General features: G+C 39.9%; 5 protein-coding genes and 4 long non-coding RNA genes across 11 annotated transcripts; 2 read left to right on the top strand and 7 right to left on the bottom strand.

Annotated features, from left to right (window-relative positions):
* Positions 1–253: 253 nt before the first annotated feature.
* On the top strand, positions 254–1,608 carry LOC124189858 (ATP-dependent DNA helicase Q-like 4B). The gene is made up of 3 exons (XM_046582337.1): positions 254–667; positions 734–881; positions 946–1,608. The coding sequence occupies exons 1-3, from the start codon at positions 293–295 to the stop codon at positions 1,131–1,133; spliced, it is 711 nt and encodes a 236-aa protein (XP_046438293.1). The 5' UTR covers positions 254–292; the 3' UTR covers positions 1,134–1,608.
* A 10,985-nt stretch (positions 1,609–12,593) lies between these two features.
* Positions 12,594–37,327, bottom strand: LOC124191469. 3 transcript variants are annotated; one of them, XR_006873447.1, is made up of 11 exons: positions 37,148–37,326; positions 28,825–29,098; positions 21,319–21,592; positions 20,501–20,774; positions 19,646–19,919; positions 17,974–18,963; positions 17,156–17,429; positions 16,301–16,574; positions 15,486–15,755; positions 13,134–13,556; positions 12,594–13,047 (listed from the first exon to the last, which is right to left on the bottom strand). It is a non-coding gene; the product is annotated as an uncharacterized LOC124191469 (long non-coding RNA). The 3 variants fall into 3 exon arrangements; XR_006873446.1 differs by lacking the exon at positions 15,486–15,755 and having other exon boundaries at positions 16,301–17,429; positions 37,148–37,327; XR_006873445.1 differs by lacking the exons at positions 12,594–13,047; positions 13,134–13,556; positions 15,486–15,755; ... (4 more) ...; positions 20,501–20,774; positions 21,319–21,592 and adding exons at positions 26,794–27,246; positions 27,333–27,755 and having other exon boundaries at positions 37,148–37,304.
* Positions 34,998–35,617, bottom strand: LOC124191471. The gene is made up of 2 exons (XR_006873449.1): positions 35,537–35,617; positions 34,998–35,450 (listed from the first exon to the last, which is right to left on the bottom strand). It is a non-coding gene; the product is annotated as an uncharacterized LOC124191471 (long non-coding RNA).
* Positions 37,328–41,618: 4,291 nt separating the features above from the next.
* LOC124191472 lies at positions 41,619–42,595 on the top strand. Its single transcript, XR_006873450.1, has 2 exons — positions 41,619–42,456; positions 42,516–42,595. It is a non-coding gene; the product is annotated as an uncharacterized LOC124191472 (long non-coding RNA).
* Positions 42,596–46,545: 3,950 nt separating this feature from the next.
* LOC124190295 lies at positions 46,546–49,058 on the bottom strand. The gene is made up of 6 exons (XM_046582921.1): positions 48,977–49,058; positions 47,315–47,473; positions 47,157–47,255; positions 47,013–47,087; positions 46,705–46,950; positions 46,546–46,643 (listed from the first exon to the last, which is right to left on the bottom strand). Exons 1-6 carry the CDS (start codon positions 49,056–49,058, stop codon positions 46,546–46,548), a joined length of 759 nt encoding a protein of 252 aa, XP_046438877.1.
* A 3,169-nt stretch (positions 49,059–52,227) lies between these two features.
* Positions 52,228–54,393, bottom strand: LOC124191470. Its single transcript, XR_006873448.1, has 3 exons — positions 54,379–54,393; positions 52,767–53,189; positions 52,228–52,680 (listed from the first exon to the last, which is right to left on the bottom strand). It is a non-coding gene; the product is annotated as an uncharacterized LOC124191470 (long non-coding RNA).
* A 9,919-nt stretch (positions 54,394–64,312) lies between these two features.
* Positions 64,313–66,353, bottom strand: LOC124191473. Its single transcript, XM_046584712.1, has 6 exons — positions 66,085–66,353; positions 65,916–66,028; positions 65,687–65,857; positions 65,391–65,632; positions 65,164–65,327; positions 64,313–65,101 (listed from the first exon to the last, which is right to left on the bottom strand). The coding sequence occupies exons 1-5, from the start codon at positions 66,252–66,254 to the stop codon at positions 65,211–65,213; spliced, it is 813 nt and encodes a 270-aa protein (XP_046440668.1). The 5' UTR covers positions 66,255–66,353; the 3' UTR covers positions 64,313–65,101; positions 65,164–65,210.
* A 2,154-nt stretch (positions 66,354–68,507) lies between these two features.
* Positions 68,508–86,501, bottom strand: LOC124191242 (proto-oncogene tyrosine-protein kinase ROS-like). The gene is made up of 35 exons (XM_046584338.1): positions 85,858–86,501; positions 82,666–82,725; positions 82,527–82,586; positions 81,922–82,012; positions 81,247–81,500; positions 80,712–80,963; positions 79,506–79,653; positions 79,277–79,402; positions 78,889–79,189; positions 78,157–78,402; positions 77,149–78,052; positions 76,885–77,074; positions 76,613–76,756; positions 76,337–76,492; positions 76,090–76,262; positions 75,815–76,021; positions 75,562–75,744; positions 75,323–75,479; positions 75,032–75,162; positions 74,708–74,907; positions 74,335–74,633; positions 74,200–74,248; positions 73,954–74,126; positions 73,632–73,846; positions 73,400–73,553; positions 73,049–73,302; positions 72,779–72,930; positions 72,522–72,695; positions 72,147–72,421; positions 71,863–72,066; positions 71,431–71,744; positions 70,698–71,152; positions 70,392–70,583; positions 70,173–70,330; positions 68,508–69,660 (listed from the first exon to the last, which is right to left on the bottom strand). The coding sequence occupies exons 1-35, from the start codon at positions 85,987–85,989 to the stop codon at positions 69,059–69,061; spliced, it is 7,785 nt and encodes a 2,594-aa protein (XP_046440294.1). The 5' UTR covers positions 85,990–86,501; the 3' UTR covers positions 68,508–69,058.
* Positions 86,502–87,729: 1,228 nt separating this feature from the next.
* On the bottom strand, positions 87,730–92,210 carry LOC124191243 (nuclear RNA export factor 1-like). The gene is made up of 14 exons (XM_046584339.1): positions 92,063–92,210; positions 91,863–91,989; positions 91,606–91,777; positions 91,416–91,506; positions 91,267–91,350; positions 91,099–91,203; positions 90,889–91,030; positions 90,524–90,827; positions 88,990–89,026; positions 88,683–88,930; positions 88,445–88,613; positions 88,202–88,385; positions 87,978–88,134; positions 87,730–87,912 (listed from the first exon to the last, which is right to left on the bottom strand). Exons 2-14 carry the CDS (start codon positions 91,957–91,959, stop codon positions 87,813–87,815), a joined length of 1,890 nt encoding a protein of 629 aa, XP_046440295.1. The 5' UTR covers positions 91,960–91,989; positions 92,063–92,210; the 3' UTR covers positions 87,730–87,812.
* Between the last annotated feature and the right edge of the window lie 49,329 nt (positions 92,211–141,539).

Raw genomic sequence — 141,539 nt, forward strand, 5'->3', positions numbered from 1 at the left:
GAATACATATTTGGAAAGCCTGAATTATTTCCGATTTTTCCATGTTCTTTGTTTTTCCATGCCGTTAGTAGAAACGGTCAGAAAACCAGCAAAACCGCTATTTACGCATGCAAATTTAATTCAAAACCGGAAACTTTGATTCCAATTTCACAGCTTCCTATTTGAATTAAAAATCTGAAATTTCACAGAGTGCATGATCAATGCATAAGAAACACACTATAAAAAATCATCAATTTCTTTTTTTTTCCGCGACGAAAAAATTCGAGTTGGGATGGAATGACCCAACTTGACGATGCCGAAATGTATGGAAAGTTATTACCAAGAGTGCGGTCGAGCCGGACGAGACGGCAACATATCTCATTGTATTTTGTACTATAGATACAACGATAGTTATTATATCCGCCAAATGATTGAAAGTATTAATTTATATTTGGTTTTCTTAATGGTATATTTTGTTTGTAAGTCTGAGGTTGTTGTTTGTTGTATAGGGGGCGCAGACACAGACGGCGATGGATATTTCCCTGAAACGGAAAGACTGAAGGATGTGATAAAGTATTGTGAGAACACGTCGTCCTGTCGTATGTATTTAATTTTGCAATATTTTGGAGAAAGTTGCAACAGGAAAGTGTGCAACCGAAAAGCCGAGTGCGACAATTGTCGCCAATGTGTAAGTTGGTTGCCTTGCTTTTAATTTGTTAAACGTAAAATTGTTTTATTTTTTATTTTGCTGTAGAAACACGTCGTAAGTGAAGATGTAACAAAACAGTGCGCAGCTGTAATTGATTTGATTAGGAAACCCATATTGCAAGGGAAAAGTGTCATCATTTCTGTGCTTGTAGAAGTGCTCAAAGGCAGCAATACGCAAAAGACCACCGATAGCGGTATTTGTAGTGACCGAAAATTTGGTTGAAATAGTTTGAGATTAAGTTATTGGATTTGTTTTAGGACTATTTTCGTGCCATGATTATGGTTTATTGGAGAAATGGCAGAAAAGTGATGTATACCGCTTTGTGAAATACTTGGTATTGCGCAACTATCTTTGTGAATATCTTATGCATGGCTCAAAGGGAAATGTTTATGGTGTTTTAAAACCTGGATTGAAATCACTTGACGCCAAGGTTGTTTTTTTTTAAATCAAGTGATTTTCTCTTTTAACAAAGTTTGTTTTTGTGTTAGGTATTTTTTTTTTGGCCTTCTGAAATTTCTGCTGGTACGTCTATGTCGTCTTCACTTTCAACACCTGATCCTGAACCTATGGACGTTAGTGGTGAGCGCTCTATGACGATGATTTTGAAAGCACCAGTTTCATTGTCAGCCGCGCAAAGAAACGAAAGAGTACAGATTAGTCATGATAATTAATTTATAGTTTCTATTACTTTTATTTGGATTTCTTTTGAAACTTTTGATCTTTAGTTTGTATTTCTTTTTGGCTTAAATCCAAAACATTTTATGATGTACAGAAAATTATATCGCAAATTCAAAGATGAATATATTGCCCATTTGTTTCCCAATACATCGAGTGCATAATTGACGTGGCTGTGGCTGGTTGAAGTTTTGTCACCAAGAGAGAAGGGAAAAGAGCTAAAGAGAAGGGAAAAAGAGATAAAAGAAGGGGAAAAGAGATAAAAAGAAGGGAAAGGGAGCTAAAGGAAGGGGAAAAGGGCTAAAAAGAAGGGAAAAAGAGCTAAAAGAAGGGAAAAAGAGCTAAAGAGAAGGGAAAAAGAGCTAAAGAGAAGGGAAAAAGAAATAAAGAGAAGGGAAAAAGAGCTAAAAAGAAGGAGAAAAGTTATTGTTCTAAAAAACTAAAGAGAAGGCAAAAAGTATAGGAGAAGGAAATGAATACAGCGCGATCAAAGTTAAATCGACACCCACTTCCTAAAAAGAAGGGAAAAAGGGTGTAGGAGAAGGAGAAAAGAGCAAAAGGGAAGGGTAAAAAAATCTAAAGAGAAGCCAAAGAGAAGGGGAAAAGGTATATAGGAGAAGGCAAAAAGTATAGGAGAAGGGAAAAAAAGTATTGGAGAAGACAAACAATATAAGAGAAGGAAAAAGAGCTAATAAGAAAGGAAAAGAGCTAATAAGAAGGGAAAAGAGCTAAAAGAAGGGAAAAAAGGTATAGGAGAAGGCAAAAGAGCTAAAGAGAAGGAAAAAAAGTATAGGAGAAGAAAAAAAGTAGACGGAAATATATTGAAGGAAAAAGAAAGAAAAAATGCATAGGAGAAAGAAAATATTGTAGAAGGGAAAAAGTATGGGTGAAGGCAAAAAATTATTGGTGAAGGAAAAAAGGTATATAGGAGGGTAGAAGGTAGCCTATAGGGGTAGAGAGAAGACAAAAGAGCTCTGCAGGATAACCTAATCAAACTAAATTGATCCGGATTTATCATTTGTTAATGATTTATCAACCAGTGGCCACGTTATTCATTGGGAATTACTACGCTGTGTTGAAACACTACACCAACCACGGATACAGAGTCATAGCGTTGGCTGCCAAGACGTTGAATCCTCATCTCACGTGGACTCGCATTCAGCAAATGAGTCGTGACGAGGTGGAAGCCAATACGGAATTAGTTGGTTTATTGGTCATGCGCAATCAGTTGAAAAAGGAGACGATACCCACTATCCGCATTTTGCATGAGGCCCGCATCCGGACGATTATGGTGACGGGCGACAACCTGGAGACTGCCGTTAGAGTGTCAAAAGATTGCCAAATGATTGGTCGATCGCAACGAGTCATTCAAGTATACAAGCTAAACTCATAATCGACCCAATTCGCGGTTGCCAGCATCTCCGTGTCTTTTACAACGATCCTTCATCCCAGCCGATCACCGGAATGGTTTGCTGTTGTTTAATCTAAGTCCCATGAATTCATAATTAACCGTTAATGGATGTTATTACTATACCGACCTCCTGTACGCAGGTCAGAAAATCGCAGGATATCTATAATGGGAACTACTGTTTCACTATGGACGGTTCCACTTTCGAGTTACTTCGTATTCATGATCCGGCTCTGCTTGATCGATGCATTCATCGATCTAAAGTCTTCGCTCGCATGGCTCCAGAGCACAAGCAACACCTCATTGAAGCCCTACAGAAAATTGGGTACGCAAATTTTCGCTATACTAGCTAGTAAAACAAAACGATAATAATAAGTGGTCGACCAAACAAACTCAATATTAGACATCAAGTCGCCATGGTGGGTGATGGATGTAACGACTGCGGCGCTCTAAGGACGGCCGATGGCGGTATTTCCCTTTCAATGGCTGACGCTTCTGTAGCCGCTCCCTTCACGTCACAGACGGTATTCATTTAGTAAAAGATGACGAAATTTGAATGCCAAAACTCAAAATAGTGTCACCAACATATAGGCGACAACGGTTTAATGATGAATTACTTGTACAGATAAATAATCAAGTTTTAAAAAGGGAGTCAGCGCTGAGGGTTTCTGCTTGAGTGTTGGCGACAAGAGTGGTTACGTCATTTATAACTATTGCAAGGACGATCCTGAACATCGCTGGTATTAGCTAACCGAGGGGTTGTCTACTCTTTTCCCGTGGTTCACTTGGTCAAGAAAATTAGGGAAAATCATGGAAAATAGGGAAATTTGAGAAAAATGGGAAAAAATTACAGGGAAATAAAGAAATTTGAGAAAAATGGGAAAAAATTACAGGGAAAAACTACATCTCATTTTTCTCAATTATCCCATATTGTGGTGGTTCACTTGGAAAAAGAGTGGATAGCCCCTCGATCCCAAATTGACACGAAGGTAGGAAAGCGTTTTATTTTGCTTTTTAAGATTAGACGAGAGGGATGTGGATTTCCCATATTTCAGACAGGAAATCCGAATTTGCTGATAAAGTTATTTATCAAGTTAAGCTCGAGCAAAACATTTCTTATCAATTTTAAATATTAATTTTAGAAAATTGAACTTACTAACAATTTTGTCGAGTTTTGTTGTTGTGGTTATTGCATAAACGTTTAGAGGGCAGTGCGAAAATGGATTGCAGGGAACACCGTGTTGCGGTAGACGAAAGTGCAACGCCCTGAGCTGTATAACTGTCAGGGCGGCTGTTGGTAATCATATCACGCCGTCCAATAATTTCAAAAGCAATTCAGTCAAAAATAAATTTCGTCAATGACAAGAGTGTCCGCTCGAATCTGCAGACTCCCACGGGAGGTAGGCGACAACGGTTTAATGATGAATTACTTGTACAGATAAATAATCAAGTTTTAAAAAGGGAGTCAGCGCTTTGGGTTTCTGCTTGAGTGTTGGCGACAAGAGTGGTTACGTCATTTATAACTATTGCAAGGACGATCCTGAACATCACTGGTATTAGCTAACCGAGGGGTTGTCTACTCTTTTCCCGTGGTTCACTTGGTCAAGAAAATTAGAGAAAATCAGGGAAAATAGGGAAATTTGAGAAAAAAGGGAAAAAATTACAGGGAAATAGGGAAATTTGAGAAAAATGGGAAAAAATTACAGGGAAAAATTACTTTTCTCATTTTTCTCAATTTTCCCATTTTTCTGGTGGTTCACTTGGAAAAAGAGTGGACAACCCCTCGTAGCTAACAGATATCCCAGATAGGAATTCTTGTCCCAAGGCGGGACCAAAGCCGTGAGGATGGTGCGGTGGGCACAGGGGAATCTCTAAGATGTCCCATTGCGAGCCCTTATTTGAACACGTTACTCATTTTCATCTTGTCGGATACGTCATTTTTTACTCCCTCTCGTAGAAGTCTCTGATGCGTCCCTTTTTTATTTTTTGGCTCCTTCTCGACACTTAGAAAATTTCGGAGAAACTGTCTTTGTCTTTTCGCGGCAAAGTTTGATTCTAAAATTTTATTATTAGCTTTATCTTCAAAATCTAGATGGCCCATCTGTATAGTACTGGCTTCTCACCACGACGATCCGGGTTCGATCCCCGGGTCAGGTTTCATCTATCTTCAATTATGCTGATTGTATGCAGTCAAATTATGATGTGTGCCTGGTAACCCTTTGCATACTCTGACAAATAATCTTTGCCCGGATATCCGGATCACCGTTCGTGAAAAAATGTCGGCACAGCAAACACTCATAAGAAAAAGAAGAATACAAAAAAAAGGAACGAAATTCAGAGTCCAGAAAAAGATTTATTATTAATGACTTTTTGAGATCCTTTTTCCGTCCCAAGTACGTCTAAAGTTCATCCAATGGGACGGGATAAGGACCGCTATGAGATTTCGGTGAAGCGGACATTGGCCATACGTAAAAGACGTCCTAGGAATGTAAACTTGGGAATCTGCTATGTGCCAAGTACATCTCAGACGTCTCAAAGTGACGTGTTTTGGGCGTCTATGGGACTGCAGTGTGCTATCTGGGATCATTCAAAAGATAATTTGTCCTGATTTAACCATGATAACCAGCAACTTGTTATACTTTTTAAAAGTTAAGGTTACCCTTATTGAATAGATAATTTAAATACACGCTACAAATTGAAACTTCCTCAAACGACAAACACATTAAACAACCTAATACAAGTTAATAATAAAAGAAGTAGTACTTAACCATGATTTGCAATGCGAAGGTGAATGAAGACTTTCTGACTGATTGGCGAACTCCATTATTGGGAATGTTGTGCCAAATCACAGACGTGGCAAAATGAATTTCGATTAATTCGCATTCCATTCCTGAAACACTTCGGTCATAATACGTACGTTACATTTAATTTCACATGGTCACAGCTGTAATCACTGAAATCAATTGACGAAAGAAACGAAAAGAAACGACTTCTCGAACACGTCCGTCTTGAGTAGAAACCCGTGGAGGATAAATCTGTGCAAGAATGCGTTTAAAACCCAATTGAAATGCGCCTTTTTGGGCCGAATCGCTTTTCAGCTCTGTTTTGAAATGCATTTAAAGTAAGTTCAAGGACGCTGTTTATGACCCAAATATCTGTTTTTTCGCAAGATTTCGCGCCAGTTTATAAATCCGTTAAAAAAGTGTTAAAAAACTCATATTTTTTACAAATTAAATGTTTTAGTGACAGATGATTTTAAGATTTTTTAAAATATTCTTTACAAATTTCTTCAGGCTTTTATTATTAATTTTGTCGTATATTTTTTGTTTTTCAATAAAATAACGAAAAGAAGAAAGTCATGCAAACAAAAAATTGTTTATTTCATTAATAGAGGGAAGCATTAGAGTCAAGTCAACATGTCCAATCAGTCAACGAAGTTAATTCAAACAGCCCCAAAAAGAGTAAATACATAATTGTACCTTCAAAGGAAGTAAAATAGTAAAAGTAACTAGACTAATTTGTCCATAGAGATGACTAGAAAAAAAAAATACATGCGTTTCCACCCTCACAATAAACGACAAAGAAAAGAGTTAAATGGAACCGGAGTAATCTTCAAGACATCTCAGAATGACATTTACTCTGGCTTCTATTTCACATTTTGTTTGGGCATAAACCCTTTGGCTAGCACCTTCTCCACCGACCTCATCGTCGTCTGCATTTTCGTTTTCATTCAGATACTTCATAATTTGGTAAGCGTGATATCTCCGAGCTGCTTGCACTGACGAAATTATTTTGTTGGTATTGGTCTGTTTTTTGTGTTGCTCGAAAATGGCAATGGTCACAACTGAAAATTTTATATGACGAAGTTGTGAGATCCAAAGATAAAAAAACATAGCAAACGAGCATTGGGTAAAACTTACCTCCAAAAATGGCTATAAAATTGATGAGATGACTGATTCCTGGACGAAGATCCTTTCCTCTGCATTTTATGACATATTTGTCCAGATACTAGACTTGCAAGTAAGGCTTTGGAAATAACAGTTTCGCTAGTGAGTAATTTAAATTTATCTTTTTGAACTGCGCACTTAAAAGAAGAAGATTTAGAACATTGAATTGGTAAAGAATTTAAAAAATGTCTTACTAGGCTAACGCTTAATTCGACGTCCAACAGGGCAGTATTCAACATCGAAACGTCGTCGATTTGAGTCAGTGACAATCGAAGTTGATCTTCTACTATTTTGTTAAAATGTTCTAGATACGTTTGCAAAACTTTTGTGATAAGTCGCTTTGGAGGTATAAGGTCTTTTAGAAGAGCATTGGTGGCAACTGATTGTTTTAACATTTCCTGTCGCCAGGCATACTTGTCGGCAGCAATGTCAGTTTGTACTTTGTGTGGTTTGGTTGCCTTGCTTGTGGTAGCTTCCTTTGTTATTGATTGCGACCTGACATCGCCCATGCGAGGACTGCTTGCTCTAATTGTACCAACTGAAACTGATGTGGATGGCGAATAGCTTGCGTTACGTGAAATACTGTCGACTGTTTTCGATTTCGACATATCATCGCCGATCCGTGGAAGGCTGCTCTTACCTAATCTGGCTACCACTTGTGGAGACGGTGAGCTACTTGTTTGTCTGGAATGAGTTTTCGTGGGTGTTGTTTGAGATCTGGGTGCAACAGTCCCAGAAATACTTGTCTGCTTTATTCCGCCTACCATTAGTGTCGACGGCAAGCTGCTTGTCGTGGTTGAACGAGTTTCTATGGGTGTTGCTGGCAAGTGTGGCGACCTGGCTTCACCGATTCGATGGGTACCCTTACTTGAACCCTTACTTGAACGAGCTACTGAATAGTCAGGGCTAGGTTCTGTTCGAATTTGTCTCTTCGCAATCGAAGGCTTTATTCCGCCTACCATTAGTGTCGACGGCAAGCTGCTTGCCGTGCTTGAACGAGTCTCCGTTGGTGTTGCTGGCGAGTGTGGTGACCTGGCTTCACCGATTCTATGGGTGCTTATCTTACTTGAACGAGCTACTGAATAGTCAGGGCTAGGCTCTGTTTGAATTTGTCTCTTTGCAACCGAAGGTTTAGATGGAAATGGACGGCTACCAGATGTCTTCACAGCTGTGAAAGAAGTAAATTAAAGTCAAAGGAAGTAAAGGTCACTCGTATTACAAAATAAATACCTGGTGAGCTTTTTCAAGAAAAGCAAAAAGTCGTCTTTTCTTCATTCTTGAAAAGAATCTTAAATTTCAAGAAGCTTTTTCAACTCTGGGTCAAAATGAAAATATTACAGAAGAAACGATAAAGATTATCGAAGAATACGTTTGCGCCATGTATGGAAAAAAATTCACCGTCAACGAATGCAGAATGGATATGTTCTTGAAAATTTATCAACCAATGAGAGGTAAAAATCCTATGGCCAACGTCAAAGGAATTGACGGAAGTTCCCTCCCTCCATGCCACTCTGTATTATTGGAGCAAATCAAAAGAACAAATGCTATTTGTTCTGTTTGGCGAAACGGAACTGTTTTTAATCCTCAAGTCATTTTACTTAGCGGAAACGGGTGGCAGCTAGTTGAGGAAAAATACTCCCCTGTCTGGTTTCAGAGTGACATGGTCCCGACGACAATTGAAGATATGATTTTGGATTCCTCTAACGAAGAAGAAAAGGACGAGGATGCAACTGATGTGTCCAGCGATGAAGCCGATGATGAGTCAGATTGCTCTTTGTCCGACGTCCATTAAATTGTTATTTTCCAATAACTTTTTTAACTTTAAAATTTTTAACTATGTAACCCACGTCTTCAAATGAGGAGTTTCATAACCAAAGCCAGAATACATTCTTGAAGCTTATTAAATTGTCAGCTCTACCTGTTTTCTAATTTTCCCCCCGAAAGAATTTGAATTTGCGCCACGAATGCTGCGTTGCCATTTACGGCAAAGTAAAAAAAAAATCAACCGTCGGGCTACAAATCGCAGTCTGATCACATGAAAGCCCCAGATTTTCATGTCAGATTTTATGTAACTTAATTCTATTTTATATTCTCTAAATTTTTAGCTTATTTATAGATTTTATTCTTATGGGGTAAATTTCCACAAAAATCGATCATTTTTCCGATTTTTGATCCCTTCCCCCACCCAAACGCCCCAGCGCCCATCGTCAAGACAAAGTTTTTTTGACTTGACTTTGTGGTGCCTTTCATTTTAAGAACCTAAAAAAAGTTATTCTTATGGGGTAAATCTGTGTCATTGTGGCTAGCGGACTATTCGTGGTTTTTGGGGGCATATATTAGAATTTGGGAGTAGGCTAGTATTTGTTGTTTGTTATTGATTGTTGATTTGTTGTTTTGCTGTTGTTAGCGCACGGTGAGCAGCGGGTTTCAGACCGCGGGAAAGATCTGGGGTCGCGTGAAAACGCACGTTGAGCGGAAAAAGCGTGAGCCTTTTGTCCGCAAGAAACGGGGTCGTTTGGGTTTTTAGCGCACGGTGAGCAGCGGTTTTCAGCCCGCGGGCAAGATCCGGGGTCGCTTGAAAACGCACGTTGAGCGGAAAAAGCGTGAGCCTTTTGTCCGCAAGAAACGGGGTCGTTTGGGTTATAAGCGCACGGTGAGCAGCGAGCTTTTTGGCCGCGTGCAAGACCTGGGGTCGCTTGGAAAAAAACGCACGTTGAGGGAAAAAGCGTGAGCCTTTTGTCCGCGAAACGGGGTTGTTGTAGGAAGCGCACAGTGAGCAGCGAGCTTTTTTGGCCGGGGGCAAGACCTGGGGTCGCTTGGAAAAAACGCACGTTGAGGGAAAAAGCGTGAGCCTTTTGTCCGCGAAACGGGGTCGTCGTAGGAAGCGCACAGTGAGCAGCGAGTTTTTTTTGGCCGCGTGCAAGACCTGGGGTCGCGATAACGCACGTTGAGCGGAAAAAGCGTGAGCCTTTTGTCCGCAAGAAACGGGGTCGTTTGGTTTGGAGAGAAATTGGAAGAGAGCTACGGGAGGAGAGAAGCTGGGAGACCGGCGGAAGGTCGAGAGCAAACCCGACAGCAAGGCGATGACGAGCGACGGCGAGGAGAGCGAGCGATCGAGAGCAAGCCCGACAGCAAGGCGATGACGAGCGACGGCGAGGAGAGCGAGCGACGGAGGAGAGAACGACGGTGAAGAGAGCGAGCAACAGAGGAGAGAGCGACGAGCGGCGGCGAGAGCGGCGGCGAGAGGAGAGAGCGACGGAAGAGACAACGGAGAGAGAGAGCGACGGAGACGACAGAGCGGGATAGAAACGATGGAGCTAGAGAAAGAAGACGGAACGAGAGTGACAGAGGAGACAGTGACGGCGGAGAGAGCGACGAGCGACGGAGGAGAGAACGACGGAGAGAAAAGTGACGATTAGAACAGTTGAGTGTTAAACGAAGGGCGGAAGGCGCCGAAAAAATTGTTTTTCCTGTTGTCACGTTATTTTTTAAAAATTACATATTAGTATTGCTATCGATCGGAGAGACTAACGGGTGACGATCTGGAAGTCGAACTGAGTACATAGTTTGTGACATTTTGTACGTGATTGATTTTTCAAATGGTTGCAGTATTTTGTGCATTTTTTTAAGTCGTAGTACTGTTCCGGTTTGGTTTTCTTTGCCATAGAGATGCATTTATTAGTTATTATTGTATGGATTTTGTGGGATAGGAAATTAAGCGTGAATGAATTATTGCTTTGTGATGTCGATGCGTGAATTTTGTTCGTATAGATTTATTTTGTTGTGGATATTTTTGACGGTTGCTTTGTTTTGTCCTGACTACTCGGCACGTGCACGTGTGAGATATTTCCTGACGAGTAATTTTTTGCTGATGCGAGTTATTTGATATGTTTTGTATGTTTTTGAATGAATTTTGTCGTTGTGTTGCCGCAGTCGGGGACGAATGCGAGTTAAAGAGGGGGATGTCGCGTGGTCAATGACCACGCTATGTGATACGTCTGGTATGTAGTCCAACCGGACGTACTGTATGACTGTGCCGGCCTAGCCGGGTATATAAGCGTAGAGCATCGGGCTGTCCGGGGCTGTCTAACAGTGACTGTACTAGAATGTAGTATTAGCAATACACTCCTTATCCTTGTATGTTACAATAGGAAGCCAGACCGGCTCCCATCAGCGCCTTAAGCAGCAAGCGTCCATCTGTACAAGTAATTCATCATTAAACCGTTGTCGCCTACCTCCTATGGGAATCTGCAGATTCGAGCGGACACTCTTGTCATCGACAAAATTTATATTTGACTGAATTGCTTTCGTCAATTATTGCACATGATTTGATTTGATTACCAACAGCCGTCCTGACAGTTACAGCACCGGGCGTTGCACTTTCCTTTACCGCAACACGGTGTTCCCTGCTATCCATTTTCGCACTATGCCCTCTAAACGTTCATGCAACCACAACAACAACAAGAAATTTGTTTAAAGTGGGTTATAAAAATCTATGAAATTATGAACCTATATTACTTCCGCCAATAATCAAACCCAATATTTTGGTTGGGGATTCCGGCAAACAACATGTAGCGTCAACTTCTTGGCTGAGAAAGGTCAAAGCTATTACGCAACTCATTAGCAACAGCGACTGAGGGAAAGACTGAATCGCAGTTTTTTTAAAATAATATACTGTCAAAATTCCAGCACAAAAATTAAACATCAAATAATAAAAGAAGGACGTTGATAATTTACCTTTCGACAGCTGGCTCCGACGAAATATACCGATATTTTAACCAGCAATTTGCAATGCACATAGTAATCTATTAAATTGGCATTAAATAAAGATTTGCTGATGCTGTTGTCTCTGCCTTTTCTATTACAAATCCAAACACTATTATATATCGGTCCTCTATAGACTAGATGGAAAAAGTTTTCTATATTATTATCACGAAATGCAAATGAGAGACCAATAAGGGTTGACCCACTGTGAGATTTATAGATAATCCGTTTTGAGGCATTTCGGGAAAAAATCCAGTTGCTGCTGAGCGCAGATTCCCCGCAGAAGTTTATTATTGAATTTTCTCTTCTAATAGCTAACTTTCAAAATTGGACGATATTTTTGGATGAAGTGCCATCAGATTTTATTATTAAATTTGTGTTCAAATATGTCAGGGTATCCGTGCTGCTGCTCTCTCTCTCTCCTTGATTGATGTTGCGTATTGTGGCCAATATTAACTTTATTACCATTAACTATAGTGAATAAATCCGGTTTATGGAAATGTGAAAATATGGACCTCAATTTAGTTTCTAATACAAATATTATGGACACAACCTGGTCATGCGAATTTTGCGAAAAAGCTGGAATAACCTGGAAAAAACCTAGAAATGGACGCGATACAATCTCCTTATATTCATCCTCTTTTATCTGGATATACAGACGCATAAATTGTATCAATGCACGAGCACATATCACTGATTCAATAAAAAAAACGTAGGCTATTGCACCTGATATCTATATGACCTTCTGAATTTAATTAATCGCTCGTTATCGTGTTGAATTTGGATTACATATTCAACTGGCGTTTGCTGCGCCAATCAACCCAAATTCATTTTGGAATTTTAATTTTTGAAGACAGGAAAGTTATAACTAGCGCTTTACAACTTAACAACACTTGAAAAAATTTGCCATGTGTTGAGCTATATGTTTTTTGTACACGGCAAATGCTCTTTGCTATGATAAATAGGTAGTTTCTTTTTTGGGGAGGCATCATGGCCGATATTGCGGACTTTTTTGGAATTTGCATATAATGTTTGGGTACTCCAAACGGTTTTAAAGTGTCCACAAAAATTTAGAGATATATGTAAAAAAAGATTACAAAGTCAGAGCTGCTGAGCATTTGTATGATGTGTATTATCAGAGTTGGAAGGTTGAATATATATTCAAGCGGATTATTTGAATATATCCACAATTATACAAATATTGCTCGGGTTAATTGAAACCAGAAGATTTAGATAGGACAGACTTGGATTTTCTAATTTTTTTTTCCATTATTCAAATTCTGTAGTTGTTTCGGATAATCTTGGTCGGATAACAAATTCGGTCCAGTTCGGTTGCATGAAAAACAAGTGATGAACTACTATTTCGGTTAGGGTTATCCTCTACCACACCCGTCTGGTGCACCGCAGTTTGCAGCAAAGAAAGATGTGCAACGACAGTTCACAGCGCCATCGCAACGCCAACGACAACAGTTGCCTAGGGATGAATGGCACTGTCCATTCACGAGCCCACCGAACTCGTTGACAATTGCCAGCAGCACCAAAGACACCATCAAAATCATAAGAATCTAAAAAGGTGCATATGCAGCAATATAAAACAAATAAACAAACATTGCGATAGAATAACTTTGGATTTGAGATAAATTGTTATTACCGATTTGACCATTTTTTGCTATAAGGAAGGCTAGACGAGTTCAACTGTTCAAAAAGTTGTGATAATATTGACTGATTTTCGAGCCCTTTTTATACTAGATCCAAAACCACCTCCCCACTGGCTCTACAGCAGCATGGCTCCTCCTCCTCCTAATCAGCTAGTATAACACACGTGCCGTAACTGTGCCAGTTAAGCAGCGCTGCAAACGGGTGCGCAAAAACTTGGGTTTTCAGCAGTGTCTTTTGCTGGGTTCTTCCTGTTGCCGAATCCGGGATTTCCCCGCAAAAACTAGTACTCCTGCTGGTATGCCTTGCGGCGAAGAAAGGTCTTTGATCTTCTAATATATAGATGTGTTTCTCCTTAAGAGATTCATGGCAAAAACTGGTTGAAACTGGTAATGAACAAGATTCCTTCGGGAATGTCCTTCGGGAATTTTTTTAAACGTTAAAGAGACAGAAAATCAAGGTTAAATAGTAGATTAATACATACTATTATGTTTGGAAAATTCTCTTTATTCTCTTAAATTAATTGATTCTTATTAACTAATTGACTAATAATCTGTCAATATTATGAGTGGTGCGACTTAGGTGTGACGGAGGCTTCGCCCCGCCACCCCACGTCGCACTCCATGTTTAGATTAAGTTAAAGTAACACTTATTACTATAGTAACAATACAATTATATCATGTGGTCACATGTTGCATTACATGAGTCTTGGCTAATAGAGAGCGAGCTACCTTGTCCGACATTCGAACCTCGGTCCTTCGACATTACAGCCCAGAAGGCTGACCATTAGACCACCGGTGATATGGGAGACAAGGGGGAAACGTGGGCTGGTATCGTATGGCCCAGGTATACCCCCCTTCACTGACTCCTCTCCCATGGGTACGCGCCAACCCCCGCTCGACCCTCCTTTCTGGCCGGCTTGGGCTGCGCGTCAGCTCCGTAAAACTCAAAACTTTGAACGCGTTTTACGGGCACTTCCGCTCATTTGCACACCCTAAACCATGTGTTAAAAATGATCAGCGTAACGAGATCTACAACCCTATACCTTTCTTTTTTCGATATAAGAAAACCTGTCTCGCTAGGGGAAGAGCCCACTCTTTTCCCGTGGTTCACTTGGTCAAGAAAATTAGGAAAAATCTCGTAAAATAGGGAAATTTGCGAAAAATTGGAAAAAATTACAGGGAAATAGGGAAATTTGAGAAAAATGGGAAAAAATTACAGGGAAAAACTACATTTCTCATTTTTCTCAATTTTCCCATTTTTGTGGTGGTTCACTTGGAAAAAGAGTGGATAGCCCCTCGATCCCAAATTAACACGAAGGTAGGAAAGCGTTTTGGTTTGCTTTTTAAGATTAGACGAAAGGGATGTGGATTTCCCATATTTCAGACAGAAAATCCGAATTTGCTGATAAAGTTATTTATCAAGTCAAGCTCGAGCAAAAAATGTCTTTTCAATTTTAAATATTAATTTTAGAAAATTGAACTTACTAACAATTTTGTCGAGTTTTGTTGTTGTGGTTATTGCATGAACGTTTAGAGGGCAGTGCGAAAATGGATTGCAGGGAACACCGTGTTGCGGTAGACGAAAGTGCAACGCCCTGAGCTGTATAACTGTCAGGGCGGCTGTTGGTAATCATATCACGCCGTCCAATAATTTACGAAAACAATTCAGTCAAAAATAAATTTCGTCAATGACAAGAGTGTCCGCTCGAATCTGCAGACTCCCCCGGGAGGTGGGCGACAACGGTTTAATGATGAATTACTTGTACAGATAAATAATCAAGTTTAAAAAAGGGAGTCAGCGCTGAGGTTTTCTGCTTGAGTGTTGGCGACAAGATTGGTTACGTCATTAATAACTATTGCAAGGACGATCCTGAACATCGCTGGTATTAGCTAACCGAGGGGTTGTCTACTCTTTTCCCGTGGTTCACTTGGTCAAGAAAATTAGGGAAAATCAGGGAAAGTAGGGAAATTTGAGAAAAAAGGAAAAAATTACAGGGAAATAGGGAAATTTGAGAAAAATGGGAAAAATTACAGGGAAATAGGGAAATTTGAGAAAAATGGGAAAAAATTACAGGGAAAAACTACATTCCTCATTTTTCTCAATTTTCCCTTTTTTGTTGTGGTTCACTTGGAAAAATAGTGGATAGCCCCTCGATCCCAAATTAACACGAAGGTAGGAAAGCGTTTTGGTTTGCTTTTTAAGATTAGACGAAAGGGATGAGGATTTCCCATATTTCAGACAGGAAATCCGAATTTGCTGATTAAGGTTTTTTATCAAGTCAAGCTCGAGCAAAAAATGTCTTTTCAATTTTAAATATTAATTTTAGAAAATTGAACTTACTAACAATTTTATCGAGTTTTGTTGTTGTGGTTATTGCATGAACGTTTAGAGGGCAGTGCGAAAATGGATTGCAGGGAACACCGTGTTGCGGTAGACGAAAGTGCAACGCCCTGAGCTGTATAACTGTCAGGGCGGCTGTTGGTAATCATATCACGCCGTCCAATAATTTACGAAAGCAATTCAGTCAAAAATAAATTTCGTCCATGACAAGAGTGTCCGCTCGAATCTGCAGACTCCCACGGGAGGTAGGCGACAACGGTTTAATGATGAATTACTGGTACAGATAAATAATCAAGTTTTAAAAAGGGAGTCAGCGCTGAGGGTTTCTGCTTGAGTGTTGGCGACAAGAGTGGTTACGTCATTTATAACTATTGCAAGGACGATCCTTAACATCGCTGGTATTAGCTAACCAAGGGGTTGTCCACTCTTTTCCCGTGGTTCACTTGGTCTAGAAAATTAGGGAAAATCTGGGAAAATAGGGAAATTTGAGAAAAATTGGAAAAAATTACAGGGAAATAGGGAAATTTGAGAAAAAATGGGAAAAAATTACAGGGAAAAACTACATTTCTCATTTTTTCTCAATTTTCCCATTTTTGTGGTGGTTCACTTGGAAAAAGAGTGGATAGCCCCTCGATCCCAAATTAACACGAAGGTAGGAAAGCGTTTTGGTTTGCTTTTTAAGATTAGACGAAAGGGATGTGGATTTCCCATATTTCAGACAGGAAATCCGAATTTGCTGATAAAGTTATTTATCAAGTCAAGCTCGAGCAAAAAATGTCTTTTCAATTTTAAATATTAATTTTAAAAAATTGAACTTACTAACAATTTTGTCGAGTTTTGTTGTTGTGGTTATTGCATGAACGTTTAGAGGGCAGTGCGAAAATAGATTGCAGGGAACACCGTGTTGCGGTAGACGAAAGTGCAACGCCCTGAGCTGTATAACTGTCAGGGCGGCTGTTGGTAATCATATCACGCCGTCCAATAATTTACGAAAACAATTCAGTCAAAAATAAATTTCGTCAATGACAAGAGTGTCCGCTCGAATCTGCAGACTCCCCCGGGAGGTGGGCGACAACGGTTTAATGATGAATTACTTGTACAGATAAATAATCAAGTTTAAAAAAGGGAGTCAGCGCTGAGGGTTTCTGCTTGAGTGTTGGCGACAAGATTGGTTACGTCATTTATAACTATTGCAAGGACGATCCTGAACATCGCTGGTATTAGCTAACCGAGGGGTTGTCTACTCTTTCCCCGTGGTTCACTTGGTCAAGAAAATTAGGGAAAATCAGGGAAAGTAGGGAAATTTGAGAAAAAAGGAAAAAATTACAGGGAAATAGGGAAATTTGAGAAAAATGGGAAAAATTACAGGGAAATAGGGAAATTTGAGAAAAATGTGAAAAAATTACAGGGAAAAACTACATTTCTCATTTTTCTCAATTTTCCCTTTTTTGTTGTGGTTCACTTGGAAAAAGAGTGGATAGCCCCTCGATCCCAAATTAACACGAAGGTAGGAAAGCGTTTTGGTTTGCTTTTTAAGATTAGACGAAAGGGATGTGGATTTCCCATATTTCAGACAGGAAATCCGAATTTGCTGATAAAGTTATTTATCAAGTCAAGCTCGAGCAAAAAATGTCTTTTCAATTTTAAATATTAATTTTAGAAAATTGAACTTACTAACAATTTTATCGAGTTTTGTTGTTGTGGTTATTGCATGAACGTTTAGAGGGCAGTGCGAAAATGGATTGCAGGGAACACCGTGTTGCGGTAGACGAAAGTGCAACGCCCTGAGCTGTATAACTGTCAGGGCGGCTGTTGGTAATCATATCACGCCGTCCAATAATTTACGAAAGCAATTCAGTCAAAAATAAATTTCGTCCATGACAAGAGTGTCCGCTCGAATCTGCAGACTCCCACGGGAGGTAGGCGACAACGGTTTAATGATGAATTACTGGTACAGATAAATAATCAAGTTTTAAAAAGGGAGTCAGCGCTGAGGGTTTCTGCTTGAGTGTTGGCGACAAGAGTGGTTACGTCATTTATAACTATTGCAAGGACGATCCTTAACATCGCTGGTATTAGCTAACCAAGGGGTTGTCCACTCTTTTCCCGTGGTTCACTTGGTCTAGAAAATTAGGGAAAATCTGGGAAAATAGGGAAATTTGAGAAAAATTGGAAAAAATTACAGGGAAATAGGGAAATTTGAGAAAAAATGGGAAAAAATTACAGGGAAAAACTACATTTCTCATTTTTCTCAATTTTCCCATTTTTGTGGTGGTTCACTTGGAAAAAGAGTGGATAGCCCCTCGATCCCAAATTAACACGAAGGTAGGAAAGCGTTTTGGTTTGCTTTTTAAGATTAGACGAAAGGGATGTGGATTTCCCATATTTCAAACAGGAAATCCGAATTTGCTGATAAAGTTATTTATCAAGTCAAGCTCGAGCAAAAAATGTCTTTTCAATTTTAAATATTAATTTTAGAAAATTGAACTTACTAACAATTTTGTCGAGTTTTGTTGTTGTGGTTATTGCATGAACGTTTAGAGGGCAGTGCGAAAATGGATTGCAGGGAACACCGTGTTGCGGTAGACGAAAGTGCAACGCCCTGAGCTGTATAACTGTCAGGGCGGCTGTTGGTAATCATATCACGCCGTCCAATAATTTACGAAAACAATTCAGTCAAAAATAAATTTCGTCAATGACAAGAGTGTCCGCTCGAATCTGCAGACTCCCCCGGGAGGTGGGCGACAACGGTTTAATGATGAATTACTTGTACAGATAAATAATCAAGTTTAAAAAAGGGAGTCAGCGCTGAGGTTTTCTGCTTGAGTGTTGGCGACAAGATTGGTTACGTCATTTATAACTATTGCAAGGACGATCCTGAACATCGCTGGTATTAGCTAACCGAGGGGTTGTCTACTCTTTCCCCGTGGTTCACTTGGTCAAGAAAATTAGGGAAAATCAGGGAAAGTAGGGAAATTTGAGAAAAAAGGAAAAAATTACAGGGAAATAGGGAAATTTGAGAAAAATGGGAAAAATTACAGGGAAATAGGGAAATTTGAGAAAAATGGGAAAAAATTACAGGGAAAAACTACATTTCTCATTTTTCTCAATTTTCCCTTTTTTGTTGTGGTTCACTTGGAAAAAGAGTGGATAGCCCCTCGATCCCAAATTAACACGAAGGTAGGAAAGCGTTTTGGTTTGCTTTTTAAGATTAGACGAAAGGGATGTGGATTTCCCATATTTCAGACAGGAAATCCGAATTTGCTGATAAAGTTATTTATCAAGTCAAGCTCGAGCAAAACATTTCTTTTCAATTTTAAATATTAATTTTAGAAAATTGAACTTACTAACAATTTTATCGAGTTTTGTTGTTGTGGTTATTGCATGAACGTTTAGAGGGCAGTGCGAAAATGGATTGCAGGGAACACCGTGTTGCGGTAGACGAAAGTGCAACGCCCTGAGCTGTATAACTGTCAGGGCGGCTGTTGGTAATCATATCACGCCGTCCAATAATTTACGAAAGCAATTCAGTCAAAAATAAATTTCGTCCATGACAAGAGTGTCCGCTCGAATCTGCAGACTCCCACGGGAGGTAGGCGACAACGGTTTAATGATGAATTAGTGGTACAGATAAATAATCAAGTTTTAAAAAGGGAGTCAGCGCTGAGGGTTTCTGCTTGAGTGTTGGCGACAAGAGTGGTTACGTCATTTATAACTATTGCAAGGACGATCCTTAACATCGCTGGTATTAGCTAACCAAGGGGTTGTCCACTCTTTTCCCGTGGTTCACTTGGTCTAGAAAATTAGGGAAAATCTGGGAAAATAGGGAAATTTGAGAAAAATTGGAAAAATTACAGGGAAATAGGGAAATTTGAGAAAAAATGGGAAAAAATTACAGGGAAAAACTACATTTCTCATTTTTCTCAGTTTTCCCATTTTTGTGGTGGTTCACTTGGAAAAAGAGTGGATAGCCCCTCGATCCCAAATTAACACGAAGGTAGGAAAGCGTTTTGGTTTGCTTTTTAAGATTAGACGAAAGGGATGTGGATTTCCCATATTTCAGACAGGAAATCCGAATTTGCTGATAAAGTTATTTATCAAGTCAAGCTCGAGCAAAAAATGTCTTTTAAATTTTAAATATTAATTTTAGAAAATTGAACTTACTAACAATTTTGTCGAGTTTTGTTGTTGTGGTTATTGCATGAACGTTTAGAGGGCAGTGCGAAAATGGATTGCAGGGAACACCGTGTTGCGGTAGACGAAAGTGCAACGCCCTGAGCTGTATAACTGTCAGGGCGGCTGTTGGTAATCATATCACGCCGTCCAATAATTTACGAAAACAATTCAGTCAAAAATAAATTTCGTCAATGACAAGAGTGTCCGCTCGAATCTGCAGACTCCCCCGGGAGGTGGGCGACAACGGTTTAATGATGAATTACTTGTACAGATAAATAATCAAGTTTAAAAAAGGGAGTCAGCGCTGAGGTTTTCTGCTTGAGTGTTGGCGACAAGATTGGTTACGTCATTTATAACTATTGCAAGGACGATCCTGAACATCGCTGGTATTAGCTAACCAAGGGGTTGTCCACTCTTTCCCCGTGGTTCACTTGGTCAAGAAAATTAGGGAAAATCAGGGAAAGTAGGGAAATTTGAGAAAAAAGGAAAAAATTACAGGGAAATAGGGAAATTTGAGAAAAATGGGAAAAATTACAGGGAAATAGGGAAATTTGAGAAAAATGGAAAAAAATTACAGGGAAAAATTACTTTTCTCATTTTTCTCAATTTTCCTATTTTTGTGGTGGTTCACTTGGAAAAAGAGTGGATAGCCCCTCGATCCCAAATTAACACGAAGGTAGGAAAGCGATTTGTTTTGCTTTTTAAGATTAGACGAAAGGGATGTGGATTTCCCATATTTCAAACAGGAAATCCGAATTTGCTGATAAAGTTATTTATCAACTCAAGCTCGAGCAAAACATTTCTTTTCGATTTTAAATATTAATTTTAGAAAATTGAACTTACTAACAATTTTATCGAGTTTTGTTGTTGTGGTTATTGCATGAACGTTTAGAGGGCAGTGCGAAAATGGATTGCAGGGAACACCGTGTTGCGGTAGACGAAAGTGCAACGCCCTGAGCTGTATAACTGTCAGGGCGGCTGTTGGTAATCATATCACGCCGTCCAATAATTTACGAAAGCAATTCAGTCAAAAATAAATTTCGTCCATGACAAGAGTGTCCGCTCGAATCTGCAGACTCCCACGGGAGGTAGGCGACAACGGTTTAATGATGAATTACTGGTACAGATAAATAATCAAGTTTTAAAAAGGGAGTCAGCGCTGAGGGTTTCTGCTTGAGTGTTGGCGACAAGAGTGGTTACGTCATTTATAACTATTGCAAGGACGATCCTTAACATCGCTGGTATTAGCTAACCAAGGGGTTGTCCACTCTTTTCCCGTGGTTCACTTGGTCTAGAAAATTAGGGAAAATCTGGGAAAATAGGGAAATTTGAGAAAAATTGGAAAAAATTACAGGGAAATAGGGAAATTTGAGAAAAAATGGGAAAAAATTACAGGGAAAAACTACATTTCTCATTTTTCTCAATTTTCCCATTTTTGTGGTGGTTCACTTGGAAAAAGAGTGGATAGCCCCTCGATCCCAAATTAACACGAAGGTAGGAAAGCGTTTTGGTTTGCTTTTTAAGATTAGACGAAAGGGATGTGGATTTCCCATATTTCAGACAGGAAATCCGAATTTGCTGATAAAGTTATTTATCAAGTCAAGCTCGAGCAAAAAATGTCTTTTCAATTTTAAATATTAATTTTAGAAAATTGAACTTACTAACAATTTTGTCGAGTTTTGTTGTTGTGGTTATTGCATGAACGTTTAGAGGGCAGTGCGAAAATGGATTGCAGGGAACACCGTGTTGCGGTAGACGAAAGTGCAACGCCCTGAGCTGTATAACTGTCAGGGCGGCTGTTGGTAATCATATCACGCCGTCCAATAATTTACGAAAGCAATTCAGTCAAAAATAAATTTCGTCCATGACAAGAGTGTCCGCTCGAATCTGCAGACTCCCACGGGAGGTAGGCGACAACGGTTTAATGATGAATTACTGGTACAGATAAATAATCAAGTTTTAAAAAGGGAGTCAGCGCTGAGGGTTTCTGCTTGAGTGTTGGCGACAAGAGTGGTTACGTCATTTATAACTATTGCAAGGACGATCCTGAACATCGCTGGTATTAGCTAACCGAGGGGTTGTCTACTCTTTCCCCGTGGTTCACTTGGTAAAGAAAATTAGGGAAAATCAGGGAAAGTAGGGAAATTTGAGAAAAAAGGAAAAAATTACAGGGAAATAGGGAAATTTGAGAAAAATGGGAAAAATTACAGGGAAATAGGGAAATTTGAGAAAAATGGAAAAAAATTACAGGGAAATCCGTTAAAAAAGTGTTAAAAAACTCATATTTTTTACAAATTAAATGTTTTCGTGACAGATGATTTTTAAATTTTTTAAAAAAATTTTACAAATTTCTTCAGGCTTTTATTATTAATTTTGTCGTATATTTTTTGTTTTTCAATAGAATAACGAAAAGAAGAAAGTTATGCAAACAAAAAGTTGTTTATTTCATTAATAGAGGGAAGCATTAGAGTCAAGTCAACATGTCCAATCAGTCAACGAAGTTAATTCAAACAGCCCCAAAAAGAGTAAATACATAATTGTACCTTCAAAGGAAGTAAAAGAGTCAAAGTAACAAGACCAATTTGTCTATAGAGATGACTAGAAAACAAAATACATGCGTTTCCACCCTCACAATAAACGACAAAGAAAAGAGTTAAATGGAACCGGAGTAATCTTCAAGACATCTCAGAATGACATTTACTCTGGCTTCTATTTCACATTTTGTTTGGGCATAAACCCTTTGGCTAGCACCTTCTCCACCGACCTCATCGTCGTCTGCATTTTCGTTTTCATTCAGATACTTCATAATTTGGTAAGCGTGATATCTCCGAGCTGCTTGCACTGACGAAATTATTTTGTTGTTATTGGTCTGTTTTTTGTGTTGCTCGAAAATGGCAATGGTCACAACTGAAAATTGTATATGACGAAGTTGTGAGATCCAAAGATAAAAAAACATAGCAAACGAGCATTGGGTAAAACTTACCTCCAAAAATGGCTATAAAATTAATGAGATGACTGATTCCTGGACGAAGATCCTTTCCTCTGCATTTTATGACATATTTGTCCAGATACTAGACTTGCAAGTAAGGCTTTGGAAATAACAGTTTCGCTAGTGAGTAATCTAAATTTATCTATTTGAACTGCGCACTTAAAAGAAGAAGATTTAGAACATTGAATTGGTAAAGAATTTAAAAAATGTCTTACTAGGCTAACGCTTAATTCGACGTCCAACAGGGCAGTATTCAACGTCGAAACGTCGTCGATTTGAGTCAGTGGCAATCGAAGTTGATCTTCTACTATTTTGTTAAAATGTTCTAGATACGTTTGCATTACTTTTGTGATAAGTCGCTTTGGAGGTATAAGGTCTTTTAGAAGAGCATTAGTGGCAACTGATTGTTTTAACATTTCCTGTCGCCAGGCATACTTGTCGGCAGCAATGTCAGTTTGTACTTCGTGTGGTTTGGTTGCCTTGCTTGTGGTAGCTTCCTTTGTTATTGATTGCGACCTGACATCGCCCATGCGAGGACTGCTTGCTCTAATTGTACCAACTGAAACTGATGTGGATGGCGAATAGCTTGCGTTACGTGAAATACTTTCGACTGTTTTCGATTTCGACATAGCATCGCCGATCCGTGGAAGGCTGCTCTTACCTAATCTGGCTACCACTTGTGGAGACGGTGAGCTACTTGTTTGTCTGGAATGAGTTTTCGTGGGTGTTGTTTGAGATCTGGGTGCAACAGTCCCAGAAATACTTGTCTGCTTTATTCCGCCTACCATCAGTGTCGACGGCAAGCTGCTTGTCGTGGTTGAACGAGTTTCTATGGGTGTTGCTGGCGAGTGCGGCGACCTGGCTTCACCGATTCGATGGGCACCCTTACTTGAACCCTTACTTGAACGAGCTACTGAATAGTCAGGGCTAGGTTCTGTTCGAATTTGTCTCTTCGCAATCGAAGGCTTTATTCCGCCTACCATTAGTGTCGACGGCAAGCTGCTTGCCGTGCTTGAACGAGTCTCCGTTGGTGTTGCTGGCGAGTGTGGTGACCTGGCTTCACCGATTCTATGGGTGCTTATCTTAATTGAACGAGCTACTGAATAGTCAGGGCTAGGCTCTGTTTGAATTTGTCTCTTTGCAACCGAAGGTTTAGATGGAAATGGACGGCTACCAGATGTCTTCACAGCTGTGAAAGAAGTAAATTATAGTCAAAGGAAGTAAAGGTCACTCGTATTACAAAATAAATACCTGGTGAGCTTTTTCAAGAAAAGCAAAAAGTCGTCCTTTCTCCATTCTTGAAAAGAATCTTAAATTTCAAGAAGCTTTTTCAACTCTGAGTCAAAATGAAAATATTACAGAAGACACGATAAAGATTATCGAAGAATACGTTTGCGCCATGCATGGAAAAAAATTCACCGTCAACGAATGCAGAATGGATATGTTCTTGAAAATTTATCAACCAAAGAGAGGTAAAAATCCTATGGCCAACGTCAAAGGAATTGACGGAAGTTCCCTCCCTCCATGCCACTCTGTATTATTGAAGCAAATCAAAAGAACAAATGCTATTCTGTTTGGCGAAACGGAACTGTTTTTAATCCTCAAGTCATTTTACTTAGCGGAAACGGGTGGCAGCTAGTTGAGGAAAAATACTCCCCTGTCTGGTTTCAGAGTGACATGGCCCCGACGACAATTGAAGATATGATTTTGGATTCCTCTAACGAAGAAGAAAAGAACGAGGATGCAACTGATGTGTCCAGCGATGAAGCCGATAATGAGTCAGATTGCTCTTTGTCCGACGTCGATTAAATTGTTATTTTCCAATAACTTTTTTAACTTTAAAATTTTTAACTATGTAACCCACGTCTTTAAATGAGGAGTTTCATAACCAAAGCCAGAATACATTCTTGAAGCTTATTAAATTGTCAGCTGTACCTGTTTTCTAATTTTCCCCCTGAAAGAATTTGAATTTGCGCCACGAATGCTGCGTTGCCATTTACGGCAAAGTAAAAAAAAAATCAGCCGTCGGGCTACAAATCGCAGTCTGATCACATGAAAGCCCCAGATTTTCATGTCAGATTTTATGTAACTTAATTCTATTTTATATTCTCTAAATTTTAAGCTTATTTCTAGATTTTATTCTTACGGGGTAAATTTCCACAAAAATCGATCATTTTTCCGATTTTTGATACCTCCCCCCACCCAAACGCCCCAGCGCCCATCGTCAAGACAAAGTTTTTTTGACTTGACTTTGTGGTGCCTTTCATTTTAAGAACCTAAAAAAAGTTATTCTTATGGGGTAAATCTGTGTCATTGTGGCTAGCGGACTATTCGTGGCTTTTCCTTCAACTAATCAATTTGATGTATTTTATCATCTTGAAACCCTTTATAAGAGGCCTTTGTTCTTCTTTGATTTTATAGGAAGCCAGACCGGCTCCCATCAGCGCCTTAAGCAGCAAGCGTCCATCTGTACAAGTAATTCATCATTAAACCGTTGTCGCCTACCTCCCATGGGAATCTGCAGATTCGAGCGGACACTCTTGTCATCGACAAAATTTATATTTGACTGAATTGCTTTCGTCAATTATTGCACATGATTTGATTTGAATACCAACAGCCGTCCTGACAGTTACAGCACCGGGCGTTGCACTTTCCTTTACCGCAACACGGTGTTCCCTGCTATCCATTTTCGCACTATGCCCTCTAAACGTTCATGCAACCACAACAACAACAAGAAATTTGTTTAAAGTGGGTTATAAAAATCTATGAAATTATGAACCTATATTACTTCCGCCAATAATCAAACCCAATATTTTGGTTGGGGATTCCGGCAAACAACATGTAGCGTCAACTTCTTGGCTGAGAAAGGTCAAAGCTATTACGCAACTCATTAGCAACAGCGACTGAGGGAAAGACTGAATCGCAGTTTTTTTTAAATAATATACTGTCAAAATTCCAGCACAAAAATTAAACATCAAATAATAAAAGAAGGACGTTGATAATTTACCTTTCGACAGCTGGCTCCGACGAAATATACCGATATTTTAACCAGCAATGTGCAATGCTCATTGTAATCTATTAAATTGGCATTAAATAAAGATTTGCTGATGCTGTTGTCTCTGCCTTTTCTATTACAAATCCAAACACTATTATATATCGGTCCTCTATAGACTAGATGGAAAAAGCTTTCCATATTATTATCACGAAATGCAAATGAGAGACCAATAAGGGTTGACCCACTGTGAGATTTATAGATAATCCGTTTTGAGGCATTTCGGGAAAAAATCCAGTTGCTGCTGAGCGCAGATTCCCCGCAGAAGTTTATTATTGAATTTTCTCTTCTAATAGCTAACTTTCAAAATTGGACGATATTTTTGGATGAAGTGCCATCAGATTTTATTATAAAATTTGTGTTCAAATATGTCAGGGTATTCGTGCTGCTGCTCTCTCTCTCTTCTTGATTGATGTTGCGTATTGTGGCCAATATTAACTTTATTTCCATTAACTATAGTGAATTAATCCGGTTTATGGAAATGTGAAAATATGGACCTCAATTTAGTTTCTAATACAAATATTATGGACACAACCTGGTCATGCGAATTTTGCGAAAAAGCTGGAATAACCTGGAAAAAACCTAGAAATGGACGCGATACAATCTCCTTATATTCCTCCTCTTTTATCTGGATATACAGACGCATAAATTGTATCAATGCACGAGCACATATCACTGATTCAATAAAAAAAACGTAGACTATTGCACCTGATATCTATATGACCTTCTGAATTTAATTAATCGCTCGTTATCGTGTTGAATTTGGATTACGTATTCAACTGGCGTTTGCTGCGCCAATCAACCCTAATTCATTTTGGAATTTTAATTTTTGAAGACAGGAAAGTTATAACTAGTGCTTTACAACTTAACAACACTTGAAAAAATTTGCCATGTGTTGAGCTATGTTTTTTGTACACGGCAAATGCTATTTGCTATGATAAATAGGTAGGGTTATTCTTTTTTGGGGAGGCATCATGGCCGATATTGCGGACTTTTTCGGAATTTGCACATAATGTTTGGGTACTCCAAACGGTTTTAAAGTATCCACACAAATTTAGAGATATATGTAAAAAAAGATTACAAAGTCAGAGCTGCTGAGCATTTGTATGATGTGTATTATCAGAGTTGGAAGGTTGAATATATATTCAAGCGGATTATTTGAATATATCCACAATTATACAAATATTGCTCGGGTTAATTGAAACCAGAAGATTTAGATAGGACAGACTTGGATTTTCTAATTTTTTTCCCATTATTCAAATTCTGTAGTTGTTTCGGATAATCTTGGTCGGATAACAAATTCGGTCCAGTTCGGTTGCATGAAAAACAAGTGATGAACTACTATTTCGGTTAGGGTTATCCTCTACCACACCCGTCTGGTGCACCGCAGTTTGCAGCAAAGAAAGATGTGCAACGACAGTTCACAGCGCCATCGCAACGCCAACGACAACAGTTGCCTAGGGATGAATGGCACTGTCCATTCACGAGCCCACCGAACTCGTTGACAATTGCCAGCAGCACCAAAGACACCATCAAAATCATAAGAATCTAAAAAGGTGCATATGCAGCAATATAAAACAAATAAACAAACATTGCGATAGAATAACTTTGGATTTGAGATAAATTGTTATTACCGATTTGACCATTTTTTGCTATAAGGAAGGCTAGACGAGTTCAACTGTTCAAAAAGTTGTGATAATATTGACTGATTTTCGAGCCCTTTTTATACTAGATCCAAAACCACCTCCCCACTGGCTCTACAGCAGCATGGCTCCTCCTCCTCCTAATCAGCTAGTATAACACACGTGCCGTAACTGTGCCAGTTAAGCAGCGCTGCAAACGGGTGCGCAAAAACTTGGGTTTTCAGCAGTGTCTTTTGCTGGGTTCTTCCTGTTGCCGAATCCGGGATTTCCCCGCAAAAACTAGTACTCCTGCTGGTATGCCTTGCGGCGAAGAAAGGTCTTTGATCTTCTAATATATAGATGTGTTTCTCCTTAAGAGATTCATGGCAAAAACTGGTTGAAACTGGTAATGAACAAGATTCCTTCAGTAATGTCCTTCGGGAATTTTTTTAAACGTTAAAGAGACAGAAAATCAAGGTTAAATAGTAGATTAATACATACTATTATGTTTGGAAAATTCTCTTTATTCTCTTAAATTAATTGATTCTTATTAACTAATTGACTAATAATCTGTCAATATTATGAGTGGTGCGACTTAGGTGTGACGGAGGCTTCGCCCCGCCACCCCACGTCGCACTTCATGTTTAGATTAAGTTAAAGTAACACTTATTACTATAGTAACAATACAATTATATCATGTGGTCACATGTTGCATTACATGAGTCTTGGCTAATAGATAGCGAGCTACCTTGTCCGACATCCGAACCTCGGTCCTTCGCCATTACAGCCCAGAAGGCTGACCATTAGACCACCGGTGATATGGGAGACAAGGGGGAAACGTGGGCTGGTATCGTATGACCCAGGTATACCCCCCTTCACTGACCCCTCTCCCATGGGTACGCGCCAACCCCCGCTCGACCCTCCTTTCTGGCCGGCTTGGGCTGCGCGTCAGCTCCGTAAAACTCAAAACTTTGAACGCGTTTTACGGGCACTTCCGCTCATTTGCACACCCTAAACCCTGTGTTAAAAATGATCAGCGTAACGAGATCTACAACCCTATACCTTTCTTTTTTCGATATAAGAAAACCTGTCTCGCTAGGGGAAGAGCCCACTCTTTTCCCGTGGTTCACTTGGTCAAGAAAATTAGGGAAAATCTGGGAAAATAGGGACATTTGCGAAAAATTGGAAAAAATTACAGGGAAATAGGGAAATTTGAGAAAAATGGGAAAAAATTACAGGGAAAAACTACATTTCTCATTTTTCTCAATTTTCCCATTTTTGTGGTGGTTCACTTGGAAAAAGAGTGGATAGGCCCTCGATCCAAAATTAACACGAAGGTAGGAAAGCGTTTTGGTTTGCTTTTTAAGATTAGACGAAAGGGATGTGGATTTCCCATATTTCAGACAGGAAATCCGAATTTGCTGAGAAAGTTATTTATCAAGTCAAGCTCGAGCAAAAAATGTCTTTTCAATTTTAAATATTAATTTTAGAAAATTGAACTTACTAACAATTTTGTCGAGTTTTGTTGTTGTGGTTATTGCATGAACGTTTAGAGGGCAGTGCGAAAATGGATTGCAGGGAACACCGTGTTGCGGTAGACGAAAGTGCAACGCCCTGAGCTGTATAACTGTCAGGGCGGCTGTTGGTAATCATATCACGCCGTCCAATAATTTACGAAAGCAATTCAGTCAAAAATAAATTTCGTCAATGACAAGAGTGTCCGCTCGAATCTGCAGACTCCCACGGGAGGTAGGCGACAACGGTTTAATGATGAATTACTTGTACAGATAAATAATCAAGTTTAAAAAAGGGAGTCAGCGCTGAGGTTTTCTGCTTGAGTGTTGGCGACAAGATTGGTTACGTCATTTATAACTATTGCAAGGACGATCCTGAACATCGCTGGTATTAGCTAACCGAGGGGTTGTCTACTCTTTTCCCGTGGTTCACTTGGTCAAGAAAATTAGGGAAAATCAGGGAAAGTAGGGAAATTTGAGAAAAAAAGGAAAAAATTACAGGGAAATAGGGAAATTTGAGAAAAATGGGAAAAATCACAGGGAAATAGGGAAATTCGAGAAAAATGGGAAAAAATTACAGGGAAAAACTACATTTCTCATTTTTCTCAATTTTCCCAATTTTCTGGTGGTTCACTTGGAAAAAGAGTGGACAACCCCTCGTAGCTAACAGATATCATTCAAAAGATAATTTGTCCTGATTTAACCATGATAACCAGCAATTTGTTATACTTTTTAAAAGTTAAAGTTACCCTTATTGAATAGATAATTTAAATACTTGCTACAAATTGAAACTTCCTCAAACGACAAACACATTAAACAACCTAATACAAGTTAATAATAAAGGAAGTAGTACTTAACCATGATTTGCAATGCGAAGGTGAATGAAGACTTTCTGACTGATTGGCGAACTCCATTATTGGGAATGTTGTGCCAAATCACAGACGTGGCAAAATGAATTTCGATTAATTCACATTCCATTCCTGAAACACTTCGGTCATAATACGTACGTTACATTTAATTTCACATGGTCACAGCTGTAATCACTGAAATCAAATGACGAAAGAAACGGAAAGAAACGACTTCTCGAACACGGCCGTCTTGAGTAGAAACCCGTGGAGGATAAATCTGTGCAAGAATTCGTTTAAAACCCATTTGAAATGCGCCTTTTTGGGCTGAATCGCGTTTCAGCTCTGTTTTGAAATGCATTTAAAGTAAGTTCAAGGACGCTGTTTATGACCCAAATATCTGTTTTTTCGCAAGATGCCAGTTTATAAATCCGTTAAAAAAGTGTTAAAAAAACTCATATTTTTTACAAATTAAATGTTTTAGTGACAGATGATTTTAAGATTTTTTAAAATATTCTTTACAAATTTCTTCAGGCTTTTATTATTAATTTTGTCGTATATTTTTTGTTTTTCAATAAAATAACGAAAAGAAGAAAGTCATGCAAACAAAAAATTGTTTATTTCATTAATAGAGGGAAGCATTAGAGTCAAGTCAACATGTCCAATCAGTCAACGAAGTTAATTCAAACAGCCCCAAAAAGAGTAAATACATAATTGTACCTTCAAAGGAAGTAAAATAGTAAAAGTAACTAGACTAATTTGTCCATAGAGATGACTAGAAAAAAAAATACATGCGTTTCCACCCTCACAATAAACGACAAAGAAAAGAGTTAAATGGAACCGGAGTAATCTTCAAGACATCTCAGAATGACATTTACTCTGGCTTCTATTTCACATTTTGTTTGGGCATAAACCCTTTGGCTAGCACCTTCTCCACCGACCTCATCGTCGTCTGCATTTTCGTTTTCATTCAGATACTTCATAATTTGGTAAGCGTGATATCTCCGAGCTGCTTGCACTGACGAAATTATTTTGTTGGTATTGGTCTGTTTTTTGTGTTGCTCGAAAATGGCAATGGTCACAACTGAAAATTTTATATGACGAAGTTGTGAGATCCAAAGATAAAAAAACATAGCAAACGAGCATTGGGTAAAACTTACCTCCAAAAATGGCTATAAAATTAATGAGATGACTGATTCCTGGACGAAGATCCTTTCCTCTGCATTTTATGACATATTTGTCCAGATACTAGACTTGCAAGTAAGGCTTTGGAAATAACAGTTTCGCTAGTGAGTAATTTAAATTTATCTTTTTGAACTGCGCACTCAAAAGAAGAAGATTTAGAACATTGAATTGGTAAAGAATTTAAAAAATGTCTTACTAGGCTAACGCTTAATTCGACGTCCAACAGGGCAGTATTCAACATCGAAACGTCGTCGATTTGAGTCAGTGACAATCGAAGTTGATCTTCTACTATTTTGTTAAAATGTTCTAGATACGTTTGCAAAACTTTTGTGATAAGTCGCTTTGGAGGTATAAGGTCTTTTAGAAGATCATTGGTGGCAACTGATTGTTTTAACATTTCCTGTCGCCAGGCATACTTGTCGGCAGCAATGTCAGTTTGTACTTTGTGTGGTTTGGTTGCCTTGCTTGTGGTAGCTTCCTTTGTTATTGATTGCGACCTGACATCGCCCATGCGAGGACTGCTTGCTCTAATTGTACCAACTGAAACTGATGTGGATGGCGAATAGCTTGCGTTACGTGAAATACTGTCGACTGTTTTCGATTTCGACATATCATCGCCGATCCGTGGAAGGCTGCTCTTACCTAATCTGGCTACCACTTGTGGAGACGGTGAGCTACTTGTTTGTCTGGAATGAGTTTTCGTGGGTGTTGTTTGAGATCTGGGTGCAACAGTCCCAGAAATACTTGTCTGCTTTATTCCGCCTACCATTAGTGTCGACGGCAAGCTGCTTGTCGTGGTTGAACGAGTTTCTATGGGTGTTGCTGGCAAGTGTGGCGACCTGGCTTCACCGATTCGATGGGCACCCTTACTTGAACCCTTACTTGAACGAGCTACTGAATAGTCAGGGCTAGGTTCTGTTCGAATTTGTCTCTTCGCAATCGAAGGCTTTATTCCGCCTACCATTAGTGTCGACGGCAAGCTGCTTGCCGTGCTTGAACGAGTCTCCGTTGGTGTTGCTGGCGAGTGTGGTGACCTGGCTTCACCGATTCTATGGGTGCTTATCTTACTTGAACGAGCTACTGAATAGTCAGGGCTAGGCTCTGTTTGAATTTGTCTCTTTGCAACCGAAGGTTTAGATGGAAATGGACGGCTACCAGATGTCTTCACAGCTGTGAAAGAAGTAAATTAAAGTCAAAGGAAGTAAAGGTCACTCGTATTACAAAATAAATACCTGGTGAGCTTTTTCAAGAAAAGCAAAAAGTCGTCTTTTCTTCATTCTTGAAAAGAATCTTAAATTTCAAGAAGCTTTTTCAACTCTGGGTCAAAATGAAAATATTACAGAAGAAACGATAAAGATTATCGAAGAATACGTTTGCGCCATGTATGGAAAAAAATTCACCGTCAACGAATGCAGAATGGATATGTTCTTGAAAATTTATCAACCAATGAGAGGTAAAAATCCTATGGCCAACGTCAAAGGAATTGACGGAAGTTCCCTCCCTCCATGCCACTCTGTATTATTGGAGCAAATCAAAAGAACAAATGCTATTTGTTCTGTTTGGCGAAACGGAACTGTTTTTAATCCTCAAGTCATTTTACTTAGCGGAAACGGGTGGCAGCTAGTTGAGGAAAAATACTCCCCTGTCTGGTTTCAGAGTGACATGGTCCCGACGACAATTGAAGATATGATTTTGGATTCCTCTAACGAAGAAGAAAAGGACGAGGATGCAACTGATGTGTCCAGCGATGAAGCCGATGATGAGTCAGATTGCTCTTTGTCCGACGTCCATTAAATTGTTATTTTCCAATAACTTTTTTAACTTTAAAATTTTTAACTATGTAACCCACGTCTTCAAATGAGGAGTTTCATAACCAAAGCCAGAATACATTCTTGAAGCTTATTAAATTGTCAGCTGTACCTGTTTTCTAATTTTCCCCCTGAAAGAATTTGAATTTGCGCCACGAATGCTGCGTTGCCATTTACGGCAAAGTAAAAAAAAATCAGCCGTCGGGCTACAAATCGCAGTCTGATCACATGAAAGCCCCAGATTTTCATGTCAGATTTTATATAACTTAATTCTATTTTATATTCTCTAAATTTTAAGCTTATTTCTAGATTTTATTCTTATGGGGTAAATTTCCACAAAAATCGATCATTGTTCCGATTTTTGATCCCTTCCCCCACCCAAACGCCCCAGCGCCCATCGTCAAGACAAAGTTTTTTTGACTTGCCTTTGTGGTGCCTTTCATTTTAAGAACCTAAAAAAAGTTATTCTTATGGGGTAAATCTGTGTCATTGTGGCTAGCGGACTATTCGTGGCTTTTCCTTCAACTAATCAATTTGATGTATTTTATCATCTTGAAACCCTTTATAAGAGGCCTTTGTTCTTCTTTGATTTTATAGGAAGCCAGACCGGCTCCCATCAGCGCCTTAAGCAGCAAGCGTCCATCTGTACAAGTAATTCATCATTAAACCGTTGTCGCCTACCTCCCATGGGAATCTGCAGATTCGAGCGGACACTCTTGTCATCGACAAAATTTATATTTGACTGAATTGCTTTCGTCAATTATTGCACATGATTTGATTTGATTACCAACAGCCGTCCTGACAGTTACAGCACCGGGCGTTGCACTTTCCTTTACCGCAACACGGTGTTCCCTGCTATCCATTTTCGCACTATGCCCTCTAAACGTTCATGCAACCACAACAACAACAAGAAATTTGTTTAAAGTGGGTTATAAAAATCTATGAAATTATGAACCTATATTACTTCCGCCAATAATCAAACCCAATATTTTGGTTGGGGATTCCGGCAAACAACATGGAGCGTCAACTTCTTGGCTGAGAAAGGTCAAAGCTATTACGCAACTCATTAGCAACAGCGACTGAGGGAAAGACTGAATCGCAGTTTTTTTTTAAATAATAAACTGTCAAAATTCCAGCACAAAAATTAAACATCAAATAATAAAAGAAGGACGTTGATAATTTACCTTTCGACAGCTGGCTCCGACGAAATATACCGATATTTTAACCAGCAATGTGCAATGCACATAGTAATCTATTAAATTGGCATTAAATAAAGATTTGCTGATGCTGTTGTCTCTGCCTTTTCTATTACAAATCCAAACACTATTATATATCGGTCCTCTATAGACTAGATGGAAAAAGCTTTCTATATTATTATCACGAAATGCAAATGAGAGACCAATAAGGGTTGACCCACTGTGAGATTTATAGATAATCCGTTTTGAGGCATTTCGGGAAAAAATCCAGTTGCTGCTGAGCGCAGATTCCCCGCAGAAGTTTATTATTGAATTTTCTCTTCTAATAGCTAACTTTCAAAATTGGACGATATTTTTGGATGAAGTGCCATCAGATTTTATTATTAAATTTGTGTTCAAATATGTCAGGGTATCCGTGCTGCTGCTCTCTCTCTCTCCTTGATTGATGTTGCGTATTGTGGCCAATATTAACTTTATTACCATTAACTATAGTGAATTAATCCGGTTTATGGAAATGTGAAAATATGGACCTCAATTTAGTTTCTAATACAAATATTATGGACACAACCTGGTCATGCGAATTTTGCGAAAAAGCTGGAATAACCTGGAAAAAACCTAGAAATGGACGCGATACAATCTCCTTATATTCCTCCTCTTTTATCTGGATATACAGACGCATAAATTGTATCAATGCACGAGCACATATCGCTGATTCAATAAAAAAACGTAGGCTATTGCACCTCATATCTATATGACCTTCTGAATTTAATTAATCGCTCGTTATCGTTTTGCATTTGGATTACATATTCAACTGGCGTTTGCTGCGCCAATCAACCCGAATTCATTTTGGAATTTTAATTTTTGAAGACAGGAAAGTTATAACTAGCGCTTTACAACTTAACAACACTTGAAAAAATTTGCCATGTGTTGAGCTATATGTTTTTTGTACACGGCAAATGCTCTTTGCTATGATAAATAGGTAGGGTTATTCTTTTTTGGGGAGGCATCATGGCCGATATTGCGGACTTTTTCGGAATTTGCACATAATGTTTGGGTACTCCAAACGGTTTTAAAGTATCCACACAAATTTAGAGATATATGTAAAAAAAGATTACAAAGTCAGAGCTGCTGAGCATTTGTATGATGTGTATTATCAGAGTTGGAAGGTTGAATATATATTCAAGCGGATTATTTGAATATATCCACAATTATACAAATATTGCTCGGGTTAATTGAAACCAGAAGATTTAGATAGGACAGACTTGGATTTTCTAATTTTTTTCCCATTATTCAAATTCTGTAGTTGTTTCGGATAATCTTGGTCGGATAACAAATTCGGTCCAGTTCGGTTGCATGAAAAACAAGTGATGAATTACTATTTCGGTTAGGGTTATCCTCTACCACACCCGTCTGGTGCACCGCAGTTTGCAGCAAAGAAAGATGTGCAACGACAGTTCACAGCGCCATCGCAACGCCAACGACAACAGTTGCCTAGGGATGAATGGCACTGTCCATTCACGAGCCCACCGAACTCGTTGACAATTGCCAGCAGCACCAAAGACACCATCAAAATCATAAGAATCTAAAAAGGTGCATATGCAGCAATATAAAACAAATAAACAAACATTGCGATAGAATAACTTTGGATTTGAGATAAATTGTTATTACCGATTTGACCATTTTTTGCTATAAGGAAGGCTAGACGAGTTCAACTGTTCAAAAAGTTGTGATATTATTGACTGATTTTCGAGCCCTTTTTATACTAGATCCAAAACCACCTCCCCACTGGCTCTACAGCAGCATGGCTCCTCCTCCTCCTAATCAGCTAGTATAACACACGTGCCGTAACTGTGCCAGTTAAGCAGCGCTGCAAACGGGTGCGCAAAAACTTGGGTTTTCAGCAGTGTCTTTTGCTGGGTTCTTCCTGTTGCCGAATCCGGGATTTCCCCGCAAAAACTAGTACTCCTGCTGGTATGCCTTGCGGCGAAGAAAGGTCTTTGATCTTCTAATATATAGATGTGTTTCTCCTTAAGAGATTCATGGCAAAAACTGGTTGAAACTGGTAATGAACAAGATTCCTTCGGGAATGTCCTTCGGGAATTTTTTTAAACGTTAAAGAGACAGAAAATCAAGGTTAAATAGTAGATTAATACATACTATTATGTTTGGAAAATTCTCTTTATTCTCTTAAATTAATTGATTCTTATTAACTAATTGACTAATAATCTGTCAATATTATGAGTGGTGCGACTTAGGTGTGACGGAGGCTTCGCCCCGCCACCCCACGTCGCACTCCATGTTTAGATTAAGTTAAAGTAACACTTATTACTATAGTAACAATACAATTATATCATGTGGTCACATGTTGCATTACATGAGTCTTGGCTAATAGAGAGCGAGCTACCTTGTCCGACATTCGAACCTCGGTCCTCCGACATTACAGCCCAGAAGGCTGACCATTAAACCACCGGTGATATGGGAGACAAGGGGGAAACGTGGGCTGGTATCGTATGGCCCAGGTATACCCCCTTTCACTGACCCCTCTCCCATGGGTACGCGCCAACCCCCGCTCGACCCTCCTTTCTGGCCGGCTTGGGCTGCGCGTCAGCTCCGTAAAACTCAAAACTTTGAACGCGTTTTACGGGCACTTCCGCTCATTTGCACACCCTAAACCCTGTGTTAAAAATGATCAGCGTAACGAGATCTACAACCCTATACCTTTCTTTTTTCGATATAAGAAAACCTGTCTCGCTAGGGAAGAGCCCACTCTTTTCCCGTGGTTCACTTGGTCAAGAAAATTAGGGAAAATCTGGGAAAATCGGGAAATTTGCGAAAAATTGGAAAAAATTATAGGGAAAGTAGGGAAATTTGAGAAAAAAGGGAAAAAATTACAGGGAAATAGGGAAATTTGAGAAAAATGGGAAAAATTACAGGGAAATAGGGAAATTTGAGAAAAATGGGAAAAAATTACAGGGAAATAGGGAAATTTGAGAAAAATGGGAAAAAATTACAGGGAAAAACTACATTTCTCATTTTTCTCAATTTTCCCATTTTTGTGGTGGTTCACTTGGAAAAAGAGTGGATAGCCCCTCGATCCCAAATTAACACGAAGGTAGGAAAGCGTTTTGGTTTGCTTTTTAAGATTAGACGAAAGGGATGTGGATTTCCCATATTTCAGACAGGAAATCCGAATTTGCTGATAAAGTTATTTATCAAGTCAAGCTCGAGCAAAAAATGTATTTTCCAGTTTAAATATTAATTTTAGAAAATTGAACTTACTAACAATTTTGTCGAGTTTTGTTGTTGTGGTTATTGCATGAACGTTTAGAGGGCAGTGCGAAAATGGATTGCAGGGAACACCGTGTTGCGGTAGACGAAAGTGCAACGCCCTGAGCTGTATAACTGTCAGGGCGGCTGTTGGTAATCATATCACGCCGTCCAATAAATTACGAAAGCAATTCAGTCAAAAATAAATTTCGTCAATGACAAGAGTGTCCGCTCGAATCTGCAGACTCCCACGGGAGGTAGGCGACAACGGTTTAATGATGAATTACTTGTACAGATAAATAATCAAGTTTAAAAAAGGGAGTCAGCGCTGAGGTTTTCTGCTTGAGTGTTGGCGACAAGATTGGTTACGTCATTTATAACTATTGCAAGGACGATCCTGAACATCGCTGGTATTAGCTAACCGAGGGGTTGTCTACTCTTTTCCCGTGGTTCACTTGGTCAAGAAAATTAGGGAAAATCAGGGAAAGTAGGGAAATTTGAGAAAAAAAGGAAAAAATTACAGGGAAATAGGGAAATTTGAGAAAAATGGGAAAAATCACAGGGAAATAGGGAAATTCGAGAAAAATGGGAAAAAATTACAGGGAAAAACTACATTTCTCATTTTTCTCAATTTTCCCAATTTTCTGGTGGTTCACTTGGAAAAAGAGTGGACAACCCCTCGTAGCTAACAGATATCATTCAAAAGATAATTTGTCCTGATTTAACCATGATAACCAGCAATTTGTTATACTTTTTAAAAGTTAAAGTTACCCTTATTGAATAGATAATTTAAATACTTGCTACAAATTGAAACTTCCTCAAACGACAAACACATTAAACAACCTAATACAAGTTAATAATAAAGGAAGTAGTACTTAACCATGATTTGCAATGCGAAGGTGAATGAAGACTTTCTGACTGATTGGCGAACTCCATTATTGGGAATGTTGTGCCAAATCACAGACGTGGCAAAATGAATTTCGATTAATTCACATTCCATTCCTGAAACACTTCGGTCATAATACGTACGTTACATTTAATTTCACATGGTCACAGCTGTAATCACTGAAATCAAATGACGAAAGAAACGGAAAGAAACGACTTCTCGAACACGGCCGTCTTGAGTAGAAACCCGTGGAGGATAAATCTGTGCAAGAATTCGTTTAAAACCCATTTGAAATGCGCCTTTTTGGGCTGAATCGCGTTTCAGCTCTGTTTTGAAATGCATTTAAAGTAAGTTCAAGGACGCTGTTTATGACCCAAATATCTGTTTTTTCGCAAGATGCCAGTTTATAAATCCGTTAAAAAAGTGTTAAAAAAACTCATATTTTTTACAAATTAAATGTTTTAGTGACAGATGATTTTAAGATTTTTTAAAATATTCTTTACAAATTTCTTCAGGCTTTTATTATTAATTTTGTCGTATATTTTTTGTTTTTCAATAAAATAACGAAAAGAAGAAAGTCATGCAAACAAAAAATTGTTTATTTCATTAATAGAGGGAAGCATTAGAGTCAAGTCAACATGTCCAATCAGTCAACGAAGTTAATTCAAACAGCCCCAAAAAGAGTAAATACATAATTGTACCTTCAAAGGAAGTAAAATAGTAAAAGTAACTAGACTAATTTGTCCATAGAGATGACTAGAAAAAAAAAATACATGCGTTTCCACCCTCACAATAAACGACAAAGAAAAGAGTTAAATGGAACCGGAGTAATCTTCAAGACATCTCAGAATGACATTTACTCTGGCTTCTATTTCACATTTTGTTTGGGCATAAACCCTTTGGCTAGCACCTTCTCCACCGACCTCATCGTCGTCTGCATTTTCGTTTTCATTCAGATACTTCATAATTTGGTAAGCGTGATATCTCCGAGCTGCTTGCACTGACGAAATTATTTTGTTGGTATTGGTCTGTTTTTTGTGTTGCTCGAAAATGGCAATGGTCACAACTGAAAATTTTATATGACGAAGTTGTGAGATCCAAAGATAAAAAAACATAGCAAACGAGCATTGGGTAAAACTTACCTCCAAAAATGGCTATAAAATTAATGAGATGACTGATTCCTGGACGAAGATCCTTTCCTCTGCATTTTATGACATATTTGTCCAGATACTAGACTTGCAAGTAAGGCTTTGGAAATAACAGTTTCGCTAGTGAGTAATTTAAATTTATCTTTTTGAACTGCGCACTTAAAAGAAGAAGATTTAGAACATTGAATTGGTAAAGAATTTAAAAAATGTCTTACTAGGCTAACGCTTAATTCGACGTCCAACAGGGCAGTATTCAACATCGAAACGTCGTCGATTTGAGTCAGTGACATTCGAAGTTGATCTTCTACTATTTTGTTAAAATGTTCTAGATACGTTTGCAAAACTTTTGTGATAAGTCGCTTTGGAGGTATAAGGTCTTTTAGAAGAGCATTGGTGGCAACTGATTGTTTTAACATTTCCTGTCGCCAGGCATACTTGTCGGCAGCAATGTCAGTTTGTACTTTGTGTGGTTTGGTTGCCTTGCTTGTGGTAGCTTCCTTTGTTATTGATTGCGACCTGACATCGCCCATGCGAGGACTGCTTGCTCTAATTGTACGATGGTGATGGGAGCCGGTCTGGCTTCCTATAAAATCAAAGAAGAACAAAGGCCTCTTATAAAGGGTTTCAAGATGATAAAATACATCAAATTGATTAGTTGAAGGAAAAGCCACGAATAGTCCGCTAGCCACAATGACACAGATTTACCCCATAAGAATAACTTTTTTTAGGTTCTTAAAATGAAAGGCACCACAAAGGCAAGTCAAAAAAACTTTGTCTTGACGATGGGCGCTGGGGCGTTTGGGTGGGAGAAGGGATCAAAAATCGGAAAAATGATCGATTTTTGTGGAAATTTACCCCATAAGAATAAAATCTAGAAATAAGCTTAAAATTTAGAGAATATAAAATAGAATTAAGTTATATAAAATCTGACATGAAAATCTGGGGCTTTCATGTGATCAGACTGCGATTTGTAGCCCGACGGCTGATTTTTTTTTACTTTGCCGTAAATGGCAACGCAGCATTCGTGGCGCAAATTCAAATTCTTTCAGGGGGAAAATTAGAAAACAGGTACAGCTGACAATTTAATAAGCTTCAAGAATGTATTCTGGCTTTGGTTATGAAACTCCTCATTTGAAGACGTGGGTTACATAGTTAAAAATTTTAAAGTTAAAAAAGTTATTGGAAAATAACAATTTAATCGACGTCGGACAAAGAGCAATCTGACTCATCATCGGCTTCATCGCTGGACACATCAGTTGCATCCTCGTCCTTTTCTTCTTCGTTAGAGGAATCCAAAATCATATCTTCAATTGTCGTCGGGACCATGTCACTCTGAAACCAGACAGGGGAGTATTTTTCCTCAACTAGCTGCCACCCGTTTCCGCTAAGTAAAATGACTTGAGGATTAAAAACAGTTCCGTTTCGCCAAACAGAACAAATAGCATTTGTTCTTTTGATTTGCTCCAATAATACAGAGTGGCATGGAGGGAGGGAACTTCCGTCAATTCCTTTGACGTTGGCCATAGGATTTTTACCTCTCATTGGTTGATAAATTTTCAAGAACATATCCATTCTGCATTCGTTGACGGTGAATTTTTTTCCATACATGGCGCAAACGTATTCTTCGATAATCTTTATCGTTTCTTCTGTAATATTTTCATTTTGACCCAGAGTTGAAAAAGCTTCTTGAAATTTAAGATTCTTTTCAAGAATGAAGAAAAGACGACTTTTTGCTTTTCTTGAAAAAGCTCACCAGGTATTTATTTTGTAATACGAGTGACCTTTACTTCCTTTGACTTTAATTTACTTCTTTCACAGCTGTGAAGACATCTGGTAGCCGTCCATTTCCATCTAAACCTTCGGTTGCAAAGAGACAAATTCAAACAGAGCCTAGCCCTGACTATTCAGTAGCTCGTTCAAGTAAGATAAGCACCCATAGAATCGGTGAAGCCAGGTCACCACACTCGCCAGCAACACCAACGGAGACTCGTTCAAGCACGGCAAGCAGCTTGCCGTCGACACTAATGGTAGGCGGAATAAAGCCTTCGATTGCGAAGAGACAAATTCGAACAGAACCTAGCCCTGACTATTCAGTAGCTCGTTCAAGTAAGGGTTCAAGTAAGGGTACCCATCGAATCGGTGAAGCCAGGTCGCCACACTCGCCAGCAACACCCATAGAAACTCGTTCAACCACGACAAGCAGCTTGCCGTCGACACTAATGGTAGGCGGAATAAAGCAGACAAGTATTTCTGGGACTGTTGCACCAGGCTGGTCGCGCACTATCTCGTCGATGCTTAGGAACGAATCGCGCAGTCACTTTTTCTACTGAGGAAAGTCGACTCTTATTGACTGTCTATAAGAGTCGACTTCTCCATTAGAGTGTGACTTTTTGAATGCTAGCTTGAATTTTTGTAATGATGATTGTATTCAATCGTTTGAATCTAGGGTTTGAATGTGCATAATAAATTATTTTTAATTCTCGTGTATATTGTTGATGAACGCTTGATTTTAAAGGTAAATTTTAAAAAAGGCGATACTCTCATTTGGTGCTGGTTGCTGTCCTATAGTGATGCTTAGGATTAGGATACATTTACAAAATTGGTACAGGAATAGACATAACTGAAGCTTTATTTAATTAAAACGTAAACAGCATTTGTTAATAAATATTTAGATCTAATTTAATCTAGATTGTGCGAAAAATTGCTCGCTAACCAATGGAGAATGTGGTAATCGACTCTTATTGACTAGTCAATGCCTATGAAGTAGTCAATGCTTATGGACTAGTCGATGCTTATGGACTAGTTTGTATTCGGTTAATTGTTAATAATTATTATTACAAACTTTTAAACTAAATAAATACGGAATATTCTTTATAATATTTTGTAATATTATAAATTGATGTTAATTCTATAATTCTATAATAACCCCTTTCCGTTGCTCTTGGCAAAAACCATTGACGGACTTTAAACTTTGGCAACTCTGCATTGATCATCAAGAATTACAACAACAACAAGCACCGAATGATTCGAATCATGTTTCTTGAAATTAAATAAAAGCTGGAACATAATAGAGTTTACACAAAACGAAATAATCTACTTAAAAAAAACTAGGTTAACCAGCTTGCCAGTGACGCCGGTGTTGAATTACTCATTTTTGGGTATTTCCCAAATATTACTGTGGGAAGTTGTGCAACATGGGCATTTGGTGAAGAGACTAAAAATAGTGTAACGAAACCAACAGCCCAATCTTTTCTTAAACATTGGAAAAGTATTTTCATTAAAAGAAGGTATATGGTGACAAATTTGTTATTCAATTATAGAGAGATAATAGAATTTTTTCTCCTAGATATACGTCAAAATCCAGCCAAGGCCAATGTTGATGTTGAAAATGAAGAACCACAAACTGAAAATGTTGAGTTAAACAAAGAAAAAGAAGTTGTCGGTGTTCATGTAGGTCAGGTCTATTGCACCGTCGGGCTGACGGTGCTCGAATGAGGTTTTGCGCTATTGCACCGTCAGGCTGACGGAGCTCGAATGAGGTTTTGCACTATTGCACCGTCAGGCCGATAGGGGCGCTTTCTGACGGCTGGAGCGAAGCTACCCCCTTCCTGACGGCTGGAGCAACCCTCCCCATTTCTGACGGCTGGGTGTACCTCCTTTCCAGGCCGCTAGGGGCGCTGTGACGACTGACGGTTGGGCCTCTCTACACAGTCTACAGTTGACGGTTACCCTCCCCCTTTCTGACGGCTGGGTGTACCAACCGTCAGGCCGCAAGGGGCGCTGTGACGGCTGACTGTAACCACCATGCACCATTCATAATGTGTTATTTTAAATATTTTCATGTTCCTTGTATTGCATGCTGTATATAAATATTATTTGGACTGCTTTAATGTTCAAATACAAAGTGTTTTGTAATATTACTTCATTCAATTAATAATAAAAATACTGAGTCAGTTATACCGTTACGCCACTAGGGGCGCTTCATATTAAAAGTTCCCGCTAAATTATGAACACGAGCACGAGAATGAGATGAGATGAAATGAATGAGCACGAGAATTATGAACACGAGATGAATTCATCCCGCGGCTATCTCGTGAATTACTCAATGAAAATAGGCTTACTGTTTAGACTTAAGTAATTTCTCGCGCCAGATTGACATGACACTGCACTGCTGGCTGACCACCAAATTTCACCTCCAAGTTTGAATTTGAATTTTCTTTGAATTTTACTTTTCATCGTTTGACTTTTCCTTTACTTTAAGTTTGTATTACCAGTTTAAGTTGTATTACCAGTTGTACTTGTAGTTTTTGTTTAAGTTGTAAGTTTTTGTAGTTTCTTTTGTTTGTTTCTTACTTTGTTTGTTTTGTACTTTGTATTAAGTTTGTGTTAGCTTTAAGTTTCTCTTCTTGTTCTTGTTTTACTACTTATAATTAGTCTTATTTTGTTAAGTTCCTGTTTTGACAATGTCTTTGTTAGACAGTTTAGTGATTGGTAAGAATTTTGACAGTTACGATGATGTATTGGAATTTGCTGACGCTCTTGCAAAAGAGAATAATTTCCCTTTAAAAATTAATGACACTGTAAGTATTGAAGCTTACAACGCTAAAGTTAAGAATCAGTTAGACCCTAAGTGGAAGTTTAAGTTTGTGTTTATCACGTGTTCCCACTACGGGAAACACAAAACAAGAGCAACTGGTTTGAGGCCAAATCAATCTGTGTACGCCGCTAATTGCAAGTTTGGATTTCGCGCTGTTTTCATCCCTGTTCTTGGCAAATTTCAAATTGCACGGGAGAAATTTTGTAAGGCACACGCCAACCATGCCATATCCGAGAACCACATCAAGCTTTATCGCCGAAAAGAGTGATTTCACTTATTACCGATAATCCTATTATACCAATGAAGATTAATCTATTCCTCTTTATTTCAGAAATCTTATGAAAAACCCAGAGCTCCATAAGTTTGTTATGTCCGCTTTGTCGGTGAGGGGAAATCCCACTTTGACAAGGAAGGAAATTCATACTAAATGGGGACACTACATGAAGAGCAAAGACATCCAGAACATGAAGCAAGCAATGTCAGGCTTGTCTTCTAATGTATGGTCAGCAACAAAGGATATTCTTATTTCTCTAAGTAACAACCCGGACAACGTCGTCAATATTACTACAGACGACAAAGGAGAAATAGTGTGCATCTTTGTCCAGCTGGCCCAGCAAAAAAAACTATATCAGAAGTTAGTTTAATTGATTTCTCTATCTCACTTATAACTACAATTCTATTATACCCAGGTATGGGGTAGTTTTACTATTGGACGGAACATACAACGTTGTAGAGATCTTCTCGCTACCGTTATACACCATTCTTGCCGTAGACAATTACGGAGTTGGGCAGCCCGTAGCCTATTTTTTTGTGAGAGACGAGACTGCCGAGGGAATTGGAATGGGGCTTAAGAATTTTTGCGACGTAAGTTGTAATCTCATCCAGATTCCATTCTGTTCTAATTCTTCAATCTTGTTTTGATTAGAATAACGACAACAAGATTACAGAAGTATTCGTCACCGACAAGGATTGCGCAGAAATTTTGGCCATCCATGAAAATTTCCCCACCGTAACCCATCTGCTGTGCCACTTTCATATTCTGAAAGGCGTGGACACTAGACTTAACAAGACAGATCTCTCTAAAGGTTTCAAGGAGGAAATCTACGAAGTGTTCAAGGAGGCTGTCTACACAGACTCAGAAGAAAAGTTTATCGAGGCCCAGGAATATCTTTGTGCTTTAGGTAAACTATTTGTTAATTTCCTAATTTATTTATATAACGCTAAACTTGCTATTTATTTAATAGAGGACGATGGCTTAGGTGAATACTTCGATAGTAGGTGGTTCAGCGAGCGCTGGATTAAAATGTGGCCGATGAAGGAGAGGCGGGGCCTGGCCACATTAGGAAACAACACTACCAACAAGATTGAAAGGCATGAAAGTCTTGGTTGAATGAATATTGAATTGCTGATTTCTTCTTTTTTTATTTCCAGATACCACCTGACTATCAAAGACGTCATCAAGAAAAAAGGCAAGAAGCTGAATTCTGTCATAGAAGCGTTGCTGGACATTGCTACGACTAGATTGCTTGATCGCGATGTCAAGTCTCTTGAATCTGACATTAGGTTCCCCATCTCTATTTTACCACCGAGATTGGCCGCGCTAAGAGAATATTTAACACCTTTTGGATGGAACCTAGTCCAGAAACAATCCGAAAAACCCACAACAACATACGCAATGACAGTGGTAACTATTGGTCAATATCTAAAGAAAAAAATCTGTTGCTAAATGTGAACTACATTTTAGACGCAGGGCCCTACGTCATATGTAGTGTCTTCGAAGTCGGGAGAGCACAACATACCAGCAAACTTCGCAAGTTGTACATGTTGGTTTGCTACATCTTACCGACTTCCCTGTTCGCATCTGCTGTTCGTGGTTGAAAAGGTAGAAGGAGTGCTGCCTAACTATTCTAGATGGGCAGTTCACTCTGATGAAACTGAAAACCCTGTTGAATTACCCAATTCAGCACCAGCACTTTCTGTGTCTGTCGCGGTCGGGCCCAAGAATAAGGAGAAAAGTGTTCGCACCGTGATTGGTGAAATGAACCTACTTCTTGCATCTATTAGTACAACGGTTCAAGGTTTCCCACTTCCAGTTATGCAAGGGTGTGTCAACTTGTTGCGCACTCTCCATAACAGATGGAAGGCTAACGAGCCTACAGATCTAATAGATGATGGGCGAATCTTGACGATGTTTTCTCAAGATGCCGCGGAGGTGTTTCCCGTTTCTGCCGCTCCTGATACAGGTATTCAAATGCTGAAAAACTACCTAAACCTATTCTATAAATCAAAATGTTTTTGACTGTTTCCAGAACCTGTTCCAGGATCTAGTAGCCAGGATGCTCAAGCGCAAACGTGCACCGTAAATTCAGTGCCTGAATCAGGTATGAATGTCATTAATTTATATCCCTACCAAGAGCTAATTGAACTTTATAAAATATCAGATCAGGTATATGCTGAAGAAGAAACACCTACGGTACAGAAAGAGATTATTGTGACGGACGAAAATACTACATTGACTCCTAGGACTAAGGCAAAAAGAAGGCTAGATGCATGCAAGATGCCGCCACCTAAAAGAAGACCTGGTCCTCAACGGAAGAAGAAAGCACTAGACCACTACAGATATGTGCCAAAGAACTTTACAGAAAAAACTAAAGAAGAAAAGGCTAAGTGTAATTTTAAAATATTAGTAAAATGTAAGCTTAATCTAACTTTCGATTAATTTGGATCAACAGTGGTTATAACTTGGCTCTGCGGATTGGCCAATGCTGAATTAGCAATTTCAACAAAGAAGACACACTTCTTCCGCTTTTGTTCCTTGAAAATTGAAGCGGATGCAGAATCCGACGACGCCAATACTGCATTGAAAAGGATCATAGACTATGATACAAGAATAAGGTTATAAAATACAAAAACAAAGACTAAGTTAAACTTGCTTTACCTCCATTTTCCGTTCCCCATTGTCCAGTTTCAGGGGTCGGTAGTTCGGGTGTTTCACTGCGAATAGTGACAACTGAAACCGGCGGACTAGTAGAAGAGATAAGAACTTGCGTTTCACTCAAAGTTACAGGAAGGAACGACGAAGGATTCGAAGCGGTCATCGTTGTTAATTCATCCGGCTTGACCAAATGGCGTCGGTGTTGAATTGAACTCAACTGGAGTTGTTGCTGGACCCTATACTTTGTGCCTAGGGAAACTTTAATTTTAGCTTTTAGTTTTTTTGCGAATTATTTAGGCGTTTTTTCTTACCATTTACTGGGACTGGAAGTTCAGACGCAGCCTCATTTGAAGCCCCTGTTCGGCATGTTCCATCGGATGTCGATTCTGTTAATTACATAACAATAAGAAAACATAAGAAATTCAATTTTTCTAGGGGATATTAAATTGTGTTACCTGTTGCAATTTCAAGCAACAGCTGTCCTGATGATGGTGGAGCAAGTGTATTAATCGTGAGTGAGGGTGGCACACCCAATTCCCAGGCATCTAGTTCATCTATAAATAATTGTCAAGCTGCTATTTACTCTACTTAATCAACAATTTATGCATAATACCAATGAGATGTGGTGGTGGGAAATATGTGCCATCTTCACTTTGTGTCAGTGTAACGGTAACAGTACTGGACGGATGCTGTGTTCCTGGAATCAAGTGTGATGGAAAATGTTGTTGCTCAGGTTCAAAGGACTCTTTGTTCGATGACTCCACACCACCAGCTTAAACTGACTCTTTGTTCGTTGGCTCCACACTTTCACCTTCTGAACCTGTGTGTGATACATGAACACCGACAACTTCTTTTTCTTTGTTTAACTCAACATTTTCAGTTTGTGGTTCTTCATTTTCAACATCAACATTGGCCTTGGCTGGATTTTGACGTATATCTAGGAGAAAAAATTCTATTATCTCTCTATAATTGAATAACAAATTTGTCACCATATACCTTCTTTTAATGAAAATACTTTTCCAATGTTTAAGAAAAGATTGGGCTGTTGGTTTCGTTACACTATTTTTAGTCTCTTCACCAAATGCCCATGTTGCACAACTTCCCACAGTAATATTTGGGAAATACCCAAAAATGAGTAATTCAACACCGGCGTCACTGGCAAGCTGGTTAACCTAGTTTTTTTTAAGTAGATTATTTCGTTTTGTGTAAACTCTATTATGTTCCAGCTTTTATTTAATTTCAAGAAACATGATTCGAATCATTCGGTGCTTGTTGTTGTTGTAATTCTTGATGATCAATGCAGAGTTGCCAAAGTTTAAAGTCCGTCAATGGTTTTTGCCAAGAGCAACGGAAAGGGGTTATTATAGAATTATAGAATTAACATCAATTTATAATATTACAAAATATTATAAAGAATATTCCGTATTTATTTAGTTTAAAAGTTTGTAATAATAATTATTAACAATTAACCGAATACAAACTAGTCCATAAGCATCGACTAGTCCATAAGCATTGACTACTTCATAGGCATTGACTAGTCAATAAGAGTCGATTACCACATTCTCCATTGGTTAGCGAGCAATTTTTCGCACAATCTAGATTAAATTAGATCTAAATATTTATTAACAAATGCTGTTTACGTTTTAATTAAATAAAGCTTCAGTTATGTCTATTCCTGTACCAATTTTGTAAATGTATCCTAATCCTAAGCATCACTATAGGACAGCAACCAGCACCAAATGAGAGTATCGCCTTTTTTAAAATTTACCTTTAAAATCAAGCGTTCATCAACAATATACACGAGAATTAAAAATAATTTATTATGCACATTCAAACCCTAGATTCAAACGATTGAATACAATCATCATTACAAAAATACAAGCTAGCATTCAAAAAGGCGCACTCTAATGGACAAGTCGACTCTTATAAACTAGTCGATAAGAGTCGACTTGTCCTCAGTAGAAAAAGCAAAAATTCAAGCTAGCATTCAAAAAGTCACACTCTAATGGAGAAGTCGACTCTTATAGACAGTCAATAAGAGTCGACTTTCCTCAGTAGAAAAAGTGACTGCGCGATTCGTTCCTAAGCATCGACGAGATAGTGCGCGACCAGCCTGGTGCAACAGTCCCAGAAATACTTGTCTGCTTTATTCCGCCTACCATTAGTGTCGACGGCAAGCTGCTTGTCGTGGTTGAACGAGTTTCTATGGGTGTTGCTGGCGAGTGTGGCGACCTGGCTTCACCGATTCGATGGGTACCCTTACTTGAACCCTTACTTGAACGAGCTACTGAATAGTCAGGGCTAGGTTCTGTTCGAATTTGTCTCTTCGCAATCGAAGGCTTTATTCCGCCTACCATTAGTGTCGACGGCAAGCTGCTTGCCGTGCTTGAACGAGTCTCCGTTGGTGTTGCTGGCGAGTGTGGTGACCTGGCTTCACCGATTCTATGGGTGCTTATCTTACTTGAACGAGCTACTGAATAGTCAGGGCTAGGCTCTGTTTGAATTTGTCTCTTTGCAACCGAAGGTTTAGATGGAAATGGACGGCTACCAGATGTCTTCACAGCTGTGAAAGAAGTAAATTAAAGTCAAAGGAAGTAAAGGTCACTCGTATTACAAAATAAATACCTGGTGAGCTTTTTCAAGAAAAGCAAAAAGTCGTCTTTTCTTCATTCTTGAAAAGAATCTTAAATTTCAAGAAGCTTTTTCAACTCTGGGTCAAAATGAAAATATTACAGAAGAAACGATAAAGATTATCGAAGAATACGTTTGCGCCATGTATGGAAAAAAATTCACCGTCAACGAATGCAGAATGGATATGTTCTTGAAAATTTATCAACCAATGAGAGGTAAAAATCCTATGGCCAACGTCAAAGGAATTGACGGAAGTTCCCTCCCTCCATGCCACTCTGTATTATTGGAGCAAATCAAAAGAACAAATGCTATTTGTTCTGTTTGGCGAAACGGAACTGTTTTTAATCCTCAAGTCATTTTACTTAGCGGAAACGGGTGGCAGCTAGTTGAGGAAAAATACTCCCCTGTCTGGTTTCAGAGTGACATGGTCCCGACGACAATTGAAGATATGATTTTGGATTCCTCTAACGAAGAAGAAAAGGACGAGGATGCAACTGATGTGTCCAGCGATGAAGCCGATGATGAGTCAGATTGCTCTTTGTCCGACGTCGATTAAATTGTTATTTTCCAATAACTTTTTTAACTTTAAAATTTTTAACTATGTAACCCACGTCTTCAAATGAGGAGTTTCATAACCAAAGCCAGAATACATTCTTGAAGCTTATTAAATTGTCAGCTGTACCTGTTTTCTAATTTTCCCCCTGAAAGAATTTGAATTTGCGCCACGAATGCTGCGTTGCCATTTACGGCAAAGTAAAAAAAAATCAGCCGTCGGGCTACAAATCGCAGTCTGATCACATGAAAGCCCCAGATTTTCATGTCAGATTTTATATAACTTAATTCTATTTTATATTCTCTAAATTTTAAGCTTATTTCTAGATTTTATTCTTATGGGGTAAATTTCCACAAAAATCGATCATTTTTCCGATTTTTGATCCCTTCTCCCACCCAAACGCCCCAGCGCCCATCGTCAAGACAAAGTTTTTTTGACTTGCCTTTGTGGTGCCTTTCATTTTAAGAACCTAAAAAAAGTTATTCTTATGGGGTAAATCTGTGTCATTGTGGCTAGCGGACTATTCGTGGCTTTTCCTTCAACTAATCAATTTGATGTATTTTATCATCTTGAAACCCTTTATAAGAGGCCTTTGTTCTTCTTTGATTTTATAGGAAGCCAGACCGGCTCCCATCAGCGCCTTAAGCAGCAAGCGTCCATCTGTACAAGTAATTCATCATTAAACCGTTGTCGCCTACCTCCCATGGGAATCTGCAGATTCGAGCGGACACTCTTGTCATCGACAAAATTTATATTTGACTGAATTGCTTTCGTCAATTATTGCACATGATTTGATTTGATTACCAACAGCCGTCCTGACAGTTACAGCACCGGGCGTTGCACTTTCCTTTACCGCAACACGGTGTTCCCTGCTATCCATTTTCGCACTATGCCCTCTAAACGTTCATGCAACCACAACAACAACAAGAAATTTGTTTAAAGTGGGTTATAAAAATCTATGAAATTATGAACCTATATTACTTCCGCCAATAATCAAACCCAATATTTTGGTTGGGGATTCCGGCAAACAACATGTAGCGTCAACTTCTTGGCTGAGAAAGGTCAAAGCTATTACGCAACTCATTAGCAACAGCGACTGAGGGAAAGACTGAATCGCAGTTTTTTTTTAAATAATAAACTGTCAAAATTCCAGCACAAAAATTAAACATCAAATAATAAAAGAAGGACGTTGATAATTTACCTTTCGACAGCTGGCTCCGACGAAATATACCGATATTTTAACCAGCAATGTGCAATGCACATAGTAATCTATTAAATTGGCATTAAATAAAGATTTGCTGATGCTGTTGTCTCTGCCTTTTCTATTACAAATCCAAACACTATTATATATCGGTCCTCTATAGACTAGATGGAAAAAGCTTTCTATATTATTATCACGAAATGCAAATGAGAGACCAATAAGGGTTGACCCACTGTGAGATTTATAGATAATCCGTTTTGAGGCATTTCGGGAAAAAATCCAGTTGCTGCTGAGCGCAGATTCCCCGCAGAAGTTTATTATTGAATTTTCTCTTCTAATAGCTAACTTTCAAAATTGGACGATATTTTTGGATGAAGTGCCATCAGATTTTATTATTAAATTTGTGTTCAAATATGTCAGGGTATCCGTGCTGCTGCTCTCTCTCTCTCCTTGATTGATGTTGCGTATTGTGGCCAATATTAACTTTATTACCATTAACTATAGTGAATTAATCCGGTTTATGGAAATGTGAAAATATGGACCTCAATTTAGTTTCTAATACAAATATTATGGACACAACCTGGTCATGCGAATTTTGCGAAAAAGCTGGAATAACCTGGAAAAAACCTAGAAATGGACGCGATACAATCTCCTTATATTCCTCCTCTTTTATCTGGATATACAGACGCATAAATTGTATCAATGCACGAGCACATATCGCTGATTCAATAAAAAAACGTAGGCTATTGCACCTCATATCTATATGACCTTCTGAATTTAATTAATCGCTCGTTATCGTTTTGCATTTGGATTACATATTCAACTGGCGTTTGCTGCGCCAATCAACCCGAATTCATTTTGGAATTTTAATTTTTGAAGACAGGAAAGTTATAACTAGCGCTTTACAACTTAACAACACTTGAAAAAATTTGCCATGTGTTGAGCTATATGTTTTTTGTACACGGCAAATGCTCTTTGCTATGATAAATAGGTAGGGTTATTCTTTTTTGGGGAGGCATCATGGCCGATATTGCGGACTTTTTCGGAATTTGCACATAATGTTTGGGTACTCCAAACGGTTTTAAAGTGTCCACAAAAATTTAGAGATATATGTAAAAAAAGATTACAAAGTCAGAGCTGCTGAGCATTTGTATGATGTGTATTATCAGAGTTGGAAGGTTGAATATATATTCAAGCGGATTATTTGAATATATCCACAATTATACAAATATTGCTCGGGTTAATTGAAACCAGAAGATTTAGATAGGACAGACTTGGATTTTCTAATTTTTTTCCCATTATTCAAATTCTGTAGTTGTTTCGGATAATCTTGGTCGGATAACAAATTCGGTCCAGTTCGGTTGCATGAAAAACAAGTGATGAATTACTATTTCGGTTAGGGTTATCCTCTACCACACCCGTCTGGTGCACCGCAGTTTGCAGCAAAGAAAGATGTGCAACGACAGTTCACAGCGCCATCGCAACGCCAACGACAACAGTTGCCTAGGGATGAATGGCACTGTCCATTCACGAGCCCACCGAACTCGTTGACAATTGCCAGCAGCACCAAAGACACCATCAAAATCATAAGAATCTAAAAAGGTGCATATGCAGCAATATAAAACAAATAAACAAACATTGCGATAGAATAACTTTGGATTTGAGATAAATTGTTATTACCGATTTGACCATTTTTTGCTATAAGGAAGGCTAGACGAGTTCAACTGTTCAAAAAGTTGTGATAATATTGACTGATTTTCGAGCCCTTTTTATACTAGATCCAAAACCACCTCCCCACTGGCTCTACAGCAGCATGGCTCCTCCTCCTCCTAATCAGCTAGTATAACACACGTGCCGTAACTGTGCCAGTTAAGCAGCGCTGCAAACGGGTGCGCAAAAACTTGGGTTTTCAGCAGTGTCTTTTGCTGGGTTCTTCCTGTTGCCGAATCCGGGATTTCCCCGCAAAAACTAGTACTCCTGCTGGTATGCCTTGCGGCGAAGAAAGGTCTTTGATCTTCTAATATATAGATGTGTTTCTCCTTAAGAGATTCATGGCAAAAACTGGTTGAAACTGGTAATGAACAAGATTCCTTCGGGAATGTCCTTCGGGAATTTTTTTAAACGTTAAAGAGACAGAAAATCAAGGTTAAATAGTAGATTAATACATACTATTATGTTTGGAAAATTCTCTTTATTCTCTTAAATTAATTGATTCTTATTAACTAATTGACTAATAATCTGTCAATATTATGAGTGGTGCGACTTAGGTGTGACGGAGGCTTCGCCCCGCCACCCCACGTCGCACTCCATGTTTAGATTAAGTTAAAGTAACACTTATTACTATAGTAACAATACAATTATATCATGTGGTCACATGTTGCATTACATGAGTCTTGGCTAATAGAGAGCGAGCTACCTTGTCCGACATTCGAACCTCGGTCCTTCGACATTACAGCCCAGAAGGCTGACCATTAAACCACCGGTGATATGGGAGACAAGGGGGAAACGTGGGCTGGTATCGTATGGCCCAGGTATACCCCCTTTCACTGACCCCTCTCCCATGGGTACGCGCCAACCCCCGCTCGACCCTCCTTTCTGGCCGGCTTGGGCTGCGCGTCAGCTCCGTAAAACTCAAAACTTTGAACGCGTTTTACGGGCACTTCCGCTCATTTGCACACCCTAAACCCTGTGTTAAAAATGATCAGCGTAACGAGATCTACAACCCTATACCTTTCTTTTTTCGATATAAGAAAACCTGTCTCGCTAGGGAAGAGCCCACTCTTTTCCCGTGGTTCACTTGGTCAAGAAAATTAGGGAAAATCTGGGAAAATCGGGAAATTTGCGAAAAATTGGAAAAAATTATAGGGAAAGTAGGGAAATTTGAGAAAAAAGGGAAAAAATTACAGGGAAATAGGGAAATTTGAGAAAAATGGGAAAAATTACAGGGAAATAGGGAAATTTGAGAAAAATGGGAAAAAATTACAGGGAAATAGGGAAATTTGAGAAAAATGGGAAAAAATTACAGGGAAAAACTACATTTCTCATTTTTCTCAATTTTCCCATTTTTGTGGTGGTTCACTTGGAAAAAAGAGTGGATAGCCCCTCGATCCCAAATTAACACGAAGGTAGGAAAGCGTTTTGGTTTGCTTTTTAAGATTAGACGAAAGGGATGTGGATTTCCCATATTTCAGACAGGAAATCCGAATTTGCTGATAAAGTTATTTATCAAGTCAAGCTCGAGCAAAAAATGTATTTTCCAGTTTAAATATTAATTTTAGAAAATTGAACTTACTAACAATTTTGTCGAGTTTTGTTGTTGTGGTTATTGCATGAACGTTTAGAGGGCAGTGCGAAAATGGATTGCAGGGAACACCGTGTTGCGGTAGACGAAAGTGCAACGCCCTGAGCTGTATAACTGTCAGGGCGGCTGTTGGTAATCATATCACGCCGTCCAATAAATTACGAAAGCAATTCAGTCAAAAATAAATTTCGTCAATGACAAGAGTGTCCGCTCGAATCTGCAGACTCCCACGGGAGGTAGGCGACAACGGTTTAATGATGAATTACTTGTACAGATAAATAATCAAGTTTAAAAAAGGGAGTCAGCGCTGAGGTTTTCTGCTTGAGTGTTGGCGACAAGATTGGTTACGTCATTTATAACTATTGCAAGGACGATCCTGAACATCGCTGGTATTAGCTAACCGAGGGGTTGTCTACTCTTTTCCCGTGGTTCACTTGGTCAAGAAAATTAGGGAAAATCTGGGAAAATAGGGAAATTTGAGAAAAATTGGAAAAAATTACAGGGAAATAGGGAAATTTGAGAAAAATGGGAAAAAATTACAGGGAAAAATTGCATTTCTCATTTTTCTCAATTTTCCCATTTTTGTGGTGGTTCACTTGGAAAAAGAGTGGATAGCCCCTCGATCCCAAATTAACACGAAGGTAGGAAAGCGTTTTGGTTTGCTTTTTAAGATTAGACGAAAGGGATGTGGATTTCCCATATTTCAGACAGGAAATCCGAATTTGCTGAGAAAGTTATTTATCAAGTCAAGCTCGAGCAAAAAATGTCTTTTCAATTTTAAATATTAATTTTAGAAAATTGAACTTACTAAAAATTTTGTCGAGTTTTGTTGTTGTGGTTATTGCATGAACGTTTAGAGGGCAGTGCGAAAATGGATTGCAGGGAACACCGTGTTGCGGTAGACGAAAGTGCAACGCCCTGAGCTGTATAACTGTCAGGGCGGCTGTTGGTAATCATATCACGCCGTCCAATAATTTACGAAAGCAATTCAGTCAAAAATAAATTTCGTCAATGACAAGAGTGTCCGCTCGAATCTGCAGACTCCCACGGGAGGTAGGCGACAACGGTTTAATGATGAATTACTTGTACAGATAAATAATCAAGTTTAAAAAAGGGAGTCAGCGCTGAGGTTTTCTGCTTGAGTGTTGGCGACAAGATTGGTTACGTCATTTATAACTATTGCAAGGACGATCCTGAACATCGCTGGTATTAGCTAACCGAGGGGTTGTCTACTCTTTTCCCGTGGTTCACTTGGTCAAGAAAATTAGGGAAAATCAGGGAAAGTAGGGAAATTTGAGAAAAAAGGGAAAAAATTACAGGGAAATAGGGAAATTTGAGAAAAATGGGAAAAATTACAGGGAAATAGGGAAATTTGAGAAAAATGGGAAAAAATTACAGGGAAAAACTACATTTCTCATTTTTCTCAATTTTCCCATTTTTCTGGTGGTTCACTTGGAAAAAGAGTGGACAACCCCTCGTAACTAACAGATATCATTCAAAAGATAATTTGTCCTGATTTAACCATGATAACCAGCAATTTGTTATACTTTTTAAAAGTTAAGGTTACCCTTATTGAATAGATAATTTAAATACACGCTACAAATTGAAACTTCCTCAAACGACAAACACATTAAACAACCTAATACAAGTTAATAATAAAGGAAGTAGTACTTAACCATGATTTGCAATGCGAAGGTGAATGAAGACTTTCTGACTGATTGGCGAACTCCATTATTGGGAATGTTGTGCCAAATCACAGACGTGGCAAAATGAATTTCGATTAATTCACATTCCATTCCTGAAACACTTCGGTCATAATACGTACGTTACATTTAATTTCACATGGTCACAGCTGTAATCACTGAAATCAAATGACGAAAGAAACGGAAAGAAACGACTTCTCGAACACGGCCGTCTTGAGTAGAAACCCGTGGAGGATAAATCTGTGCAAGAATGCGTTTAAAACCCATTTGAAATGCGCCTTTTTGGGCTGAATCGCGTTTCAGCTCTGTTTTGAAATGCATTTAAAGTAAGTTCAAGGACGCTGTTTATGACCCAAATATCTGTTTTTTCGCAAGATTTCGCGCCAGTTTATAAATCCGTTAAAAAAGTGTTAAAAAAACTCAAATTTTTTACAAATTAAATGTTTTAGTGACAGATGATTTTAAAATTTTTTAAAATATTCTTTACAAATTTCTTCAGGCTTTTATTATTAATTTTGTCGTATATTTTTTGTTTTTCAATAGAATAACGAAAAGAAGAAAGTTATGCAAACAAAAAATTGTTTATTTCATTAATAGAGGGAAGCATTAGAGTCAAGTCAACATGTCCAATCAGTCAACGAAGTTAATTCAAACAGCCCCAAAAAGAGTAAATACATAATTGTACCTTCAAAGGAAGTAAAAGAGTCAAAGTAACAAGACCAATTTGTCCATAGAGATGACTAGAAAAAAAAATACATGCGTTTCCACCCTCACAATAAACGACAAAGAAAAGAGTTAAATGGAACCGGAGTAATCTTCAAGACATCTCAGAATGACATTTACTCTGGCTTCTATTTCACATTTTGTTTGGGCATAAACCCTTTGGCTAGCACCTTCTCCACCGACCTCATCGTCGTCTGCATTTTCGTTTTCATTCAGATACTTCATAATTTGGTAAGCGTGATATCTCCGAGCTGCTTGCACTGACGAAATTATTTTGTTGGTATTGGTCTGTTTTTTGTGTTGCTCGAAAATGGCAATGGTCACAACTGAAAATTGTATATGACGAAGTTGTGAGATCCAAAGATAAAAAAACATAGCAAACGAGCATTGGGTAAAACTTACCTCCAAAAATGGCTATAAAATTAATGAGATGACTGATTCCTGGACGAAGATCCCTTCCTCTGCATTTTATGACATATTTGTCCAGATACTAGACTTGCAAGTAAGGCTTTGGAAATAACAGTTTCGCTAGTGAGTAATCTAAATTTATCTATTTGAACTGCGCACTAAAAAGAAGAAGATTTAGAACATTGAATTGGTAAAGAATTTAAAAAATGTCTTACTAGGCTAACGCTTAATTCGACGTCCAACAGGGCAGTATTCAACATCGAAACGTCGTCGATTTGAGTCAGTGGCAATCGAAGTTGATCTTCTACTATTTTGTTAAAATGTTCTAGATACGTTTGCATTACTTTTGTGATAAGTCGCTTTGGAGGTATAAGGTCTTTTAGAAGAGCATTAGTGGCAACTGATTGTTTTAACATTTCCTGTCGCCAGGCATACTTGTCGGCAGCAATGTCAGTTTGTACTTCGTGTGGTTTGGTTGCCTTGCTTGTGGTAGCTTCCTTTATTATTGATTGCGACCTGACATCGCCCATGCGAGGACTGCTTGCTCTAATTGTACCAACTGAAACTGATGTGGATGGCGCAACCTGGTCTCACCAAACGCGACAAATGGTTCTGTCGAACCAGATATTTGTCACTGACAAAAGGTCCCAGCGGAGTACCAACACTTTTTTTTCTTTTTTTAGGAATCTCCGGAGGAGGGCTGGCAATCGTTTTTTGCAGTTGAAATTTTATGATTGACCCCATTTGGAACAATTTCAGCCATCGAGAACGAAATCTGAAATCGTGCTGCCCCCCCCCCCCCCCCTAAAATTTTTTTTCTACTGCTGAACCTCTTTTTGAGAAAGACCGATGAGCCCTAGAACCAACGGCAAGCGTGAAAATTCTATATACTACACTTGAAAAAACCTTTTTTATGGCAACGCTACAAAAGGGCCGATCGAACACCGATTTTTTTTTATCCCTAAAAATATTTTTTTCTACTAATGAACCTTTTTTGAAAAGACCGATGAGCCCTAGAACCAACGGCAAGCATGAAAATTCAATATACTACACTTGAAAAACCTTTTTTAAGGCAACGCGACAAAAGGGCCGATCAAACACCTATTTTTTTTTATCCCTAAAAATATTTTTTTCTACTAACGAACCTTTTTTGAAAAGACCGATGAGCCCTAGAACCAACGGCAAGCGTGCAAGTTCTATATACTACACTTTAAAAACCTTTTTTAAGGCAACGCGACAAAAGGGCCGATCGAACACCGATATTTACAACATTTTCCAACGTATCCTCCGGATCTTGAGACAATGCTTTGTCTTAACTTTTCAAAGCAAGAGACAAAGCATTGTCTCAAGATTTATCAATAAGACAGTTTAACTTTTCATAGTTTCTTTGTTCAAATTACTGTTATGATAACCTTTTTTTACCAAAAAAAATGAGTTTCATGGGAATTTAAGTTATTCGTAGACAAGCAATTCTGTTTTATGAAGGAAGACATAGCTTTGTCTCAAGATTTATTGTTGGTTTCTTAAATGAAAACCCTGTGTTAAAAATGATCAGCGTAACGAGATCTACAACCCTATACCTTTCTTTTTTCGATATTAGAAAACCTGTCTCGCTAGGGAAGAGTCAAATTCAGTTCATGAATAATACAGGAATTATTTATAAAGCGAAACTTACCAAGAAAAAGAGTTGGTATGGCATCATCTCTCAATTTCCAACGACTCAATGGGGCACCACCATTTACAGAGTTCTTGATGATGAATTCTTCTTTAAAATGTCTAGAACACACATGATCTTTTCTAGAAAATCTTCTGTCACTTCTTTCAAGATTCTTTCCCCATAAAATGAATTGCCTTTCTTCTTTTGGTGGTTTAAATACCTTAGCATCATTTTCTTTTGCTGATTTAACTGCGCGCGTAGAAACTGGCATATAGGCTCTAGCGACCAAAATTAAAAGTTAACTGGCATCTATCTAGGCTCTAGGCGGCCTAGAGGCTCCGCCACCCACACCTAAGTCGCACCCCAATGTTTGACATAACTTTTGAATGTTTCGATATGTTTTAATTGATTTCGATATGTATTATTTTTAATAAGTATACGATTTCAAGTAAAAATATCAAAATAACTTAAACGAAGCGTAAGAGGGGGTGGGGGTTGGTGGGTGTTGTGGTTTGGTTTTGTTCTAACTGTTTATAGATTTATCTGTAACTATAACTAATTATTTCTTATTCATATTGCTTATGATAATAATAAATTTTGCTGTAACTTAAGCTAAAAAGAGAGTGCGACGTGGGGTGGCGGGGCGAAGCCTCCGTCGCACCCTTATGATTCACAGATATTTTTTGATGTTCCGATAGGCCTATGTTTGATTGATACTATTTAATGTAAAAGTATAACGGTAATTTAAGCGATTAACGAAGCGCGAAGGGGGGGGGGGGGACGGGGGTTGGCGGGCGAAGCCCGCCACCCCCGCCCCCCTCCCTCCTGATTCACCATACCGATAGATTCATGTAATTAATTTTGAATTTCATGTTTACTTTACTTTTGCTTTTTTAAATTTTAATTGATATTATTGCCTACGGGAACCTCGCAAACCGGAACGGGATGCCAGCATTATAAAATGAAACAACGAAATGGAATCTACTATCAACAATGGCAGACGCTTTACTTCTGATAATTCGCGCCCAATATCAGGGCAACTAACACTAGAGAACCTAGCGGGAGAAGTGTAAACAATTTCAGAAAGTTGGCACAGTTTTCAGAGGGGGCGCCCTACTGCGTTTGCCCACCTCTCCTGATACATCGTGGTTATACCTTTTTTATCATTGGCAACACCAACCCTCACCAATATCTTTATCCGCGGAGACCTCTTCGGCACCTCTGGGCATTCTTGCCACTCTTTTCTTTCTTCACGTTCCTAACGTGGCAGACTATCATTATGCTAATCGCCTGGTTCTATTGTCGAGCACAACCTTGGTGAGTTACTAATAATAGATTACTTGAAGCGCTTTCTAGAAAACATAAATAACTAAGGAATAAAAATGTGTTTCAAATATATGTTAGGTTTGAACCGTTCGTTTTCGAAGCGGGCAAGAATCCACCGAATGCCTGCTACGAAGAAACAGTTATTTTCCATTTGATATGTATCGGCTCGATAGTGGCGGCTATAGTCTTTTCTCCAAGTGAACCCTACAGTCGCAGCTCTTTCTCCAACAGTATAAGCCTAATATTTATCAACAAATATGACTCATCGATTCATGATTCAATCTATACGTTTAATTATAAACTTACAGAGGTGTTCATGGCTTGGCTTGTTGAGGCAATCGTCGTAACGCTTTGCACGATGTTCATTACTAACGAAGGATTCGTGTGTTGGTGCAATTTCAAACCCCCACCTCATCCGGAGTATACGGTGGTTATATTGGTGTTGGGTCTATTAGGCGGTCTCTTCTGCTATTGCTGGGAGGTACTTATAGGAAAAGTGTATAATAATATATACCGAACCCGTTATTTAATAATTTTTTTGAATATTGAATCACAGAAATATTTGATCCGTGGCTGTATATACCAATGGGTGTGGCCGCGCATCAATCGCGTTCGACGGCCACGTCATCTTTACCAGAAGATTGAAAAAGAATTGAAATCTGAAACGGATTGGCCTAATCTAGCTGAAGAAAATCTTTGCAGAGGTAAGTTATTATTAAGAGTTTTCAGTCCGAACTAAAAAAAAATCTATAATAAAAGTTTACAAGTTAATTTTATTCATCAGATTTTGAACAAGAATTTCCACAAGTCGGCAACCTTAGTCCTATTACTGAAGAGTCAGGCGAATCCCTTTCAGGCGAAGGTCAAATCCCTTTATTAGGTTCCGAAGGTTATCCAGATCTAGACGTATCAAATAAATCCACGTTCAGAACGTCCCACGGCAGCCCACAAGACTCGGTCGATTTTACGGTTAACGCAAAGTTGGAACCAGATAATATTCACGAATATCACGAGAGCATTCCGTTGACAGAATCAATCGTGAATGTCAACGCCACACCACCATTGAGTTGTTTGAGCCCGGCGTCGGACGAAGAATCTGAGTATGACTGTACTTCATCGCCTGCGCTTTTATTACCGACCGAATTTTTACCAGTTCACAGTTTATTGAAAACCCAACAAGACGACGGAAAACAAGCTGACCTTTCTACCTTTTGACATTGATGTTTTAGCTGCTTGACACAACGAGCGGAAACTGCTGTCATCTAGCCTATTTTTACAGCCCTTTTGGCCAGCTTTTACTGTCATCTAGATTTAGCAGATGGACTTATATGAGTTAGAACAATAAACAATTAAGCTACGATCGGCTCCGATTAAGGTAAACTTTTCATGACTCGCTTTTTATCATTAAAAAAAAAGGTTTTATTTTGCTAAACAGCAATTCTAAATTATTATATGGTGAAATTTCCGGAAATTTCGAATGTAGTTATTTACAGTAACTCCGAAAGCGTTACTAAGATAACATATTGTCACGGGCGGTTCAGTGCGGGCTTCACGTTGCTGTGGCCGACCAGTGGTGTAGTTTAACGGAGCTGGCTCCGTGATTGCACGAGCCCAGCCTCCACCAAAGCACATGCACTGCCGTCACTCCCAACACACGAAAACGGACGACAGTGCCCAACACCAATTAACAGAGACCCACACACCAGACAGGTCCCAACTCGACTCAACCTTACGTCTACTAGGGGGTCGTCTTAAATGTAGGGGAACCCAAGGTGACCTTATGTCATCATCATCATCTAAGTACAGTCGTCCCCTTATCGTCGTTTCCCAGAATCGTCTCGTTGATCGACGATTGTGTTAAACTGTACGCGACATTTTCCCCCTCCTTAATGGAATGATCGCCCTCGATCATCGAACTTATCCGAAGGTCAAAGATATCGGCGGCGGATTCAAATTTACGCTATGGCCACGCATGACGACGCAATACGCAACGCTTCGCAGTTGTCAAATTCGGCTGTTCGTTTGACTCGCATGGCGACGACCTTTCAAGCGCAATTCTTTAATTCGCAAACTAATCACCCGAGATGGGTGCGCAATGACGCTCGCGGTTCGTTTTTTTGTTCGACGCCACGACGCTCGCTTCTATTTCGACAATTTTCCGAAATCGGTTTTTCGCACGGCGCGCTGTAGCTACAGTCCCGCGATTCTTGCCCACCACTGTGGCCGCCTCTCAACCATTTTCAACCGAGGTTCGCGACGCGCTTGGTGGCCACCATCTCTTTCGAGCTCTGTACTCAGTTCTGGGTTCCGTGTTCAGCTTTGTGCTCTGCGCCCTGCTTTGCGCTCTGCGCTCTGCACGCTTGTGCTCTGCGCTCTGCGACTTGCTCCGCGCTCTGCACTGTGCTCCAACACGACCCTCACTTCAACTCAACCACGACTTCGTTTGGGCTGTTCTTTTGCGATCTCGATCCGGCGGCTCCTTGGTTCTTCAATATCCGTTCCGGCACATTCCGGTTGTCACTGGCCGTCCAGCCGATTCACCTCAGGTCTATCTCGATCGGCCGCAGGTCGCTCAGATCTGGCCCCATCACTTTCAATGTACCTGAAACAGACTCAACAACACTGGTGTCTTTCGTTATTAGCAACTTAGGCCTACACAATCTAGCTGACTAGCTCAATTCACGACAAATTTACAATCTTTGAATCACATAACGTTAGGCCCACTTGACTCATACATCAACATCACATGAGTTGCGCATTTCACATCACCCTCTTCTTTTCCGTTAATTGTCAATTTTGACCATGGTACTTTTATTTCGACGACGACTCGGTTATCCGGGTTATCTGCTATTAGCAAAAATGCTCTCGATACTCAACAAAAAGTTAATTTCGATTCCCCAAATCATCTCTGGTATAACGAACTTTCCCTACGGTAGTCTACGCTTCTTCCCTTTCTAAACATACGGGGGTCTTATTCTTTACAAGGACGAATAGAAATCATACGCGCATAACGAATGTCCCACGTTGAGCCCAAGATCATCAGTTCCCGAAAAATGCCCAAACCCTGTGACACACTCAAACACCCAATAATTATAATTCCTACCTCTAGCTGCGATTCCAGGGTTCACTTAAACAAATGCGAATGCGATTCGAAATAATTAAGTTCACGCCGTTCATGCTCATTATTGTTTTCAGTCATCCCGACTTGCTAGCAACATCAACAGTTAAAGCATCCCATTTTTTTTTTTTAAATCAATTTTAACCCACAAAGCGTTGCACAGATTACAATTTACAAGGGCAAAATCAAATACGATTGGCGCAATTGGCTAGCTACTGGCGGTTATTGGTCCGGCATGGATTCAGAAAAAGTACGGTTAGCTACCAGCAATTCTACACGCTTCCGTAAATCGAGAGGGCAAACAGATAAATAGAATTTTCAAAATAGTCAGCCTCAGATTAATGCAATTTCAGGCATGGCAATGTTAAATAGCACTCTAGGTTGTAATCAACCAAATCGATTTTGATACGACACGGCACTAAATACAAGGGTACTACGACTCCCTCCCAGACGGTACAACGGTCTCTAGATTCGCCATTTCGAATCAGTCGTAAATACTCAAGCCCCAAATTATCACAAAATTACAACGGCCCATTCAACGCCTCGACATTCCCGTTGCCCTCAGATCAACACTTCGAACAATAAATTAAGAGAAACTTATTCTTTGGCTGCGGTACGCAGGCCATTATCCATCGATGACTGCTGGAAGTTCTCCTTCCGATCGGCGTGAATCGGCGTTAGCGTCGCAAAAACTGCTCTTCTTCGACACGTCGTCCAAAAGTCCACCCGTACGAAACTTTTAGCTAATTCCGTGCTAGAATTAGCTACGAAGTTAGGTGATTTAAGCTAGAAATTTTCATGTCAAAATTTTTAAATTTCATATTGGGAAATTTAGGGTAGTGTCAGCTTTGTTTTTCATACCTAAAATTAGCTTAAAATCTTAGATTTAAGGTAGCTTGAAACTTATAAGCTTGAATATCTTAGATTATTGGTAGCTTGAAATTTATAAGCTTGGAATCTGAGATTAAATGTAGCTTGAAATTTATTAGCTTTAAAGGAACTGAAATCTTTGTATTGAAATTAAACCATCATTGGTTTAATCAAATTCTTTTCCATGTTACAAGTAGGCCTTGGAGGGACATCGATTAAAATACACCACACATAAATTTTTACATTTAAAATGAACACAATAAGAATACGAGCAATATCTAAGTTCAATGTTGGCCACTTCCGCGTTAATTCAATTTAACATCAATAAAAAATGACAATTTTCAGCAACGGCAATTCGTCGGAGGTGTCGTCGACGAGCAAATGGACAGACTGCCCGACATTTAAACTTTACAGTCAACCTGTATTACAAATGAGGAAAATGTAGGAGATGGAGGAGGGGAGTTTTCTCGTCAACACACTGAACTCTTGCTCGAGAGTTTTCACGGCAACATGGACTCGAAACTCAATCAATTACGACACGATTCTATGTTTTTGAAATGACGTTAACTAAAACGTAACGAATATACGTACAATCCGGTACAATTAACTTTGAATTAGAAGAGAGAAACGGCAGGGAAAAAAATGACATCTTAAGAAGCTGAAAGGATGATAGAGAGAGGATGGGAGGGTCATCGGAAAAGAGTAAATAAAGTTGTGTCGAGGTGACCATGCTGCGCGATGGAGGAGATTATTCAAAGAAGTTGAAAATGAAACATAAAAAAAGTAGAAAATTGAAAAAGAAAAGAATGAATGACTGAAAGGACAGGAAATCTGTTGAAGTCGAAAGTGGGGCTGCACATAAACGTCGTCTTGCACGTCAGCATTAACTGGCTCCGTCAATGGTTCGTCCTTAAACGGAAAATACAAATTAAATAAATAAATAATTCTTACAATCATGTTGCTTTTATTACCAGCACACGCTTCGGGTTTTCTTTTGTTGTGGAACTTGGGGGGGGTGTCAACTATGTTGACGTCCAAAGAAGTATTCTTCGTTCAAAGAAGAATTCTTCGCTGATGACTTTTCGTTTCTTTTTGGTGTGACAAATGAATTTTCCTTGTGGTGACTTGAATTTCTCTATAAAATAAAAATCAATTATGAATGTGAGGTTACGTTTTTTACCATAAAACAAAAAAAAACCTTAGATTTGGTGTTGCCCAATGATTTGACAGACGGATTGCTACGTTTTCTCTTCGTTGGAGGCGGAGGAATCAAATCTTCGTCAGACTCTGATTCTGAAGAAAAAATTCCTTGCTGATCATCATCATGATGAAGGCTGCTGTCAGCAGATGTATCGGACTTTTCTTCATTTCCCCCAGTGATCAACTGGCAATCTAACCCCTCCATGTCTTCTTCTGGGATGTCCATAGTCTTCCTAATAGCTGTGTAGCAGGTTAGAGTACGACATTGTAAATAATGAAAAACATTGGTACTACCTGTTGATGACTTTTCAACTGGCAAGTTACGTGGTGGAGAGGTAGATTTATGGCCAGTGCCATGTTTCTGAGTTGCAGATGACTTCGGGGCTGATTTTTTGGCTACTGGCTTTTGAACACTGATAGGAGGCACCATGGCATCTCGTACTGCCACCACCACATCCATGTCCTCTGCACAACAAAAACTTTAAGAAAAAAAAACACGTGTAGTAATATGAAGTTTTACTACCTGAGTACGAGATAACTGTACATGATCTCATGTCATGTTGAACTTGGGATCTAGATTTGTTAGTCAACTCAACGGGTAGGTTCCAACCAGGATTGCTGGGAAACTTAGGCCAACTAAATACATAAGAATTTAGAACAATAACAATAACTAATAAAACGTGTGTGCTTACTTGATCCCAAAAACTTTTTTTGTTCCAACAAAACCTTTTAATTGCTCGAGCTGATCATCGAAACTATGGTCATGGAAATCTTTCGGCACTGCTATGGCCTCCAATGTACCAATGCCCAATTCTCCACTTTTAGTAAAAGTCACAAGTATGTAGATCAGTGGGTCTGCCATTACAAATATGTACGTACTGATATTAAATGTAAAAGAAAAGTCAGTGAAGAAACAGACAGCCAGACATCTTTACTTAGACTTACGCCACAGACTCAGTCTGTGCTAACATTCGAGCGCGAAAATTCAGTGCATAGCTGCCAAATTTCAATCGATTAAAAAATTAAGGCGTAGCTTCCAAATTTCGATCGATGATTTTTTCTTTGATTTGAGTTTATATAATTTTGAAACATTAGCATATTGATGATTTTCATTAATCTGTATTAATCATTTTCAAGATAATTCTACAATTCAAACAATTCTTTTTCGCGCACACAAAAACTTTTTTGACGTCCATTAATAAATGGTCATATTTTTCGACACACTTGGCGACACTTTCTGCTGCGGTTGATTCCGTGGCGATTTGAATTATTTTCAAATTGTAAGCTAGACATAGCATACTAAGGTATGCTGATGATTCATAGTCTTTATCCTGAATTTAAAAGTTCTAATATTAGGAAATTTCAGAAAATAAGAGATAATATAGGTCTAATATACTAACCTCAAAAGTATTTGAATTGTTTTCATTCGTCAAGTTGTATTCTTCATCACTATCACAGGATTCACAGCCTTCTGCAACAGAGTTTTGGCAACAGAATAAATAAATTAAGGGGGGAAAATTCGAGCTGATTTTTAGGTTAATAATTTCAAGCCAGCAGAAAACGCCCTAGCTTAAAAAATAAAAGCTTATAATCTGCTAAAAAAAGTGGAGCAAAACTCTAGATTAAAAATTCCATACTGGAATTAGCTTATAGTTAGGAAATAAATTTAGGGGAAAAAATTCAAGCTGGTTTTAAGGTTTATTTTTTTAAGCAAGATAGGAAAACGCCCTAGCTTGGAAAATAAAAGCTTATAATCTGCTAATAAAAGTGGAGCAAAACTCTAGATTCAAAATTCCATACTGGAATTAGCTTATAGTTAGGAAATAAATTTAGGGGTAAAAATTCAAGCTGTTTTTAAGGTTTATTTTTTCAAGCAAGATAGGAAAACGCCCTAGCTTGGAAAAAAAAAGCTGATATCTGCTAACAAAAAGGTGAATTATGTTAACATGAAAAATTTCGAGGTGATTGCAGCATGATAGCTGCTTTGATTTTTTAGCCTAGCACCGCCCGAGCTGTTATTAGCAAACAGTTCAAAATCTAAGCTAAAAGTTTCGTACGGGCAATCACAAAACAAGTCGTTCTTCAGCACAAGCACCTGATCGAGCCACACGTGAAAGCATCCGCCTACCCTGCATCTCCGCCAAATGTCACGGGCGGTTCAGTGCGGGCTTCACGTTGCTGTGGCCGACCAGTGGTGTAGTTTAACGGAGCTGGCTCCGTGATTGCACGAGCCCAGCCTCCACCAAAGCACATGCACTGCCGTCACTCCCAACACACGAAAACGGACGACAGTGCCCAACACCAATTAACAGAGACCCACACACCAGACAGGTCCCAACTCGACTCAACCTTACGTCTACTAGGGGGTCGTCTTAAATGTAGGGGAACCCAAGGTGACCTTATGTCATCATCATCATCTAAGTACAGTCGTCCCCTTATCGTCGTTTCCCAGAATCGTCTCGTTGATCGACGATTGTGTTAAACTGTACGCGACAATATGAAAATAGAAATATGAATTTTAATGAAGCACATGAACGATTTATTGAATTTCGAAAAGAGATCAGAGGCGAATATATTATACCATATAAATCTTACATCACAACCTCATATTCAGCTGACGAGTCGTTCTCCGAGAGAGATGCCCTTGGCTTCAGGCGCATAGTTAGCTTAATCGGAGGCTGGATTGAAGGTTTTCGGGAGCAAGGACTTAAACTGCTTTCGACCAATTCATCAACATCTTCAATCGCATAACATAATACGGTTTGCATTACGGCTTTATCGGCAACCTCTGCAGCCTCGGCATTTTCGTGAATATCGACGATTGCTGTGAAAGGTGGGAGGTCGGTGTCAAGTTTGATTGGCGGAGTGGTTCACTTTTCAGTCGTATTTAACTTTAATTGGTCGTATAAATAGTTTGGAATGCCTTGACAAAATTTTAATGATGTTAAAATTGACCGCCAAAACAAGCCTGTCTATACCCAACAACCTGGCACAATTGTTACGTACTTTTTTAAAGAAGCAAAAACGACAAATGTTTTTATTTATAACAAAAATTTTTGTTCAGCTTACGACGAAGCCTCTCTATATACATCAAGTAGTAAAAAATAGAAACAGCGAGTATTCATTCAGTTATTATTGATATCGCAGAATGCCAGAATCCAATCCACGTTCAATTATCGCCACAATCCCTTACATATTCTAGTAACTATTATAGACAAGGCCACATTCGAATTGGTGTACATTAACAGCGGCAATTATAGATAACAAAACTGTAGATATGATACATCATTGGTAAATGAAAAATGAACAGGGCGGATTAACGTTGAAATGATTGTGCAATCGAAACATTTACAAACAATAAAGAATTAACAGTTACGTAGGTTAATAGTGGTGTGAACAATAATTTTGTTTCTCATTTTTTAATTGGTGATAATATATGTAGGTACATATATACAGAAGGGGAAAAAACATGGAAAATGTTTCCTAGTTCGAAATATCTCAAGTTGGGCGACAATAATAATATTAGATAATAGACATCATCAAATCAATACCGCAGTTTTCACCGGTCTTTTATTGGCTGCATGTAAGGTCAAATGAGAAGGCGCTTTATTGCGGGTGAGCACGCTGCACAGATGAGAACTGTGCAAATTGAAATGATATGGCTTATTATAAATCATGATTCATTTCGGAAGGCATCGTTGTAACACCAAAAGTTGAGTGAATGGTGTTGGTAGGCGAAGGTATACTTGCACACACGCTTTCGTTGGCCAAGCAACTCTCGTCCGTCACATCACTCAGATCGTCATCGACTTGACTGTTGCTGCTGTGTGAGCGCGGTAACAGCTCGTTTGCATCCGTAAATATCTGTCGAGATCCGTAGCGAATATTGCGAGGCACTTCGTAGCCACCGTTGCACCCGTGGCTGCTGTGATAAATCACCGGATCTCTGAGCAGTTCCAAATAGCGACCGTGTGCACTGGCCATCGATTGAGTTGAACCTTCCGTTGTAGAATTGGACCGGACGATTGATATGGGAGGGCCAATGTGTCGATCCCTCGGATTTCGGACCGACGAGCACCGTTCCAAACGATGCAGCACATTATTGACACCAATAGTTTGCCTTGCGTTAGGGCTCACTAGACCATGAAGCACTGCCGCTATATCGTTGGTGTAGATTGCTGGTCCTTGTTCCAAGGAATGCTGGTCAAGGTAAGAACACGACTCGCTCGATCCCACGGAATCGCGATTTGTTTCCCATGGATCCGTTTCTGAAATTGGGAAAAAAAAAGTTGCGGTGAAGATGCGATTTTTTGCGAGTTAATCAACTTAGGTGATGCATACTACGCTAACAACGCAAGATAAATAATGTTTAGATGCAGTGGTGTACATCACTGAGCGATTGTGGAAAAATAAAATACTACGCAAGTTGAGCGTGCTCGATGGGGGAAGCTTAATTTTAGCATATATATAGCAACGAATTAAAAATTAAATGAAAAAAACCCTACAGTGCGATTAAAATAAATAGGCAGCTATTCTGCAGCTTGGGAATCGCTACGTAATAATGACACTTTCCACAATCCAAGTTTGAATCTACCTGAATTGAGTTTTTCGTTTTTGGATATAGACTTATTGGTAAATCCACCTAAAAAATGAAGAAAGAACCAATCGGTTTTTTTTTTGTTGGCTCAATGATATTGATAGACACAACACATTGTTCTCGTTGTAACTTTGCTGTGGCCTTTTAGGTAGAAAATTAGGTAAAAAAGAAAACCAGTCTTACGGTAAAGTCGATCGCCTCCGACGTAATGACCGTTGTGCACGGCAGTGAAAGGTGAATGTTGTAGTTTGTCCTGAAGATTTAATAATTCCGCAAGGCACTTAGTGAATGTCGGACGGGTGGAGGGTTCATAGGACCAGCAGCTCATCATTAGTTCAAACCTAAATAGCCGAAAGTTAGCTCATCTATCAAATAACATCAGGAAGTCAGTGTAAGTATTACAGAGAATCGGGGCAGTTGGGTGGTCGATCGAGCCGACCACCAGTTCGCACGAAGTGTAAAACTTGAAGGTTAGTTCGAGCAGGATAGGGTTGCTGGCCAAGTGTTAGGATTTCCCATAGCAGCACACCAAACGACCAAACATCTGTTTGGCTTGTAAATACCCCGTCTACTAACGATTCAGGAGCCATCCACCTATTAGGAAATGAGATCTTATTGAGCATTTTGTTTCGACGTTTCAAAACATTTCAAGTCTTCCTCATACTATTTGAATGGATTAACATATTTGAAGTTCAACGTTTCAATTACCTGACTGGCAAGAGTCCTTCGCCTTCCTTCCGATAATAATCGTTGCGGTAAATATCGCGAGCCAGGCCAAAGTCGCCAATTTTAACAACTCGAAAGCGAGGGTCGCGACTAGAGACCAGGCAATTTCTAGCGGCAAGATCTCGGTGGACAAAATGCAGTTCTTCCAGGTAACAGCATCCCTTGGCTACGTCGACACACATGGAAACCAAGTCCAGCAATCCCAACTGGCAACAGGTGGCGCTGTTGACCGGCGGTTCACGAAGAGACGGTCGATTATTTCGCAGGAAAGAGAGAAGGTCGCCGCCTTCCATTAGCTCCAGCAAGATGAAATTGGGATCAGCATCCAAACAAACGCCCAGGAGTCTTAAAATGTGTTTGTGTTTAAATTGGCTCATTAGTATGGCTTCTTTAAGGAATTCGCCTTTCTCTTGATCAGTAGCTCCTTTGCGTAGAGTCTATAGAACAACGATCAAAGAAAAACAATTAGTATGACATCCAAGGAATAACAATTGCAATGTTCCGAATCATTGTACATCAATAGCAACGTTATTTCGTTAAGTTGAAGAGAAAGAATCACTAGGTTTTCAGGGAGCGGAAGGTTTTAAATCTCAAATATTCAAAGGAAAATACAACTAAACACGAGATATATGAATTAGAAAAGGGTTTACTGCCAGCACCATACCATAAAAGAGAGTTAAATTTAGACTCGACAATCTGGAAAGATAAACGATACCTTGACAGCCACTTTCGTGTGGTACTGATTCGAACCCGGTAAGTTGCATGTAGTGCCTTCGAAAACTTCACCAAAGGCGCCTCTTCCAAGAAATTTGGTGATAAGTAGGTCTTCAAAGCGAATGTGAGGCAGCAAAGCCAACTCTTGATCTACATCGCCATCGCCGACACCATAAATAGCATTATTCTGCTGAATAAAGCTTTCCCTCCGCGGAAGCTCCCGCAGTGTGGCCAAGTCAGTCATTTCTGACCCTGTGGTGGTATGAGAGATGGTTCCACTAGATTTCTTGCCTTGAAATTGGGTTCGTTTACAAACTGCGATGAGGCAAAAAAAAAATAAACGGTTAAAAAATTATTGAATATGAGATTGCTTGTTGGATGAAAACCAATCGAAATAAGCATAAAGAAAAACCAACGGCTGCTGTGCACATACCATAGAAGAGAAAGATGAACATGACCGAGCAGAAAGCTATCAGAGCTGAGACTAAAACAATCATGGTAATGCTGGAGTTGCTTGAAGTCATTTGAAAAGTTGGACTAGATTCACTGACTTCACTCGCACCCATGTCGTTGAATGCCTGTACCCGGAACTGATACCTAATACCTGATTTAAGGTTAGGTACTACGTAGAAGTGATCTGCCAATAAAATTCAAAAAATCTGTTAATTATACGCATCATCCAATATCAGCACAGCAACGTAGACGCCATTTTCATACCTGACCCGTTGTAGATGGGTTTCCAAGCAGACTGAGAATTGGCATGTGTCGCTGACCTTCCTGATTCTGTTTCATTTTTGCTCCTAACTGAGAAATCGGCATCCTCAACATTCCTCATTTCCAGAAGATATCGCAGAATGGGATAGCCGTTGGTCGCCGTGGGTCCCCACCACAACTCAACTAGGTTGTCGACGATTTTCTGCGCTCTGGGTGTGAGCGGTTGATCCGGGACATTTCCCTTGGTAGTCAGAGATAAGCCGTCTTCGTCGGTCGGCCTGCATGGTGATGGGTATTCATACAATTGGCATTATTTATATGTCGCCGGGGAAAACGTTATTTTACATCGGGGATCATTTGAATAGAACTATATCTTACCAAAAGAAATATGTTTTCACGGGGTAATATTCAAGTTTCAAGCGAAAGGAATAACTAGTCCTGGGTGACAAACCGAAGGCGTCAAAATTGTACAGATTGTCGGCTGTTGTATCAATTGGCTGTTGAAGTTCTTTCCAATCTCCTTGTTTCGAAATTGACCACAGAAGGGTGTGCCTAATAATTTTGTAACAAATAGAAAAAATGTAAAAAAAAAAAAATAAATAAATTATTTTTTCTTGTGTCTATTGTTTTCGTACCTGGTGATATTTAGAGTGCTTGGCGATTTCCATTCCAGAGATATTGACGAAGATGTAATATTTTTTATCGAAAGGGGTTCGGGATTCTCGAACGTTTTGGCTGTTGCGAAATCACTTTTATTTGATTGACCGTTGGTAGAATAAGCATTGACCTAAAATAATAAAATAAGATTATGTAACTAGACCAAAATTAATACAACGGTACGGAGCATATTGCGGCGTCAAAAATGCATCCGATTAAAGTGTAAACTGAATTGGAATTGTCCATACTGTGAATGCGTAAACGCTGTCGGCAGTAAGCGAAGTAATATCCGTGGAATATCGAAGCTGCCCCGTCTGATCCTTGAAACCTTCTTCAGATACCTTCGTTTGTCCTTCGATGGGAGGCCCAAATTTGTTTTCTGACAACCAATGAATTGAATACGTCACATTGATGCCATTTAAGGAAAGCGGCTGAAGCCACTGTACTCGAACGGATTTGGGGCTGATCGGCATAGCGGTGACTTCTCTGGGCTTAGAAGGAGCTAAAATGGGTTAAAAAAAGGATTAAAATAATGAGTAACGAAACTAAAATTTTTATTTGCATTAGAAAGGGAATGGATTGGGAGTTTGGGACAATACCTCCGGCTTGGGTTGAGAATATAACTGCGCTTTCCATCACAATATTTGGCAAAGAATTTTTGACTGGCCAGTAGTGGTTAGTGATGCTAACGTGCACAACATATTTGGTGTTCGAGAGGAGTTTCCGCAAAACTACAACGCCATTGCTACTAGTCTACAAGGATCCATTTAAATAAAATAGTTAATAAAATAATAACACATCATTCGACTGACCAAACCATTTTGTTGTTACCTCATTTAGGCACTTATTTAGATGATGTCGACATCCGTCTGTCTGATTTGACACGTACGGGCCATAGTAGAGATGATAAAGCGGCGGAGGCATAGTCATTCCGTTGCATTTTGCGGGCCTGTGAGGAACTGGCATCGACAACGTGAGGCCGTTGTGGGTGCTGTTTACCAATTTGACACTGTACGGCAAAGAGCTGGGAGCCAGACACTCGATATCTTTAAATTTTAAAGACAAAATAATGTTAGAAAAGCTCTTGATGAATTCGTCTCGGCCGCAGTAATAGAACGACAACTAGATAGAAAACTATTTTCTTGCTACTTACTAGGAAGCGGCTGGAAATTGGTTCCAAAGGTCAAGACCTTGTAGACATTGACCAGCTCGACCAGCACTTCACTACGACTGGTGAAAGCACTAGCCGATCCGGACTGCGTCGTGCGCTCAATGATGGATAAGGAGCGGCGCATCTTATGTATTCGACGTTCCTTAACATCGATCCTGATTATTCAAAATATAAATTGAATGTTACATCAACTCGGTCGAGTTATAAATTGAAAAAGATTTGACGTACCAGTAAAAATGTGTGCGATCTACGGCCAAGGAGGAAATCGGCCAGCGTCCTTTAAGCAGTAGCGCAGATTAAATTAGAATTCAACTGTGAACTCGTAACTAAAACAACAACAGGAAAACTATACAAAATGCATACCAGTTCGTTTGACTTCCGATGAGCTGAGCTCGGGTGCCGAGTGACAACCCTTCAAATCCGAAGACCAGATATCGTCGTTGTGGGCCGTCCACAAGAGACGGGGGCTATTCGTGTCAGACCAGTCGACAGTCGAAATCGTTTGCAAAGCCAATGGAGGAGTGTAAACGCTGTTGTTGTTAGCGCCAGCAGAGCCGCAGTACTGGGGGTTGTTTAAGAAGAGACGATTTTGACCACCGCGAATGTCCGTTGTCATTAATGTTCCTGTTCCGTTGTGGTTGTCCGACACCCAAATCAACCGACTAATAAATTCAGAACAAAAAGAAGAAAACAGTTTATCACTGTCATCGATCATTATGAGATTTAAGTGTCTAACCTGGTGAACGGGTCGACTTCAACTAATCTAACCATACGGGGATCACGCAGCACAAGACGAGGAATGGTATCTTCGTCGGCCTTTTTGTTCAAATCCAGTTGATAAATAGATGAAACGCCCATTTCTCTTTGTGACCAGTAGGCATGGCGGCTGATCCAGTCAATGGTTAAGCTCTGGCCAGTCCCATTAAGGTGATGAATCTGCAATAATTAAGTATATACGGTAACGGCCGGTTTTAAACTCGGTTTTAAACCATTTCATTTATTTTTTAAAAAGAAAAAATAATGTTTCAAAAAGATGTAAAAGTTAATAAATGAAGTTAACCTTCTTGATGTCATTGCTGCTCAGATCGTGGGAATAGAGATCGCCTTGGGTGTCGATCCAGTAAATTTTACGATCGTGGTTGATGAACGCCACTGCCACTGCGGGTGATGGCACCGAGATGGTTCTTTTAGCTGCAGATTTGCAATAATAACAGGTTGCGGTTTTAATCATATTTAGATATTATGCTAGCTTTTCATTTTCATAATTCTTAGAGAATTAAATAGAAATAGAAATAGAGCAGTAACTGGCTGTTAGATTTCCATTCTTTTTTTGCTTTTTTGAATAACGTACCGAGAGATTGGTTCAAAGAGGCGTGGTTGTCCAAATCTGCCAACCACAACAAGTTCGAGGTGAATATCACCAAATGGGGAATTGGAGTCTCAACTGAGGTCGATACTTTTAGTGGTCGAGTTTCTGGTCCATAGCCGATTTCAGTGAAGGCTTTAACCTTGTTTCAAAAATTGACACCGGTTAGTTTAAATTCATTGAAGAATGTTTTTTAGTTTTGCTTTTTTTTTAAGTGGACCAACCGTAAAAGTGTAATTATCATCCATCACCAAATTGGGCGCAATAAATTCAGTGGCGCCAGCGGAGACGTCGAAGTCTTGGCAGTCATCGCTAGGCGTTCCATCGTGACAGAAATGTATCCTGTATCCAGTGAGTTCGCCGTTCGACTTGGCCGGAGGAGACCACCGAAAATGAATCACCACCTCCTATTTGAGACGATCAGTTAAATTGGTAACCAAAAAATACTTCAAACAAAGATGTAAAAAGTGGATTTACAGTTAGCACGCTACTCCCGTTGCGAATGAAAGAGACGAAAGCCCGGGGTTTCATAGGAATTTCCGGCGTGGAAGGTGGTGATCTCAAAATGACGTCGGAAATGTTTGCCGATCCCCAGACTGTGAATGCTCTGATTGAAATAGATATTTCAGAATAAGGGGACACCTTCCAGTGCAACGGCACTGTGTAACGAGCATTGACAGTCACCTATTGATATGGAAGAGGGAATATTAATTGTTTCGGTTTTGATAATAATTTTTGATCTAGCTACTTACCGCAGTGCAGTTGTCATCCTTGTAGCTGACGCGAATGTCGTAAGAGACATTGCCATAATTGACATTTGTGATTGGTGACCAAGTTATGACCAGACCTCCATCGAGCATTGGTTTCAGCAGAATAGACGATGCATCCACGGAATCGGGAATGACAGTTGGTCTAGCCGAAGATTCTGAAAAAATTAAGGAATTATGATTTTTCTTTAAATATTGAATTGCAACAGAATCCAAGAAATGTGTTTATTACGCGAGAGAGGAAGATGCGCTGGAAGAAACCACGAGACGCGTAGCTGCTTGGGACTGTTTAGTTGATAGGTGTTGGTGCCATTCAGATCGCTGATGATGATCTTGTCTTGCAAATCTTGAAGCCAAATTAACCGATCTGACATGTACTGCAATGGACCTTGAAATTCATTATAATTTTCAGTTAGTGACACGGATAAAAATATTTAGAAACAAATAAAAAATGAAATAAGATTATTGATTCAATAAGGGGAATAGAAAAGATTTCACGAGCTCGCACCTCTAGCCGATGATGCGATTTGGTTAATCCATGGCGCGCTGTTTGAGGAACCAATGTTATTTCTGTATAGAAGTGAGTCCCCGTTGAGTTTCTTCACCAGCCAGTAAACTTGGTCTTTATCGTAATCTATGGTCATTCCTAAAGCTGTTTTTTTTAAATACCATAAAATGCGTATGTTAGAATATGATGAATGATATAATTCGATTACGTCATATTTGCATATATGTTACACAGCAGCGAAGCCATATAGGGTGTGACTATTGAAATATCACCTTGATTGCCTGAATGAAGTCCCGAAGACCAGTAGATGTGGCGCTCATCGGCGTTAAGGAAACTACCTTCAACCGAGTGGCCGGTACACCAGACCAGTTTCCCTTTGGTGGAGTGCACAGCTAAAGAAGTAGCCCGGCCGATGATTGGCAACCATTCCGGTTCACTGCCGTCGGCTAAACAGCGTCCAATCTATTCCATTTCGAAAAGAAATCAAATCAAATGAAATCGAAGATCGCGAATTTATTGTTCGTCGACAATCTCACCGTTTGTCTGTTAGTAGAAGACCAGTAGAGTTTACGGGAAAGCCAATCGGTGGCAACACTGGAAGCCTCTAGTCCCTCCATGATGGTAATGTTGCGTGAAGGTAAGTCGATGTGGTAGACCCTATTGGTGTTGGTCACGACGTAAATGGAGTCGTTCATCCAGGCCATATTGATGACCTCTACCGATTCTTTGATTCCATGGCGATTTTTGTGTTCTCGATTGGGAAAAAGCGAAAAATTGAGACCCGAAAATTCACGGACGTCCTCTCCGACTGAGGTGGATTGGTAAATAGCACCGTCGCTGGTGGCCCAGTATATTGGCCTCAGCTCTTCGCCGCTAGCCAGCGTCTTGCCAAAGAAATAGGAGCTGATGGACACGACGTGACCGGAATCGGACGAGATGGGACGAAGCGGAGCGTAGCGCATTCGATCGTAATCCGTGGCCGGCTGGACCACAATCGAATAAGTCGTGATGGGGCGCAAGACATTCAATTTGATTTCGGTGGTGTTGATGTCATTTTCGGCCACTGAAATGTCCCGTTGGACGTCGCCGATTTGGATGTGGTAAGACCAGTTCTGCCAGGCGCCTCTGCCCCTGTGGGAGACGGTGGACGGAGGGTCCCACCTGACGTAGACGGAATCGGAGCCGAAAAGAGCTTCGAGATTGCGAATGGGCGTCAGTGGAATGGGAGTCGGTTGGCTTCGAATGTCGCAGAGGACGAGAGCTGTGTGGCTGCTTTCGGCTTTCGGGGCAAACCGGTGCACATGGATGTCCCTCTTGGGGTCGACTTCTTCGAAAAACGAATGCCCGAGATTAATCCAATAGAAAACGTCGTCCAGATATGCCATATAACTGACATCTTCCGCGTCACGCAACGAATGCCGAACAGTTTTCGGCCAGCTCCTATACAAGTATACAGCGAGAAAATCAAATATTAGTTAATGCCAATAAATAGTGTGTAACGTAGTAGATCTGATCATAATTTAAGGGGCGGCATATACACATACCCGCTGTAAGGAATGGCTTGAATGGTTCGGTTGGTTGGCACGTCGTTCATCATGACAAAAACACGGGAATTGATGGGATCGGCTTTGAAAGCTGAAATGGCGACGTTTTTAACGATTTGTCGAATTGGGCCGTCCAGTTCAGTTTTACCCTCGGCTGCCGATAAGGGCTGATCAGTCAGATAAGCCAAATCGACTATGAATAGACCACCAGTTGCGTCTGTCTCGTTGACTGCCCATACGAGGAAACTGCGCGAAACGAAATCACACCATTTTGTTAACGAACGGTCGTTTTGACGGTCTTCACATTATTCAATAAATTATACTGTAGTAATAAACCGAGTCCAAACCTCTAAAGTGTCAATTTAAAATGTACAACAAAGAGGGAAAGAAAAGAAAGCAGCAGTGAAAATTTTTATTTTTCTAATTTTCTAAATTTACCAGAAAAATTGAGAAATAACAAAATTTAATCAATAAAACTATGAACGGGAATTCAGGAGCGTTCGCCGCACTAGAGATTAAATTTTAAGGGAGGGGAAAATACCATCTAGGCTAAAAATCGAATAGAAAATATACGATGTAAAATTAAATAAGCAATATTTAAATTTCCCAAAGGTTTGTCAGCGAGGCGGTGAAGTTATCCATTTCAATTTGGGCAGAAAGCTTTGATCTCTCGCAGAGATGGTAATATTAAAGAAATGATAAGTAATTAAAGGAAACAAATAGATCACTTACCCGTTGAACGGATCAACTTCAAAGTGGGACGGTTTATGGGCGATATCAGTCACAACATATGTCGATTCGCGACCATCCAATTTGCAGCGGGAGATTTGCCAGCTGGTGCCTTCGGCGTTCTCGATCAGCAAGTAGAGACGATCAAAGAGCCAATCGACGCTGAGTCCCACGACGTGGACGATTTCTTTGCCAACGTGCCAGCGGTTTCGAACGTCCGATTTCGACTTGAGACTCAACTCGTAGACGTATCCATCGTCGTCGGCCATGAACAAAGAACCTTGACGGGCGTGAACGGCCAGACCTGTTGACAACAGGTCAATTGATTTAATTGATCCAGCAGCGACAGGTGTTGCGCTTGTTTTGTTTTGTTTGTTTGTTTTATTTTTACCTGTAATGGAGTTGGTCGGACTTTCGTGAATCGGCGATTTTGTATAATCGATTAGCCCCGGTTCGTGGCGGTAGATGAACTTGTTGTCAACGACGATCAGGAAATATGGCTTCAAATCATTACCAACTATAAAATCAGAGAAAAACATTCAACAAAAATTAAAAGAATGCGAAACGATACTCCCAGTGCGTGTTCAATATAATTCGACATCAATGAAATCAGAACTTACGTTTTTCCAACGGATACGTAGTTACCGGACGGCTTGCGAAAGGGCCAATGCCTCCGGCGACAGAATTACACGCAGCCACCGATACAACGTAAGTAGTGTTGGGTTTGAGATGAACGAAGGTGTAAGAGCGACTGTTTGCGACAACATCCTGTGACGTTGCAAACAAATAGATATTGTTAACTTTTAGACGCCAACAGCAGCATCATGTAAATGGATCGAGCTATTTTGATACGGACACAAGAACCTCGACAAGAGGATTGTTTCAATTCTTATTGTTTCTTTCAGTTGGGAATCAAGTGAGCTCGGTACCAATTGACAGGAAAGATACAGAGAAAGATGTAATTGTATTATTGCCAGCTATCGAATTTGACGACGAAGAAGAATCGAAGATATCAACCCATCGAACGATATGGATGGTGCTGCTGGTAAACATTTGCCTATGATGCGAAAGAAGAGTCGCCGTTGCGGGGAGATGATGAGCTCCATCGGTTCATGCCCACTTGAACATTAGATGGTCGAAGTTTGTTTACCAACATCAACACGTTCAAACACAGATCACTACATTCCTCTCTATTGCCGCATCCTTTTCTTATTTGGCTCTTTTCCCATTTTCTTGTTCTTTTTTCCAATGGTGTTGCTAGGCGTTTCGATGCAGCGAGTGAGAGGACGCGAGCGAGTTTAGTGCGCCGTTGATTTACGGCAGAACGCGGGGCGAGAGAGAAACAAGACGAAGAAAAAAACCCGAAATCATGTTCACAATCAGTGAGATCAAAGATCATTCAGGTCAGAGCCTGGAGACGGCCAAGGAGCGTATATGCAACCCGAGAGCGTCTTATCGAATCCCTGATCTTCTTCAGCAACCATCGGAGAGATCGTTTGAAAAGATGCACACCATAACAATTTGGCGTCGCCTTGTCCCGCTCTCTCTCGCTCCCTGTCGCTGCTGCATGCATATGCGCTAGAGAGAGAGCCATATTACTGCTGTCAGCCAGCAGCTTAGACTTTTGACGGAGAAAGCCAATAATAATAATAAGACAATTGCGTGTCATTTCCACCGTGAGATCAAGAGAGTTAGCCGCCGACCTTCCAGTTCGCAAACCCTGACAAATGCCGCAGTTGTTTTTTTTTTTTTTTTAGCACAAACCGAAAGCCGTTCCAGTTGCACTCGCGAGAGAAAAGTCAATCGGTAAATGAGTCCGTCCTTACCTGGGAGCCTTGATAGCTGTCGGCCGCATTTTGCGATGAGGCTTCTTGGATGTTGAGAGAATAGGACACGAGCGGTCCGTTGGGATAGTGCGGCGGGTCCCAGCTGATGGAAATGCGGTTGGCGTCCAGGACGACGGCCTGGAGATTGACGGGCGGCGAGCTGGGCAAACCGGAGGGCAACGTCAGGACGGGAGCTGATTCCTCGGACGTCAGCGGCTCCCGATCGGAGGCCAAGACGATCACTAGGCGAAACTGAATCAAAAAGGCGTGAACCAATGCCAGGGACGAAAATAATAAAGTTAGACGTCGGACGACTCGACTGCTGCTGCTGGACCATGGAGCCATGTCATTTAAAAGAATTGAGACTTTGAAGAGGCCAGCGGCAGCACATGCCCGGTGTCATACTGAGCGCTGAGGATGACATTGAACAAAAGCGCCAAAGGCCGTCATCCCGTCACCGTACACTATGCTGACAAGTAGCTGCTGGAATATGGCCGCGACTGCGTAGTGATTGAGACGACTGGCTGTGGCTTACCCGATAGTTGGTGTAGGGTCGAAGTTCGTTCACCGTCACCAGCGATTGGCCGGACCGTCCCGTGGCGTTAGGGACGGCCTCCCAAGTGCTGCACATTTCGGGCTGAGAGTGGCACCATTTGATGGAAACGTTGATCGCGTGGCTCATGTGCAGCCAGCCCAGGCCCGTCGAATTCCATTTCCACTCCAGCGTCACCGAAGTGTTGCTAATCGACCCGGCAATTGGAATCGGCGCCGCGATCCTCCCCATCCGAGCTGTCAAGACAAAATTGTTGTTCTGTTAGTCAACGGGTTTATTAGTCAACGTGTTAGTCAACGTGCAACTTCAACCCACTGTGGTGGAAATTGGCGTTGAATTCACAACCAATCTTTTCGCTGCTTCATTTACATATGGACTATTACTCTATTAGATATTTCCTTAAAAATATGATTGGTTAAAAAAGACAGAGTATTGCTTCTGTTAAAACATAAATAAACACATATCCAGTTTCAGTCTTGAGAAAAACAATATTAATGACGGCTGGTATCGGAAGAAATTTAAAAAATAGTCAAATAGAAAGTAAAATTCAAAAATGGTGCGCAGTGGAATTTTTAAAATATTTAATTCGGTTAATTCATTAGAAACGTTTTCATTGTCTGGTGTTTGTAGGAAAAAAAATGTTATCGATTTTTATACCTTTGATTTCGTCGACGTAAGAAGAGATGGCCAAGTTGCATCCCCGCAAACAATAGAGGGTCTGTCCTCGGGTGTGCCCATCGGTAGAATTCTATTTGTTGTAGAAGTCGAAATAATCAACATAACGCATAAGGCGGAATCGACTAATTGTTATCGGCGTCTTAGCGAAAATCTTATTAGCACTTCAAAAAATATACTAGTCTATCTCTTCTGGTTTCTTGTTTTCACGTGTCAGGTAATCCCCCCTCCCTCTCCCCCTCCATCTGACGTATACGGCTTCTTCATAAAAGTTACCGATAAGGCAGAAACAAATCTTGTACAATAATGCGTGAAGCCGTCGTCATTCTCACAGCGGTGAATCCTTAGCGATGCTCCAATATTATGGTATTATGTTCCTATATATATACGCTACGGCTATATCGTAGACCGAGAAAAAATTGAAATTCAAACCGCTGCATTTCGGAGGAGGAAACCATCTGCTGATGGTCACTTGATTATTATCATTCGAAAAGAAGATGTTTTTTTTGGGGGTTATAGATGAGAGATGTGCTTGCCATCATCTCATTGTGAATCGAATAAATAAAAAATCAGTTTAAGAAACTTACGCAGGCGGCATAGCAACTGGAATTCAAGGCTCTGTCCCACTGGCGGCAACCGCCAATGCACTGCAAATGTCAACGAACGGACGAATTGATTCATTTTCTTTTTTAATTTATCACGATTTCTTGACGACAGTTCACTTACGTGTTCCTTTCTACACGATGCATCACACCACAAGTCGTTAGGTGAATTTTCCGGACTGTTCTATATAAAAGAATAATAAAACCACAGTTAAAATTTCAAAAAAAAAGATCGAAGTTTTGATTTTTCTTTTTAATAATGCGATTAATGCTTTGAAAGCCACCTGGTCATAATAATACTTTGTCCAACATGCAACCAAAAGCCTTCTTTTTAAGATGAAGCCCACAAGGTATGCACATAATACTGCGCGCTAAATCGCAAAAACTTTATTGCGCGTACACTTTATTTTGACTGTAGTATTTCCTTTCAGCGTAAGCAGCCGAAAGCTGCGCCGACTAGGGCGACGTGCAATTACAATTCCCTCGTCTCGACATACTGCACGAAAATGATCTTTTTATTGATAACATCCTTGGGAATATTGATGGAGAAGAATCCACCACACCCAAGTACATGTATAACTCGCAAAGTGTTTGAGTTATTATATAGTCAGTCGGTTGGTAATTCTCCATTTCCAAGCGCAATAGACGCTCATAATCTTAACTGCTAAATCATTCCAGAAAATCTATACACTATCGCCAGCAACGGAATATCTTTTACCAAGTCTTTTACATAGAATTATATACGCTATCAGTACGCAGCTGCTGCACCTGAAAAATAAAACGACGTGTATACTATTTAGAGTAAAACGTAGTATACATGTGAACTGTTGCTATTGATGCGCCACTTTAAAAAATAAAAAAAGAGCAGCAGCCGAATAGCCAATGGCCGCAATGTCGACCAAGACGATAAGGTTGATTAGACTCGGAGGAGAATAGCCTGAGCTATATGGGAGGGTGGAACATGGTTGATGAGTCTGGGGGGGGGGGGGGGGTTGTTCGTATAAGAGGAGGAGAGCGGGTTCACGAAAAGGTCACGATCGGATTTTGTTACATGACGAGTGTGTCAGTCATTGCGCACTTGATGCTGACGAGTCGTGTGTACGTCGGGCGGCCAGCAGAGGAATTGATGATGAATAGCAGCCTTGAAAGCAGATGCCGGCAATCTCAAATGACTGTTAGATGACCAGTCCTCCATCCCCCCCCCCCTCTCTCTCTCTCCTTCTTCGTTCGACAACACTAAACAAGTCGATTGCTGTGTCCAAAACTGAGCCATCTAATTTTCTTTTTTTACGGGACTGATTTTAGAACAAACATGTAGTGAGGTGCTTTGAACTTTACCAGTGCATATAGCTACAATAATAACACAGCGTACGTGTCGGTTATTTAATATTCATCAACTCAAATCGATGCAAAAGATGACGCCGATTCTTCGCGTAAGTTGACACATATTTCTTTCAATTTTAAAAAATAGATCACGCAAAACTAAAAGTGTAGTATTTAATCCATAATATTTGACAAGACGGTAGACGGTCGTCATTTTGTTTCATCTTTGTCTCATTTCTAAGTTTTCTTTTCCTATGTATATAAATTTCTATCAGAGCAGAGCAGACTAGATACGTGTATGTACTTGATGGGCGAGGTCAGAATAGTTTGGATGGGGGGGGGGGGGAGGGGAGGGGGAGAGCGCGATGTTTAAGCGCGAGAAAAGGAAAGAACAACTTGTAGCCATTTGTACAGTGCCGTTGAAAGATTCCAAGAGTGTGCCGGTTTTGTGACCTCTTGTCGGGTGCTCGGACACCGAGAGAAGAAAAACCGAAAATGCTGATGGAACCTCTATAGCGAGGGTGGGGGTGGGATATATCAGAAGCAAGGGGAGAAGATTGAGCTTGAACAGACATCATCAGGGTAGGACTAGAGCTCAAGAGACACACGTCGTATAGGCCGCGGCTGCCATCTTATATGTATATGTGTAGCAAGTTTCTGGCGATGGCCAGCACAGCGCTGCATCACACATAGTTGTTGTATGTTTTTCCTTTCCTGAGTGGTAGGCTGTGCGGTGCAAGGGACAGTTTAGAGTTCTGCCTTTGAGTAATAAACAAAAGAAAACAATTTTGGTGTGTGTCTTCTTCTTCTTCTTCTTCTACTCTTCTTCTTGTGGCCGTATAGAGCGGGAGAAACATTAGAAGAAGAGGCGCATTGGAAATAATATACAAGTCTGTTAGTTCTCTCCAACTTGCAGTCTTGCAGATGCCAGCACTTTTCATCTCTCGCGGGCTCATGCAAAGTTGGTGTTTCCTTCAAGTAAACGCTCCTATTATAATATATACATACTACAGTACATACTACAGTCATCGAAATCAACAGAAAACAGCGACATTTGTCAAGTAGCTTCGAGTAGCTTTCAACTCTACAGCATGGAACTATGCCGGGAGGTTCCTAAAGATGTCGCCTCTCTTATAAGTCATAAGCTTTGTCTCATCCTCTCATCCACCATGGACCAATTGATCTTCCGTATAACAACGGGAGAAAGAAGAAAGAAAGGGGGGGAATCGGTGACTTAGAGCGGATGAACTTGTTGCGCTGAATGTACACTTCCGCTTCTCGAACTTTCACTTGCTACTTTTTATCTCTTCTCTGTCTCTCTCTGGAAATATCCCTAGACTTTGCATGACACACATTTATGCGCATTCAAATAATTTGCATAGCAAATATCATCCATGTTTAATCTGTCAAAAATTATATTTGAACTAGCGTCCGCTAAGGTCTTTCTCACTATCGGAATGCAAATGCGCGTATTTCACTATGGTAAAGTGGTAAAAGTTGAAATAAAAGAAAAATAAGAGAGAGGGGGGGGGAAGAAATAACACAAAGACCAAAAAAAAAAATAATTTAACATCCGGTCGTCATCTTTTAGTCGATGGTCGACTCTTTTTTTTTTCCTTCTCATGTGTACCTGAATGAGCCCTTCATTTTTTTGCTGGCTGTGGGTGGCAGGAAGACACGAGAAGGGAGATTGCCAGAGGGAGCCAAACGAGGTACATAGGGAGCGCACAAATGAAGAGGAAGGGACGCGAACGAAGTTTCAAACTTTACCTGCACTCTCTCGCTCTCTCTGGCGAACCGGAAACGCAATGGGTGAAGTGAAAGGTATAGAAAATAAACGAATGGAAAGTAAACAACGAAAATGACAAATAAAAGTCATTTTGAAAAAGACAAGCAAAACAAAAGGCAAAGGACACCAACACAATAAGGGAACAACGAAATACGGAATAACGCCAAGCCAAATCATTTATCTAAGTTGCACAATTAAACGTACCTCTGAGGAGCACTGCAAGATGCAGTAGTTTTCCACATGACAGAAATCCACGCACGTCTCGGTGGTTGACAGTTGCCCGATCGTAATGGTGAGTGATAAAACCAGATAAACAACTACGTGATTGAGGGACATGATTGCTGAGTAAAGGATTCCACTTGATTATGAAGAAGAAAAAAAAAAGAAGTCGCTGAAGAACGGCTAGGAATTAGTTTTGATATCCGATTACATAACCTAAATCCAAACTGACGAGTCCACTTCGTTTCAGTCGCAGTTTAGATAGGAGTTGATTTGGCATCAGCTGTGTCCACAAAATCTTGGATTTTTTTAGTTCGAAGATCACTTCACTTCACAATAAGAATCGAAATGACGCCTAAAGGTTTGTTTTAAAAATTCACTTGCCAAAGGTTGCGAAACCAGGTCCGCGAATCCATGACTTGGCCAGAACCAGGACTATTTTGCGATAACTAACAAAAGCACACACATAAAATTGCAAAAACAAAAGCCGAAATTCTAGTTATTCGCAGCACTGGATGTAATCGCCAAAGCTTGCGAGGCTTGATGCACACTCAATAATAGTATACGGCTTCTCTGCTGCGTGTTGTAACGTAGTGTTCAGCGCCAAACTCGGTGTAGCTCTGTTATGATATGTCAGCCGACGGCAATGGTATATACTCGATTCACTATACACAACACGCCGGACGTGGCTTGGAAGCCCAATTCTCCAACCCAACTAGGAGGGGAGGGAAAGGGGACGTAATGACTGGCTGCTTAAACTGAGCTGGACCTTGCGAGAGGAACTCGTCAGCCAGCTTGAGCTTGTAAGCTCCTCCTCCCAATCCTCGGGTGCGATGCGCTTTATTAACAGTTTAGAAACTGATTCACAAGTTGCTGTGGTCGCTACACTCTATATACACACACAGGTTCTCTTATCATACACAAACCAACATTTCATCTTTGTCACTATTTCATGATTTTTTAAATGGTGAATAATTTCCCAGGTTGGCCTATTTGATCATTTTATTTAAAAATTGTTATTTTAGTTAATACGTGAGGTATTTCCCTCTTTTTACTAATTCAACCTGAAAAATGGTAAATTCTATAGAAGGTTTCAAAGGAAGATTGAGTAGAAATATAAGAAAATTAAATTACAAAAATGACAAAAAACTAGCCGAATCTACGGCAGTAAAAGGTCGAATCTTATTTCGTTCCCACGGTCGGTCGTACCCCATACCTGTGGGGGTAGCCATCTGGAGTTCCGGTTGTGACCTTCCGGTATACGGTACGTTTGTAACTATATTCAATAAAGCTGGGTTGAAAGAAACTAAAAATTTAAAATACGTGATGGAGTGACTTTGCAATTGATGGACAAAATGGGAAGTCACAATCTTGGAACATTTGCAAATATATATAGTGCACACATAAATATGTTGGTCGAAATCAAATGAATAAATCATGTAGAAGTAGAAAGGATTTTCGTTGTACAGTAATTTTCCCTTTCCAGTTTCTAAAGCAACAAACAAGAGACTCCACTCAATTTTTTAATTTTAAGTCTGGTGAGGAAAGAAAGCCTATCAAGGATAAAGAGGATTCCGCGTTAAAAAAATTGTGAAAAGGTGTGGGTGTCGCTACAACCGCCATATCAAATGTTTGTTGATAACAAAACCATATCGATGCTTGATTAATTTTTGCATCAACTTAAAAGGCAAGGCGTTCAGTGACGCATCATTGTACAATCAATTTAACAGATGATTAAAACCATTATTACTTTGTTCAGAGACGAAGGAATTCTAAACTCTATAATCTGTATAACTTAGCAGTTAGGAAATTGGTTCGCACAAATAAGATGACGAATTTCAAATCAAGTTTGTATCATTGAACTGCAAACATTTTTTTATTGAATGCCAACAATTCGTAAGAATATCCAAGACAATATCACCGACATCCCAATCCCCGTACTATTTGATGAACGCTTCTGGCGGGATCTGGTTGGCGGCTTTGAGCTCGGTGAAAACAAAGGCAGCACGATCGAAAACCCAACCATTTTCTTCTAAACACCTACAAATAATATGAAAACATGATCTCTAATTTTGATTTATGTAAACAGCGGGAAAAATAAATACTTTAATGACCAAGTCGTATTCATTCCCGATTGTTCGGAAAATGATGCCACCATTTGCTGCTGAACGACTGGATCAACAAGAGTAGAACTTGCTGTAGTTTCACCAACGGAAACAGATGACGCTTGAGTGGAAAGTCCTGCAGGAACAGCGACTGGTTCTGTTAGAACAAGATAGAATTGATAATCATGTTACCAGACAAATCATTTAGTGCAAAGAAATCCTACCTTTGAAAGCCGCTTTAATTTGCTCGGGAGTAGCACACGAAATATGAATTTGCTCATTAACGATGCAAAAACCCCCTCCAGTGCTCGGAATGATGATGAATATCCGTTGAAACCAACGTATCAGAGAATGCCTTTCCGCTCGTTCCCGAAAAACACCCGTCACAGACATGACAATCAGGTGACTCTAATGTAACACATACATATTTTGGAAATACAGTTTATCAATAAAATAAGTTATCATACCGATGTAACAGGAACGTCCACTACAAGACTGCTTGGATCATGCAAAGTCTTTGGTAATTTTGATAAAAACGAAACTATATCGACTTTGCCTTGTTGAAGTAATCGAAAACGACGTTGCGGATCATCTATTCGTTTCAGATTGCGACTGTCTTTCATGTAAGAGTCCAACCTTTAAACGAACGTTAAAATGAACGTTAAAATGAACTATAAATAAATTGATAACAGTTCTAATAAATACCTTGAGGGTGCATTCGCTGTCTGTCCCGGAGGATAAGAACATGTCAATGACATAATAGCCGAGTCATGGTATGCATTTAAAAGTGGTTGGCGATCATCTGAATCATACACCGATAGGTACTGTTCCAAGAAAACAAGGACTATCTGGCGTGCTTCGTCGGAAACAAACCAGCTGCCACTAGATGGTGGTAAAGCAACGTCCTCTGCTCCAATGTCGAAGGAGATTACTGGCGGTAACTCCACGCCATCCTAGAAAACGATAAGTTGTTAATCTGAAATACTAAAAGTTATTATTTCAACAAACTTGCCAATTTGACCAACTTGGGAAAACGTTTCCTTACGGCGCTGAAATATAAGCCACGATTGCGTTGCGATTAGGTTGACCGTGGCCATAAAAATATAAAGATTAAACAGATAAGCAAGGACATAAAACTAAAATTGTGAAATTTGCAACACCTTCAACATTACAAGGGGGGGGGGAATAAGTGACTAGAGAACGAGAACCAGTTAGATATAAATTTTAGTTCAAATAGAAGCGATGTGACGAAAGGGGACCATCGTATTACATCAGCTTAAAAAGACTCAAAGTTAGAGAATGAAAATATAATTTCATACATGATTGAATTCGACTAAAATTAAAGGGTTGAGTTATCGGATCAATTTACGATTGCAATATTTTTAATCGAAGGACATTTAAATAAACAAAATGTGATGGGAAATTTTGGTCTGGATTTTTTTTTTCTTGTATGGGTTTGTTTTTGGTTGATTTGTGATGTGAAGATTTGTGGAAAGAGATCTGTGGATTGAAGACCCGGAACATCTTCGAAGCCGGGCATAGCAAAACACGAATTATTTCTGTAGAGAACGATAAGAGACGAAGACGATTTGGATCTTCTGATGAACTGCAATGTGAATGAACCTTGGCCGGTTAGTTGATAAGGCACTCCGTTTTCTTTTCGTCGATGAAGATTAGAGGCTCCACTCAGCCGAATTTTCGCCACGACCTCACACATGCCCTGTCTTTGAGGGTGAACGTTGTGGACAAACGTATTCAGTGACGGCTCGGTGAGATGAATCCGTAGTGGGACGATTTGTTGAACAACATATCTACACCGACTTTCACATGGTTTCGTCCGTTGCTTCAGCTGCGGCACAATCACATGCTTAAGAGAACGAATTTTAGGAAGCAATGTCCGAATCCGTATTTGTTGTTGTGGAAAAGGCGATTGGTTGATGTCAGGCGAGAAGTAGCTGAATGAAGTCCCGTAACAGTTGGCAGAAGTAACAAAGCAATGTAGAATACAGCATTGATGATGGATGTTGAATTGATGATGTATGCGTGAAGTTAAGATGACACATCATTCGACTTCTCATCCAAGTAAAGATGTTTCCATTTTGAAAATATTTCCACCAACACAGGAGTTTTAAATGATCCACAAACTGAGTTGAAATAAAAGCGGTCTTTTCACAGAATGGGGAGTAAAACTTTGAATATTGGGGGGCACATCTTATGAAAATTATTATGGGATTTTTTAGTTTTTTTTTTTTAGTTAAGACTGGGGTAAAAAGATGTCAGATGAAGTTGACACTAATAAGGCAGTTATTGAGCTGATCAATTTGAATTATATGAAATAAACATTAAGACAAAAGAGGACAACTAGTCGAATTCATATCATACTTTTACGCGTAATATTATTCTAAATGTCCCTTTCAACATCGCTGCATATTGAGATTTTTCAAGTTTAAATCTTATTCTAGTTCTCAAAACTTATTCCAAAAATGATATATTTTATACCAAAATAAAATAAATATCGCCATGTGTAGCAATTTCGATAGCATTACCTTATATAGGTGCTCTGTTCATTGAAGCGATCACAAAGAGGGTTCCGATTGAGAACTAGTTCTTCCAACTTCAATCCCTGTAAACGATCCAGCGAAGTAATTTGGCCAAGCTTGTTGTTGCCCAAATTCAAGGACTTAAGGAAGACTGCTTTTGTAACTAAAGGCTTCATTTGATCCACACTGTAAATTTTGTTGTTGGATAAATCTATAACTTGGACATCTGGTATATGATCCCCAATTATTTGCACCACTGTCTGCATGACATTTTCTCGACTAAGAGGTGTGTAAAAATCTGTGCATAATTCTGTACAACAATTTTCATGGAATTAAGGAAATGGCAAAAGAAGTTTATATAATAATTCTACCTTCATCCAAGTGAAACTGAGAAAGATTAAGCATCTTCATCTGCGGATCATAACGGCGGCTCATTACTTGCTTGATTTTTCCCTTTAACTCTTCATTTATTGGTAGGTTAGGTGCTGGGCTCCATTTAACCAATATAATCAACTAAAAAATTGCCTTGATTAGTATTATACAGTTATTTCAATATTATTTGTTCCAGTTAGATACAACACCTTGAAACCATCATGCAATGTGATTTGCTTATTTAGTGTGGATAATGCTTCAGCTGCAGTTGAGTCTTCAATGAAAAAGACTGCATTGTTGCCTTCAATATGGTACTAAATGAAAAACCATTTCTTTATGTTATAGCTATCTAAGTTATTGATAATAATTTATCTCACATAAATTGGAATGAAAGATACTTTAGAAGCATTCAGTAATGTTTTCAGAATGAAATCTTTTTCAAATTTCTTTCCATGAGGAATCTAAGAATAACAAAAGGTTTTAAAATAAGATAACTACAAACACAAAATTCTAAATTGCTTCTGACCGTAACTTTACTCCAAGAAGAGCCCCCTCTAGAATTCTGCTGAGGCCGTGCATGATTACTTTTTCTTCCTCCAGGTCTGGAATATGGAACACTGAAAAACAAGATTTACACAAGAATGAGAAACAATTACCACAATGTTTCCCATTATTTGAAGCATTCAATCAGTTGAAACTCTGGATTTTTTATTTACTGTCTGGGATGAGAGTCTCCATGTGACGAACTTCCTGCCATGTCTACATCTTGTTCAATAATTCTTTGTAATTTGGAGCTATCCACTGGTCTGGAACGATTGCGATCAATTCTTCCACTCTTGAAACTTGGTCTGAATTTTTGTTTGTCTGAAGTCTCACGGGTATCATGATCTATAAAATTCCCAACATGAAAACATACAACAATGCAAGATTAGCAGATTTAGAACCCTAATGTCTAAAATACTTGATAACATACTATAGTAGACCCTTTCATTTTGGACAATATTATCTTCTATAAATCTATCTGTTCTCCTAGTGCTGGTATTCTTTCCACGATGAAATCCTTTAGGCATTTTCTGTTAAGATATCAGCAGTATCAGCACCTTACCATATGATAAATAAATATTGTTTTGATTATTTAACAACTAACTATGGTTTTTTTATTACAAGACTTACAAGATTTCAAAGTTAATGATAAAGGCTTTAGGATACCGTGGGGAAAAATTAAATGAGCCAATGTTAGTGTTGCCTTAGAACGACAATCGCATGGGGAAAGTGTGCTCGCTGCGTGCTGGACTGCTGATGCAATATCAATTTCTTCTTAGATATCGATAGATACCGTATACGCCATCTATCAGTAAAAAATTCAACTCTTTGTTTAATGCTGCATTTCAAAATGGTTAGATCTATTGCCACGAAATGATGTCGTGGCGCGACGGTCGAAACTATCTAAATTGCCACGGCATCTTTCACTTCCTTTACATATTTCTATATTTCCAGCATATTTCCTTTACAGCCATTCATACTTCTTCATATGCAAAGTAGGCCTATCACAGTCTAAGAACGTATTTTCAAGTTCAAGATTGGAGGGTCATTCGTTGACAAGTCGAATTTTTCCGTCGCAAAAAAAAAAAATAGATTTGTACCATTTTTTTACTGTGGGTTCTTCCTGTTATTGGGATTACTTTTGCCAAAGGAAAATTTTTTCCGCTCAGCAGAAGTTGAGTAATAAATTCCCCAAATTTCCCATTTTTTTATTTTTTTATGTGCGTTTTTGTGATTTATTTCATATTTCACCCATTCATTTTTTATTTAAAAAACAGCAAAAAGAAAGAAAAAAAAATTTTCTTTCTTTTGGTTTCTGTCCGATAAAAAAATAATAATCCCGTCCACCAGAGAAAATGATTCTAATACTAAAAGTTTGGTTGCATTTCACTTAATCTGGCCGCTCGGACGGCCCTCATTTTTTTACAGCCATAGAAATAGTTGTAATGAATAAGCAAAAAAAAAAAAAAATTAGGCTTAACCCGCAATTGGTTTAAGAGTTACAAATAAAAAAAAACGGATTTTTTCGCGTCTTTTCAACGTGCTCGTTGAAGAGTACCGTAGGAGAGTGCGTGACGCGGCGCGCGCACCCTTCAACACGGGGGAAGCCCACGGCCGCCCACGGCCTAGCCCAAATATGAAGAAACCTACTCTTCTTAAAAAAGAAAAAAATGTATATTTTTCAAAATTTGCCAATTGGCAAGTATAATTTGGCTGAAGCATGGTCATGTTCATCTTTTTGAAGCTTAAACATTCGATTTCAGCAGCAGCAGCAGCAGCCGCAGCCAATGCAGCTCCGCAACAACCAATAGTGAATCCACCCAGAGCATTTAAGCCTTATGGTTCACCACCACCTTTCGATCTGGAAGCTGAACGCGATTCATTCGGCGTATGGGAAGAAAGATGGAAGATATTTCTGGCTCTATCAACCATCGATGAAGTACTCGACGCCGCCGCACGTTCCGCGTACAAGACAAATCAGCTTAAATCTTGCCTGTCAACCCCTACGTTGCAGGCTGTACTTTCAGCCAGACTCACGGCAGTCCAACTGGGAGATCACGAGGAAATCATCAACCTACCGCACCCACTGCAATGCGGGCCGGAACCGGCACGTCTGGCGTCATCAATTCGCAATATTTTTCCAGCTCCCAAACCAATCGGCAGACAACTGGCTATGCAGTCTCCGTGATATCAGCCGCAAGTGCGACTTCGTACAAGATTGTTGTGCCCTATGTGAACCGACGCGTATATTGGGCCAACTGATATCCATTGTATCAGACAACACCGTTCGCATCAAACTTCTAGAGCTCGGCGACGCACTCACCCTAGATCAGGCACTAACAATCCTCCATCGGCCGAAACATCCCAACTACAAGCTGCGTCTCTTCAACAAAACGATCATGCCATTAACGCCATCCGCCGCTCGGCCTACAAATCTAGCAAGTCACCCACGCGCGACAACAAACAGACACGTTTTGCCCCGGACAAGAAGTCTCACGGCCGAACGTCAGCGCCATGCCGTTATTGTGGTGGGCCCCAACGACACGGCACAACTCAGTGCCCGGCGTTCGGAAAAAGCTGCGACAATTGCGGAAAAGACAATTACTTCGCGTCGGTGTGTGAGAGCGAACCCAAAAATGTGGGCAGCATTCACGTTCAACGAGTGACAGCGATCACCGAGGAGGAGTCAGTGGCCATTAGCATCGTGGCCCACCCAAATGGGCCAACAGTTACCACCCGAGGGTACCAGACATAGGCTCCCAACTAGATGCCACCCCACACTCGCTCTACCGCATTTCGTTCCCAGATATTCCACTTCGCCCAGGGGTTGCAGCTCGCACCGCCACGGGAAACGCCATCACTTGCGTCGGATCATTCGCGGCAACGATCGATTGGCTTGCAGGCGACGGGTTATCCCGTCCCGTCGCCACCACGCTATACGTACTAGAAGACCTACAGCAACCAGTACTCTGCTCTGAAACTCAACGAAAACTAAGCATGCTCCACACCAAGTATCCACAAGCCCACATCAATCATATCTCATCTACATCTACGGCGCAGCCGTCCGAGGAGCAAAAGAAAGCAGACCTATCGTCGCTCATGGCAGAAGTACCGCGTGTGTTCGACGGCGTGTGCCGAGTGATGTCCGGACCTCCTTGCCGTTTTGTTTTGAAATAAGGAGCAGTCCCAGTAAAAATACGCGGCTCCAGACCAGTATCGGAACCACTCCGAATCCCGTTTAGAGACGAACTGGCCGCTCAGGTCAAACAAGGCATAATCCGAAAATTACGCCCAGAGGAAGTCACGCCCTGGATTCACAGAACAGTAGTGGTTCCAAAGAAGCAAGGCGGCGTCCGTTTCTGCCCCGATTATCGCCCACTCAACATGTTCCTCATCGGCTCGAAGTTTGACAACCCAACGCCATTCCAATCGGTGCGGTCCATCCCAAGAGGAATGAAATTTTTTACGGTAGTCGACGCGTTAAAAGGATACCATCAATGCGCGCTCGTCGCAGAATCGATGGCGCTCACCACATTCACGACGCCGGAGGGCCTCCACCAGTATACCCGCCTACCTATGGGAATAAGCCACGCCGGCGACGACTACGGCAGGCGTTTTTCCGACATTTTTGGGCACATCCCCAACACCACCCGCTGCATGGAAGACCTGGTAATCTATTCACGCACCTACGAAGAACACATAAGCCTGCTACGCATGCTCTTCAAGACGGCCAACGACAACAACCTGTCGTTCAACAAAAACAAGACGGTCTTTGCCAAGCCTACAGCTATTTGTGCCGTCTATGAAGTTTCAGCAGACGGATTCCGGCCCAACCCAGAACTCACACGAGCCATCAGAGAATTCCCGCGGCCAACAAACATCACCGATTTACGTTCCTTTTACGGACTATGCCAACAAGTGGGAAACTTCAGCGACAAAATTTCTGCAGCTTTGAACCCCCTATCACCGCTTAAAAAAAAACATCAGCTGGGAGTGGTCGGCCGATCACGAAGAGGCATTCCGTGCCGCTTGCAACACATAGGCCGTCGTCCCCGACCTCGCATTTTACGATCCGAGCCGTCCAACATCCTTAGCGGTCGACGCATCACTGTTGAACGGGCTCGGATTTATTTTGAAGCAACAAAACGAATCCGGTACGTGGCACGTCATGCAAGCTGGTTCCAGATTCCTCCGAACACCAGAAACAAGATATGCCATGATAGAACTGGAATGCCTGGAGGCATCCTGGGGCATGAAACAAAGCCGTCAATTCCTCGAAGGGCTCCCAAGCTTCGAGCTGGTCACAGATCACCACCCATTGGTACCCATTTTAAACGACTACGCTTTAGAAAAGCTGGACAACCCGCGGCTTCTCCGGCTACGTCTTCAGATGGCGCGGTACAATTTCACCGCTCGATGGATCCCGGGAAACCGCAATATTGAAGCCGACGCCCTCTCACGTTCACCAATCTCCCCAGGCGCACCCTCGGACAAGCTCGGAGACGGACCGCAAACCTTCACAGCCAGAATCGCCATGATTGCAATCAACCTATCCTCCACATCTTGAGACAAACCTTTGTCTAAGTTAGGGGTCACTCAATCAGACAAAGGTTTTTCTCAAGAATGTTGTATTTTTTTTTAATTGAAACTTTCATTTTTTTAAGTGATATTTTTCTACCACATCATATTTTTCAATTATACCTATCTTTACGGCGTTTGGGTCTTTTAAAGCTACATTTATCTTGAGACAACGCTTTTTCTCAATTTTATTAGTGTTTTTTTTTATCCATCGAATGTTGTCAGATAAATTAATCTAAAGCTATAGTTTGAAATAATTGCCTAATAATATGGGAGCCCAAAACCGCCACTGTTTCAAATAATTTTTTTTTTCAAAATCTTCAGGGGAGAATGGGGGTATCTGGAGTTCGGGTCAGTTGGCTCAATTGATTTCTTAATGGGTTAGAATTGCAATAAAAAAATTTTAAAAATGAGAAGACGTAGATGTTATTAATGCGCATCTGAGAAAAAATTTCATTGTGTTACGACGATTGGTTGAATGAAAAGTAAAATATTTTTTTTTTTGCCTAAAAATTGCAGCATGGTCGTGACTACTCCTCGATCCTTAACCACGAATCGCACAGTCACTTTTTCTATTGAGGAAAGTCGATTCTTATGGACTAGTCTATAAGAGTCGACTTTTCCATTACAGTGTGCCTTTTTGAACGCTAGTTTGTAATTATTATTGTATTAAATCGTTTTAATATAGGGTTTCAATACAAAAACGTTTGCAAAATACATTTATTCTTAATTCTTTTGTGTATTGTTGTACAATGTGGAACAATTTGTTATTAACTGATAGCCCCACCCCCTCCCCACAGTTAAATACACATGCATGTGTTCATATTAGGCTCCTTCTGACTTCAAATTTTGATTCAGCGAAAAAATGTGTCCTAGAGTTGTAATTTTCATTCATTTTGGTGGTTCAGCCACATAGAAGCGTGCGTGAAAATAAAAATTCATTCGCAGTTAAATGAACATGCGTATGTTGATATTACGTTTATTCTGATTTCAAATTTTGATTCAGCGAAAAAAGTTTAGTCAAAGGTGTAATTTTCATTAATTTTCGTGGTTCAGTCGCATAGTAGCGTTCGTGAAAGTAAAAATTCGTTCGCAGTTAATTACACACGTGTATTTTAATACACGTGTACACGTGTACACTAATATTAAGCTTAATCTGACCTTATGTTTTGATTCAGCGTAAAAAGTTGAGTCCTTTCCGTATTATTGATTAGAATATTTCTATAATATCTCGTAAGTCACTGCTTGTTCGTTCGTCAAATTAGCTGTCACTTTAGTCTCGTTGTCAAGTATTGTTTTGACGTGACAGTGCTTTTGGCGATGTCTGTAAGTGGTGCTGTGCATTATTTTGTATTCTTGTAGTATATGTCTGACACTAATGCCGACGATGGCTCGAGATCTCGTATTCCACGGCTCCGTCCAACGCCTGTCCCATTTCAGATAAGGTGCAGTTCGTGTAAAAATTGATAATTGTATTATTGAATCTATTCCAAAATTTACAGGTGGTCCAGACGAATCGCCAGATGAATTCGTTGCCAGAGTGGTTGCATTGGTGACAACGGAAGGATGGGACGATGGCCAGAGGATTCAGGTCGCTGTTCGACGATTAGGCCCAACCGTAGCAGATTGGCACGTTCGTGTTGGTAACACACACGCAGCATGGAACGACTGGTCAGCAGCATTCAGGACGACTTTTGCAACAAAGATTTCTCTCACCGACTGGACGAGCAAGATGGTAGCCAGAGTGCAACAGCCAGGTGAATCGGTTATGCAATACGCAATGGCCAAAGAAAAGCTGTTGGCTATGGCTCCTGTCGCGTTGACCGACCAGCAAAAAGTGCAAGCGCTCACTGAAGGCCTACGCTCATGGCAACATCAGGCGGCCGTTATGAGTACAAATCCAGCCAACGTCGCAGCATTCTACACGGCGTGTAATAATCTTCCTACTAGCTTAGCAGCACCAGCGGGGGAGACGCCCTCGAAATCGGCCGATCCAGTCGACCCATCGGCTGCACTAGAAGCTGTTGCAAATCGGTTGGTGAATGACTTGGCCTCCCGATTGGAAAAAATTGTCATTGGCAAGAGTGAAGGAGTCAGTGGCCGACCTCGTATGGGTGAGACAGCTGGACGAGGACGCGGCGGTGGAGGGACGGCAGCAGCACCAGGCGCGCGATTTGTTCCGGTGAGTGACCGAAAATGTTTCAATTGCGACGTTAAAGGTCATCTCGCTAAGGACTGTCCATCTCCAAAAAAGTAACATTGCCGCTGGGTGCGGGGCCGATTCTAACCGGATATCACAAATCACCCCACAGTGTCCCCCTCCCCGTTATCAAAGTGTCTATTGAAGGTATAGGTGAAGTAGTAGCGTTGGTCGACTCTGGTGCAAGTTCGAGCGCCATCCGGCGCAGCCTTGCAAAAAAGTTGGATAAGTGTGTTGGACCTAGTGTAAATGTTCGCGGTTGGGACAACAGAACCGTTGAAATCGATTCATTTGTGAATATGTGTGTGACGTGGGAAGGTAGAAAAACCATGGTTGAACGAGTTGCAACAGTAAAACATCCTCCGTTTTCTGTCATATTGGGTGTAGACTGGATAATAGCCAGCAAGACGGATCTAATTGTACGAGAAGAAAAATTGGGGCCAGTTTCACAGCCGAAAACAGCTGAAGCGTTCACCACAGGGACAACACCAGAGAAGAAAAGTATGAAATCGGTGCGATTCGGTGAAGTGCGGGTGGAAGTTTTTATCGAAAAAAGGCCGTCGTAGAATCGAAAGTCAGTGAACACGTCTATCAGTGTGGGGATGAAGAGGAACCTTGGGACATCACGGACGAGCTAATAGCCTCCTTTAAAGAGGAAGGAAGGTGCAAGAAAAGGGGTGGCCAGTCGGCAAAAATTCTGCGTCGCACGACAATCCCAGTAGATTCCCTGAAGTTCGTAGCATGTAGAGTAGGCTCAAAACAAACGAAAACTGTGTTAGTGCGTCCGATTCGTTGTTCTCTCCCTGGGAAGGAATTTTGTGTGCCCTCCTGTCTAGTCAGCATTGAGAAGGGAATAGTAAGTGTACCCGTCCTCAATCTTAGTACCGGAACACTTCATCTTAAAGCACGAGACTGGCTGACCAAGATCGAGTGCGCCTATGATGCTCAAGTTCAATTAGTGGAAGACCAGGAGTCGTTGAAAGATGAAGAGAAAGAAAAAACATCGAATGAGTCTCTAATGTGTACAGCTGTACATTGGAAGGAGCGGTGGGACGTGATAAAAGAAGAAATTCAATTAGCAAGCGGACTCAACGAAGAACAGCGCCGTAAAGTATTGAACGTCGTGTCCAAAAATTTAAAATGTTTCCCCTCTGATGGTAAGCTGGGATCTACATCACTAGTTGAGTTTTCGATCGACACCGGAGATGCGAAGCCGCAGCGCTCAAACCCAACTCGAACGTCATACAGTGAACGGAAGGTTATCGCTCAAAAAGTAGAAGAGTTTGTGCGTAAAGGTCTGGCACGACCATCTACAAGCCCTTGGGCTGCTAGCGTCGTCCTGGTGAAGAAAAAGGATCAAGATTTCCGCTTCTGTGTGGATTATCGAAGAATCAATAGCGTGAGTAAAAGAGACGTTTACCCACTTCCGCGTATTGATGACGTCCTCGACCGATTGGCTGGAGCGAAATGGTTTGCCAGTATCGACCTCCTCAGCGGATACTACCAGATCCCGGTGGCAGAAAAAGATAGAGAGAAGACTGCATTCATCACACCGGACGGTCTGTATGAGTTTACACGAATGCCGCAAAGAGTTCATCATAATGGTCCAGCATGCTTCCAGCGCTTAATGGATAGAGTTTTGCGACATCTTAAGTGGTCCATGTGCCTTGCATATTTAGATGATTGTCTTGTTTTCGGTTCCAACTTCGACGAATTTTTGGAGCGACTTCATCTCGTTCTAACAGCCATTGGTGACGCCGGCCTCACTATCAACCCCAAGAAATGTGTGTTCGCGATGGACAGTGTTTTTCATCTCGGCCACGTCATCGACGCCGAAGGTATACGGCCCAATCCGGAAAAAGTAAGTTCCCTTTCTAGAATGGTGGTGAAGAGCGTGAAAACGCTGCGCAGTTTTATCGGTGTGGCCTCGTTTTTTCGGAAGTTAGTTCCAGGTTTTTCTGTCGTCGCTCAGCCTTTATTTAAATTGTTAAAGAAAAATGTGCCGTGGACCTGGGGTGCCGAACAAGAAGAAGCAAAGAAGAAACTGGTCGAATTACTAACAACGGCCCCAGTCCTAGCTCATTATAATGAAGATATAGAGGGTGGTTCAAACCGACGCGAGTCAAGAAGGTCTAGGAGCGGTGCTGCTTCAAGACGGCGGAGAGGGCCACGGCCAATTTCTTACATCAGTCGGGGCCTGAATGATGTCGAAAAGAGGCAGCATTGCAACGAACTCGAGTGCCTTGCGTTGGTCTTGGCGCTAGAGAAATTCAGGCCGTATGTATATGGTAAAAGATTTAAAGTAGAAACAGACAGCTCAGCTGTCAAATGGTTGTTCAGTAAAAAGGAAGTTGGGAAATTTGGTCGTTGGGTTCTTGCTTTGCAAGAGTATGATTTTTAGGTGTGTCATATTCGAGGAAAAACAAATTCGGTAGCCGACGGTCTGTCAAGAAACCCTCTAGTTGAAACAACAGACGGTTTTTCCAGGATCAGTCAAATGTGTTCATTTGTTTGTAAAGTAAAGTTGCCTACGGGTCTAGAAAACAAGGAGTTGAGATTCCAACAGCAAGTGGATCCTCAACTCCGTCTATTTTTTTTATTGTGTAAAGCTAACAAACAAAAATTCTCAAAATATTTCTTCTTTCAAAATGGTGTGTTGTATAGGAAGACAAAATTTGGCTTCTCTATGTGTGTCCCTAATACCCTTCGCAGTACTGTCTTATATTTTTGTCACGACGTTCCAGCCTCCGGTCATATGGGAGTAGAAAAGACTTTAGTGAGAGTGTTGCAAAGATATTGGTGGCCCCGTGTAACTGTCGATGTACGTAAATATGTTCTTTCCTGTCTCTTCTGTCAATTACATAAGCACCAGACCGGTACCCCGTCCGGCTTTCTTCAACCGATAGCGCCACCTACAAGTTGCTTCGAATCCATCGTAATAGACCATCTGGGACCTTTCAAGCTAACTGAAGACGGTAATCAGCACATCATTGTTGCAATCGATGCTCTGAGCAAGTATGTTGAGCTCGAGGCAGTTCCGGACACTACGGCAGCAAATGTGGTGAGATTTCTGAAGAACAACATTGTCCATCGATTTGGTACACCGGTCCGTATAGTGTCAGATCAAGGAACGGCATATACGGCAAAAGAAGTAGCTGACGCGCTGGAGGATTGGGGAATAAAGCATGTATTTGCAACCGGAGAACATCCGCAGACAAGATTAGTTGAACGCGCCAACCGGACGCTTGCCTTAGTTTTGGCGGCGTATGTAAACACGGAACACAACGACTGGGACAAACATCTAAGAGAAGCAGCCTACGCAATCAATACTTCTAAACAAAGCACTACTGAGAAGATGCCATTCGAACTGGTGTTTTGTCGAGTGCCGAGAACGCCATTGGAAAATTCTTTATCATGGCCAGAAGACCGTCCACAGTCGTTCGTTGAGTTCCAGTCGTGAGTAGAAGAATTGCGCAAAGAAGTGTATATGCGTATCATCAGTAAACAATCGAAGACCAAAGCGCTCGTGGATTTACGTCGACGAGTTATCAGCCACTTCAACCCAGAGAGTTTGTTCTAGTGCGTCGAAAGGCGAAAAAGAAAGGAAAGACCAGGAAATTTTTGCCTAAATTTACTGGGCCTTTTCAAGTAGTGAAACAAGTGAAATCAGGTGTCAACGTCTGTGAAACAACATATCTAGTTGAAGACCCCCCTGGAAGAAGAACAGCGAGGAAATTCCGGCGATTTAATGCGCATGTGTCACAAATAAGGAAATTTCGGCCAAGAGAAGTTGTCTTCGACGAGAGTGAAGATGATGAAGAGAATATGGAGGTAGAACAACAGCCCGAAACCGTAATTCCGCAACGAAAAGGACGACGGAAATCGACGACGAATACGCGAGGGGATTCCGTTCCGGACGAGCCGCAACCACCACTGTTACGTCCATCATCAAGAGGTTGTCAGCGGAAGCGTCCAGATTATCTTAAAGATTACGTGACGGAATAACGGGTCGGTCTGGTAGGAGTGTAATTATTTCATTTCATTTTTCACTATCGTCTGTCTTCATAGTCTCATTCCCCCCGTAAAAGAAAAAAAAAACGAAGCTATCTCTATTTTGCGTCCTCTCCTTCATAATAGTAACTCGAACATTTTTTTCCCCCTCCATAACTAGTCGTAAATTTCTATTCTTGCCTTTATTTTTCCTTTTTTTTTGTTTTGTCCAATCAAGTTAACCATCCCATTTAAAACAAGTGTCTGTCGAAATAGAAGAAAAGCCACGCTGTCTTTTGTCATGGCCTCTATGTGTGTATTCCCATTTGCAGTCACAATTCCGCTTTACTTGTTTTGATTTTTGTTGTTCGCATGCATTTCATTGTTATTGTGTTTCCATAATCATTCATTATCATTGGGAAAAAAACGGTGTTTCGATGTCAATGTATGGCCGATCGAGTCAAGAAAGGCCGAATGTTACGGTACGGTAGTACCTGCCCCCTTGCGTACGGTGTGTACGTAGAGCCATCTGTCCCCCCTGGCAGTTTCCCTTGTGTCTTGATTGTGTAAAAGGGGTGTGTCGTCAAAAGGGCTGAAGGTGACAAGTTCGGGAAAGAGACGTCATTCCAGGACTTGAAGCTGAACGCGGACGATATCGAAGTCAAGTGACGTGTGTAATTGTAATACAGAGAGTGTCGAAACCCAACTCGGTGTATTTAATCAAGGGGAGAAGGGGGAAGATGGGCTGATTGAAAGGTGCACCCTAACACTACGAAAAAATTTTCATTCAAATCGAATGAAAATTTGACCACTTTTCGCCTTGCGAAAACAGCGGTTTCCCATAAGGTTATCTCGGGTGTCCGGACAGTTTAGGTGCCCACTGTACGTATCATATATAAGATTTCTAAAAAAATAATTTCAATTATATGTCAAAAGCTGGATGTCAAAATGACATAAGAATATATTTCTTTTAAACTGGGCTCAACTCCTAAACGAGTACCACCCTAATGTATTGACCGAGGCTAAAACAATATTACAGTATTTACAATGTAACATTTTTACTGAACAAACACATGGTAAAATGGGGAAATTGGGCCTATTAGCCACCACGGGTCAGGCACGGCCCCTGCCTCCAGTCGAACCTTTATGTACCTGCCCGGCTTGATTGGACCTTCAAGACTGTACCGGGCAGTCGCCGGTATAGCCACAGCCCGACGGAAGCCTGATCGGCAGTCACCGTGTGGTAATTACGTGTAGCTGAGAGCGTATGGATGGGAAACTGGGGCCTAAGAGAGTGTCGTGACGCTAGTGGCCTATAGTACAGCAAGATGTTGTGTAGGCCGAATGCCCACAAGATAAGAGACGCCACAAGGTGGCGGAAAAGAAGAGAGAGAAGAATAAACTGAAGAAAAACTGTTACGAGGTTGAAGCTGCGACGTGCCTTTTGCCGCGAGACGACAGCCGACCGGTTGAATGTATAAAAGACCGCATGGCTTGCCAGACGGCAGGATTTTTGGGAATTGCCACCAACTCCGGAGGGCAGGCTACCGACGCAGTTGAGCACGCTACGCGGAAGATGGTGCGTAGCCGAAAAAAGATAGGACAATGAAATAAAAAGTGGTAGACAGACTCTTCATGGTAGCCACACTCACAAGCGGGAGAGTCGGAAAATTTGAATCGAAATTGGTGTTACTTTAGAGCACAGTGACCTGCAGTGCTTCCACGGCAGAGGCTTGGACTATCCTCCCATTATTGCCAAATTATCCGAAATTATCCTTTTGCTCAGTCGTAGTTATCCTAAAATTATCCGGTCCTTTTTTTGTTTTTCTTATTTGTATTTAGTTACATTTTACCATTTTGTATCAATTAGCATACAAATAGCAACACACGGGGGGGGGGGAAGAACACAACAAAATCTGAATTAAATATCAAATGCGGCATTGTGCACGAAATGCAATTATTTCTTATTGCTTGTCTTGTCTTTCTCATCGCTCGTCCGCACCGGTTGGTTGACTAGTCGTGCCCCTAAGCGTTTTGTTCGCACGCATTTGCAGTACTCGTTGAACGAGCTCATCTGTAAATTTGACTGAGTGTGATTTTGTATCTGTATTCTTCATGAAGTACTTCATACGCATCAATCCCAGTATTGTGTCTTCCTTCAAAGCGCCTCGATGATCAGTTTTGGTCAGCTTCAAAAAGCTAAACAATCGTTCCGCGATCGCGTTGCTGTAAGGGAGTGAAAACAAGTAGGACACTACCACCGACAGATTGGGAAATCTTCATCCAGTTGAACATTTCAAGTTGAAGACCAAGAGCCAAAAGGCTTCCGCAGACAAAATCTTAAGATCATCTTCGGTTTGCAAACCAAGTTCCTTGATGGGCATCACTGAAAGGGATCGCCATTCAGTCTCAGCTTTCGATGAATCACAGCTGTGGTGTAGGGCTGGAAATCGGGCGAAAACTGCGGCAAACGTTTGCGGGTTCCGGTCCTTCACATTTTGCGGGATGAGCATCTGCAGAATGGAATAAAAATCCGCGCTGAAATCAAACCTCTGCTGGAGTTGGAGGATGGCTTTGATGTAAAAACTCCTACAGATTTTCTGACAGGACTCCAAATATGAAGGCGACAAGTGCTTGACTCCCTCCACGTTATCTGGACCTATATCGAAAGATTTTTTTAGCAATGAAACTTTACAAAACTATTATTTAATAATAATACCCAAATAAATCTTGTTCAGTGGTTGATATTTACTAGCAAGCCAAGGGTCGATCTTGGCCGGGCTTGTAGCCCTTGTGTAGTCCGAGAGCATGAAGTTGCTTGCAAAATCCTTGATGAGTACACCGACCCTGTCTTCGAGCTCGTGAAGAAGAGAAGATTCAGGTTGGAAGACCGTGTTGAACTCCGTGAGGCGACTAAGGGCATAGTTGAGGAAGTTCAAAAAAGGCTCTGTTTGCGGATGCTTCAAGTAAGTTAAGATGTCGATCGCCGACTTGCTTTTGTCGTCTGCAACCTCCACCGTAAAGTACAAAATCAATGTTTGGAGCTGCTCAAGTAAGCGTTTCACACAATTATGAAGAGATAGCCATCTTGTCTGGCCAGGGCTAAGGATGACGTGCTTTTCCACTTGAGCAAACTTTTAGTTTGGCTAGTAGCGTTTAAAAACTACTAGCTGAAACTCCTTAAAACTTCTTCTTCGGGCGCTGCTTCGGGAGAAATGAGCAAAAATTGCCTTCATAGTATTCTCAAGTTCTTCCGGAAATGCCTTGACGGCGTAGTTTGCAACCAAATGTCAAGAATGGCAAGAGCATTTGACAACGACGATAGAAGGGAATTCTTCGCCGAGGCAGGTCTAAACTGAGTGATTCTTCCCGAACATAACGTTGCATGTGTGTGTGCATGTGCGCAGAATCCAACAAACCTGGTAAAAAAATTAATTTATTTATTTAAAGCAAATATTTCATACAAAAGATTAGAAATCACCTAGATCAACAGCTAAAATGACTATACTACAACTCCAAGTTTAAGGTTTGAAGGCCGGTCAGTTTTGCCCTCGGAAAAGCGAACGAGAAGCAGAAAATTTTGAGACGATCTCCGCTCTGTGGTATGAAAGGTTTGGGCTGGATGCCCGTTGCAACGCCTGGTTTACGGCGTACAAAGCTGCTTGGGTCTCGGTGGCCCAGGCTGGAAGAATGCCGCTGTACACTTCTTTGGTACCAGCATGATTGATGGTAAGGACGCAAAAACTAAAAGCTTTGGCCCCACGGGTGTGACACGCATACAGGGGGAGGTCCTCCTCTTTACTTACAACGTGGCAATCACAGCCCAGTGACCAAGGGGGTTCCTTGTATGACATAAGAATATCAAATTGACATAAAAATGATATCAAATGCTACCTGGGATCATGTATTAATTTTAGAATTTTTAAACTTAATTAAATATTTTTTAACCTGCTGTTTCACATAGTTACAAGGGACTTTATAACCCCCTTCTCCCTAGTCTGCTTTTCAGCCTTTTGTAATTTATATGTAATTATTCTAACAAAGAAACGTATTAATTTAATTTACCTATCTCCCCCCCACTTTGACCGAGAGTTTAAAAGTGAAGGAGTGCACCGAATAGACATTTGCACTTTTTGTATTGTAAAAGAGCGACAAACAAGCTACATTTCCTATTAATTACTTTTTTTTAACTAGCCAAATGTAACAGTTAAAAGCGATTTTTACGGGGAAGGATACTTTGAGTTTTTGGACTGTGGTTGCACCAGCGCCAGAGTTGGCGATCTGGCAAGGCAGCAGACAGAACGGCGACAAAGAAAGGAGGTGGAGAACAAGAAAGGAAGGAAGACGACGACAGGCGTGCGAGAACACAAGTTTTTTGGTTCCATTTTTTGTCTTGACTCTGAAAATATACTTTCTTGAATCTGATTTGTGTCAGTGCTTCACATGGTGCCGAAAACCGGTTGGAACATTAACATCAACTATCCGGTAAGTTAAAGAAATACATTTTTCGAACACCACACGAACTTTTACGAACATTTCACGGTCACCTTGACAAAACCATACGAACACCACGTTACCACCACGAACACCTCACGAACATCCCACGAACACCTCACGAACATGCCACGAACACCTTACGAACATAGTCACTAAAATAAAAAATAAATTGTTTTAAATTTCATAATAGTACTGTTTGAGCCTTGTCAAGTTGAGAATTTGGAAAATTTCACTAAATTGTTGCATATGTTTTTTAGAACGGAATTTTGGATAATACTAGAGTTAACCACTCGCCAAAGAATCAATTCCAAGCTTCATTTCCTATACATCCAAGTTTCTACGTAAATATCAATACTATGTATTCTAATGATAAATTGTAACGTCGAATTTTGTTTTTACAGATTACTTGATTCTATATCAAATCATTCGCGAACTCATCTGACGACATCCATTTCTATAGCTAAATGGCTGCGTTTATGTAATATTTATATTGTCCATCCCTCACGCACATTGTAATCACGTGCGTAATCACTTTTACGCACAGGCTGACATAATAACAACTCTGCTCAGCATGGAAATCGCACGTAACTTTAACGATGTGACTGGTGTGCAATTATTTCAATTGCGAACAAATTCAAAACGTGCTCATACGAGACTCGTAACTAGAATTAATGGACTTCTCGGTCGGCGTGCTACTAAATTTATGTTGTAACGAGAGATAGCGGTATTAGCTGATTCTTTAGCTGAAATAAGGAACACCAACGATCATTATGTCATCGTTGCCAGACTAGATGCTCAAGAACAACGTGATGCAGAAGAATACGTACAGCAAGTTTCCGATCTGAACACAGCAACACTTGTGGCCATTCAAGCTTACTTAGAAACAATTCCCACACCACGTCGTGCCAGTTGGAACATATCTGATAACGTAATCAATCAACCATTGAGACCTTATGGATGGAGCATTACCCAGTCACGTAGCGAAATTAAACAAATCAATCAACCCATCGTTCAGAACGCTAGTGTCCATGATGGACTCGAAACTGTCGGTGATAATCTTCAGCCGCGTGGAGGAACCCTGGATCAGCAAAACAGCAGAAGCCTTGTTCAGCAACCAGATGACAGTGTTGAGGTAGGTGAAGCCAAAAGGCGCAAAATCATGCTCGAATATCAGTTGACACCAAAAGAAATTCAAATGGCACGTCAGTTAGAAGATTTCCAACGTCAAGGGCAGAGGGAGCGCAAAGATCTACTAAGCAAGATTGAGCATGAAAAAAAAAAAGATAATTGAATTAAACAATCTGACTTCAACTCGAGGACCATTTGCTTCATCAACACCTGTAATACGCACAAGTCCGTCAGCATTTCCTTCTGCAGAGACTGATGCCTCTCACATCCCAATTCAGCCTGGGTCGTCGATCAGATGGCAAAAAATTACTGTTGAGCGTTTCGGTGGAGATCCGAGGAAATGGAGAAAGTTCGATCACGGAGTAAACGCAACAATTTGAGACACCAATATGCCAGATTCACTTATACTTGATGTTCCCGTATATGAAATTAAAAAAAAATTGCTCATGTATTTAAAAACGTTTTCACCTTTGAAGCGGCTTGGGATGAGCTGTCCAGCAGATACGGCACACCAGGTTTTATAATGCAAGCTCACAACGCACACCTACTCCAAATCCAGCCTTTTAGAGCAGGTCATTTCAAATAGCTCTTTGCTCTCGCAGCCGACTTCAGAGACGCTGTGTCCAGCGTTTTGGAGGATCATCTAGCCGTTTATACGTTTTCAACAGTGGTCTCATCTCTTTCTACAAAACTCCGTACGCAGCTACAATTTGATTGGGGCCAGCACGCCTATAAACTTCGACCAAACTTACCTTCTCTCAAGGATTTCGATTACTGGATTGACATAGCTGTCGGCGCTGAAGAATATCGCGGGAATCGTTTCTCCACACCGATCGCATCTATACACAGAAAAATGTCACAACTCCTGCACTGCGGCAACAGAGCAGTTACGGTGCAGCAAATAGTGTCGCGTATAGAGGTCCCACCAAATTATCTCAGTCAGTAAAGGAGGACACAACTCGATTTCCTATACCTCAATGCGCAGCGTGCAATGAAAACCCTGAACATCGTCTCGAAAATTGCAACACTTTCAAGAAGATGTTAATCAACACACGTGCTGCCTTTGTAGCTGACAGCAATCATTGTTTCAAATGCTTGTCGAAAGGCCATTACGGACGCAATTTCCGGAAGACTACCATCAAATGCAGTTCATGTGGAGAGGCCCATCACACACTACTTCATGGAGCAGATTGGCAGTTTCCGAAGAAGATAGGTAATTTAAAAATTCTGCTGGTTCGTGCCCCTTCGAAATCTCTACGCTCAGTATTGTTAGCAATTCTTCCCGTTATGGCTCAAGAGGGAGACGTTTCGGTAAAATCGTTTGCTCTTTTAGATCCCGGCATTGAAGCCACAATAATGTCTCGTGCGCTCACAAACAGATAAATTTTATCTGGCCAAAAGCTAAAAATACGTTTTGGAAACTTCAACAGCTCAGTGGTATTAGATTCTGAGATTTTAAATTTACGATTAAGTCATCTCTCAATGTTATTATTCAAGCATCGGATGTTTTTATCGTACCTGACTTCAACTTGTCACCTCGCAAGATTAACTAGCCCTCTTTCAAACACCAGTGGACTCGTCTATCCGACCTTGAGCTAGAAAAAACTGATTCAGCACTCGTCGAGATTTTAATCGGAATGAATAAATTGTCAGCACACTCAATTAAGAACATCAGAGAGCCTATCGATGGTGAAATTGGATCAACGGCAATTCAAAATTTTTTCGGATGGACGATGGTGGGAAAAATTCCAGTATTTCTCACTAATGGCCCAAGCACTCAGCACAATGTCAATACGCATTCTATTTCGGAAGAAGTGTCGCTGACCAGTCTAGCTGATAGTTTCCATTCCACTGAGTTCTTTGGCATTGACGTAGCTGCACCGAATGTCATGTCGTTGGACGATTGACCTTGTTTAAAGGTGCTACAAAATTCAATCAAATTCATTCGTTGCGGATGGCAAGTCGATCTACCACTTCGTTATTCCAACTTTAATTTACCAGACAACAGAACACAAGCGATGTCTCGCTATTACGAAAAGGAGCGGAAAATGGTGAAACCAGAATTCCAAGATGTTGCAATTTAGTACAACGCCATAAATAAAAAGCTAATTGATTCTGGTATAGCAGTAAAAGTTGAAAAATATGAAATCAACGGTCAACTAGGAATGTTATGGTACTTGCCTAGTCACTATGTAACGTATCCAAAGAAAGATAAAATAAGAGTTGTGACGGATTGAGCCCACAAATTAAAGGATCGCTGTTTAAACCAAGAATTATTCCGTGGTCCTAAGGTGATTCCAAGTCTAATCGGTGTTCTTCTACGCAGTTGTTCGGTGTTCTTCACGGTGTTCTACACGGTGTTCTTCAATCGGCAGTTCCGCGTAGCAATTTCAGCCGATATCGAGTCGTTTTACCATCGTATTGGCGTACCCCAGCATTATCAGACACTTCAACGATTCGTATTTAGACCTTCAGGCAGTCAGGATCCTCTTTCCACATTTCAGATGACAACACTTGTTTTCGGGGCTGAACAAGCCTCCATTGCGGCCATATGGGTATTGAGACACGCAATTAGACAAGACCAACAATGTTCAACAATTTCAGAAACGATACACGAAGACTACTATTCTGACAACTTGTCAAAGTCACTTGAAACAGAAGAAGACATTTTTCCACGATTCAAAAACCTTTCTTGGCTATCACGGTTTTAATTTAACTGGATTTGCGTCATCTTCAATTAGCCAGCTGGCTACATTTCCTCCGAATGACAGAGCAGCTCCTCTTCGAGATTTAAATTTCGACGCCTTGCCCACGGAATACGTATTCGGTTTAGGATGGAACTGCAAAAATGACTGTTACAGACTCAGAATAAAACCAGTGCCACCAGTAACAACGAAACGAATGCTCCTATCTGCCTTGGCTCGATCTTTCGATCCACTCGGAATTTTTTTACCTGTTATAACTTTTTCAAAGCTTCATTTCCAGTCTGCCTGCAGTCTTCGAACAGCATTGCCTCCTTACAAAAAAACCGATACGGTTAGATGAGCCTCTGCCCTGAAACATCGTGGCAAAGTGGAATAACTGGGCAGACCAGCTTCAGTTACTTTTAGAAATTTCGATTGAACGCTGCTTTCGACCGAATGATTTTCCTTTACACAAATGTGTTTTCGAATTAATCGTTTTCTCAGATTCGTCTTCCGCGGCATTCTGTGCCGTCGCCTATTTAAAGGTAACATGCTGCGAACGCATTCACTGGAGTTTTGTAATGGCAAAGGGCCGCATCGCGCCCGTTGGAATTAAATCTCTCGGCATTCCTCGTCTAGAACTACAGGCTGCTGTTGCTGATGTGAGGCTAGCGCGGACCATCAAGGTTGAGCTGTGAATCACGACGATAAACAACACCGAGTTTCGAACGGCTATTAACACGGCACGAGAGTCTAGACCCCTAGTGAATTCAAGAAAAGCTGTCGTTGGCTTAATGGACCACAGGGCGTTGAAGAATAGACTCCGTTCAGAGCGTTTCTTCAACTAAAAGATCCAGATAATCTACCCTCATGTGTCAACGGACAGTGTATGTGTCACCATTGTAATGCTCATATCCTGCCGTCGCAAAGGCTATCAATGATTGCCACGCGAACCTTGCTGATCTTAAACGTGAAGTCGCCTGATGGATGTCCCGGCCTCTAAAACCGAGTTAACTAATTCGGATTTGAAAGATGCATTACGTGTTTGTCTCATCACGGCAATAGAAGAGTCTTTCCAACGAGAGATGAAGGCTGCCTTCATCTCTCGTTGGAAAGACTTAGATCGGAACGTCATTTCTTGACTTAAGTATTTTGAAAAATCAGAAAATTTGAAATTTGACGTATACGTTGACATTTGACTTAAGGTTTTTCAAAAACTACGTTTTGACGTTGACTTTTGACTTATTTTACTTTTAACTTTGACTTTTAACGTAAAAGTCAGAGCACATATCACGGTATGGCAACGTGCTATTTTTTTCGTGCTATTTTTTCGAGACTGTTTAGTCAAGCTTCCCTAATTTTAACTGTAAGACGAAATTAGTTAAGTGATGCTTTATTAGAAATGCTCTTTTTATTAAAAATTGTCGTATGGACTTTGAAATTTTTTCTGCTATGTAAATACATTTGACGTTTTCTTTGACTTAAGTCATGACTTATGACTTAGAAATTTTTCTGTCAATGACTTGACTTTTTGACGGTTACGTTTGACGTTGGATTTTCCGGTGACGGGCGAAGTATACGTTTTTTTACAACGTCAAAAATTATTGTTGACGTTCCGATCACTGTGAAGCCATCACGACAAGGAGCGCCCATTCCGCGCGATTCCGATTTAAGAAAAGTTAATCCTTATTTTGATCCAGCGGATGGCATTCACGAGGTAAATGGCCGGCTGGAGCATGCTCCTCTTGCAGAAAGCGCTCGTCATCCTGTCATAATATCTCCAGATCATCATCTCGCTACTCTTATCATCAATCAGGCTCACGTTGATGCGCATCATGCCGGCGTGGAGAATATGAATGCCAAAATCCAAACCATAGGTCGGATTGCAGGGTCGTCGTGTAGTCACAGTGATGTTATCACAAAATAAAAATAATCGACACTTTTAATGAAATTTTCTTTTCCATTACGACTGTTAAAAGATAACTTAAAAACATAAAATATTATTAAAATAATTATTTACATCATTAGAATAATCATTCCTTTAATGTTTCCCGTAAAAAATGTATTAATGTCAATTACATCAAATGATGTAAGCAAAATGAAAAAAAAATATAGGGCTCAGTCAAATTGGACAGCATTTAAGGGGGTGAGTTTGGACCACGCTAACTATAGCAGTGGGGGGGGGGCTTCGTAGCCTTAGGGCCTAAATTGCCGTGAGATGCCCAATTAACCCCCCTTTTTACGAAAATTGTCATAACTGTTAAGTTTTTTACATGACTTTATCCATTTTTGCTTAGATGAATGAACGGAGAATTTGAAAATATTTTTTTAAACATTTTTTTATGAACCATTGTGCCTATAACTAGCACTGTACAATCTCATACTGAGCTTGTCCAGTTTTGCTCCACCATTTTCGACAAAGGAACAAAAAAATTTACTTTTTTAAAAACGTCATAACTCCTTTATTTTCAAAAGGGAAATTAACAAAAATTGGGGAAGTAGACAAGAAGATACCACCGTCTACGTAAAATATATTAGAAAAAAGAAATACAACCAGAGACAGTCGCAAAATATAATTTTGTCCAAGATGACCCCGTTCCTCCCTAATACTATGCATTAAGATGTAGTTTTCCATCTTTATGTGTTCTATATTATATATCTATATGTGCGCCGTGCGCCTTTTCTCTGTTTTATTTAACAGAGAAAAGGCGCGCTTATGATGCTTGTGAAACTCTTCATTTCAAAGCTTTTCGCTTCATTCTAGCTTAAACACTTCTATAGTTATCTCCCTTTAAAGTACCCTAATTAACATATAGCTCTTCGGAGGTTTCCCAAACTTGAGGATCGTTAAAAACCTACCCTTCCTGTGATTGGAAAATCAAAAAAAAAATTAGCTTAATTCTTACCCCAATGTCTACGACAAAAAAAAATCGTCACATCCGACAAAAATTGAATTTTTTTGAACGCCTAGAAAACCGCCTTTTTCCATAAGGCTCTCTCACTCGTTCCCAAACTTTCGGTAGGTACTGTATGAAATATGTAGATTATTTGGGAGGTTTTATTGGGCGAGATCTTAGAAACTGAGTAAAACCTAGTGTATTTGTTAACAGATATTCGATGATAGAAACCAGTATGAAAGACAATAAAATAAATAAATACGTCATTAGTTGTAAAACTTATACAAATGACTTGGAGATTGGGGATGGGAGGATAAAAGAGCATGAATCGTCGAAACCGCTGCAGGGATCAGAGTAGAGGGAGGAGGGGGGAGGAACTGCAAGGATCCCCACTCTTCCATCGTTGAGCACTGGCCAATCTTCACCATCTATATGTGTGGGCTCAGGCTGACATTCCGGCTGTGGTCTTCCAGACCCATGACCTATCTCTTCAACGAGAACGAGGTCTGTATGGAGTCCGAGCCACTCCTACACCCAGTGCCATCGTATATACATGTGGAGTACGAATATGCTGTTAAGGTGAATATAAAAAGAGAACATGGTATACTGGGTGCTGACCCGAGGAAAAAGATACATCCATGCATATGAAAACAATATAATAAAAGCAAGAAAAAAGTCAGTTTAACATTTTCTGCTGCATTCCAAGTAATGATTTCAAATGGTTGGGGAGGGCTGGGAACGATTAGTTCAACATTGACAGTAACAGTCTGTAAAGAAGGAAAAATGAGACGCGAACATAAAAAAAAATTTCCTGTCAGCTGTAGACTATGACCTGACGAAAGACGGCTGCTCGGAGCTCGTTCACGTGACGATCTTCGGATGGCTGGTAGGACTGGTAGAAGAAGTGGTAGATCTCGTTCCCCTCCGTGACCGATGCATGGTCCCGTCGGTCTGGTTGGTCGCTCCATTGGGTCCGAGTCGAGTTGAACACATGTTTTGCGTGCGATACTGTTGTCGTGAGTGGTGGTGCTACCGCCCATGGTGATGGTGCCCCTGTAGAAGGACTAGGGCTCGGCGTGACCCGATTCTAATTCTGTAGTAGCCTTCGACTTCGGTGGAACAGCCATCCATATTGGTTTTTGGGTCTTGTAGCAGTATTTGGTCTTAGAGTTGTGGAAGATCGTTCTCGTTTTCGTTGCATCAGGGCCGACGTTTTCTCCCTGGTTCTGATTGAATATGCCTATATTTTCCGGAAATCTTTCTCGTGTGGACGGCCATTGTTGGGCTGGCAAGCTATCTCGAAATGAGTGGTTGAAGAAATGTTGAGTTGGGTTGTTGAGCTCAGTTGGGGATTATAAGCACAGGTGGGGGCGTTGCGGCAAAGGAATACATAACGGCTTGGCCATTTTTTTTAAAGTTCCGCCTATGCGTTAGACGGTCTCCAATTCTTTGAGTTCCTTGATGCCTGTCTCCTGTTAGTTTTCTATGACAAAAACAATATAGTTCGTGAACAGGACTATTTTTTATTGAATCCTTGAGACTTAAGCTGACATGAAAAGTCAACTCTCCTGGTGAGCATAGTTGCTCCCAACCTGGGCACGCAACGCTACACACACAGTCCACACCTCTTTCTTTCTAGAAAAAATGCTAATCGTATACAGCCAGGAAATTAATGGTGGTACTTCCATCATCTTCTGTCACAAAATTACACCATATCAGTTGCACAGTTGCACTATTCACGCGAAAGCTCAAAAACCGATAGAAAAAATCTTTCGTCGGTCAGCTTAAATTTCTGTTACAAAAAATCATTTACAGCCATTATCAAAATAATAGATTCCGACTTCTTGTCGCAGGCGTAGGAACAAAGGACCATATAGCTCGGTTTTGTAAGGTAGTCATCCAGGTCATGTGTTGATGTATTCTATCTTGATGACTCCATTTTCTTTATACCTTGCGGATGAGATGATAACGAACATCAATGTGTTTCGTTCTGTTATGTTGTTCAGGGTTGTGGATATGGTCCCCTGGTTATTGAATTACAATAGGGTTGGGATCATATCCCAAATCCCATTTCACGAAGTAGTTCTCGTATCCAAGTTGCGTAATTGGCAGCGTTGCTAGCAGCTACATTCTACGCCTCTCTACTTGATTGCGACACACACACGTTTCCATTTAGGAAACAAATGATGCCAGTTGATGACGATATGACGTTCAAATCTCCTACATAATCCAAGTTGCAGTAGACAATCAACTGTTGAGATTCGGATTCAAACCCTATTCCAAAGTTGGTCGATCCTCGTAGGTAGCTCAAAAATCTTTCCACTGCCCTCCTGTGGCCCCAAGAAGGATTGCTGCAGTGTTGGGATGCCTGATTTACAGCGTATGCTATTCCAGGCCTCGAACAACTCGGCAAATCAGTGATCAAACCCAGTGATACGGGAATTCTTATCCCAGTGTTTCTTGTGCCTGCTACGGTACCTACCGTACCCCCAGTATTTTACGCCCTTTTCTCTTTTTCTTTCTTTTCTTCTCTTCTTTTACCAACGAAAGAAAAAGAGAAAAAGGCGTAAGATACTGGGGATAAGTTAGGCACCGTAGTACCCCTTCCAACAAATTAAACTTAAAGCAGAGAGCCATTTGTCTGCTAAAAAAATTTTCAAGGATGACTGTATATTTTTTTATTTTTCTTCAAAATTTTTACTTGATTCTGTCTGCCTGTAAAAACCTCTGTCTAACCTGGCCCAATATTACCACAGACAGGTAAAAAACACAGAAAAATTGAAATTTCTGTAACTTTTGTAATTTTGAAGCTACAACTACGAAAAAATTCAAGAGAATGTGGAAAACATTTTCTGTGTTTCTTTGGGAAAAAAATGATTCGTTTCGCTTATGGTGATGGAAAATATGGGGGGGGGGGCGGAAATGTCCAAGATGAGTTCGGTCTCCCCTACTAAATCAAAAACTACGACTTTAAACGAGATGATAAGAGATAGCCAGGTTAGAGAGAGGCAGACGACAGAAATTGACAAGTAAAAGAGAGGGCAGTAAAAGAGTTGCCACATGGAAATAATTCCCATATCACGCATCTGTAATTTCTAACATTTCGCAGCATGTTGAAATTGTATGGCCTTAGCTCAAATTTACTTCTTTCGTCTCTTGAAATGTGGAGGAACACATCTGAGCCTCTGAGATGTGAAAGGTTTGGTTTTAGCCAGTTCCTTATTCCATAGGGGATCTTCCCGTCTAATCCTTGTATACTGTCATTTGATTTTAGAGATAGACAGCGTAACTACATGCTTCTGTCCAAAATTATGTTGGCCGATTAGATGATGTGGGTTTTTGGCGTGTTGGATTCGCGGTTAATTCTTTTTTTCTTGAGCCAATCTTCAAAACCGTTGTTGAAATACTCGCTGCCATTGTCGGTCCGTAGGGTGTTGATTGGATTTCTAGTCACGACCTCCATAGGTCTGCTGCTTCAAATTTATTTTTGATAGCATGGATGTGAGAGTAACAACTGTAGTCGGTTTTGAACACCATGAAATGCTTGGATCCTTGAATCGATGGAATTGACATTGAGCCGACCAAGTCTGAATGGATCATACCACCGATTCGTGATGCACTGGTTAGTCTGAAGGGAATGGAAACCGTGTAAATACAACCTTCACAAAACAAGTTGTCTTCAACTTTGATCTTTTTCATGTATTGCCCTTGAACGATATCAGATACTTGCATGTTCTTCATATTTTGAAAACCGATATGCCCGAGACGCTGGTGCCAGGTATTAGTGTTCGGACCTGAAGTATTTTCACCCAGGATCACTGGCACTGGTAATTGGCAGAGGTAATTGGCAAACCAACCCCATACTTTTTTAGGGGGGTTGGGTTATACAATGAAATTGTGTTGGCAGATTCGAGAGGGGTTGACCCGTATCTCATTCTTGCTGAAAATAAGACTAGTAATTAATGCTCGGTTTCTTTTAGTTGTGTAATAACAAAAGTTAGATAAAGATAATCGCGATTTTCACTCCCCTTGGTTATTTATCGTAGGCCTACACCTCTACGAAAACACCCACCAACCCGATGGTTAGCCGCGTCTTTTGGATAAGAAAACAAAACGAAAACCAACCCAACCCACCAATATGTAATTTTCATTTGGTTCTTTTTCGACTCAGTGTCTGAATGGATTATTTTTGAGAATATGACCAATTATTAAAAAAAGGCCTCTGGTTAGGTTTCACCTACTTGAAGTTCGATATCAAGTTTGAAAAGATAATTCATTAAACTTGTTGTCGTAAATTAAATATTAGACATGATAGCGTTAAGATGGGACAAGTGTCTGAATCAATGAACAAGTTTATTATTTCGTATTCAATAGAAAAATTTTGCTTAAATTCACACAGAAATTTGGGTCCAGTAGACTGAGTAAAGATAAATTTAACTTTTCAAAATATAACCTGTAGTCTGGACGAAATTTGTGAGAGAGAGCACTTCAGAGAAAGGACAAGAAGCAAGAAGGCTTTTCTAGCGACTAGTGGCTGAGGAGAGAACGCCTGCCTTTTTATTTCTTTTGGATTAAACAACTAGTCAACAGTTTCTACAACCAGTTGTGCGCTTGATTTTTCCAACACTTTTAGGGGAGACCGTTCCAACTTTGGTCGCTGTCCCATTTTAAACAGTGTCCTAAAAAAGGACAAAATGGTACAACATTTTTTTTGTTAATAGTGAACTTTGAAGATGAGATAATGATCTTAATTGGGAATACATTTCTGAGTTTGGAAGTGAAGTGTTTGAGACTAATGGTTTAGTGTTGTATGTTTGTGTTGTATGTTTGTGTTGTACGCTGTATTCCGTGTGATTCACCCATACAATCTAATCGTCGCTCACATGTGTATCATCAACATCTTACCACGAAGGAGATCGTGAAAAACATTGGAATACAAGAGAAACGCGTACAACGGCTTTTTACCACAGCGTTGTTTGAAAATCATGGAAAACTTATTAGCAAACGTTCATTAGAAATGTGTGCAGCTTTTAAGGCTGTAGGCATGCATTCCACCATATATTTTTCAGAATGCCTTTATTAGACGTAGCCTGAATAATAGAAATTAAGAAATGATCAGTAGGATAAAAACCATTTGAATAAAATTTTGGGTATTATTAAGAGCAACGCGATGCCTTTTTCAACCGGTATGGAGACTTATCTTATTCTACTAAGTAAATTTGCTGCTTCTCCTTCAGGTAAAAATTGTGTCCATAATTCGGTGTCCAAATAACTAATTTCGTGAATTTACTGATGGCCATCGTTTTGCAATAAAAATCATGGTATGACCAATATATTGAAGAGATTGGCAAGTGTAATTGTCATAAGAATGAATGAGAAACTTGTATCGAGTAAAATAGTGGTTCTACATAAAGTCCACACAAACATTTGAGAATGGACTGAATTTTACCTCATCTTCTTCTACTGCAAACATTGAGTGTTTGTTTTATGCGATCTGAAATTCAAAATATGCGACCAAAGGTAAAAATATGCGGCTTAAAAAAGCTTCATAGGTATTGGGTCCTTTTTTAAAGACTTGATCAGTTCCTTTTCCTGTATCTGCGTGGAATTCTTCTTGGCTATATATTGTCATGAAACACGATAATTTCAAAATTTATGTAAACATACAGAAAAGTCTAAAAAATTACCTCCCCTGAGGCGAGTGTTCTAGCCGGTTAAGTACAGTAGATACCAGAAGTTTTCTAACGCCCGAGAGAACCTTATTTGAAAAGGAGACTTTCGCGGCGTTCCCAAAAATCAAATTTTTGACGGGAGAAGACGAATTTTTTTTTGGAAGTAGCCATTGCGGTTGGCTACTAAAATATGAATGGAAAAATTGAAGAAGAATTTGTTTGCAGTCAACGCAGCGGTCTTCTAGGGCCTAAATAATTATTTATCACTGCGTTCTTTCAAGCTGGTTCTGCCCCTGTTGACGAAGGAATTACACGAATATACCAACAAATTCTCTAAAAAAATTAGCTCGCTAGAATTGCAATGGTATCATGTGTCAATCACAGTGAGCAAGAATGAACCCTTTTTAAAAATAAACTATTAGGAAGATTAGTTCCTTCTGTGCTACGATGGATCCATAGGCTAACTGTAGATACTTAAATGGAAAATTGATTAACAATCGACAACCCTCAAGTTATTAATACCTAAAAAAGAGAGTTGAAAAACTGACATTGGAAGAGAACGATTAAATTTTATTCTTTTTATCATTGCCTTTTCATTTATGGGTTTTTGTTCAGTGCAGATTTTTTTATGCTAACAAAAGCACATTTTTTGTTTCCGTAGAATGCATTTTTGCGAATTTGAAATCGTTACATTCAAATCGTACAACAAAACCACTGTTAAATATGTGTCCAACTTACCACAAAGCTGAAAGAAACGAAAAAATTTGTTTTTTTTGGTGAATCATGCCAACTGTGGCATCACTACAGTTGATAAGGTATCAATATTAAACACGATCAATCAATTATACTTTTAAAATTTGTCAAAAACCAAATAATCAACCGATTGAGGTTATCACACTGTTGAAATCCTGCAACGAAAGAAATAAACAAACAATTCATAAACTGACAGTTCCATAATGCTCTTTGCATTTTTATATCATCGGCTACTGCAAACAGGGAAGAAGTACGCAAAGAAAACTTATGCCAAATATGTTACACCAATCCAGGACACAGGCTTGAGGTGTTTCTCAAATCTCGTTCAAAAACGCCATTCGACCGAGCCAAAGACTTTGCCAAGTTTGGTCACTGTTTCGCTGCCTAGGATGAGGCCATTTTTACCGTTAGTGAAGGAAGAACATTACATGTTCAGTATAAGGCTGTGGAAAGTGACATCATACATTGATTCATGGAACTGAGCTGGTAGCAAATGGAATCTTCAGAGCACAAGGTATGAAACAATTTATGATCTTTGTGGGGTTATATCTATCGTCAGCATCAAAATCAGTATTAATGGAAATTCAACCAATGTTAACACAGAGTAAAGAAAAAAAAATATCTCATCACTTTTTCCCTGGTTGACCCTGGAAGTGAAGCTACTATTATCAGTAATCGTCTTGCAGATAAACATGGTTTATAAGGAAAGACGGCGAATGTAGCCAACGATTTTTTACGTTTAGAAGGTCAGAAGAAATGTGAACTAGAGTAGCGTCGTTCTCGATTGAATTGCTCGACTCCACGGTGAAAATGGAGGTGGACAAGGCTTAGGCTACACAGCTCCCGAAATCAAGTTGTCAAGACGGAACATTGACAAGCCAAACATCAAACGTCGACGGCTGCGCTTGGAAAATCCCGAACTTCGTGTAACCAATTCATTTTTAGTTGAAAGGCTGATAGGAATGGATTTCGTCTTAGCAGATGTACAGCTGGGAATTCGAACACCAACTAATGGAATTGAAGGTTCTCGTATTGTGTTGACTCAATTTGGATGGATTGTTGTAGGTATAGTGCCATCCTGCCTTTCATAATGACCCATCCATAGGCAAAGTGATCATTTTAGCACATCCCAAGAAATCAATGTGTCCCTCGCCGATACAGTTCAACAATTTTGGTCTACAGAATCGTTTGAAAATAATCCTGATGTGAAAAGGGTTGTACCCAAGGAAGATGCCAGAGCTCTCAATATACGTCATCAATCTGGCCTACCGGTACTTAGTTGATGAAGGAGCATCATTGTGTTTTTAACCTCAACAAACCCGGAAAATTGAAGGAAGTTTTTTTATGGCTCCACGAAATACGAAGGTTTATGTTTAAATGACGTCTTATTACGAGATCATATATTATTATCAAATTTAGTGGGAGTACTGCTTGGATTCCAGCAACGGCCAGTCGCCACTTCCGCAGACCTCGTCAGAAAGTAACACCAAGTAAAAGTAAACCCAAGAAGTCAATCGTCGTTCTTTCGTCGTTTTGTATGACGTGATCCTAGATATCAACAACCACCTACAGTGATCCAGATGACCTAATGGTTTTTGGTTCGGTCTCTTCACCTATTTCATGCCTTTTCACCCTAAAATATGCATTTGAAGCTAATCGTGGCAAGTTTCCAGACATAGTTGATAAGACAGCTTTAATGCAGATAATATTCATTCGACACGAACGAGCAAGCCATCGCGTTATCAAGAAACGATATTACGTCACTATCCCTAGGAGGTTTCAGAAATAAATAAATGGATCTTGTCATCGAAGGAAGTGATGTCAACAATTCCTGTCAGCGAGTGGTCCAACCCAAGCTTAAACCTCGACCTCGATGACCTACTAGTCGAAAGAACACTGGGCATGGATTGGAATTGTCAACGAATGAAAAACAATGAGATGTGGCAACATAATTAATTTTACGGGTCCTTATTGGAAAATGACAAACCTAATAAGTTCTATTCTAGCAACGACAGATGGCACTGGCTGCTCTTCCTAGTTGTTTTCAGTCAGAGAAGGAGAAGTCCCTGTATATAGGCAACCCTGTCTAACTGTCAACGTTACCTGAAGTGTGAAGCTCTCTCTACTGATTGTCTCTCGTGCAATAACTACCTGTATCTCTACAGTCTCAGAAATATTATATTTCTTCATATAACAGTATTGTATAACGTCAAGCCAGTTAATATATATACTTAAACACCGTTACCTAGATTGCATTACTCTATTGTATTTCTTCAACAGTCCTTACTGTGTTAAAAAGTCGGGACATCCCTGAAGCAAAAATTTTTGAAACAAACTTCAAAATACCTTTCCTGGGATATTTTTTATTTCGGAACTTTTCTCTATTGCATATACCGGTCAACTAAGACTAGGAACAGAACCATTGGAGTATTCATATGAATTGGCGACTATTTGATCGGAGGGTATCAAAGGATGGGGGAAGGTTGTAAATAGACACAAACTCTAATATAATAATCATCCAACTCTTTTCAGCTCTGCCTGTGAGGACTTGGTGCTAGCGTACGTGCTGCACGGGGGGACATTGTGTGTGTATATATTTAAGTGTTTGTTCTGCTGATGACATTACCATCTGCGCATCTCCCGGTCGAATAAACGATCTGCTTCCGCTGCTCTTGCGTGTGTGTGTGTCCCTGCGATCGTTTAGATTTGGGACGCCCCCCCCCCCATTTAAAGCAATTCCCAGTCGCAGTTTTGTCTCGATGACTATTCTTTCTCTTTTGACTATTTTACACTGTATCCCCTTTTTTTCTTCTTGTTCTTCTTCTGGTTTTTGTTGTTCCTGTTGACTCTCTTCCGTTGTTCAATTAGTTTAGAGACAAATTTGTAAATCCAATCTGAAAAAGAAAACAGAAACGACGTTGCTGGGCTCTGCTGCATCCCCGGAAGGAATGTACCCCTTAGATTATGTCCAACTAAAATGTTGTTTCTTTCTTTTAGTTTCGTTTTCTCCCTCATCCCTTCAATTGTGCGCAGTTCCTATTGCAACAAGTTGTTGACTAGAGTTTTAATGAATTTCTGTTAATTAAAAATAAAAACAAAAACAAAAAACAAAACAAAAACGATGTCCCCAGCTTTGCCTACTGAAATTAACGATTGCGAGTTGGCAGAGTAAGAACACAAAATGGGGAAAATGAACGCTGATAAACTCAAAGTATAAACTGATCCGCACTCCGTCGGAGTACTAAAACTAACTGCAATGGCGTATCTTCTAATCTAAGTTCTGGGGGGGGGGCGTGACTTTGCCAGGTCATCACATTTTGCTTTCGCGTAGTTGAATCCCCCTGTTAAAACATTGCCCTTTTTCTTGGCAACCACATAGATCGGAGCACAATACCTTCCTCTTTAGCTGACATTGCCCTTTTTCTTGGCAACCACATCGCTCGGAACACAATTCCTTTCTCTTTAGGCAGCTACGTTTACTTTTTAAAAGAAAAAAATTAAACATGAATCAAATTCTTTTAATAGAGTAACTGAGTAAGTAGACTGACGCGTACCCCCCTCCCCTAGTTTCTGAACGCACTTTTGCAGAATCCGCGTTTTCGTTTTTCTCATATGCTTTTCTTATGGGGGAAAAGGGTGTCTTGCATAACAGAAAACCCTTTCCCCCCATAAGAATTGCCCAGGGGAAAAAAGAAAACGCGGATTTCGCAAAAGTGCGTTCACAAACAAAAAGGAGGGGGGGCGGGGGTATGCTTCAGTCACTTCTTCTAAAACAACCAAGAATTCCCACCTTACGCACATTCCTTTGGGGCAGCGGCAGCGGGGGCGCTTTGAATCTTTAACATCGATGGTCGCCGCATCCTCGGGAGCCAATGAAGGGGGAGCCAATGAAGTGGGAGCTGATGAAGGGGGAGCCAATGAAGGGGGAGCCGATGTAGTATGTGTCACTTTAGTGTGAACAAATGGAGCTGGGAGTTGTCTTTTTATTTCAAGTTTCAGTTCAAGATCAGACAATTGCTCCTCGTGAGCTGATTGTATTTGACTAATATGAGCCGCTTGCTCACTTTTAAGTAGGGCTAAAGTAGCTGAAAAGATAATAAGTAAATAATAAGAATAAGTATAGGGTTGTTCGACATCTTTTTGACACTTGTTGCCATCGTGGCAAAGCAGCAACTCATGTATTTTTTTGGTCTGCTACGAGTGACTTGTGTATTCTGTGAAATATGAAAAGTTTTCATATTGCGACTTTTGTATTCTGTGAAATATGAAAACTTTTCACTCGTAGCAGACCAATAAAATACATGAGTTGCTGCTTTGCCAAAATGGCAACAAATGTAAAAAGATGTCGAACAGCCCTATATTCTAAAAAGATATTGAACAATTCTTACTGCAATGCTGTTTTTCCAGTCTTAGGCGCAACTCAGAAATGTGCAATTCAAGTTCCTTCTTGTCATCGGAGCTTAAGTCCAACTTCAGCACAAAGTCTGCTAAGGCGTCATGCTCTGTCAAATAAAACAAGAAAACTATAAGGATTGTTACATTTAATAAATATTTTATATTTACCATTTTTGAGGGTTGACTCAACAACCTCTTCGACTTCTTCAATCTCTTCCACCTCTTCCACCTTTTCCACCTCTTCCACCTCTTCCATCTCTTCAAAGTTTTCAAGGTGCCTGATGGCAGTTGCAAGCTGTGATTTTTCTTGAATAGTTTCGTTTAGTATTAAAATAAAGTTCAGTTTAGAAAGTATTTTTACTTACTCTCATTAGGTTGAAAACCACGAATGGGTTCAAAACGTTTCTCCTTAGGAAAGGACATTTTCGATCAGAAGTTGATTATAAAATTAATGTGATTGACAAGGCTACGGTAACATAACACGCCGCGGTCACCTGCCTAAAAAACGTGAATCGTGAAGTCTATTGTTGACAGGGCAACCTGTCAGTGATAAAACCCCTAAAGCAATCTGGTGACAGCTATCGGTAGCCTTTCTTAATCCATATGAGACCATTTCCATGTTGTCTGGCTCTGGCCTGTGGCATGCCTGTGGGCCGAGTTGGGCTTCACTCAACAATTTGAGTGCCAAGTGTGTGTTACTCAGTTACTGTGTATACCACCGCTTCAGCAGATAATTACGATGGCAAACAAACGGAAAACGTCCGAACGCCAAGATTTTTTTAACAAGTTGGTCTACAGTACCCACCAAACTATTAGGTACACCCCCTTTTTTCAGTGCATTCTTATGGCACTACGTGTCCTAGGAAAAATGCAATAACTCTTGAACCGCTTGAGCTAGATTTTTTTCCTTTTGGCCTTGAGTAGATCTAATGATGATCTACATTTTTTCTACACATGAAGTCGTCGTAGGATTAACCCCCACGGCGCTACGGTATCGTTCAGTTTATTAGGTACACCCGTTTTCCCCCATATGCGCCGTGTTAAATACGGCGTTTTCAAAAATTTACAAAAAATACTAAAAGTAAAGCTAAAATGTTTTTCTTTGTGCCAAAAGATGCACAATTCTTCACTCTATACGAATATAGAGAATGATTTGCAAAAAAACCAACTCAGAGAACCCTTCTCTATACCCTAAAGTTTTCCACTTCAACATTTTTGCGGCAAAATAATAACTGGCGCTGTCGCCACCAGAGGCACTGCAGGATACGGGCTGTTGCTACCAGCCGCCAGCTCTCACAAAATATGGTTTGGGGTAGAATCAGATATGTTACCTCGCCTCCTCGGCGGGAAGAAATTGAAAGAATCAATGTCATTAAACGGGAAAATTCTCTTTGTTTATTAAAGAATATCTTGCCTAACCCCCAAGAAAATGACTATATTGTTTCCGATTGTTTCTTTTACCCGCGATTTTATCGAGCCTTCATTTATTCTCAAGTTACAAGTTGTGGTGATCACGCCATCAAAAATTCCTGTCCAAAGGTAAAAATGGGGAGAGCGAGTGATTTGACTGTGACGGAAAAATCTAAAATTGTGACACTTGGACAGGAAGGTGCTTCGTTACGTAAAATTTCTCTTGTTCTAGGCCGTAGTGTAAACGCAGTAAAGCAGGCTATCGATAGATTTAATGAGACAGAATGCATAGGAAAAAGAGAAAGGAAGACTTCTTGCAAACCTAAAATTTCCGATGCAACTGCTAGATATTTGCAATTATTGTCAAAACGAGATCGTAGAAAAACTTTGCCTGTTCTTACTCAAGAAGTCAACTCCGCGATAAGTACCCCAGTTTTAATGTCTACTGTGCGTCGATCCCTGCAAAGCTTTGATATGAACGGCCGAGTTGCGTGCAAAAAACCTCTTCTCAGAAAAGCTAATATACGAAAACGCCTAAAATTTGCTCAAGAACATGTAAATTGGACTGTAGAACAGTGGAATCGAGTATTGTTTACTGATGAAACTAAAGTAGAAGTCTTTGGAACACATCGACGCACATTTGTCAGAAGAAAACCCGGCGAAAGATATAGGAATGAGTGCCTTGTACCAACTGTAAAATTTGGAGGGGGTTCGGTAAAGTGTTGGGGGGCAATTTGTGCCAAAGGAGCTTTACCCCTGCACAGAATAGTAGGGATCATGACTAAGCAAACTTATCACCAAATTTTGATTCGTCAGGTAAAAAAAAATTCTCTTTTGTTTTGTTAACACGAATGACAGTAAAATTTTATACTAGGCAGTGCCAGGAGGTCTTCGGTTACTCGAGATCATTGTCTATCAAGAAGACAATGATCCTAAACATTCGTCACATCTTTGTCGAGGATATTTAGAAAGAAAAGAAAAATTAGGTAGACAAATGAATTCTCGCCTAATTATTATTTCTAAAATTTGTTATGTGAGTCTAGGAGTGTTAAAGCGCATGGTTTGGCCTCCCCAGAGCCCGGATTTAAATCCTATTGAGCAGGTCTGGGATTTTGTAAAATCTAGGCTAGAAGAATCCGACCGAGTAACCGTGAAAACCATTTGGAAGGAACTCGAGAAAGCATGGGATATGATTACGCCCGAATTAATTCAGCGATACATCGGCACAATGGCTGACCGATGCCGAGCAGTAATACAAGCCAAGGGAGGGCACACACGATATTAAAAAAAAATCTGATTATTTTCATTTTCGCATCGCATATCGCATATTTGATTGTTTATTTTCTAATGGAACCAAGAATAAAATTTGAAGTTTTAGCTTTTTCGCAATATTTGCAAATAAAAATTTCTCATGAAACATATCTTTTGAATTCAAATAGCTACGTTATTCACAAAAATAATTACAGTAACCTCAAACCATATTCTGTGAGAGCTGGCGGCTGGTAGCAACAGCCCGTATCCTGCAGTGCCTCTGGTGGCGACAGCGCCAGTTATTATTTTGCCGCAAAAATGTTGAAGTGGAAAACTTTAGGGTATAGGGAAGGGTTCTCTGAGTTGGTTTTTTTGCCAATCATTCTCTATATTCGTATAGAGTGAAGAATTGTGCATCTTTTGGCACAAAGAAAATCATTTTAGCTTTACTTTTAGTATTTTTTGTAAATTTTTGAAAACGCCGTATTTAACACGGCGCATATGGGGGAAAACGGGTGTACCTAATAAACTGAACGATACCGTAGCGCCGTGGGGGTTAATCCTACGACGACTTCATGTGTAGAGAAAATGTAGATCATCATTAGATCTACTCAAGGCCAAAAGGAAAAAAATCTAGCTCAAGCGGTTCAAGAGTTATTGCATTTTTCCTAGGACACGTAGTGCCATAAGAATGCACTGAAAAAAGGGGGGTGTACCTAATAGTTTGGTGGGTACTGTACAAATCAGAATTTTAATTTAATTAAGATATGGTCTGTAAATTTGTTTACGAGGGAGTTCGTATACACGGCGAATTGTGATATCACTTATTTTATTATTGGTGTTCTCCAATGGACCAAGAGAAACAGAAATCAAAGTTGTTGTGTTGGATATATAGCTTCTGGGACTGTCCTGCATTGATAAAAAGTTGAGCCTTGCTTTATCAAATCCGATAGGGTCAGCTGACTCTAGGGTGCAGAGAGAAAATATTGTTTTGATGATGAACTACTTGACTCTGAGATTGATGGAATTGGTCTCCCCCACATTCAAAAGCAATAAAATATTTCACCATTCACAGTAAGAGATGGCTAACAGATTGTTTTTTTTTAGATCCTCTCAAATCCCTTTCAATTGCTGAACACGGAACACTGATAGTTGCCTACCATGACTACCTGGGAGTTCCCAAAGATTTTGGAAGAGCTCATTTGCTGGTATCCATACTTCGTCTGTCTGTGATGAGCAAAGAAGATATTGTCCATGTAGAACTGCCCCATAATGAGGTAAAAGTGTATATCCCTTTTGTTAACAGAATAATGAATTGATCACTCCTTTTGTTTTGCAGGCAATGCTGCTACGAAAATGTCTTCAAACCATGGATCTGGGGCAGACAGATCCAGAACTAGGCAACATGCAGACTCAATTCATTACCCTACTCACTAAGCATATGAAATAGTATCTCTTTTCTTTTTCCAAAGGGTCTAGAATGTCTTCCAATGTGAGTTATTAGTTTGGGGTTTGAACATAATAATATTTTAGGTTTCTTTTCCTCTAATATAATCTTTTTTTTTGTTCTCTTCAAAGTGGTGCATAGTTAATTTGGAGCTGCTGTATTTGAAGACTTTGAAGGCAGTCTGCACCCACACCATGCTCGAGTTGAAGAAGAACATGCCAAGAAAGCGATGCCTCAAATACAAAAAAAAAGGAGAAAAATAAAAAGAAGGTTCGCCCTGTTTTGTTTTTTCCTCTCTATTCAAAAGAAACCTTTTTCGTCCCTGCTCTTCCAATTGCTTCTTCAATCGTAGTCCGCTTAGCTACAATCCAGCAGCACAACCTATTCACCCCCCCCCTAGTTTGTGAACGCACTTTTGAAGAATCCGCGTTTTCGTTTTTCCCCCATGCTTTTCTTATGGGGGGGAAGGGTGTCTTGCATAAAAGAAAACCCTTTCCCCCCAAAAGAATTACCCAAGGGAAAAACGAAAACGCGTATTCCGCAAAAGTGCGTTCAGAAACAAAGGGGGTACGCGAGAAAGGAAGGGGGGGTACGCGTCAGTCACTTCTTCTAAAACAACAAAGAATTTCCCAATACATACCTAAGGCACATTCCTTTAGGGCAGTGGCAGCGGTCACGCTTTGAATTAACATCAATTTTCACATCGATGGTCGAGACTTCAGTTGGAAGAGCTATATTTTTTGGGAAAATAAAGCAGAACAAATGTTGTTCTAGTCTAATTTTTTAGGGCAACTTGTAATTGCCATGGATTTGTTCTGCCCCAATATCAGTAGTATTAGTGTTTATTTCTGTTTGAATTTTGTATTTGAGTAATTGTAATAAGTGTTCTTGTTATTAAAAAGAGAATGCCATATCGGGTGATGCAGAGTTGGCTATGGAAAGTTTGAAAACGCAATTCCTTAGTGTTACCCGATTAACGCAAAAGTGAGAGACCATGATTAACTTTACGTTTCTGCAATTGTTGTATTCACTTACGAGATATTTGAATAATTAAATTTAAATAACACCAATAGCAAAGATTTAAATGTCATCATTTCTGAAAAGGGTGAGTAATTATTCTTCACTCATAATTCTACTTTTTAATATTTAGAATTATCAATCCGAATTCCAATAAGTAATTTTTTTAGTCGAGTACAGACGAGATCAAGGAGTTGTGTTTCTCTATAAATAAAAAAAAATCAGAAACCGGCAACTATTGATTCTCGAAAAAAAAATTTCTTCTTCAAAAGAAAATAATGGAATTATCAATTAATTTTCTTTCAATTGGCATTGATAGAAATGCACAAGTTTTTCATTTCGCAAAACCAGAAGCCAGTGTTACACTTATTATTTGTAAATTTCCTAGTCTTTTGGTAAAGTTTTCTCTGAAAGCAAAAAGAGTGGCCCACGAAAGAAATTTGCATCCATCAAAAAGATATTCCTGACGAATCTGTTTCCTGTTGCCTGAAAACAAATCAACCATTGATCAGCATAATTTGCGTTTCCATGGAACACCAATTATTTCCATAATGAGCAGTACATTACAATTTATTTGTTATTTAATTTGAAAAAAAAAATATTATCTTTATAGAGGCTGTGAATTTGTGGAATTGGAACACAACTTTGCATTACCAAACGTTGATTCGGACATTGAATAACTTTCATCGAATAATACCCATAACGAACCGTATTATACACATGCTATTTGTTATTTAATCGGAAATAAAAAAATATTTTCTTTAAAGTGCCTGTGAATCGGTGGATTGGAGCAAACTTTGCATTACCAAACGACGATTTGGACCTTGAATTACTTGCTTCGAATTATACCCACAACGAACCGTATTGTATACATGTTATTTTTTAAATTCTCGTCGATTGTTTTCCATAATAAAGTTAATTATAACTATATGATTTGCTATGTTTTAAATAACATTTTTTTTACACAAGATTGGCTACTGCTGAAGTCGTCGTCATCGAAGAAGAACATTCGGCTATTCGAGTTGACCATCGGCTAGAGCAGAATGCACCCTAAAAAATGCAATGTATTGCAATGTACTCGAAATGAACAGTATGTTTTACATAATATTTTTTTAAAATAACAAAATAAATTTTTCCATGGATTGGCTGAAGCTGTTGTTCGAGTAGAATACAAGCTATATGTAGCTTGATATCACTGGACTTGATGGTTTCAAAATTGGAAGGAAAGATGATATGGAAATGTTGCTTAAGTTTGTCAACGCAGATAGCGAATTTCAGTTTCAAGAAAATGATATCTATTCTGTAAACAATGACTATGACACGGAATGAACCGAAAAGGGAAATATCCTGGAATGGTTGCTGTATGGGTTACAATACCATCTTCGTCAACTACTGCACCCCTACCTGCAGTGTCCTATAAAATTTTTTCAACTTAAAAAATTGTAATTGAAATAATATTCTAATTAGATTGTTAGCCAGTCGTCAACCATTCATCTTCCGTGGTAGCAGTTAATTCATTACCAACTATGTCAACTGCAGTTATTAACAGCAACTTCGTTTTACTAACTTCCGTTCCGACAGTATATGTTCCTGTACAATCAAACACAATTGTCAAAAACAACCTGGTGAAATAGAACAAAAATTACAATTATCGCAACAACTAATTGTTATTTTCTAGTAGACTGGGACTTCATTCATGCCTTTCTATAGTCTAAGAGATCGTGTTAAATTTGGTATCTATCTGATTTTTGTGGTCAATGTGGACCCTTTATTCATATCCAAAAGGTAGATAAGACACCTTTTGTAGAGGTTGCTATAGATTTTGCAAAAACTTTCTCTTTTGTGAAGAAATGGGTCGTGTCTCGTGTCTGCCTCGTTATTTCAGCGTGATTTTCTTTGTGTAAAGGGTTTTTCCGTAATTTTAGTAAATTAATTCTACTTTCTTTTCCTCTTATAATTTTATTATTCATAATTTTAGAGTTAAAGTCGTGAAAGTATGAGTCTTTTGCTCAACCATCTGCATGAGGGCTTATAATCGTGCGTTGCATGACCTTTATTATTTTCATTCTGTGTGACTATAAATAATTGAAATTTTTATGTTTATTTGGCAGAAAATGTTTTTCGTTGCAAAGTATTGGATGGAAAATGAGTTGGACAATTAAGAAAGTCCCACCAACTTAGACCTGTGATTCTTCGAGTATGAGTTGGTTGACACCCACAACTACTTCTCAAGTTGAAAATTAAAAACTGATTACTAAATTAGTTCGTCTGACGAAAGAAAGTAGTTTTCTTATTCTGCAGAATGTATAGAGCTCTACCTTCAGTAAGTATCGAGTTGTGACTTATTCTTGTACTAAACAGTAATGTAACTCATACTGCTGCGATGGCTATTATTGAGGTTGCTATTCATGGAAAAGAAATTGTGTAGGTGATATGATCTACAGATTTGGATGAATTCTCAAAAGATCTAATTTAACCAGGCAATAATTAATATATTTAAACTAGTGAGTTTCATATATTTGAGCGAAAAATACACATTTTGGTGTTGATAGCGATAGATTAACTCTTGCAATATTTAGAAGGCATGGTAATATAATCAGACTTGTTTCTTTCGCCGCGATGAACGATGAAATCGTCATGGGGAACATAATTTTTGCTCGAACGATTATCGCGCGATAGATGCAGTGGGATATTTGAGATGTACGTCCATATTTGTCTGTACTTATCTCATACCAATTTCATTCTTTTTTGTAATTTTCTTTTTAAATGTTTCTTATTTAACGTGTACTAAAAACGTAAGTAAGCGTTATAATAAACATAAATAAATAGTTATAACTAATTGCAATCAGTAATAATGAAATAAAACACAAATTATGATAAAATCACAGCATGTTATTTTTTAAATGTCCAAGTTAAAATTAAAAAAAAAATTGTCGCTTTCTCCATTCTCTTCTGCATTTTTTCATCATTAAGTTCCGCTTCTCACGCAGCAAGTGCGATTGCTTTTGCTACGTTTCTCCTGCTGGCTTTCGCAGCTCTTACAAAAGCTTTGACTTTGTGAAACTGCAAGGCAGTATCAGTAAGGAGTTTCTGTAAGGTGGATTTCCTCTTAGTCGATATAAAAAAATACAAAAGTTAGCTGATGTAAACTTGGCGATGTAAATATTTAATTAACTCCTTACTCGACACAGCAAGGACTACCGGGACGTATTCAATTTCTGTGTTTTAATTGGACCCTTTTTAACTCCATTCCAGTTACATTGTGCTCTTACTTCTACCGCAAAAACCTTCTTTCACGCTCTGTTGACGCTATTTGTCTCTATTGCCCCACTTATGTTTCTTACAAAAAGAAATTAAATTAATTAAATAGTACGTTAAATCTTAAAATCCAGAAAAGGGTGTTAATATGAAATTAAATTATTATTGCCAATGCTTCACACTTTTTTATCAACCGATAACAGGTTCTCAACGACGCAAAATTCTTCAATGCTCTCACTTCCAGTTCATTCATTGGATCGTATACTTCTTTTGGACGATTTTTTTTCTATCCGCCCAGCAATTTGATCTACTTTTCTATTAAGGCTGTTGAAATTTTTGTTAATTTCGAACATGGATCTCAAAACAGCATCACCTTGGTGACTGTTGTTCAAAAAAAGAACAGCTTGATTAACTAGGCGTTCAAGCGATCGGTGAGAGGGATCAGGTTGTTCAGGTAAACGTCGAACACTACCAACACCAGGAAGAACTTGAACCACACTGTCAGATGAACGACCACACACAGTCAACGGTGTAGGACTTTTTTGGCTAGCACCAGCGCCAATCGGATGATGTATAGGAGATTAAGAAAAACGGTTGCCACCTGCCAACGATTTAGGAGTACGTCTATAGTAGCGCTTTTACCAAGCAGAAGTTGTATGGGGGGCTCCGAAGAACGGCCGCCACCAACAGCCAACGATGTAAGAAACCGTGGATACCGCTACCACTAACAAAATGTTGTATAGGAGCTCCTGAAGAGCGGTCACTTGCAGGAAGGAATGTTGTAATGTGTCGACTAGCATTATTTCCTAGCTTGTCGTGTGCAGTAGATGCCGTTGATGGGCTTTCACGAGCGGACGGTTTATGATTTGGTCTACTACCAAGCGGAGGTTTAATGTAAGATGCTGAGGAACTTCCACCACAAGGCAGTGGTTAAACAAAGCGTGAAATATCAATACCACTAAGCAGATGTTGTATAGGAACTGCTGCAGAGTGGCCACTACCAGCCAAGGGTGTTGTAGTGCGTTGACTAGCAATAGTGGAGATCTTGTCTTGTGAAGTAGCTGCTGTGGATGGTCTTCCAGATGCTAACGGTGTGGGAGTGGGTCTAAAAGAACTATAACCAAGGGTATTGGGTATAAAAGCTGTTGAGGAACTGCGTCGACTAGCGCTACCACCAAGCAGATGTTGCATAAGAGCAGCTGCAGAGCCGTCAAAAACAGATAAGGGTGTCGTAGTGCTTCGTTTAGCGCTAGTGTGAAGATGGCCCTTTACAATCTGAGCTTTTCTCGGGCGGCTATCGCCATCTTCAGAGACAATACTCATGGAATTCTCATAGTAAAATAAGTATAGCCGAAGCATATATGTCAAGAATTCTTACCAGTAATGTATTGAGTTGAGGCACAGAAGCCTCATATGAAACAAATTTAGATTAGCAAAGAAAACGTTAATTAATATAGAACATGTCAACGAAAATTTGAATTGATGTTTCCGTTTCTGGCTCATCTTCACTCTCTTCAGACATTTCATTTCTATTGTTGTAAGGGTCTTTATTAGCAGTATTCTCATTCTCCCCTACATTTAAAATGAAATACAATTACAGTAAAATAAATATTTGTAATAAATTAGATATAACAATATTTTTCATAAATCCATTTATGTAACACAAGATTTATGCTTTTCCGATAAATCCTTCGAAGGCACTCTCGATTGTTAACAAAAATATAAATATAATCAAGCCTACTTCTATCTCAACACAAAGTTCCCTAAAATATTGAATTGAGTTAAAAGTTCTTACGACAAAAAGCCGAAGAAAAAGCAGGTGAATAAAAATTGAATTCTAGTTCATCTTCACTAAGGCTCTGTGAATGTAGGTCGAACTCCTCGCTAACGGTTTCTTCCATGTCACGACTCAGCAAACCATACCCTTTAAATTTCAAATGAAACCCGTTAGTTACACCAACTACAGTTCAATAAACTTATTTAAGATGTTACATCTTTAATTGAGACAGAGAAGCCTAATAGCAAAATAATCAATTGCTGGAATGTTACTTGGTTATTTTGGTGGTAAGTGGTAAGGCGATTTTTTTTCGTAAGCTATTTTTAGTAAAACTTAAATGGTATAAATATAACACAAAATCCACGTAGATATAACAACTTATTCTAACACAGGAAACGAGAAGGTGAGTGACGGTTTTTCAACAAGGTCAGTTCATGACCATGATGATGGTCATCTCCACTTTCTTTTGACGATAGGTTTCTCTTTAATTTTGATGATCTGCGAACACTTTAACTGATGTCTGCTTTAATTTGCTTGGCTCACAATCACTTTTTGAAAAGTCTTTATGCTGAACAGCATTTAACAATTATTTTCGTGCTTTGCAGTAAAATTTTACAGGTTAATCAAAAATTAGTTATTTGGGGGAAATACATTAAATATACCAATAAAATGATTGGTTACCATAATCCCTTCTCTAAGTAGCTGGATATATTGCCCAAATCCTGTCGCCTCGTAATCATTACATCATGTTTGCTCCATGTTGCCATTAGACTTCTATTAGAAATTGATTCTTGTATAAATGACTCTTTAAGCAGATGAATTGTTAAGAATCTTTATTAAGGCATCTATTAAAGGATGTCAAAAAAAATTTTAAATTAAATCTAGGACAACAAATGTTGAGAAAATTTGTTTCTAGTTGTTAATCACACATTCTAGGTTCTACATTTCCTTTAGTAGGTATTGCAAAGCAGTACAATAAATTGCTACCCCGGAACTCGGTGCTTTAAAATTGCTTGTCTGATTTTTTTTTTCATTGTTCAAGATAAAACGCTGTGATATTTCTATATTCAGAACTTCGTTTATATGGCTAGCACGCCAAATGTTATTGGTAAAAAGTATCTGAAGGTAAAATCTATTTTTGAGTATCCTCTGTCGTCAACCGTTCAGTTTGAAGCTGTCGTGTCTGGTTTATCTGAATTGGAATTATACCCCTTTCATGTTATTATGTATAAATGTATCAGAATTCCAACCAGTTTCCTAAAAATCAGAACGTTTTTTGTGTCTTGTCTATTTAACTTAAAAGTAAACTAATAATCATATCTTTCATTTAAGAAAAAAATTTGAAGTTATGATATAATATGTGTGTTGTCATTTTGTGTTGTTTTCCTGGGCGATATGTTTATATTTTTATTTATCCTGTTTAAGAAAGTTAAGATCTAAAAGGAGAAATAATGAAGGAAATAAAAAAGGAATTTAAAACAATATTGTATCGAATATAGCCTATGTTAGAATAGATATTAATACACGAGCTTTCATCTTTATCGTATATATCCTATTTCGTATTTAGTTTGAGTACCACTCACATGCTTCCAGTACATTCATTGAATATATACACTTGATGTATGTCTATTGTATACTTTTTCATATACTGTATGGAGAAACGAATTTTTTTTATTTTGTAAAAATTCTTGTACATACCATTAGTGTACCATTTACATCCACATTGGATAAGGCAAAGCTCCATCCCGTTGTATATAGAGTGGCACCTTTGATGCTGCCACAACCACAATGCATTAGCATTGTTTTGTTTTTTTCCGTAAGCAAGGGAGACGAATGGAAAGACGAAGGAGAGTGAAAAAAGGAGACCAACCCCTTTCATCCCCTCCTGTATTCTACCCTTCCTTGTCTACTCAAAGAACAACAAAATTGAAACTTTTAAAATTTAAGAAGACAACTTGTTTCTAAAATTTCAATCTCGACTTTATCGAAATATGAATCCATTGATATCCATTGTTTTTTCGACCACCCTACGTGTTGTCTCGCAAACCGCAGTCTTTTTATAACGTTTCGAGAACTCAGTAATGGTTTACGACAGGCAACGCGACCCATCATACCCAAGGAATGGAGAGAACAGTTAACAACCGAATTGCTTACAGGAAATTTTCGTTCGATATTGAAATCTTCAGTCAATATGGATAAAATTTTTCGGCGATCCCTTACCGCGCACAATTTCAAGTAGCGACTGTCAGATTCGTTTAAAAAAATGGGCCGGCCACTTCTTGGCAAGCTGTTCAAACTGTTTTTTTTTTTAAATCGACTTATAGTCCTGAACACCGTAGACACTCTATTGCCAGTTAATCTAGCTATTTCACGCATTTAATGTTTTGGGACAGTAACCTTGTGTTGCGCTATTATTTTGGCTCTCTCATCAAGCGACAATTCACTCCTTTTTCCACACATTCGAGAGATTGTGAGCGCACAAGACACCAACACAGACTACTGAAATAATGTTTTCGTTTTTCATTTTTCAGTTGTTGGTTTTCGTTTCGGGACAATTTTCTGAAGCTCAAACGCTAGAAACATTCAAAATGTGTAGCTATTATGTCTCTTCGAATTTTTAAATTGAGTCACATGAACAAATATGATTCAAAAATTGGTTATGTATCCGGAGTTTGTCAAGGCCTACTAATAATTTGATACACAACGTTTCTTCATGTACTTCATTGATACAATTTGTAATTCTTATCACAGTTTTATTTTCTATAGAACATCACTTAAAATCTCTACAGATCCCTAATTAGAGAAAAAGTCACACGTCGTACTAAATAAAAAACAGTTAAAAGAACTACGTTTCGCATTACATTTATTGACTTGTAACGGTTTGTTGAGCATAGAGTAAACACGTTACACATTGGCACGAATCCAAATTCCATCACAGTCAACAACACTTTGTAAACGCTGTGGTATTTCGAACTTTTTTCACAGAAGTAACCATTAAAAGACATTTTACCCCATAACTGCAATAATCCAGACCACAGAGAGCCGGTGTCAAATGCCAGAATGTTTGAATCTTTGAATTTGTCTATCATATCTAGCCAAACAGTTTCCAGTGGCATGATGTCCCCTGACTTCTTAGGCCAATCGTTTGATACAGCAATTGAGTTGCATTTTAAAAACTCCCTGACTGATGAAGCGGTGTGCACTAGGAATAAATCATGAACAAAAGGGCTTCCCTGGTAGAAAAGCAATACATTTTCACTCAGCAGCTCCTTGTGCTGCTTTGTATCTAAGCGGCCATCAAGTTTCTTAAGAATGTTCTTACAGCTTCCACCCGATAAACAGCCCCACACTGGTACAGTGTTGGCTACAACAGCATGATGGGCACCAGAGTAAATGGATATTTCCCAAGCATCATTAAAATTAAATATATGTACGACACATTAGATAAAAAATTTCGCTTGTCACCATTTATTAAATGTTATACATTTACGTAAAACGTTGTTCGTCCGAAAATACAGCTGTACTCCAAAAACTGTTGTCTTCCAAGTCTAAATACTTTTGAGCAAATAGCTTCCGTTGGATATTAGTTTCCACGTCCAAAACTGGGACGAAATTCGCCATTTCTTTCAATGAATTCTAACTATTTCGATCGAGTTAAGAGATTTTAATGTTCACTCGTCAACAACTAATCTCGCAGACGTATGACTCGACGTCTGCATAAACAAACGTCCAAAAGCCTTCGATTTCCAGCTCCTTTAGTGAGCTTTGTACGCGACATGGCTCTATTTCCCCCTACTATAGAAGCAGAGAAAAAGGCGCGATAATGCGGGAGCGACAACTCCGCGTGGGTGGAAATGGGTGGGAAGAAAGGGACTAGAACGGGCAAACAAATAAAAAGTGTTTTAAATTTACAATTGGCTATATAAAATATGACGCGAAAAATCTGAAAATGAAGAGCGTTGTGAAGCTTGTGAAGCTCTTCATGTTTGATGTTTCCGCGTCATCCTACCTTAACCCGTTCTGTAGTTATCCCCCCTTAAAGTAACCTAATTTTGCATATAGCTAACGGAGCGTTCCCAAACTTAGGGCTCAAGTTAAAAGTTAACCTGCCCTTGATTGCAAAAATCTGAAAAAAATCAGCTTATTGCTTTACACTATGGCTACGGCCAAAAACAAATTCGTCGCGTTCCGACGAAAATTGGATTTTTGGGAACGCCAAGAAAAACGCCTTTTTCCATAAGGTTCTCTCGTGCGTTCCCAAAATTTAGGTAGGTACTGTAAGAGCGGCTTCGGCTGGCTTCTCTAGACTTTTCGTGGAATTCGCCTGTCGCAAGATCGGTCATTTCCGATTGGTAAAAATTCCGAAACAGCCTCAGTGTCTACGCGTTCGAGAAGAAGTGCCGGGTGGCTTTGTTACTCAAACACATCACTTTAAATGGTAGCATTCCTAGGTGGTAGAGAGGGCTAAAGTACGAATTCGTGACCGATTTCTTCAATCTGTTCACCGGCCCTCAAAAGCCAAATCTCTCTTCAAATCTTTCTTTGACTGAAGTTAGTGGTCGGCTCTTTGCCTTTGTCCTGCAACACATCGACCCGTGTGGTTGATAACTCAACGCCGGACTAGCTGACAGTCGGGCTTTCGAGCTTTGTGAGACTGAGGCTAGAAGAATAGTTGTCAGGGGTCGGAAGAGTTGCAGACCAGGGCCAACGTCTTGAAAGAGGAGATAACGTCTGGCTTGATTGGAAGTCTCTCGACGCTTCACGATCATCGATTGATCAGGGCGGGAATGTCTTTTTTACTTTTTCTAAATACTGGATAAGCTGGTTTGACATAACGAATCTTTCGCGGTCGACAGTCATTTGGTGTATCGCTTTAAACTGCCTCTTGCATCTGCATGTGCTCTTGATCTCGGTCATCCTCGGTGGAATCCCATCATCTTAAAAGCAACTTGGGCGTGTCCGCTGTCTGGTATACGTACGTGAGGGAGCGCTCTTTAGTACACTACGATCAGCCATAAGGATTGAGGAACAGAATAAAGGATTGGAAAAGGCGGGAAAGTCCGTTCAGACAAGTACAGCTATCCAATATTGGCGAGCAAGAGAGATAATCGATCCTAGAGGCTGAACCAAAACCTACCTGTACATTGCACTAACGTACAGAGGAGGACATGCCTTAAAAGATCGGTAGTCTGCCAGGCGTTTACAATTCTTCGTTGGCGGGAAGTGAAAGGAAGTGTCCGACCCTCTTTGAAACGGGTGTGAACGACTGGATAGTTTTTCCGATCGCGGATCTTTCTTGCGCTAACCATTGTTAGCCCCTCCTAAAGATCGGGATCGGTTGGTTACATTGGACATACTCGGAGTGAACGCGAGATAGTCTAATGAGTTTCTGATTCGTGAAATTTCTTTCCCGTTCTTTCACAAGTCTCTGGGGTTTCCGAAGCCTTTTCTCTCTGTTCTTTCCCGAGGCCCCGACTGGCTAAAGAGTTCAATGGCTCTGTTGATTGAACGTATGGGCCTAGTCTCCTCGTAGCAGACTGCCATTGATCGAAGACGCAACGGAGGTGGGTTGAAGAGGTCTTTGGCTACTGAAGTCCCCGTTGCCTCGTTGACAACGTGTAAACGAAATTTTCCCAAGGGTCTATCTGGGTCTGTTGCTTCCTCCACAGATAGAACCGAACGGAATTTTGAGCACGTGGCTCGTTTGTTCAGTTTCATGAGCTCCGTTCTAACTAAAACCCTTTTCAGTCTAGCTAACAGGAAATTTATCCCTTGCCTATAAAGCGCAAAGGCCCAAAAGGGGGAGGAGTTTGTTGGTGAATCTGTCTGTGTGTTTGTAAGTCCGTGTGAGCGCTCGCTGTGATTGGCTCACGGGGTGGGCTACTACCTACGAAAGGGTCGCCATCGCCAGGGTCTACAACTGACCTCGATCGGCGGCTTGACCAAAAGGCCGCCTATAAGCTCCAACAATGGAGACCGCTCGCGGGCAAGGGGAAACAGCACGGGCAAGGAAATTTGCATAACGGACACACAGAAAGTAAACACACAGAAAATTAATATTTTTTTTTTTTTCATCGAGATCTTCAAACTTGAAACGGGAAGGGTGTTATAGAACCGGTTTTTCGGACAATTCGTGGGTTTCGAACAAATTTTCCTTTATATCCTGTCTGTGATGGATGGACGAGGTTAAACGTGTTAAGGTGTGAAGTGAGTAAGACCACACCAGCACTTCCGGTTTTTAAAATGAATTCTTAAATCTTAATTAACTTGCAATTTTTAAATTTTGCAGTTTATTTACAATGGATAAATCGTCGCATACCCCATCACCTTTCAAGAAAAGGAAGAAACAATCATTAAAAAACGCAAAAAAGCAGCATTTGGAGTTTCAAAGTGAAACAGCAGACTTTTGCAAACTGAGTCACAATGTGACAACAATGCGAGACATCAATATCGAATTGAATTCCAAAAGCGATCCTCGATTGCATTATGCAATTCATCTGCAAAGGCTTATCACAAATCCTTTGAAACCTGATGGTGCGTTGGCACGAATTCGTGATATCGTCAATGCCAGCAATGTCTCTGCTCTCAAGATCTTGAGCAGATAATAATAATAATAATGTACGTATTTATAAGGCGCCTTTCCATTATATGCTCAAAGCGCCTTCAGTTTCCAATTTAGATGTGATTGAACATACCGCAGTATATTTAACGTCATATCCTTGAAAGCAATCAAGAATCCTGTGTTATGCATGCTGCCTCAAGGGCGCTACTTACAGTTTTATGACGGGTTCAGCTGGGGTTCGAAACCAGAGCCTCATTGCCTGTTTCGCTTTTGACGCTCTAGTCCACTACACCCCACATCCCTGGAGGGAATGGAGGAAGGAAGGAATAGTATACTGGAGGAATAGTTCAAGGGTTTTTGAGGTACCTCACGGAAGAAGGAGAGTATCGCAATGATCGACTTCGTCTTTTTCTTACGGTACACATATTTTATAAAAAGTGCAATAATTCAAAATAATGTATTTAAATTATTTTGCCTTGCAGGAATATCTCGGTTTTACACCGGGGATGAAGCAACACTGTTGTTGGCTGCACAACACATGGAGAGTTTGATCTCTAAGTTGCGAATGGTCATTGAAATAATGGAACAATT

This window comes from Daphnia pulex, chromosome 3 (genome assembly GCF_021134715.1).
Source record: "Daphnia pulex isolate KAP4 chromosome 3, ASM2113471v1".
Lineage (NCBI taxonomy): Eukaryota > Metazoa > Arthropoda > Branchiopoda > Diplostraca > Daphniidae > Daphnia > Daphnia pulex.

Bases quoted from the DNA above. Each gene is read 5' to 3' on its own strand.
- LOC124189858 (XM_046582337.1), top strand. From the start codon at position 293: ATGCCGAAATGTATGGAAAGTTATTACCAAGAGTGCGGTCGAGCCGGA. The intron at 668-733 runs GTAAGTTGGTTG...ATTTTGCTGTAG, and splicing joins GCGACAATTGTCGCCAATGT to AAACACGTCGTAAGTGAAGA. The intron at 882-945 runs GTATTTGTAGTG...GATTTGTTTTAG, and splicing joins GCAAAAGACCACCGATAGCG to GACTATTTTCGTGCCATGAT.
- LOC124190295 (XM_046582921.1), bottom strand. From the start codon at position 49,058: ATGGTAGGCGGAATAAAGCCTTCGATTGCGAAGAGACAAATTCGAACA. The intron at 47,088-47,156 runs GTAACACAATTT...TGTAATTAACAG, and splicing joins GTTGCTTGAAATTGCAACAG to AATCGACATCCGATGGAACA. The intron at 46,644-46,704 runs GTAAAGCAAGTT...CTTGTATCATAG, and splicing joins ATGGGGAACGGAAAATGGAG to TCTATGATCCTTTTCAATGC.
- LOC124191473 (XM_046584712.1), bottom strand. From the start codon at position 66,254: ATGGCAGACCCACTGATCTACATACTTGTGACTTTTACTAAAAGTGGA. The intron at 66,029-66,084 runs GTAAGCACACAC...TTATGTATTTAG, and splicing joins AAAAAAGTTTTTGGGATCAA to TTGGCCTAAGTTTCCCAGCA. The intron at 65,633-65,686 runs GTAGTACCAATG...CCTGCTACACAG, and splicing joins AGTTGAAAAGTCATCAACAG to CTATTAGGAAGACTATGGAC.
- LOC124191242 (XM_046584338.1), bottom strand. From the start codon at position 85,989: ATGTCCCTCAATCACGTAGTTGTTTATCTGGTTTTATCACTCACCATT. The intron at 77,075-77,148 runs GTGAGATTGTCG...GAAATGGAATAG, and splicing joins CTTCTACTAACAGACAAACG to ATTGGACGCTGTTTAGCCGA. The intron at 73,847-73,953 runs GTAAGTAGCAAG...TAAAATTTAAAG, and splicing joins CAATTTCCAGCCGCTTCCTA to ATATCGAGTGTCTGGCTCCC.
- LOC124191243 (XM_046584339.1), bottom strand. From the start codon at position 91,959: ATGCCTAAAGGATTTCATCGTGGAAAGAATACCAGCACTAGGAGAACA. The intron at 91,351-91,415 runs GTCAGAAGCAAT...TGTTATTCTTAG, and splicing joins CTTCTTGGAGTAAAGTTACG to ATTCCTCATGGAAAGAAATT. The intron at 87,913-87,977 runs GTATTTATTTTT...TATTATTTGTAG, and splicing joins AATACGACTTGGTCATTAAA to GTGTTTAGAAGAAAATGGTT.